Source organism: Nerophis lumbriciformis, linkage group LG21, assembly GCF_033978685.3.
Source record: "Nerophis lumbriciformis linkage group LG21, RoL_Nlum_v2.1, whole genome shotgun sequence".
Classification (NCBI taxonomy): Eukaryota; Metazoa; Chordata; class Actinopteri; order Syngnathiformes; family Syngnathidae; genus Nerophis; species Nerophis lumbriciformis.
In genome coordinates this window covers 5,182,829-5,327,007 of record NC_084568.2, presented here as the reverse complement: position 1 = coordinate 5,327,007, position 144,179 = coordinate 5,182,829, and the positions used below count along the sequence as shown (strand labels likewise).

Genomic DNA, 144,179 nt, shown 5'->3' with positions numbered 1-144,179 from the left:
AAACGGCAGATTTTACCAGTGGAATCATCCACATGCACAGATACTTCATAGTTAAGTCCCATTTCTCTCATGTAATGCTCCACCCCTAAAGAGCTGGCCACCAAAGCCTGATTAAACTCTGTAATGAGTTTGGCATTCTTCTTTTGGCATTGCTCTTTCAATTTCTTCCGCAGGCTGGTCAGTTGGTCTCCAGAATGCGTATTAAACTGGAATTTCATCCACTTCAAGAAAACATGTCTTTCTTCTTTGTCGCTTGTTGATAAGGTTGCAATAAAATCCTGCATTCCTTGGGACATTTTTTTCTTGTTTTGCAACTCCCAAATGTGATTTTTCTGTTCTCGTAGCTCAGCTTTTTGATGCTCAACCACATCACTGCCAAAATTACTGATTCTGCATTCCTCCTTCTCCAGTTCTGATAGTCTTTTCCAATGTTCCCCTTGCAGAGGAAGTTGTTGTCTTTTAAATTCTGGTATGGTTTGCAAACCGATACGCCTAATGATCTCCTCAGCTGTTTTTTTCTGGTCAACAGTTTTGTTTTCATCCACTGCCAGACCTAATTTACCTGCCGTTGTGTGCATATTTGCAATACTCGTGGTTTTTACATCACGAAGTGAGGTCTTGATGGTTTCACAAAGTCTCTTTGAAAACTCTGCTGTATTTACCCTGGGATTTTTTATTTTGACCCTGTTTTTTTCTATATCCAACTTTCGCATTATTTTTTGGACGGACGTCATATCCTTGTTATTAACAACAAAATGGAGTTTGGATTTTGCATCGTCAAGAGCATTCAGAATTGTATTCTCTTTTTCTTCAACAGTGTCTAAGAATACAAAGACTGCATTGGACACTTCACAAAGGAAGGTGAACTGCATAAGTGACTCACAAATCTCTCCTCGCAAATTAGCAAGTGCAATTGGCTCTCGAAATGTGTCCATATTTTCTTTTCCACAAGGAAGGAACCAGCAAACTTCCACCAAACCATTTGACAGTTTTCGAGTGAGTGTGCCCCCTTCCATGTCTCTGTGTATGAACATATTGTGATTCTGCTGGCCACGGCTAAGAACTTGATTTAAAAGCTGCGATTTGGATAGGCTGCAGTTTTTTAGCCTCACAAAAGAAAATAATGGAATTTTTGCCTGGACGATGTAGTCCTCAACAAATCCTTTGGATTCACACAAATCATGCGGACACCACTCTTTGACGATTTCTCTCAGAGCCCATGACATCAGGGTACACTGACTGTTGTTGGTGTGGGGCAACAACAGAGGGACAGAAAACTGGCATAATGACAACTTGAGGGCCATTTCCTGCTGCAAAAAGCTGTCGGCACAAAGAAATAGACACACTATCAGGTCAAGAGGATGAACTGTAGTTTCTGAGAAGCCATCTTCTGTGTAAAGGTCCAGTGAATCATCAGTTTCCTCATGACTGCTAAACAACTGTGTGTAGTTCCTGCAACCAGCATTGACTTTAAACAGTTTTCTGAGGTAATAAAATGGCACTTCATCTGCTGATATAACACTTTTTTCATTTATGCTGTTCTTGTTGACTTCCAGTAGAGACTGAAGTTTGAGTTTGTTCGGGTAATACTGCACGAGTCCAAGGTCGGAGAGGACATCCAACAGAACTGTCAAAGAGAAAGATTAGATTGTTTTAGTTTAAAAGGCTCATATCGTATATCGCTGTTAACTCTTCATGATTGCTCTGAGGTGTGTAAGAAGTATCCACGATGAAAATTCACATGAAAACATATTTTGGAAGCTCCTCAACATACAGGGTTTCCCCCAGATTGCCAATATTGTCACGGCGCATGCGCAATACTTCTGGCCATCTGCAGCAAGAGCCGCCGGCAGCTCCGCTAGGAGCGCGCCGGGACGCGGCCCGGCTCGTTCTTCCCGCATCGCGGCCACGCGCCTGCAGGCAATCATCAGCGCACATGGGTCTGATGAGGGCAGACAGCATAAAGACCAGCGGACCCGAAGATCCAGTGGCGGAACGTAGTTCACTCTGTGCAGTAAGCATCCCGTCTCTGGCTTCCCCCCTTGTACCTGCTCTCTGTGCTTTCCCTCTGCCCGTGTCTTATATGTCCCTTGTGTTCCCTGCAGTGTTCCCCCCAAATCCAGTGATTGAGCAGTGCGCCTTGACTTCCCTCCGGATTTTGGACCGCTTCCCTCGATCCTCGACCCCCGCTCGGACACGGACCTCGACACCTCTCTCCAGCCCCCGACCCTCTTAAATAGTTTCTACCTCAGTTGATATGGTTTGTTGAGTTAGCACAATATGTGGAAATGACCAATTAGGTAGTTAATACACAGAAGGGATTTATTTATGCTTTATTTTGTTTTTGTTCAATTCTAGATGGGTTGTGAGTAGGGATGTCCGATAATGGCTTTTTGCCGATATCCGATATTCCGATATTGTCCAACTCTTTAATTACCGATACCGATATCAACCGATATATACAGTCGTGGAATTAACACATTATTATGCTTAATTTGGACAACCAGGTATGGTGAAGATAAGGTACTTTTAAAAAAAAATAAAAAAATAAAATAAAATAAATAAATTAAAAACATTTTCTTGAATAAAAAAGAAAGTAAAACAATATAAAAACAGTTACATTGAAACTAGTAATTAATGAAAATTTGTAAAATTAACTGTTAAAGCAGGGGTCGGGAACCTTTTTGGCTGAGAGAGCCATGAAAGCCAAAGATTTTAAAACGTATTCCCGTGAGAGCCATATAATATTCTTTAACACCGAATACAACTAAATGCGTGTATTTTTAAGTAAGACCAACATTTTTAGAGTGTAATAAGTCTCTTATTCGTTTTAATAACATTGTTATTCTGAAGCTAATCAGTAATAAATAAAATACTTCTTACCAATAATGCGACTTCTTGAACAGGTGCGGTATAGAAAACGGATGGATGGATTAAAATGAATGAGAATGTTTTATATTTTGAACGTTATTTTTAACACTGTGATTACCAGCGGAATTATTCATTACTTATCGTGTTAAGCAGTGTCAGCTAAAATGTATCTGAGAGCCAGATGCAGTCATCAAAAGAGCCACATCTGGCTTTAGAGCCATAGGTTCCCTACCCCTGTGTTAAAGGTTAGTACTATTAGTGGACCAGCAGCGCGCACAATCATGTGTGCTTACGGACTGTATCCCTTGCAGACTGTATTGATATATATTGATAGGAAGCCTTTGGTGGCATTTCTTTCTGTAACCATAATCAATTATTACTATAATTAAATATAACTAGATACAAGACAGTAATCTAAGTCAAATGAGCTCGGAGTATGTGCTTTTACTGCCGTCGTGTGTCTAATTTTAAGTCTGTGTTGTATAAAAAGAGTAAAACATAAAGACAGTATTTGTTTTCAACCCTGCGCTTTTTGAGGTTAAGGTTAAAAGGAACACCTAAAACATTAAAAGCAATTCCTAAAATCATAAGTTGTTTCAATGTTATTGAAATGAAAAAGTTTCAAAACAGTGCAGCATTTTCTAAAAAAATCAATCCAGTGAAATCCTGGAGGTACCGATACTGCGTATAATTATCCAAACTGGAATTACTGGAGATGTTTTTTGAAGCAACACATTGTCAAAAACCCAGCTGTCTCATATTGCACTGCCACAATTTTGCGATTGCGCTTTCTTCAAAATGCTAAAATTACTAACACATTTTTGAGTCAATTGCCAAATGTCGTCTTCTCTCTTTGTAAAAGCAGAGTGGAGACAGACTACTTTGTACAATATCAATACAACTACCGGTAATTACTTTTCAAAACATCAGCATGGAAACATACAAGTATTTATTAAAAGTAGGACTGTACCTTTTTGGTCTGGTCCTTCAGTGCTCATTGTAGCCATGGTCTGATGGTCCTTCAGACCTCTCTTGTCCTTAAATACCTTAAGACCACAACGATAATTACATTAAATTAAACCACCTTTATAAACACAAAATGTTGGTGAAATTTTTTTTAAAAATCAGGTAAATTATCACCATTCCTTTAAATTTAATGTAAACATTTGTATTTCATTTACTATCATCGACACATCCATAAATATTCACCTACCTTCCATGTCAGCCAGAGGTACAGTATTCTCGGTCCAACTTCCTTCCGTCGTATTTAAAGGCAAGAAAATACAAAGAGAAAGCATTTGATCATCCTGACAAACAGGTTTGTTGTTGAAGTAAATTAAGTAACTCATTATGTTTTTCTTATGGTGAAGGTTTACAGTATATTCACCTTGGAGAATTAGAACCACCAAGTTTAAGTAAATAGTGGTATTTCAGTTTGAGCACATAAGACAAGGCCCCTTAGTTTGACATTCGCAGGTGGATTGGATCACTTCTCGTAGGAAAGAGGCCCTAAATGGGACTTCGAAATGCAAAAGTGATAGCCCTATCTTTGAGAAGGACTTAAAGTTAGTTTTATTTGCAGACGACACAACTGCTTTCTGTTCAGGAGAGAAAACACAGAAGATAATACAAATAATAACAGAAGAAATGAACAAATTAAAAAGATGGTTTGACAAAAACAGACTCTTTGAATCTCAGTAAAACTAAAATAGTAACAGTAGAAAAGAGCATCATACACGAATACGAACAGACAGAGTAGACATTGAAAGGGTAAAAGAAACCAGATTTTGGGGAGTATTAATAGATGATAAAATTAACTGAAAATCTCATATACAAGATATGCAACATAAGGTGGCAAAAAACATTTTAATAATGAATAAAGCAAAATACGTCCTGGGGAAAAAAATCACTTCTTATTCTCTACTGCAGTGGTTCTCAACCTTTTTTTCGGTGATGTACCCCCTGTGAACATTTTTTCCAATTCAAGTACCCCCTAATCAGAGCAAAGCATTTTTGGTTGAAAAAAAGAGATAAAGAAGTAAAATACAGCACTATGTCATCAGTTTCTGATTTATTAAATTGTATAACAGTGCAAAATATTGCTCATTTGTTGTGGTCTTTCTTGAACTATTTGGAAAAAAAGATATAAAAATAATTAAAAACTTGTTGAAATATAAACAAGTGATTCAATTATAAATAAAGATTTCTACACATAGAAGTAATCATCAACTTAAAGTGCCCTCTTTGGGGATTGTAATAGAGATCCATCTGGATTCATGAACTTAATTCCAAACGTTTATTCACAAAAAAATAAATCTTTAACATCAATATTTATGGAACATGTCCACAAAAATCTAGCTGTCAACACTGAATTTTTTTTTGAGACATTTAAAAAAAATCTCACGTACCCCTTGGCATACCTTCAAGTACCCCCAGGGGTACGCGTACCCCCATTTGAGAATCACTGCTCTAAGGTGCTCGCCTGTGCAATTGCGCACTGTTTAAGCGTCCTCTGCGCATAGCAAATCTATGCCACGCACAAAATCAAATAAAAAAATAAGCGCATAACAATTTTCGACACACGGACACGACAGAGAAAACAGTTTTCGTCATCATTGTTCAAATATTGTGACGTCTGTTGAGACGCTTATCTCCATTCGGTGCCACACGCCCACACCATCAAAATGCCGAGGCAAAAATTTCCACATCAACACCGTATGAAAAAATTAGTGATTTTTTTAGTTGTGATTTCCTTCTCTGCATGAAAGTTTAAAAGTAGCATATATTAATGCAGTATGAAGAAGAATGTTTTAATGTAGACATGCAAGCCTTGAAAGAAAATTTTGAAAATCAAGACTACATTTCCTGCAAATGGGTGCATTTCTACCCTATATTTTAACTTTAGATTTATTCTTATATCAAACTCTTTTGGCTGTCCTTTTGACACTTACATCCGGCGCCCCCCTCCACACCCTGGATTATAAATAATGTAAATAATTCAATGTGATTATCTTGTGTGATGACTGTATTATGATGATAGTATATATCCATATCATGAATCAATTTAAGTGGACCCCGACTTAAACAAGTTGAAAAACTTATTCGGGTGTTACCATTTAGTGGTCAATTGTACGGAATATGTACTTCACTGTGCAACCTACTAATAAAAGTCTCAATCAATCAATCAAAACACATAGAATCATCATACTGCTGTGATTATATGCATCAAGTGTTCATTCAAGGCTAAGGCAAAATATTGAGATATATATTGTGTATCGCAATATGGCCTTAAAATATCGCAATATTAAAAAAAGGCCATATCGCCCAGCCCTAGTTCAAAGATGCCATTTCTGTTTGTCATGTATAATTTTGTCTATTTTGTGTTTATCCTTGAATAAACAGGTCAGTTTCTTGTTACCAACCATTGTGTATTATTCAAACTCCCCTAATTCAGCTGGCTAGTTGTTATCAAGAGTACTAGAACCCTTTTCAACATGATTCTGACAACTAAGTAGGCTAAATAACTAAACTTTAATACATGCTCGGATAGGCCAGTATCGGTCAGTATCGGTATCGGTATCGGATCGGAAGTGCAAAAACAATATCGGGACATCCCTGGATCGGGACATCCCTACTCTCAACCTTATTGAAAATAAGATATTCTTCATCTCAGTATGTTAATAATGACTGACTTAAGTAAAGTTTTCTTTGTAAAATCTGGCATGTTTATATCTTTTATCTGTTATCTGTACTCATGTTTGAAGAGTAGCTGAAAAATAGCTTCCCTTACTTGAAAGACCAGCAGCTGCCACTAGTATACAGCCTGTTACACTGTTCAATAATAATTATAAAAATAAAGCAAAACAATATAACAAAAATGTTAATACTAATAACACAAGATTTATTTTTAAATGTATGTCAATTATTTGTAGCATTAAAATATACATGCATAGTCAACAATTATGCAAATGTGTTGATGACGTCACATTGACCACGCCCCATAACCACACTCCAACCGCCACATGTAGATTTCAAGCTGGGGGAAACCCTGTACTTACAGTACAAACACTTTGCAGGGCTAAACAAAAACCAAAAAAGACTGACACATTCAACTTAAAAGGGGCTGTTTGCAACATTTACAAAGATGCCTAGAAGGCGCTAACTTTTCAATGTATTTTAAGCGTTATATCCCGCCCTCTTCCGGCTTCTATGATGCTATGACGTAACTACGTACGTACGCAACACATGCACGAGCATTAGCTCTGGGTGTTAGCTAATAATAGCGATTTGGATAGTTGCATTAGCTATCATTGAATGTATATTCTATAGGGGTGTAACGGTACGTGTATTTGTATTGAACCGTTTCGGTACCTATTAGGGCTGGGCGATATGGCCTTTTTTTAATATCGCGATATTTTAAGGCCATATCGCGATACACGATATATATCTCGATATTTTGCTTTAGCCTTAAATGAATACTTGATGCATATAATCACAGCAGTATGATGATTCTATGTGTCTACATTAAAACATTCTTCTTCATACTGCATTAATATATGCTACTTTTAAACTTTCATGCAGAGAAGGAAATCACAACTAAAAAAATCATACGGTGTTGATCTGGAAATGTTTGCCTCGGCATTTTGATGGTGTGGACGTGTGGAACCAAACGGAGATATTGACATGCGGAGTAAGCTCTCTTCCTTGTCTAGCAGGTGACTTTTCAAATGATGCTACATATTAGCAGTGTAGCCGAGTGTCCTGGGTTCGCCTATACAGTGTACTTATCTAATAAAATAATAAACGGGAGACATTAGAGCAGGTTCGGTAGCCACCGCGTCTTTAATATCAACATCACACTCCTCCTTCCACAACCACACACACCCTACGTCACAGCCCTACGGCAACAACTCTGGAGTAGTAATGCTACTTTTTATAGCAACGCTTTTGCCCCATACTTGACAAATTACGGTTGTCTGTTCGACATATTCCCACTTGAAGCCAAACCACCGCCAGACGATGGACCCCCTGCTGTTTTTCTTGGGAATTAATTATTCCTCCATTTGTTACCAGATTCGCACCTTCTTTTGCTTCTATTAGCGTTCGCACCACTCCGCTAGCATCACAGCTAACGTTAGCCATGCTGCTACCTCTCTGCTGGGAGAGGGCGTATACGTATGTGACGTATGACGTGACAGTATGTGACGTGTGTAAGAAGGTGCGCTTGTCTGTCTGAGAGAAGGAAAGAGCGAGGAGAGCCTGTAGTGTAATGCCCGCAGCTAAAAGCAACTGCGTGAGAACGTATGCTCGATATCACGATATAGTCATTTTCTATATCGCACAAAGACAAACCCGCGGTATATCGCGTATATCGCCCAGCCATAGTACCTATCCAAGGTTCCGATTACTTCACATCAAATATTCCACTAAGAAAAATATTTTTGATCGAAGATTTTGCAAATTTGGTATATAAATAACCCAAAAATGTATATTTTGCTGTTTTCTTACTGTACCGAAAATGAACCAAACCGTGACCTCTAAATCGAGGTACGTACCGAACCGAAATTTTTGTGTACATTTACACCCCTAATATTCTATCATAAATGAGTAATCTAACTTAGTAATTGTGAAAAATATAAACAGTTTTAACACATATATGTTCTGTTTAACCACTAATGGTAACATAAGCTAACCAATGGTGTTGTTATGATTACTTTGAAAATTGTAACTGACAGCAAGTTGCAAACAGCCCCTTAAATGGCAAAGACTACTTCCTGGTAGTGGTCTATACACTACTGCCATCTAACGTCTTAAGGTCACAAATGCATGAAGTCTACTGTATAATAAAGTACTGTACAGTACTTGCAAATGAGACACAAAACTGTAGAAAAATAGGATAACTGGACAGCAAAGCTCAGTCTTAAATGATAAATGAATAAAAAAAAAATAAAAAATAAAATAAAAAAAAATAAAAATATATATATATATCCATCCATCCATCCATTTTCTACCGCTTATTCCCTTTGGGGTCGCGGGGGCGCTGGAGCCTATCTCAGCTACAATCGGGCGGAAGGCGGGGTACACCCTGGACAAATCGCCATCTCATCGCAGGGCCAACACAGATAGACAGACAACATTCACACTCACATCCACACACTAGGGCCAATTTAGTGTTGCCAATCAACTTATCCCCAGGTGCATGTCTTTGGAGGTGGGAGGAAGCCGGAGTACCCGGAGGGAACCCACGCAGTCACGGGGAGAACATGCAAACTCCACACAGAAAGATCCCGAGCCCGGGATTGAACCCAAGACTACTCAGGACCTTCGTATTGTGAGGCAGATGCACTAACCCCTCTGCCACCGTGAAGCCCTATATATATATATATATATATATATATATATATATATATATATATATATATATATATATATATATATATATATATATATATATATATATATATATATATATATATATATATATATATATATATACTTTTTTTTTTTTACAATTAGCATTCATCAACACATACTAAAAGTACCGAACATTAGAATCGATTTCCAGGTACAGCAACATTTGTACAGTATCAATAAAAATGTGAAATGTGCCCATCCCCAGTAATGACAGTTTATTTCAAATACAATTAGGTATATAATGTCTATATAACGTGTTTAATTTTTATGCAAATGTTATTGTTTAAAAACAGATCAATATGAGACCGTCGCCTGGCAAAATAAATGGTGTCAACTTTGCTCGGAGCCAAAACCAAAGATGTTTTTCTCTTGACATCACAGAGGACAAATACGCTCAAGTGAACAAATATGTTGGAAGAGTCAAGCTTCCACAGGAAACAAAGGTTGACATTTGCTTTGCAAACATTGCACGCTTTAACTGTTTGCTGCAACCGTTTTCCCTTAAAGACCTCCTGTCAATTTGTGAACAACACCACATGTGTGCATCTGTATATTCAAATATAAGGCAAAAATAGACATATCTATAAATAAGAAGCAACACTGATCCAAATTTTTGTTACGGGTAGCAAAATATGGTACACACTTAAAGTTTCCACGTGCAAATCATATTCAATTTATTTTCAATTGAATAGACAAATTTTAGCTCAGTTGGAATTTAATGCCTGCAACATGTTTCAAAAAAGTTGGCACAAGTGGCAAAAAAGACTGACAAAGTTGAGGAATGCTCATCAAACACTTATTTAGAACATCCCACAGGTGAACAGGCTAATTGGGAACAGGTGGGTGCCATGATTGGGTATAAAAGCAGCTTCCATGAAATGCTCAGTCATTCACAAACAAGGATGGGGCAAAGGTCACCACTTTGTCAACAAATGCCTGAGCAAATTGTTTAAGAACAACATTTGTCAACAAGGAATTGCAAGGAATTTGGGAATTTCACCATCTACGGTCCGTAATATCATCAAAAGGTTCAAAAGGAAATTTATGATTTTTTTGTAGTAGCAGGAAAAGTGTGGATGCATCATTTGTCAAAAGGAGTTGAGAGTTAAAGAACAAAATGGATTAAGTTTTGGGGTATTATGATTTGTAAAGAAAATTACATAAATGATAAAACACAAAGGTTAACATACCTAAAACAATTGCTATTTTACACAAAGTGAAGGAATTGCAACATCAAAAAGCATTCTATTGTATTTATTTATTATTTTATTCTTTATTCACTGATCGTTCAATAGCTCATATACTGTATTTAAGTGTGGGGTAGTGCCCGTAAAACATATTTTGTTGTGTTTTGGAACAGGTTTGACAATAAAATAAAACAATGTCAAACTCTATGTATTAAAAAATAAATAAATTCATGATGATGAAAATATATGACTGAGTAAAATTATGTCTTTATTTTTAGTTTATTTGTTGTGTCGCCTAGACTAGAGTACATTGAAAGACACTTGCTGTTCTTTTAAGATTAGGTGGAAAATGTATGTTTTTTTAACTTCTTTCCATTCATAATTAATGTTATGTTTTTTCTCTTTGATAGATTTTATTGAATAAACTAAAAATTTAAATTAATGAAATGAAATGAAAACAACAAACGCATAATCCATTTTAGAATATTATTTTGTACACATCTTTTACAAGGAAAAGTGGTCAAATGATGTACAGTACAGTATATATAATGTTTCATTTGAAATACAAGTACATTATTATTGATAGTATCATAACACAATCAGCCTTTTAAAATGTGGCAATAAATTACTTCTGTTGTCATGGTTTATTTGAATAGGACAACATTTCTTCTTCAATAAATGACAATCTCTGAAAAGGTACCATCTGTCGTAAATCACAACCATGTGTTATGAATATTACAACTATAAACAAATGTTACACCATGCACCAATGCAAAAGATTAACAAATGTTAAAAGTATCCTTCAAACCCTTCAGGGCTTGCTCCTTTGTGATTCTCTTCCAGGCTGCCGGAACCTGAGCTGGCTTGGCGCAATACTCTTTAGCAAAACGATCATTGTAACGTACCATTACGAACTTCCAGTAATCAGACGCTTCCATTGTGGGGTCTGGGGGAATGTACCAGTCGGAAAAGACTGTATTGTAGTCTCTGTATCGTACGACTTCCTCTGTAAGCATGAATGAATGAGTACTTTGAACATTGTTTGTACATAGAGATATACCCAATTTGTTAGTCAGCTGGTTTCTCCATCCTCCAAGCCCCTCTGGCCGATGGACAGATGCGTGATGTTTTCTGTGGTGTTTGCCGCCAGCCTCACAAGAGATGTTACAGAATGGACAGTGCTGGCCGCATCCGAGAATCCTCTTGAAGAGCTCATCCTGCGGTTTTACTGCAAGTTTATACAAGATTTCAGGTATGTCTTCAGTGTTGGAGAATTCCACATGCAGTGTTTCCTTTAACGACTTTAAGGATGCAATACATTTTTGTGTGAATGAATGCACCGGGCATTTGATCTGAAACAAAATGAGTTTTTCAGCCTCCTCGGATATCGTGATGTCCTTTCTCAGATATAGGCGCATTTCGTGGACGAGATTTGGAATACTCTCAGTGCCATCTGATTGCTTTTTTAAGGCACATTCAAATGCTCTTAATATTTTGTTAACGACTTCGAGGATCTGCAGCTTTAATTTGCACAAAGTATTGTCTTGCAAATTTTCTAAGATGTGCACAAATATCCACTCTTTGACGTACATTTCATACTGACATATGTACTTGTGAAAAGCTGTGAAGTCATCTTTCAGCAATAGCTCTTTCTGAATGCTGTACTGGAAATGGGAGCGTGACCTGAACCGTATCGATTCGCAGCTGATCAGAATGTTATCTACAATGTCGATTCCCAATGTTCGGTTCATGTAATCTTCAATGGCAGGCTTGATACAAAACTGGACAAAATTGTTGGCTTTGCGTTGGCAATGATCTGTCTGTTTGTACAAATCCATAAAATCCATCAAATATTCATTCTTGTGCTTTTCCAGCTGTGTTCGGGGGTCAATCTTCAACAAGAACCTTTGGTGCATTTTGAGGAATTCTCTTGCAGCAAATCCACAAATGTGAAGTTTGATGTCAATCTCAAATCTTGTGTTTGATCTGTGACGATTGTAACCTTTGTTAAGTGATTTGTCAATCCTTTGCAGCAGATCTCTTGAGAAAGAATCATTATAATCACCATTGGACTTGGTTTGATCAAAAACAAACTGTGTTTCTGTCTCAATGATATCATCTGTATACATTTGGAAATCTGTCCACATGTCCTCATCTGTTACATTATGAGGGTCAACATGGTCATGTCTTGTTTTAAATGAGTCAGTCCCAAAGCCTTGTAGGTCTTGAATATGCTGCAGTTCCTCATTTACATTTCGATTTAAAAATTTTTTCTTCAGCTGGGTGAGAATGGATGCAGGTATATCTTCATCTTTCAGTGCAGGTACATTGATAGTGGCAGAAGCCCACATTTTGTGAAACTCCTCTCGCAGTTGGTCATCAGACAGTGTGGTGTCTTTGCAGTCGCACAGAAGCTTCATGACTCTCTCTTCAATCCTGCCACGGTACTCTTGTTGTATGTCCAGTGCCTTTTTTTTAGCTATGTTGAGATCCAGGACTCTGTCCAATTTAGCATTCACTGAATGTCTAATCTCATTTGACACACCTTTGATACGATTGTAAAAGTCAGTTTTGTACTTCTCTATCAGCTTTACATTTCCGTCTCTCTTTCCGTAGTAATCACAGAGTTTCTCATTCATTTTGCTTTGTTGTGTTTCTATTTCTTGAGCTAGTTCAGTTTTTTTGGTGGTGATCAAGGAGTTCCATGTTTCCAGTCCAACTTCATTGTTGGTATTTACAATTTCCAACTCTGCTGCTGTCTGCTTGGAGAATATTTCTTTTTGCATCTCCCATTCCCACTGGAGGAACTCTTGGCACAGGTTGTCATAGGCGTGAGCCACAAGTGTGTTTCTGAAGCTAAAGATGAAGTCTTCATATTTCAGTGATTTCCACAGACATCTCATCCATTCGAGAAGCTCTGGGATTGTTGAGGCTTCAAATTGCTTATCTTTTCCCACCATCTCCAGAAGATTCTTCTTGAAGTCTGATACAGCTTCACTGTAACCAATGTTCACTGGTGCCATTGGAGGGGTTCCATGCCAAAGTCCTGGGATGTTCCAGTTGTTGTTTTGTATGTCATAGTCAAGCACATCTGTGAATGCGTGAATCCCAGGTTGTCTCTCCATTTCAGCTGCAATCTTTGTCATTTCATTGAGTTTGTCCAAGAGATGTTGTCTTTCTGTCAGGCTTTTGTTGTGAGCAGAGACTTCGGCGACATTTTGGTGCACAAAATGACAAATCGTCCTTTTCCCGATTTGTTTCATTCTCAGGAAGGCATGGACAGCAATTTGCAGGACATCTTTCATTTCATTTGCATTTTCCATCGCAATGTTTATGATTGCAACATCACTTAAGCCAATGACAAAGGTGGCTAGCTGGTTGTCATGCTCATAACTATCTTCTATTTGCGCAAGATCAGGGGATTTCAGACCCTCTGTATCAATGAGGAGAATGAAGTCACAACCCAACTCTTGTTGTGCATCGTCTCCAACTTTAAGAAATAGCATATAAGCCCCTCTTGTACATCTGCCACTGCTGACCGCTAACTGAACACCAAACATGGTGTTGAGAAGTGTTGATTTTCCAGTACTTTGAACACCTAACACGGCTAGTACCAACAACCTGCTTCTTCCCCCGACCTTCTTGTGAAGCTCCATCAATACAGCTGTCACCCACTTCTCTGGGATGTTCGAAGCATCTCCATCTAAAAGTTCTAATGGATAACCATCCAACAGCATTTCAGCAGTTATGGCAGGTAAATGGCAGATTTTACCAGTGGAATCATCCACATGCACAGATACTTCATAGTTAAGTCCCATTTCTCTCATGTAATGCTCCACCCCTAAAGAGCTGTCCACCAAAGCCTGATTAAACTCTGTAATGAGTTTGGCATTCTTCTTTTGGCATTGCTCTTTCAATTTCTTCCGCAGGCTGGTCAGTTGGTCTCGAGAATGCGTAATAAACTGGAATTTCATCCACTTCAAGAAAACATGTCTTTCTTCTTTGTCGCTTGTTGATAAGGTTGCAATAAAATCCTGCATTCCTTGGGACATTTTTTTCTTGTTTTGCAACTCCCAAATGTGCTTTTTCTGTTCTCGTAGCTCAGCTTTTTGATACTCAACCACATCACTGCCAAAATTACTGATTCTGCATTCCTCCTTCTCCAGTTCTGATAGTCTTTTCCAATGTTCCCCTTGCAGAGGAAGTTGTTGTCTTTTAAATTCTGGTATGGTTTGCAAAGCGATACGCCTAATGATCTCCTCAGCTGTTTTTTTCTGGTCAACAGTTTTGTTTTCATCCACTGCCAGACCTAATTTACCTGCCGTTGTGTGCATATTTGCAATACTCGTGGTTTTTACATCACGAAGTGAGGTCTTGATGGTTTCACAAAGTCTCTTTGAAAACTCTGCTGTATTTACCCTGTGATTTTTGATTTTGACCCTGTTTTTTTCTATATCCAACTTTCGCATTATTTTTTGGACGGACGTCATATCCTTGTTATTAACAACAAAATGGAGTTTGGATTTTGCATCGTCAAGAGCATTCAGAATTGTATTCTCTTTTTCTTCAACAGTGTCTAAGAATACAAAGACTGCATTGGACACTTCACAAAGGAAGGTGAACTGCATAAGTGACTCACAAATGTCTCCTCGCAAATTAGCAAGTGCAATTGGCTCTCGAAATGTGTCCATATTTTCTTTTCCACAAGGAAGGAACCAGCAAACTTCCACCAAACCATTTGACAGTTTTCGAGTGAGTGTGCCCCCTTCCATGTCTCTGTGTATGAACATATTGTGATTCTGCTGGCCACGGCTAAGAACTTGATTTAAAAGCTGCGATTTGGATAGGCTGCAGTTTTTTAGCCTCACAAAAGAAAATAATGGAATTTTTGCCTGGACGATGTAGTCCTCAACAAATCCTTTGGATTCACACAAATCATGCGGACACCACTCTTTGACGATTTCTCTCAGAGCCCATGACATCAGGGTACACTGACTGTTGTTGGTGTGGGGCAACAACAGAGGGACAGAAAACTGGCATAATGACAACTTGAGGGCCATTTCCTGCTGCAAAAAGCTGTCGGCACAAAGAAATAGACACACTATCAGGTCAAGAGGATGAACTGTAGTTTCTGAGAAGCCATCTTCTGTGTAAAGGTCCAGTGAGTCAAAGGCATCATCAGTTTCCTCATGACTGCTAAACAACTGTGTGTAGTTCCTGCAACCAGCATTGACTTTAAACAGTTTTCTGAGGTAATGAAATGGCACTTCATCTGCTAATATAACACTTTTTTCATTTATGCTGTTCTTGTTGACTTCCAGTAGAGACTGAAGTTTGAGTTTGTTCGGGTAATACTGCACGAGTCCAAGGTTGGAGAGGACATCCAACAGAACTGTCAAAGAGAAAGATTAGATTGTTTTAGTTTAAAAGGCTCATATCGTATATCGCTGTTAACTCTTCATGATTGCTCTGAGGTGTGTAAGAAGTATCCACGATGAAAATTCGCATGAAAACATATTTTGGAAGCTCCTCAACATACAGGGTTTCCCCCAGATTGCCAATATTGTCACGGCGCATGCGCAATACTTCTGGCCATCTGCAGCAAGAGCCGCCGGCAGCTCCGCTAGGAGCGCGCCGGGACGCGGCCCGGCTCGTTCTTCCCGCATCGCGGCCACGCGCCTGCAGGCAATCATCAGCGCACATGGGTCTGATGAGGGCAGACAGCATAAAGACCAGCGGACCCGAAGATCCAGTGCCGGAACGTAGTTCACTCTGTGCAGTAAGCATCCCGTCTCTGGCTTCCCCCCTTGTACTTGCTCTCTGTGCTTTCCCTCTGCCCGTGTCTTACATGTCCCTTGTGTTCCCCCCAAATCCAGTGATCGAGCTGTGCGCCTTGACTTCCCTCCGGATTTTGGACCGCTTCCCTCGATCCTCGACCCCCGCTCGGACACGGACCTCGACACCCCTCTCCAGCCCCCGACCCTCTTAAATAGTTTCTACCTCAGTTGATATGGTTTGTTGAGTTAGCACAATATGTGGAAATGACCAATTAGGTAGTTAATACACAGAAGGGATTTATTTATGCTTTATTTTGTTTTTGTTCAATTCTAGATGGGTTGTGAGTAGGGATGTCCGATAATGGCTTTTTGCCGATATCCGATATTCCGATATTGTCCAACTCTTTAATTACCGATACCGATATCAACCGATATATACAGTCGTGGAATTAACACATTATTATGCTTAATTTGGACAACCAGGTATGGTGAAGATAAGGTACTTTTAAAAAAAATTAATAAAATAAAATAAAATAAATAAATTAAAAACATTTTCTTGAATAAAAAAGAAAGTAAAACAATATAAAAACAGTTACATTGAAACTAGTAATTAATGAAAATTTGTAAAATTAACTGTTAAAGCAGGGGTCGGGAACCTTTTTGGCTGAGAGAGCCATGAAAGCCAAAGATTTTAAAACGTATTCCCGTGAGAGCCATATAATATTCTTTAACACCGAATACAACTAAATGCGTGTATTTTTAAGTAAGACCAACATTTTTAGAGTGTAATAAGTCTTTTATTCGTTTTGATAACATTGTTATTCTGAAGCTAATCAGCAATAAATAAAATACTTCTTACCAATAATGCGACTTCTTGAACAGGTGCGGTATAGAAAACGGATGGATGGATTAAAATGAATGAGAATGTTTTATATTTTGAACGTTATTTTTAACACTGTGATTACCAGCGGAATTATTCATTACTTATCGTGTTAAGCAGTGTCAGCTAAAATGTATCTGAGAGCCAGATGCAGTCATCAAAAGAGCCACATCTGGCTTTAGAGCCATAGGTTCCCTACCCCTGTGTTAAAGGTTAGTACTATTAGTGGACCAGCAGCGCGCACAATCATGTGTGCTTACGGACTGTATCCCTTGCAGACTGTATTGATGTATATTGATAGGAAGCCTTTGGTGGCATTTCTTTCTGTAACCATAATCAATTATTACTATAATTAAATATAACTAGATACAAGACAGTAATCTAAGTCAAATGAGCTCGGAATATGTGCTTTTACTGCCGTCGTGTGTCTAATTTTAAGTCTGTGTTGTATAAAAAGAGTAAAACATAAAGACAGTATTTGTTTTCAACCCTGCGCTTTTTGAGGTTAAGGTTAAAAGGAACACCTAAAACATTAAAACCAATTCCTAAAATCATAAGTTGTTTCAATGTTATTGAAATGAAAAAGTTTCAAAACAGTGCAGCATTTTCTAAAAAAATCAATCCAGTGAAATCCTGGAGGTACCGATACTGCGTATAATTATCCAAACTGGAATTACTGGAGATGTTTTTTGAAGCAACACATTGTCAAAAACCCAGCTGTCTCATATTGCACTGCCACAATTTTGCGATTGCGCTTTCTTCAAAATGCTAAAATTACTAACACATTTTTGAGTCAATTGCCAAATGTCGTCTTCTCTCTTTGTAAAAGCAGAGTGGAGACAGACTACTTTGTACAATATCAATACAACTACCGGTAATTACTTTTCAAAACATCAGCATGGAAACATACAAGTATTTATTAAAAGTAGGACTGTACCTTTTTGGTCTGGTCCTTCAGTGCTCATTGTAGCCATGGTCTGATGGTCCTTCAGACCTCTCTTGTCCTTAAATACCTTAAGATCACAACGATAATTAAGTTAGGTTTTTAACACTGATTTAAACCACCTTTATAAACACAAAATGTTGGTGAAAAAATAAAAAAAATCAGGTAAATTATCACCATTCCTTTAAATTTAATGTAAACATTTGTATTTCATTTACTATCATCGACACATCCATAAATATTCACCTACCTTCCATGTCAGCCAGAGGTACAGTATTCTCGGTCCAACTTCCTTCCGTGGTATTTAAAGGCAAGAAAATACAAAGACAAAGCATTTGATTATCCTGACAAACCGGTTTGTTGTTGAAGTAAATTATGTAACTCATTATGTTTTTCTTATGGTGAAGCTTTACAGTATATCCACCTTGGAGAATTAGAACCACCAAGTTTAAGTAAATAGTGGTATTTCAGTTTGAGCACATAAGATAAGGCCCCTTAGTTTGACATTCGCAGGTGGATTGGATCACTTCTCGTAGGAAAGAGGCCCTAAATGGGACTTCGAAATGCAAAAGTGATAGCCCTATCTTTGAGAAGGACTTAAAGTTAGTTTTATTTGCAGACGACACAACTGCTTTCTGTTCAGGAGAGAAAAGATAATACAAATAATAACAGAAGAAATGAACAAATTAAAAAGATGGTTTGACAAAAACAGACTATCTTTGAATATCAGTAAAACTAAAATAGTAACAGTAGAAAAGAGCATCATACACGAATACGAACAGACAGAGTAGACATTGAAAGGGTAAAAGAAACCAGATTTTGGGGAGTATTAATAGATGATAAAATTAACTGAAAATCTCATATACAAGATATGCAACATAAGGTGGCAAAAAACATTTTAATAATGAATAAAGCAAAATACGTCCTGGGGAAAAAAATCACTTCTTATTCTCTACTGCAGTGGTTCTCAACCTTTTTTCGGTGATGTACCCCCTGTGAACATTTTTTCCAATTCAAGTACCCCCTAATCAGAGCAAAGCATTTTTGGTTGAAAAAAAGAGATAAAGAAGTAAAATACAGCACTATGTCATCAGTTTCTGATTTATTAAATTGTATAACAGTGCAAAATATTGCTCATTTGTTGTGGTCTTTCTTGAACTATTTGGAAAAAAAGATATAAAAATAATTAAAAACTTGTTGAAATATAAACAAGTGATTCAATTATAAATAAAGATTTCTACACATAGAAGTAATCATCAACTTAAAGTGCCCCCTTTGGGGATTGTAATAAAGATCCATCTGGATTCATGAACTTAATTCCAAACGTTTATTCACAAAAAAATAAATCTTTAACATCAATATTTATGGAACATGTCCACAAAAATCTAGCTGTCAACACTGAATTTTTTTTTGAGACATTTAAAAAAAATCTCACGTACCCCTTGGCATACCTTCAAGTACCCCCAGGGGTACGCGTACCCCCATTTGAGAATCACTGCTCTAAGGTGCTCGCCTGTGCAATTGCGCACTGTTTAAGCGTCCTCTGCGCATAGCATATCTATGCCACGCACAAAATCAAATAAAAAAATAAGCGCATAACAATTTTCGACACACGGACACGACAGAGAAAACAGTTTTCGTCATCATTGTTCAAATATTGTGACGTCTGTCGAGACGCTTATCTCCATTCGGTGCCACACTCCCACACCATCAAAATGCCGAGGCAAAGATTTCCACATCAACACCGTATGAAAAAATTAGTGATTTTTTTAGTTGTGATTTCCTTCTCTGCATGAAAGTTTAAAAGTAGCATATATTAATGCAGTATGAAGAAGAATGTTTTAATGTAGACATGCAAGCCTTGAAAGAAAATTTTGAAAATCAAGACTACATTTCCTGCAAATGGGTGCATTTCTACCCTATATTTTAACTTTCGATTTATTCTTATATCAAACTCTTTTGGCTGTCCTTTTGACACTTACATCCGGCGCCCCCCTCCACACCCTGGATTATAAATAATGTAAATAATTCAATGTGATTATCTTGTGTGATGACTGTATTATGATGATAGTATATATCCATATCATGAATCAATTTAAGTGGACCCCGACTTAAACAAGTTGAAAAACTTATTCGGGTGTTACCATTTAGTGGTCAATTGTACGGAATATGTACTTCACTGTGCAACCTACTAATAAAAGTCTCAATCAATCAATCAAAACACATAGAATCATCATACTGCTGTGATTATATGCATCAAGTGTTCATTCAAGGCTAAGGCAAAATATTGAGATATATATTGTGTATCGCAATATGGCCTTAAAATATCGCAATATTAAAAAAAGGCCATATCGCCCAGCCCTAGTTCAATGATGCCATTTCTGTTTGTCATGTATAATTTTGTCTATTTTGTGTTTATCCTTGAATAAACAGGTCAGTTTCTTGTTACCAACCATTGTGTATTATTCAAACTCCCCTAATTCAGCTGGCTAGTTGTTATCAAGAGTACTAAAACCCTTTTCAACATGATTCTGACAACTAAGTAGGCTAAATAACTTTAAACTTTAATACATGCTCGGATAGGCCAGTATCGGTCAGTATCGGTATCGGATCGGAAATGCAAAAACAATATCGGTATCGGATCGGAAGTGCAAAAACCTGGATCGGGACATCCCTAATTGAAAGGGTAAAAGAAATCAGATTTTGGGGAGTATTAATAGATGATAAAATTAACTGGAAATCGCATATACAAGATATGCAACATAAGGTGGCAAAAAACATTTCAATAATGAATAAAGCAAAATACGTCCTGGGGCAAAAATCACTTATTCTCTACTGCTTACTAGTGTTACATATCTGAGTTTTTGCGCAGAAATATGGGGAAATAACTACAAATGTGTGCTACATTCGTTAACCGTGTTACAAAAAAGATTAATTAGACTGATACATAATGTTGGATATAGAGAACATACACTTTATTTATTGAGTCAAAAATATTAAAGTTCGATGATTTGGTAAAATTGCAAACAGCTAAAATGATGTACAAAGCAAACTATAAGCTGCTACCAAAGAATGTACAACAATTTTTCTCAACTAAAGAGGAGATATATAATCTTAGAGGAAAATCTCATTTAAAACATTTGTGTGCACGTACAACACTTAGAACCTTCAGCATATCAGTATGTGGAATTAAATGATGGAATGGATTAAGTAAAGAAGGTAAACATTGTACTGATATGATCCACTTTAAGAGGTTGTTCAAATGAATAGTGCTCACAAAGTACGAAGAAGAAGAATTATGAGAAACACTTTCAACCTTTTTGAAAATAAGATATTCTTCATCTCAGTATGTTAATAATGACTGACTTAAGTAAAGTTTTCTTTGTAAAATCTGGCATGTTTATATCTTTTATCTGTTATCTGTACTCATGTTTGAAGAGTAGCTGAAAAATAGCTTCCCTTACTTGAAAGACCAGCAGCTGCCACTAGTATACAGCCTGTTACACTGTTCAATAATAATTATAAAAATAAAGCAAAACAATATAACAAAAATGTTAATACTAATAACACAAGATTTATTTTTAAATGTATGTCAATTATTTGTAGCATTAAAATATACATGCATAGTCAACAATTATGCAAATGTGTTGATGACGTCACATTGACCACGCCCCATAACCACACTCCAACCGCCACATGTAGATTTCAAGCTGGGGGAAACCCTGTACTTACAGTACAAACACTTTGCAGGGCTAAACAAAAACCAAAAAAGACTGACACATTCAACTTAAAAGGGGCTGTTTGCAACATTTACAAAGATGCCTAGAAGGCGCTAACTTTTCAATGTATTTTAAGCGTTATATCCCGCCCTCTTCCGGCTTTTATGATGCTATGACGTAACTACGTACGTACGCAACACATGCACGAGCATTAGCTCTGGGTGTTAGCTAATAATAGCGATTTGGATAGTTGCATTAGCTATCATTGAATGTATATTCTATAGGGGTGTAACGGTACGTGTATTTGTATTGAACCGTTTCGGTACCTATTAGGGCTGGGCGATATGGCCTTTTTTTAATATCGCGATATTTTAAGGCCATATCGCGATACACGATATATATCTCGATATTTTGCTTTAGCCTTAAATGAATACTTGATGCATATAATCACAGCAGTATGATGATTCTATGTGTCTACATTAAAACATTCTTCTTCATACTGCATTAATATATGCTACTTTTAAACTTTCATGCAGAGAAGGAAATCACAACTAAAAAAATCATACGGTGTTGATCTGGAAATGTTTGCCTCGGCATTTTGATGGTGTGGACGTGTGGAACCAAACGGAGATATTGACATGCGGAGTAAGCTCTCTTCCTTGTCTAGCAGGTGACTTTTCAAATGATGCTACATATTAGCAGTGTAGCCGAGTGTCCTGGGTTCGCCTATACAGTGTACTTATCTAATAAAATAATAAACGGGAGACATTAGAGCAGGTTCGGTAGCCACCGCGTCTTTAATGTCAACATCACACTCCTCCTTCCACAACCACACACACCCTACGTCACAGCCCTACGGCAACAACTCTGGAGTAGTAATGCTACTTTTTATAGCAACGCTTTTGCCCCATACTTGACAAATTACGGTTGTCTGTTCGACATATTCCCACTTGAAGCCAAACCACCGCCAGACGATGGACCCCCTGCTGTTTTTCTTGGGAATTAATTATTCCTCCATTTGTTACCAGATTCGCACCTTCTTTTTCTTCTATTAGCGCTCGCACCACTCCGCTAGCATCACAGCTAACGTTAGCCATGCTGCTACCTCTCTGCTGGGAGAGGGCGTATACGTATGTGACGTATGACGTGACAGTATGTGACGTGTGTAAGAAGGTGCGCTTGTCTGTCTGAGAGAAGGAAAGAGCGAGGAGAGCCTGTAGTGTAATGCCCGCAGCTAAAAGCCACTGTGTGAGAACGTATGCTCGATATCACGATATAGTCATTTTCTATATCGCACAGAGACAAACCCGCGATATATCGCGGATATCGCCCAGCCATAGTACCTATCCAAGGTTCCGATTACTTCACATCAAATATTCCACTAAGAAAAATATTTTTGATCGAAGATTTTGCAAATTTGATATATAAATAACCCAAAAATGTATATTTTGTTGTTTTCTTACTGTACCGAAAATGAACCGAACCGTGACCTTTAAACCGAGGTAGTACCGAACCGAAATTTTTGTGTACCGTTACACCCCTAATATTCTATCATAAATGAGTAATCTAACTTAGTAATTGTGAAAAATATAAACAGTTTTAACACATATATGTTCTGTTTAACCACTATTGGTAACATAAGCTAGGCAATGGTGTTGTTATGATTACTTTGAAAAATGTAACTGACAGCAAGTTGCAAACAGCCCCTTAAATGGCAAAGACTACTTCCTGGTAGTGGTCTATACACTACTGCCATCTAACGTCTTAAGGTCACAAATGCATGAAGTCTACTGTATAATAAAGTACTGTACAGTACTTGCAAATGAGACACAAAACTGTAGAAAAATAGGATAACTGGACAGCAAAGCTCAGTCTTAAATGATAAAAAAAAAAAAAAATATATATATATATATATATATATATATATATATATACTTTTTTTTTTTAACAATTAGCATTCATCAACACATACTAAAAGTACCGAACATTAGAATCGATTTCCAGGTACAGCAACATTTGTACAGTATCAATAAAAATGTGAAATGTGCCCATCCCCAGTAATGACAGTTGATTTCAAATACAATTAGGTATATAATGTCTATATAACGTGTTTAATTTTTATGCAAATGTTATTGTTTAAAAACAGATCAATATGAGACCGTCGCCTGGCAAAATAAATGGTATCAACTTTGCTCGGAGCCAAAACCAAAGATGTTTTTCTCTTGACATCACAGAGGACAAATACGCTCAAGTGAACAAATATGTTGGAAGAGTCAAGCTTCCACAGGAAATAAAGGTTGACATTTGCTTTGCAAACATTGCACGCTTTAACTGTTTGCTGCAACCGTTTTCCCTTAAAGACCTCCTGTCAATTTGTGAACAACACCACATGTGTGCATCTGTATATTCAAATATAAGGCAAAAATAGACATATCTATAAATAAGAAGCAACACTGATCCAAATTTTTGTTACGGGTAGCAAAATATGGTACACACTTAAAGTTTCCACGTGCAAATCATATTCAATTTATTTTCAATTGAATAGACAAATTTTAGCTCATTTGGAATTTAATGCCTGCAACATGTTTCAAAAAAGTTGGCACAAGTGGCAGAAAAGACTGACAAAGTTGAGGAATGCTCATCAAACACTTATTTAGAACATCCCACAGGTGAACAGGCTAATTGGGAACAGGTGGGTGCCATTATTGGGTATAAAAGCAGCTTCCATGAAATGCTCAGTCATTCACAAACAAGGATGGGGCGAGTGTCACCACTTTGTCAACAAATGCCTGAGCAAATTGTTTAAGAACAACATTTATCAACCAGGAATTGCAAGGAATTTGGGAATTTCACCATCTACGGTCCGTAATATCGTCAAAAGGTTCAAAAGGAAATGTATGATTTTTTTGTAGTAGCAGGAAAAGTGTGGATGCATCATTTGTCAAAAGGAGTTGAGAGTTAAAGAACAAAATGGATTAAGTTTTGGGGTATTATGATTTGTAAAGAAAATTACATAAATGATAAAACACAAAGGTTAACATACCTAAAACAATTGCTATTTTACACAAAGTGAAGGAATTGCAACATCAAAAAGCATTCTATTGTATTTATTTATTATTTTATTCTTTATTCACTGATCGTTCAATAGCTCATATACTGTATTTAAGTGTGGGGTAGTGCCCGTAAAACATATTTAGTTGTGTTTTGGAACAGGTTTGACAATAAAATAAAACAATGTCAAACTCTATGTATTAAAAAATAAATAAATTCATGATGATGAAAATATATGACTGAGTAAAATTATGTCTTTATTTTTAGTTTATTTGTTGTGTCGCCTAGACTAGAGTACATTGAAAGACACTTGCTGTTCTTTTAAGATTAGGTGGAAAATGTATGTTTTTTTAACTTCTTTCCATTCATAATTAATGTTATGTTTTTTCTCTTTGATAGATTTTATTGAATGAACTAAAAATTTAAATTAATGAAATGAAATGAAAACAACAAACGCATAATCCATTTTAGAATATTATTTTGTACACATCTTTTACAAGGAAAAGTGGTCAAATGATGTACAGTACAGTATATATAATGTTTCATTTGAAATACAAGTACATTATTATTGATAGTATCATAACACAATCAGCTTTTTAAAATGTGGCAATAAATTACTTCTGTTGTCATGGTTTATTTGAATAGGACAACATTTCTTCTTCAATAAATGACAATCTCTGAAAAGGTACCATCTGTCGTAAATCACAACCATGTGTTATGAATATTACAACTATAAACAAATGTTACACCATGCACCAATGCAAAAGATTAAAAAATGTTAAAAGTATCCTTCAAACCCTTCAGGGCTTGCTCCTTTGTGATTCTCTTCCAGGCTTCCGGAACCTGAGCTGGCTTGGCGAAATACTCTTTAGCAAAACTATCATTGTAACGTACCATTACGAACTTCCAGTAATCAGACGCTTCCATTGTGGGGTCTGGGGGAATGTACCAGTCGGAAAAGACTGTATTGTAGTCTCTGTATCGTACGAATTTCTCTGGACGCATGAATGAACGAGTACTTTGAACATTGTTTGTACATAGAGATATACCCAATTTGTTAGTCAGCTGGTTTCTCCATTTTCCAAGCCCCTGTGGCCGATGGACAGATGCGTGATGTTTTCTGTGGTTTTTGCCGCCAGCCTCACAAGAGATTTTACAGAATGGACACTGCTGGCCGCATCCGAGAATCCTCTTGAAGAGCTCATCCTGCGGTTTTACTGCAAGTTTATTCAAGGTTTCAGGTATGTCTTCAGTGTTGGAGAATTCCACATGCAGTGTTTCCTTTAGCGACTTTAAGGATGCAATACATTTTTGTGTGAATGAATGCATCGTGCAATTGATCTGAAACAAAATGAGTTTTTCAGCCTCCTCGGATATCGTGATGTCCTTTCTCAGATATAGGCGCATTTCGTGGACGAGATTTGGAATACTCTCAGTGCCATCAGATTGCTTTTTTAAGGCACATTCAAATGCTCTTAATATTTTGTTAACAACGACTTCGAGGATCTGCAGCTTTAATTTGCACAAAGTATTGTCTTGCAAATTTTCTAAGATGTGCACAAATATCCACTCTTTGACGTACATTTCATACTGACATATGAACTTGAGAAAAGCTCTGAAGTCATCTTTCAGCAATAGCTCTTTCTGAATGCTGTACTGGAAACGAGAGCGTGAACTGAACTGTATCGATTCGCAGCTGATCAGAATGTTATCTACAATGTCGATTCCCAATGTTCGGTTCATGTAATCTTCAATGGCAGGCTTGATACAAAACTGGACAAAATTGTTGGCTTTGCGTTGGCAATGATCTTTCTGTTTGTACAAATCCATAAAATCCATCAAATATTCATTCTTGTGCTTTTCCAGCTGTGTTCGGGGGTCATTCTTCAACAAGAACCTTTGGTGCATTTTGAGGAATTCTCTTGCAGCAAATCCACAAATGTGAAGTTTGATGTCAATCTCAAATCTTGTGTTTGATCTGTGACGATTGTAACCTTTGTTAAGTGATTTGTCAATCCTTTGCAGCAGATCTCTTGAGAAAGAATCATTATAATCACCATTGGACTTGGTTTGATCAAAAACAAACTGTGTTTCTGTCTCAATGATGTCATTTGTATACATTTGGAAATCTGTCCACATGTCCTCATCTGTTACATTATGAGGGTCAACATGGTCATGTCTTGTTTTAAATGTGCCAGTCCCAAAGCCTTGTAGGTCTTGAATATGCTGCAGTTCCTCATTTACATTTCGATTTAAAAAATGTTTCTTCAGCTGGGTGAGAATGGATGCAGGTATATCTTCATCTTTCAGTGCAGGTATATTGATAGTGGCAGAAGCCCACATTTTGTGAAACTCCTCTCGCAGTTGGTCATCAGACAGTGTGGTGTCTTTGCAGTCGCACAGAAGCTTCATGACTCTCTCTTCAATCCTGCCACGGTACTCTTGTTGTATGTCCAGTGCCTTTTTTTTAGCTATGTTGAGATCCAGGACTCTGTCCAAGTTAGCATTCACTGAATGTCTAATCTCATTTGACACACCTTTGATACGATTGTAAAAGTCAGTTTTGTACTTCTCTATCAGCTTTACATTTCCGTCTCTCTTTCCGTAGTAATCAAAGAGTTTCTCATTCATTTTGCTTTGTTGTGTTTCTATTTCTTGAGCTAGTTCAGTTTTTTTGGTGGTGATCAAGGAGTTCCATGTTTCCAGTCCAACTTCATTGTTGGTATTTACAATTTCCAACTCTGCTGCTGTCTGCCTGGAGAATATTTCTTTTTGCATCTCCCATTCCCACTGGAGGAACTCTTTGCACAGGTTGTCATAGGCGTGAGCCACAAATGTGTTTCTGAAGCTAAAGATGAAGTCTTCATATTTCAGTGATTTCCACAGACATCTCATCCATTCGAGAAGCTCTGGGATTGTTGAGGCTTCAAATTGCTTATCTTTTCCCACCATCTCCAGAAGATTCTTCTTGAAGTCTGATACAGCTTCACTGTAACCAATGTTCACTGGTGCCATTGGAGGGGTTCCATGCCAAAGTCCTGGGATGTTCCAGTTGTTGTTTTGTATGTCATAGTCAAGCACATCTGTGAATGCGTGAATCCCAGGTTGTCTCTCCATTTCAGCTGCAATCTTTGTCATTTGATTGAGTTTGTCCAAGAGATGTTGTCTTTCTGTCAGGCTTTTGTTGTGAGCAGAGACTTCGGCGACATTTTGGTGCACAAAATGACAAATCGTCCTTTTCCCGATTTGTTTCATTCTCAGGAAGGCATGGACAGCAATTTGCAGGACATCTTTCATTTCATTTGCATTTTCCATCGCAATGTTTATGATTGCAACATCACTTAAGCCAATGACAAAGGTGGCTAGCTGGTTGTCATGCTCATAACTATCTTCTATTTGCGCAAGATCAGGGGATTTCAGACCCTCTGTATCAATGAGGAGAATGAAGTCACAACCCAACTCTTGTTGTGCATCGTCTCCAACTTTGAGAAATAGCATATAAGCCCCTCTTGTACATCTGCCACTGCTGACCGCTAACTGAACACCAAACATGGTGTTGAGAAGTGTTGATTTTCCAGTACTTTGAACACCTAACACGGCTAGTACCAACAACCTGCTCCTTCCCCCGACCTTCTTGTGAAGCTCCATCAATACAGCTGTCACCCACTTCTCTGGGATGTTCGAAGCATCTCCATCTAAAAGTTCTAATGGATAACCATCCAACAGCATTTCAGCAGTTATGGCAGGTAAACGGCAGATTTTACCAGTGGAATCATCCACATGCACAGATACTTCATAGTTAAGTCCCATTTCTCTCATGTAATGCTCCACCCCTAAAGAGCTGTCCACCAAAGCCTGATTAAACTCTGTAATGAGTTTGGCATTCTTCTTTTGGCATTGCTCTTTCAATTTCTTCCGCAGGCTGGTCAGTTGGTCTCCAGAATGCGTATTAAACTGGAATTTCATCCACTTCAAGAAAACATGTCTTTCTTCTTTGTCGCTTGTTGATAAGGTTGCAATAAAATCCTGCATTCCTTGGGACATTTTTTTCTTGTTTTGCAACTCCCAAATGTGATTTTTCTGTTCTCGTAGCTCAGCTTTTTGATGCTCAACCACATCACTGCCAAAATTACTGATTCTGCATTCCTCCTTCTCCAGTTCTGATAGTCTTTTCCAATGTTCCCCTTGCAGAGGAAGTTGTTGTCTTTTAAATTCTGGTATGGTTTGCAAACCGATACGCCTAATGATCTCCTCAGCTGTTTTTTTCTGGTCAACAGTTTTGTTTTCATCCACTGCCAGACCTAATTTACCTGCCGTTGTGTGCATATTTGCAATACTCGTGGTTTTTACATCACGAAGTGAGGTCTTGATGGTTTCACAAAGTCTCTTTGAAAACTCTGCTGTATTTACCCTGGGATTTTTTATTTTGACCCTGTTTTTTTCTATATCCAACTTTCGCATTATTTTTTGGACGGACGTCATATCCTTGTTATTAACAACAAAATGGAGTTTGGATTTTGCATCGTCAAGAGCATTCAGAATTGTATTCTCTTTTTCTTCAACAGTGTCTAAGAATACAAAGACTGCATTGGACACTTCACAAAGGAAGGTGAACTGCATAAGTGACTCACAAATCTCTCCTCGCAAATTAGCAAGTGCAATTGGCTCTCGAAATGTGTCCATATTTTCTTTTCCACAAGGAAGGAACCAGCAAACTTCCACCAAACCATTTGACAGTTTTCGAGTGAGTGTGCCCCCTTCCATGTCTCTGTGTATGAACATATTGTGATTCTGCTGGCCACGGCTAAGAACTTGATTTAAAAGCTGCGATTTGGATAGGCTGCAGTTTTTTAGCCTCACAAAAGAAAATAATGGAATTTTTGCCTGGACGATGTAGTCCTCAACAAATCCTTTGGATTCACACAAATCATGCGGACACCACTCTTTGACGATTTCTCTCAGAGCCCATGACATCAGGGTACACTGACTGTTGTTGGTGTGGGGCAACAACAGAGGGACAGAAAACTGGCATAATGACAACTTGAGGGCCATTTCCTGCTGCAAAAAGCTGTCGGCACAAAGAAATAGACACACTATCAGGTCAAGAGGATGAACTGTAGTTTCTGAGAAGCCATCTTCTGTGTAAAGGTCCAGTGAATCATCAGTTTCCTCATGACTGCTAAACAACTGTGTGTAGTTCCTGCAACCAGCATTGACTTTAAACAGTTTTCTGAGGTAATAAAATGGCACTTCATCTGCTGATATAACACTTTTTTCATTTATGCTGTTCTTGTTGACTTCCAGTAGAGACTGAAGTTTGAGTTTGTTCGGGTAATACTGCACGAGTCCAAGGTCGGAGAGGACATCCAACAGAACTGTCAAAGAGAAAGATTAGATTGTTTTAGTTTAAAAGGCTCATATCGTATATCGCTGTTAACTCTTCATGATTGCTCTGAGGTGTGTAAGAAGTATCCACGATGAAAATTCACATGAAAACATATTTTGGAAGCTCCTCAACATACAGGGTTTCCCCCAGATTGCCAATATTGTCACGGCGCATGCGCAATACTTCTGGCCATCTGCAGCAAGAGCCGCCGGCAGCTCCGCTAGGAGCGCGCCGGGACGCGGCCCGGCTCGTTCTTCCCGCATCGCGGCCACGCGCCTGCAGGCAATCATCAGCGCACATGGGTCTGATGAGGGCAGACAGCATAAAGACCAGCGGACCCGAAGATCCAGTGGCGGAACGTAGTTCACTCTGTGCAGTAAGCATCCCGTCTCTGGCTTCCCCCCTTGTACCTGCTCTCTGTGCTTTCCCTCTGCCCGTGTCTTATATGTCCCTTGTGTTCCCTGCAGTGTTCCCCCCAAATCCAGTGATTGAGCAGTGCGCCTTGACTTCCCTCCGGATTTTGGACCGCTTCCCTCGATCCTCGACCCCCGCTCGGACACGGACCTCGACACCTCTCTCCAGCCCCCGACCCTCTTAAATAGTTTCTACCTCAGTTGATATGGTTTGTTGAGTTAGCACAATATGTGGAAATGACCAATTAGGTAGTTAATACACAGAAGGGATTTATTTATGCTTTATTTTGTTTTTGTTCAATTCTAGATGGGTTGTGAGTAGGGATGTCCGATAATGGCTTTTTGCCGATATCCGATATTCCGATATTGTCCAACTCTTTAATTACCGATACCGATATCAACCGATATATACAGTCGTGGAATTAACACATTATTATGCTTAATTTGGACAACCAGGTATGGTGAAGATAAGGTACTTTTAAAAAAAAATAAAAAAATAAAATAAAATAAATAAATTAAAAACATTTTCTTGAATAAAAAAGAAAGTAAAACAATATAAAAACAGTTACATTGAAACTAGTAATTAATGAAAATTTGTAAAATTAACTGTTAAAGCAGGGGTCGGGAACCTTTTTGGCTGAGAGAGCCATGAAAGCCAAAGATTTTAAAACGTATTCCCGTGAGAGCCATATAATATTCTTTAACACCGAATACAACTAAATGCGTGTATTTTTAAGTAAGACCAACATTTTTAGAGTGTAATAAGTGTCTTATTCGTTTTAATAACATTGTTATTCTGAAGCTAATCAGTAATAAATAAAATACTTCTTACCAATAATGCGACTTCTTGAACAGGTGCGGTATAGAAAACGGATGGATGGATTAAAATGAATGAGAATGTTTTATATTTTGAACGTTATTTTTAACACTGTGATTACCAGCGGAATTATTCATTACTTATCGTGTTAAGCAGTGTCAGCTAAAATGTATCTGAGAGCCAGATGCAGTCATCAAAAGAGCCACATCTGGCTTTAGAGCCATAGGTTCCCTATTCCTGTGTTAAAGGTTAGTACTATTAGTGGACCAGCAGCGCGCACAATCATGTGTGCTTACGGACTGTATCCCTTGCAGACTGTATTGATATATATTGATAGGAAGCCTTTGGTGGCATTTCTTTCTGTAACCATAATCAATTATTACTATAATTAAATATAACTAGATACAAGACAGTAATCTAAGTCAAATGAGCTCGGAGTATGTGCTTTTACTGCCGTCGTGTGTCTAATTTTAAGTCTGTGTTGTATAAAAAGAGTAAAACATAAAGACAGTATTTGTTTTCAACCCTGCGCTTTTTGAGGTTAAGGTTAAAAGGAACACCTAAAACATTAAAACCAATTCCTAAAATCATAAGTTGTTTCAATGTTATTGAAATGAAAAAGTTTCAAAACAGTGCAGCATTTTCTAAAAAAATCAATCTAGTGAAATCCTGGAGGTACCGATACTGCGTATAATTATCCAAACTGGAATTACTGGAGATGTTTTTTGAAGCAACACATTGTCAAAAACCCAGCTGTCTCATATTGCACTGCCACAATTTTGCGATTGCGCTTTCTTCAAAATGCTAAAATTACTAACACATTTTTGAGTCAATTGCCAAATGTCGTCTTCTCTCTTTGTAAAAGCAGAGTGGAGACAGACTACTTTGTACAATATCAATACAACTACCGGTAATTACTTTTCAAAACATCAGCATGGAAACATACAAGTATTTATTAAAAGTAGGACTGTACCTTTTTGGTCTGGTCCTTCAGTGCTCATTGTAGCCATGGTCTGATGGTCCTTCAGACCTCTCTTGTCCTTAAATACCTTAAGACCACAACGATAATTACATTAAATTAAACCACCTTTATAAACACAAAATGTTGGTGAAAATTTTTTTAAAAATCAGGTAAATTATCAACATTCCTTTAAATTTAATGTAAACATTTGTATTTCATTTACTATCATCAACACATCCATAAATATTTACCTACCTTCCATGTCAGCCAGAGGTACAGTATTCTCGGTCCAACTTCCTTCCGTGGTATTTAAAGGCAAGAAAATACAAAGAGAAAGCATTTGATCATCCTGACAAACCGGTTTGTTGTTGAAGTAAATTATGTAACTCATTATGTTTTTCTTATGGTGAAGCTTTACAGTATATCCACCTTGGAGAATTAGAACCACCAAGTTTAAGTAAATAGTGGTATTTCAGTTTGAGCACATAAGACAAGGCCCCTTAGTTTGACATTCGCAGGTGGATTGGATCACTTCTCGTATGAAAGAGGCCCTGAATGGGACTTCGAAATGCAAAAGTGATAGCCCTATCTTTGAGAAGGACTTAAAGTTAGTTTTATTTGCAGACGACACAACTGCTTTCTGTTCAGGAGAGAAAACACAGAAGATAATACAAATAATAACAGAAGAAATGAACAAATTAAAAAGATGGTTTGACAAAAACAGACTCTTTGAATCTCAGTAAAACTAAAATAGTAACAGTAGAAAAGAGCATCATACACGAATACGAACAGACAGAGTAGACATTGAAAGGGTAAAATAAACCAGATTTTGGGGAGTATTAATAGATGATAAAATTAACTGAAAATCTCATATACAAGATATAAAACATAAGGTGGCAAAAAACATTTTAATAATGAATAAAGCAAAATACGTCCTGGGGCAAAAAACACTTCTTATTCTCTACTGCTTACTAGTGTTACATATCTGAGTTATTGCGCAGAAATATGGGGAAATAACTACAAATGTGCGCTACATTCGTTAACTATGTTACAAAAAAGATTAATTAGACTGATACATAATGTTGGATATAGAGAACATACACTTTATTTATTGAGTCAAAAATATTAAAGTTTGATGATTTGGTAAAATTGCAAACAGCTAAAATGATGTACAAAGCAAACTATAACCTGCTACCAAAGAATGTACAACAATTTTTCTCAACTAAAGAGGAGATATATAATCTTAAAGGAAGATCTCATTTAAAACATTTGTATGCACGTACAACACTTAGAACCTTCAGCATATCAGTATGTGGAATTAAATGATAGAATGGATTAAGTAAAGAATGTAAACATTGTACTGATATGATCCACTTTAAGAGGTTGTTCAAATGAATAGTGCTTACAAAGTACGAAGAAGAAGAATTATGAGAAACACTCAACTAGGGATGTCCCGATCCGATATTTGGATCGGATCGGCCGCCGATATTTGCCAAAAAATGCGTATCGGCAAGGCATGGGAAAATGCCGATCCAGATCCAGTTTTTAAAAAAACTCCGGTCCGTGTTTTCCAAAGCACCGATTTAAATAATACATTCCACTTTTCTGCTGCTCCCTAATTTCCGTTCCGCATTTTCCAGCACACCTTCAACACATCCACAGGTCTGTGGATTCTCACGCAGTTGCTTTTAGCTGCTGGCATTACACGACAGGCTCTTCTCACTCTTTCCTGTGTCCCCCTCTCACAGACAGCAAGCGCACCTTCTTACATATGTCACATACTGTCACGTCATACGTCACATACGTATACACCCTCTCCCAGCAGAGAGGTAGCAGCATGGCTAACGTTAGCTGTGATACTAGCGCAGCCGTGTGACCTACGTTCCCTCTAAGGTGCGCGCCTGTGCGCATAGCAATTATATGCCACGCACAAAATCAAATAAAAAAATAAGCGCATAACAATTTTCGACACACGGACACGACAGAGAAAACAGTTTTCATCATCATTGTTCAAATATTGTAACATCTGTCGAGACGCTTATCTCCATTCGGTGCCACACGTCCACACCATCAAAATGCCGAGGCAAAAATTTCCACATCAACACCGTATGAAAAAATTAGTGATTTTTTTTAGTTGTGATTTCCTTCTCTGCATGAAAGTTTAAAAGTAGCATATATTGTAGGAGCCATTTAAGGCATCCTTATTTTTGTGTTGGCATTACTTTCTTTTGTCACTAGGTGGCGGGCTTTTTGGTTGAGCAGTGCAGGGGGGGAAGGCATATGTAGGAGCAGAGGTGAGCCAAACGAGGAAGGACTCAGGTGTGGGAGCACAAACCGTTCTTACCAGCAGCAGACAACATCAGACAGCAGCAGACAACATCAGGCAACAGCAAATGCAACAGCAGACAGCAACAGGCAGGAGAACATATAACACAATATCACTGCAATAATCCCTGGTATGTTTCATTCACCCTGCAAGTTCATTAATAAATAGACATAAACTGGATTTCTGACTGGACCTCACTTCATATGCAATGTTTGCTACTGCGTAGGATCACTCCCTCAAACCTGTTGAGTAATGACAATAAATTGGAACATTTGAAGGTGAAGATTGCCATTACACTCAAGTAAGAACGGTGCTCTTCGAGTGAAAAAAACAACAAGAAGAACACCGAAGGACATCAAAAAGCCGCAAGAGGACGAACTGTGCCACGGCCACGCTGCTGCTCATCAGCCAGGGTGATTGGAAACACCTGCCAGCTCTATAGGGTGAGTTGTGTGGAGCTGAAAGCAGCACAAGGGAGAGACTTGGCCAATTATGTCTGGTGGCAAATATAATGTACAGCCACAAGGTGGCGAAAAGGTGGATCCTGAAAAGGAAAATGTACAATATTTTGAAAAGGAAAAAAGAGCCATAAAGTATACTGCCAAAGGCTTGGAAATTAAAGTTGACAATTATCATAAAGCAATAGGAGCATGTGTTAAAAAAGCTGCTAAAATAAGGGACACAATGAAACAACTCATGCATTCAAATGAAAATGATGAAAATGCAAATGCTGTAAGAGGTCACTTGGATGAATTGATTCATTTGTGTGGAGAGGCAAGGGGAAATCATTCCTCATTGATTGCCTTACCATTGCCTGAAGAGGAACTTGATAGAAAAAATGACTGGTTTCAAGAAAAGATTAAGATACTAGAAGGTTTTATAAAACTTGTGCATGAATGGTTATCAGAAGTGAAAAAGCTAACCACACATGACACTGCCCCTATGGGAGAGGAGTCACAATTGCATGTCTCTGAAACACATGGCTCAGTTGAAATGCAAGTCCAAGATGAAATGCATGTCCCACTTGCCCATGATGAACATTTATGTGTTACACTTTGATATTGGAGCCCAGGACAGTGCATCAAATGTCTCAATCCCACGCAGTTCCATAACATCAAGAACCTCTTCTACCTCATCTGCTCGCATTCGAGCCCAGGCCGAAAAGGCTGCTCTCATGGCAGAGGCTGCTGCATTGGAGAAAAAACATCAGATTGAATCACAACAAAGAATTCAACAGGAACAATTCGCAAAACAACAGGAACAATTCGCAAAACAGGAACAACTCAGAATGGAAAAGGAAAAGTTGGAAATGGAAACCAAGCTGGCAGCAGCAAATGCAAGGGAGCAAGTTTTTGCAACCATGGGATCTAGGGAAGGATCAAGAGTGTCAAGAATGAGCTCTGAATCACACAAAGGAGCTGCTGCTCCAAAGAAGACAATGCCCCTCTCTGACACACAGGTTGGGAAGCCAAAACAATTCATATATGAAAAGTATACCAAAGCTCATTACATGACTCCAAGACAGGCTGCTCTCTCTTTAATGCAAACGGACAATCTGTCAAAATCAACTATGCAAATGAAAAATGTGTCGAATACAACTGGGCAAACTGATCATACTTCTGTGAAAAAAGATGATGTTAAAGGTCATACAGTTCACACTACATCCCCTGTCATAAATGCCATCAAACAAGATCACATTCTTGATTTACTAAAAGGACAACATGATTTCAATGCCTTATTGGTTAAGCAGAATGTCCATTCCTCTTTACCATCAAGAGACGTACCTGTGTTTGATGGAGATCCGTTTCAGTATGAAACCTTTATAAGGGCATTTGAATATGGAGTGGAGAAAAAGTGTGACACCTATGACTGTTTGCATTATTTGGAACAATATACTAGAGGGCATCCAAAAGAGCTGGTTCAAAGTTGCCAACATTTGCCTCCGTCCCAGGGCTACCAGAGGGCAAGACAGCTACTCAAGGAACATTTTGGTAATGAATATCATATTGCAACAGCATATATGGAAAAGGCTTTTTCCTGGGGAACAATTAAATTGGAGGATGTAAAAGGATTGAGAGCATTCTCTCTATTCCTCAGAAGTTGTTCCAATGCAATGGAAAATCTGGCCTATATGGAAGAAATGAATGTTGTTTCTAATATGAGGACCATCATCCTAAAGCTCCCATACAAGCTCAGAGAGCAGTGGAGGAACAAGGCCTGTGACCTACAGGAGAAGCAAGGCCATCGTGCCATTTTCCCAGACCTTGTGAACTTTATTGAAAAACAAGTCAAAATACTCTCTGATCCACTGTTTGGTAACATTCAGGACACTAAGCAATCAACTGTCAAACCCTCATCCGTCCCTAAGCCAAGAGTAAAGTCAAGTCCAAGAAGCAGCTTTGCAACAACATTAGTACCCATAGAAACTGTGGAGTCAAATGAAGGAAAAAGGAATGTGATTGTCAAATCTCACAGTTGTCTGTTCTGTAAGAAGAGTGGTCACACACTGGAGTGCTGTCCACAATTCAAGAGGAAGAAGCACAAAGAAAAAATAGACTTCTTAAAAGAAAAAGGAGTCTGTTTTGGTTGTCTGAAAATAGGACATTTAAGTCGAGACTGCAGAAATCGTCTATTATGTGAAACCTGTAAACAACAACATCCACAAATACTCCACATTGAACAGACAGAACAAACACAAAGCAAATCAATTGGAACCAATACTGTTGTCCCACCTCCCAAGCATACTTGTGGTCATATTGGGGCCGGGGATGACCCCTCCATCTACTCCATTGTACCTGTACAAGTTAAAAGCAACAACGGAGATACAGTGTTACAAACATATGCATTTTTGGATCATGGAAGCACCTCCACATTCTGCACAGAAAAACTGATGCAAAGACTGAACATAACAGGACAAAGAACAACCATCCTTCTCAAAACCATGAATCAAGTGAAACCCGAAACCAGCTACCACATCACTGGACTGGAAATAGCCAGGATAAATACGAATGACTTTATTCAATTGCCTGATGTATTTACACACAAAATCATGCCCGTTTCACCACACAATATTCCAAAACAGCAGGATTTGAAACACTGGCCATATCTAAACCATATCACATTACCTGAAATTGACTCTGACATCGACCTCCTCATTGGCACGAATGTCTCTAAGGTACTGGAACCCTGGGAGGTGGTCAATAGCCAGGAGGACGGGCCATACGCAGTGAGGACCCTATTGGGATGGGTCATTTATGGTCCTTTAAAAGGAGATGACACCAGCAGGCATAATGGCTGCCCTGTTGCTGGTGTCAATAGAATATATATTCTAAACCTGGAGGAGTTATTAGTCAAACAGTACAACCAAGATTTCAGTGAAAGATCCAGTAAGGAAATAGAGGAAATGTCAAGAGAAGAGGAAAAGTTTCTTGATATTGTGAGCCACTCTGCAAAGATTAAAGATGAACATTACTGTTTAAACTTACCTTTTAAAGAAGAAGATCCCATCATGCCGAACAACCGTTGTATTGCAGAGCAACGCATCCAGAGCCTGAAACGCAAGTTCAACACAAATGAAAAGTTCCATAAAGAATATACATCTTTCCTAACAGATATGATTGACAGTGGCTATGCTGAATTGGTACCAGCAGACCAGCTGAATAGAAAAGATGGAAGACTCTGGTATATTCCACATCATGGTGTGCACCACTCAAAAAAAGGAACATTAAGAGTTGTTTTTGACTGTGGTGCAGTCTTTAAAGGAACATCACTGAACTGTGAACTACTTCAGGGTCCTGATCTTACCAACTCACTTATCGGAGTCCTCATCGATTCAGACAAGAACCGGTTGCCTTGATGGCAGACATTAAAGCCATGTTCCATCAGGTTAAGGTGTCTGATAAGCATGTCGACTACTTGAGATTCTTATGGTGGCCTGACGGTGATATGCAGCAAGATCTGACTGAATATAGGATGAAGGTACATCTATTTGGAGCTGTGTCATCACCAAGTTGTGCAAATTTTGCTTTGAGGAAAACTGCTGAAGACAACGAAGCTCATTTTCCACCTGAGGTGACAGACACAGTACGTCATAACTTTTATGTAGATGACTGTTTACGTTCGATTCCCACAGAACAAGAAGCAGTACAATTAGTAAAAGATCTGACTGCTCTTTGCCAAATGGGTGGGTTTACTCTGTCCAAATGGATCAGCAACAGTCGTGCTGTATTAATATCTATTCCACAAGAGCACAGGGCTAAAGAAATCAAGGAGTTGGATTTGGACAAGGACAATCTACCAATGGAAAGAGCCCTAGGACTACACTGGTGTGTGGAAACTGATGTGTTCAAGTTCACAGTTGTTGTACCAGAAAGACCACACACTAGACGTGGCATTTTGTCTGTGGTCAGCTCTGTATACGACCCTTTAGGACTTCTAGGACCATTTACTCTGCCAGCCAAAATGATTATGCAGGAGCTCTGCAAGGAAAAGCTTCAATGGGATGAAACCATACCACACGTTTTCTCTCAACAGTGGACAGGATGGCTAGCAGATCTCAGCAAAATGAAGGAGTTTAAAGTTGACCGGTGCATGCAGCCTACACACTTTGGTCAAATCACACACTCACAGCTGCATCACTTTTCGGATGCCAGTGAGAGTGGCTACGGAACCGTCTCATATCTAAGACTGGAAAACAAAAACAAAGAAGTGCATGTTGCATTCATCATAGGAAAATCAAGAGTGGCACCATTAAAACAAATGACAATTCCCAGAATGGAGCTGGCGGCAGCTGTCCTCGCTGTCAAAGTTGACACAATGCTGCGAAAGGATCTACAGTTAAAACTGGAGAAATCATTTTTCTGGACGGATAGCACAACCGTGCTTAAATACATAAGCAACGAAACCAAACGCTTTAAAACATTTGTAGCAAACAGAGTCTCTTTTGTAAGGGATGCTACCGACATATCACAATGGAGATACGTGAGCACAAAGGAAAACCCTGCAGATGCAGCATCAAGAGGGCTGACAGCAGATCGCTTCTTAGGCTACAAAAATTGGATAAGAGGACCAGATTTTCTCTGGAAAGCAAGCCAAGAATGGCCAATTTTGCAAGTTGAATCCAAAATCTCTGTTGATGATCCAGAGATCAAACCTGGCATCACAGTAAATGCCATTGTCAAAAGTCAGTTGAACCCAACTAACTATTTCATCCACTACTTCTCATCCTGGATGAGACTGAAGATTGCAATAGCCTGGCTTTTAAAAGTAAAGACCGCACTCCTGCAACTGACTAGGAAAAGAAAAGAAGTTCAAACTGCTGTGAGTAGTGTTGAAAATAATCCTTTCAAATTAAAGAAAAAGATTGAAGAGGAGATGCAAGTATTTAAAGCCACCCTTCATGGACAGTGTTTATCTCCCCAAGATCTAATCCAAGCAGAGAATGCAGTCATCTCATTCAGTCAAAGTGAAAGATTTCAAAAGGGAAATGTCTGTTCTAAAGACTGAGAAAAATGTCAAAAGAAACAGTCATTTGTACAAATTGGATCCAGTGCTGGAGGATGGACTTCTCAGAGTAGGTGGTCGCCTGAATAGGCTAGCAATGCCTGAAGAAATCAAACATCCGATTATTCTCTCTAAGGACCTCCACATATCCACACTACTATTATGCCACATACATAAGCAACTCGGGCATGCAGGAAGAAATTACATGCTGTCTTGTCTCCGCAAAAAATATTGGATCATCAAAGCCAATTCTGCTGCAAGAAAAGTCATAAATGACTGTATTGTGTGCAAACGACAGAGGAGTAAAGTCGGAGAGCAAAAAATGGCAGACTTACCTTTGGAAAGAATTGAACCAGACAAACCTCCATTCACGAATGTAGGAGTGGACTACTTTGGTCCTATAGAAATCAAAAGAGGACAAAGTCTTGTTAAAAGGTATGGTGTAATTTTCACCTGCATGGCAAGCAGGGCAGTACACCTGGAAGTTGCACATACACTTGACACAGACTCCTGTATCCATGCATTAAGGAGATTCATCTGTCGAAGAGGTCAAGTTTCATCTCTGAGATCGGACAATGGTACCAACTTTGTAGGAGCGGAAAAAGAATTAAAGAAAGCATTGAACAGCTTGAATCAGGATAAAATCCAGAACGCTATGCTACAGCAAGGTATAAAGTGGAACTTTAATCCCCCTGCAGCGTCCCATCACGGTGGTGTATGGGAACGACTAATCCGCATGATACGGAGTGTATTGCGCTCTGTTCTTCATCAACAAGTACTTGATGATGAAGGATTGCAAACTTTAATGTGTGAGGTTGAAGCAATCTTAAATGACCGACCCATAACCAAATCCTCTGATGACCCCATGGACCTGGAAGCGCTGACCCCAAACCATCTTCTTTTGCTAAAAACCAATCCAATATTGCCACCTGGACTCTTTGTAAAGGAGGATCTGTACATCAAACGTAGATGGAAACAAGTACAATACATGGCAGATCTCTTTTGGAAACGATGGACAAAAGAATACTTACCTTTAATCCAAGAACGTCAGCGATGGACCAGAGCCAAGAGAAGTTTTGCCCCTGGTGACATTGTGGTGGTGGTCGATTCCACTGCCCCACGAGGATCCTGGTTACTGGGGAGAATACTGGAAACTATTCCTGATGCAAAAGGTCTTGTACGCACAGTTCGACTAAAGACCAAAACCAACATACTGGAAAGACCAATAACCAAGATATGTCTCCTCCAAAAGACTGAAATTGAAGACTAATGAAGATTCAAGATTAATGAACTATAAATGCCAACATATTTTTATTTTGAAATTACGGGAAAAAAAAGAAAAAAAAAACTGGGAAAAAGAATCTTGTAAAAGTGAATTTGAATGGCTCCCTTTCAAGTAATTGTTACAGCGTAAACAATTAGGGGCCGGTGTGTAGGAGCCATTTAAGGCATCCTTATTTTTGTGTTGGCATTACTTTCTTTTGTCACTAGGTGGCGGGCTTTTTGGTTGAGCAGTGCAGGGGGGAAGGCATATGTAGGAGCAGAGGTGAGCCAAACGAGGAAGGACTCAGGTGTGGGAGCACAAACCGTTCTTACCAGCAGCAGACAACATCAGACAGCAGCAGACAACATCAGACAGCAGCAGACAACATCAGACAGCAGCAGACAACATCAGACAGCAGCAGACAACATCAGGCAACAGCAAATGCAACAGCAGACAGGGGGAATGCATATGTAGGAGCAGAGGTGAGCCAAACGAGGAAGGACTCAGGTGTGGGAGCACAAACCGTTCTTACCAGCAGCAGACAACATCAGACAGCAGCAGACAACATCAGACAGCAACAGACAACATCAGACAGCAGCAGACAACATCAGGCAACAGCAAATGCAACAGCAGACAGAGAAAACAGTTTTCATCATCATTGTTCAAATATTGTGACGTCTGTCGAGACGCTTATCTCCATTCGGTGCCACACGTCCACACCATCAAAATGCCGAGGCAAAAATTTCCACATCAACACCGTATGAAAAAATTAGTGATTTTTTTAGTTGTGATTTCCTTCTCTGCATGAAAGTTTAAAAGTAGCATATATTGTAGGAGCCATTTAAGGCATCCTTATTTTTGTGTTGGCATTACTTTCTTTTGTCACTAGGTGGCGGGCTTTTTGGTTGAGCAGTGCAGGGGGGGAAGGCATATGTAGGAGCAGAGGTGAGCCAAACGAGGAAGGACTCAGGTGTGGGAGCACAAACCGTTCTTACCAGCAGCAGACAACATCAGACAGCAACAGGCAGGAGAACATAACACAATATCACTGCAATAATCCCTGGTATGTTTCATTCACCCTGCAAGTTCATTAATAAATAGACATAAACTGGATTTCTGACTGGACCTCACTTCATATGCAATGTTTGCTACTGCGTAGGATCACTCCCTCAAACCTGTTGAGTAATGACAATAAATTGGAACATTTGAAGGTGAAGATTGCCATTACATATATTAAGAAGAATGTTTTAATGTAGACATGCAAGCCTTGAAAGAACATTTTGAAAATCAAGACTACATTTCCTGCAAATGGGTGCATTTCTACCCTATATTTTAACTTTAGATTTATTCTCATATCAAACTCTTTTGGCTGTCTTTTTGACACTTACATCCGGCGCCCCCCTCCACACCCTGGATTATAAATAATGTAAATAATTCAATGTGATTATCTTGTGTGATGACTGTATTATGATGATAGTATATATCTGATAGTATATATCTGTATCATGAATCAATTTAAGTGGACCCCGACTTAAACAAGTTGAAAAACTTATTGGGGTGTTACCATTTAGTGGTCAATTGTACGGAATATGTACTTCACTGTGCAACCTACTAATAAAAGTCTCAATCAATCAACCAAAACACATAGAATCATCATACTGCTGTGATTATATGCACCAAGTGTTCATTCAAGGCTAAGGCAAAATATCGAGATATATATCGTGTATCGCAATATGGCCTTAAAATATCGCAATATTTAAAAAAGGCCATATCGCCCAGCCCTAGTTCAATGATGCCATTTCTGTTTGTCATGTATAATTTTGTCTATTTTGTGTTTATCCTTCAATAAACAGGTCAGTTTCTTGTTACCAACCATTGTGTATTATTCAAACTCCCCTAATTCAGCTGGCTAGTTGTTATCAAGAGTACTAAAACCCTTTTCAACATGATTCTGACAACTAAGTAGGCTAAATAACTTTAAACTTTAATACATGCTCGAATAGGCCATTATCGGTCAGTATCGGTATTGGATCGGAAGTGCAAAAACAATATCGGTATCGGATCGGAAGTGCAAAAACCTGGATCGGGACATCCCTAACATCAAGCAAGAATGGGAAAGAATTTCACCTGAAAAGCTTCAAAAATGTGTCTCCTTAGTTCCCAAACGTTTACTGAGTGTTGTTAAAAGGAAAGGCCATGTAACACAGTGGTAAAAATGCCCCTGTGGCAACTTTTTTGCAATGTGTTGCTGCCATTAAATTTTAAGTTAATGATTTGCAAAAAAATAATAATATGTTTCTCAATTCGAACATTAGATATCTTGTCTTTGCAGTCTATTCAATTAAAAATATAGATTGAAAAGGATTTGCAAATCATATTATTCTGTTTTTATTTACGAATTACACAACGTGCCAACTTCACTGGTTTTGGGTTTTGTACTTCAGTGACAAAGTAGAGGTCTTCGTCCAGATTGCAGTCGTATTAAAATGCACATTTGCATAAAATTGTATTCTTCTGAGATTATTAGTTACACGTAAGTACATATAGCATTCACACATCCATAACATTTCCCCCAAATGCATGTCTGCTAGTATAAATACCACTTTTGGTGCATTATTTACTGCTTTACACTTGCAACCTCATCAACATCACACAAGTGCATTGACTCCAGTTATATACAGTATACTATAGCGCTGTACTTTAAAGAAGCAATTTACTCACAGAGGACATACATTTGAATATAAACCCCTATGGATAAAAGTAATATGTTTACTTTTCACATTGTAAACATGTCCCTAGATTCAATTATCTTCAATTAATTATTCATCGCATATACTACTTGGGGATGATGTTGTCTGTTAGCTCCAACCTGTGTAATAGTGTGTGTGTGTGTGTGTGTAGGACATTACATTAAGGCTGAAAGGACGCGTCGACGTAGTCGACGTCATCGGTTACGTAAATACGTCGACGCCGTTTTTGTGCGTCGGCGCGTCGTATATTTACGTCACACTACTGTCATGGCGGAGCGCAAAGCAGACGATGCGAGCGAGGGGAAAAAGCACGCCAAAAGTCGTCAAAAGTGTGGGAGTATTTCAATAAACGGCCTAATAATGTTGTATGCACACTGTGTCGAGCGGAAATGGCCTATCATAGCAGCACAACGGCTATGAAGGAACATTTGAAAAGAAAACCGACAGCGTTCTTGCCATCACCATCAACTAGTCAATCGTCCGCGTGCGTATACGTTGTCATCATTACACAAAAACATGAATGTGTCATTTGTATCTGCGTTGTAAATTCATAAACTAAAGCACCGTTTCGCTCTGAGAGGCGCGTTTGGCGTGCCTGTTCAGTGTTTACAAAGACGCGCTCCTCTTTAACGCTGTGGAGAGGCGGGGCCGGCGAGCGAGCGGCGAGGTGGGGCGCGCCGGGAGCGACGCCGCAATCGTGCCCAGGTGCGCGATCCGCGCACCTGGGCACGATCATCCAATCTCCTCTCGCTGAAGAAAAGGGGAGCAGCAGAGAGAGAGGGAAGAGAGACTGGAAGGAGCCAGAGTGAAGCTGACGTGGAGCGAGAGAGGAGGAGAGACAGAGACAGGGGACGACGAGCGAGCGAGGAAGAGGAGCCGAAAAGCGAGGAAAGAAAGAGAAAAGAGTTGGAAGAGAAAAGACTTTGTGTAAAATTAAAAGATTGTAAACCTGACAAAGCCGTCTGGCGTTCAGTCTGTCGGTCCTGAAAGAACCCCACGGCACAAAGACGTGTCACAAACGCTAACGTTAATTAGTTGTGCGAATACCTTTTACAACATTAACAGTTACATATACTATGTACAAACCAACAATTAACTTTCACTTTAATCATACTATCATTGTTGTGTTATTAAGCAAAATAAGCAATACTTTTACTTTTGTTGAAATGTTTACACTGTACACTTTTTTTGTATTGGATGTTTAGCTTTATTTTTGCACATTTTAGCAAATAAGCAATACTTTTACTTTTGTTGAAATGTTTACACTGTTACAGAATATTTCCGTTTTGTACTTTTTTGTATTGGATGTTTATCTTTATTTTTGCACATTTTAAAGCAAAATAAGCAATACTTTTAATTTTGAAATGCTTATACTATTGCAGAATATTAAGATTTGCACTGGATGTTTACTTTTATATTTGCACATTAAAAAGCAAATAAGCTACTTTAAATTTTGTTAAATGTTAAAAGTTTTAAATGTTTACATTGTTACAGAATATTTTGTCATGTTGTCAATGTTGACTGAGTGGCCATCCTTTTTTTTTTGTAAATAAAAGCCATGCCTTTTGAAAAAACTGGCCTACATTTATTTTTTCCTCTTCATTTTAAATAAAAAAAATAATCGGTAAAAGGAAAAATAATCTATAGATTAATCGAAAAAAAAAAAATCTATAGATTAACCGATTAATCGAAAAAATAATCTATAGATTAATCGATAGAAAAATAATCGTTAGCTGCAGCCCTACATTACATTCTAGATCACTTTAATATATGACACACTCAACTGCTTTGCCTACAAGACTAGGTTGAGGGCTAACAAAACCCGAAAAGGCCATGAAATGGCATGGCTGACTCAATTGGCGTGCCTTTAAGACAGAGTTGAGGGTTAACAAATCCCGAAAGGCCATGAAATGGCATGGCTGACTCAATTAACGTGCCTTTAAAACCGAGTTAAGGGCTAACAAAACCCAAAAAGGCCATGAAATTACATGGCTGACTATATCGGCGTGCCTTTATGACAGAGTTGAGGGATAAAGAAAAAAAACGCAATGAAATAGCATGGCTGACTCAATTGGCGTGCCTTGAAGACAGAGTTGAGGGCTAACAAATCCCGAAAAAGCCATGAAATGGCATGGCTGACTCAATTAGCGTGCCTTTAAAACAGAGTTAAGGGCTAACAAAACCCAAAAAGGCCATGAAATTACATGGCTGACTCAATTGGCGTGCCTTTATGACAGAGTTGAGGGATAAAGAAAAAAACCGCAATGAAATAGCATGGCTGACTCAATTGGCGTGCCTTGAAGACAGAGTTGAGGGCTAACGAAAGTTCAAAATGCCGCGAAACGGCAGCTTGAAACACTGTTCAAAGTTCTGTCAGTTTACGGAGCAAACGTACAACAGAATTACATTTTCCCCAACGTGTCTGTAAAGTATTAAATGGATTTAAGAGATGATTTTGGTAATTACTGACCTGTAGCTCCAGATAGGATGGCAGCGGCATGTCAATTCTTGTGATGGTCTGAAATGTGGGCGGAAGTTCCCCTTTAATTACAATCCTGGCACAACAACTCCTGTGAAAAAAGGTTCCCACCTCAATGCTCCTCAATCTATTTAACATAAGCGTTCTTTTTTGTCACAGTGTATCTGAATATTACATTGCAGTGACTCATATACAGCGTGGAAAATAAAACTTATATTAAATTCATTATTGCATGACATTGTGTTGCTGTTCTGAACGATGGTGTTTGTTCTGTATGTGAAGTTGTTGCAATAAAGTTTTGAAGAAAAAAAAAGCCTTTTGAAAAATGTATCTCCATTCAAAATAAATGAGAAAATCACATATAGACAAATAGTATACTGGTGAAACGCTTGACATATTTATTATATGATGATTGAAATGTATTATGTTTGCAGATGATACAAATGTATATTGTTCAGGAGAAGACTTGAAGGAAGTGTTGAGAATAATAGAGGTTGAGTTGATTCAGCTAAAAAAAAATGGTTTGATATTAATAAGTTATCATTAAATGATAAGAAAACTAAATGTATGGTGTTTAGTGGTGCAAGGACAAATTGTGAAGCAAAATTAAAATTAAATGTAGTGGAAATTGATAGAGTATATGAAACTAAATTCTTGGGAATAATAATTGATCATTAAATTATGTTGGAAACCGCATATTGAATATATAAAGGGAAAAATATCCAAATCCATTGCTATTCTTTATAAGGTAAGACACATGCTGGATAAGAAATGTCTGCATATGTTATATTATTATTTTATTTTTCCATATTTAACATATTGTGTTGAAGTTTGGGGAAATGTTTATAGAACAAACATAGACCCAATAATTAAACTTAAAAAAAAAAAGGGTCATTAGAATAATACACAAAGTGTGTTACTATGAACGTACCAATCCATTATTTATAAGTACTAATTTGTTAACATTTTCAGATATTGTGTTTTTAAAAACAATGGGAATTATGTTTCGAGTAAAGAACAACAGCCTTCCAGCTTGTATTCTTAAGTTATTTCAATTAAGAGGAGAAAACTATAATTTACGGGGATATTGATTTTTGAAATAGGTAAAGTAAGAAGGAATATAAAATACAAATGTATTTCAGTTTTAGGAGTTAAATGGTGGCACAAGCTCAGTGATGAGTTGAAGACATGTACTTTTTTGTTAAGGTTTAAGAAAACCTTGAAAGGTGAAATAATTGAAAATTATAAAATGTAGTAACAATTACTCCATCCCATTGATTTTTTTTTTAAACGTTGATGTTCCAGGCAATCTTATATTCAGTGGAGGTATAGGATAGGCAAATATAAGCTTTGGCTTCAGCCTATTCCTTTTTCGGTCATTCTTTTTATTTTATTTTATTTTTGTGTGTAAATGTGTATGATTGTTAAATATGTATAATCTGTACTGTTAAACTGGTCACACAAAACGGTTAATGGTTGATGGTTGATTATATGACCGAAATAAAATTATTTCATTCATTCATTCATTTTTATATATGTCTCATTTCTGAATTCTACGGCGCTAGCTCTCCTAATGTAGAATTAAGAAATGATACATATATATAAATCATCATATAATATTTCAAGCATTTCACCAGTATACCATTGGTCTATATGTTATTTTCTAATTATTATTTTTTTGAATGAAGATACATTTTCCAAAAAGCATATTTTTTTCTTCAAAATTGGTTGCTTTAAATGTTTGTCAACATTATTATGCTCCAGGCAAGCTTTTAACTACATAAATGTCGATTTATGAAAGTAAGGCCTGCATTTTCTAATTGGCTTAATGGTTTACAATCATCAATCACATCTTGGAGAATGAATAAGAGTACAAAAGCCCTTAAATTGTAGAGTATATGTAGAATACATTTATATTATTTATATATTATATGTTATATATATATATATATATATATATATATATATATATATATTATATATATTATACTATATTATTTATAATTATTATTGTCTATTGTGAGCGAACTGTGGTGCTGAATTTCCCCCAGGGATCAATAAAGTACTTTCTATTCTATTCTATTCTATTCTAAATTGATATCTTTGTTCAAAACATTTAAAGTGATTTCGGGAAATTGTTCTATGCAGTAGCTCAGTTACAAAGGATGGAAAGTGTAAGGATGGAAAGGATAATGCAGGTATAAAGTAGACTAAAATGTTCTGTAGTAGCAATATAAAATACAACATACTGTATATGTAATGAAATAGGCTCCAGCACCCACCGCGACCCCGTAAGGGACAAGCGGTAGAAAAAATGGATGGATGGATGCAACATTTACATATTATATATACAGTATATGATGTATACCGTATTTTCCGCACTATAAGGCGCACCTAAAAACCACAAATTTTCTCAAAAGCTGACAGTGCGCCTTATAACCCGGTGCGCTTTATATATGGATTAATATTAAGATTCATTTTCATAAAGTTTCGGTCTCGCAACTTCGGTAAACAGCCGCCATCTTTTTTCCCGGTAGAACAGGAAGCGCTTCTTCTTCTACGCAATCAACCGCCAAGGTAAGCACCCGCCCCCATAGAACAGGAAGCGCTTCTTCTTCTACTGTAAGCAACCACCCGCCCGCGTAGAAGAAGAAAAAGCGCGCGGATATTACCGTACGTTTCATTTCCTTTGTGTGTTTACATCTGTAAAGACCACAAAATGGCTCCTACTAAGCGACAGGGATCCGGTTCATGAAAAGACGCAATCTCTCCATCCGCACACGGATTACTATTTCACAGCAACTGATATTCCTGTGAACCGCACTGTGGATACAACGGGAGCACGTACGGTGAATATTCGCACCACAGGGAATGAGAAGTCATCCTTCACTGTGGTTCTAGCTTGCCATGCTAATGGCCAGAAACTTCCACCCATGGTGATATTCAAAAGGAAGACCTTGCCAAAAGAGACCTTTCCAGCCGGCGTCATCATAAAAGCTAACTCGAAGGGATGGATGGATGAAGAAAAGATGAGCGAGTGGTTAAGGTAAGTTTAAGTTTACGCGAAGAGGCCGGGTGGCTTTTTTCACGCTGCTCCGTCCATGTTGATATACGACTCCATGCGCGCCCACATCACGCTGGTTTTAATATATTATTAAAGTTTGACTGACCTATTTGACTGTTTTTTTGACATTCCTTTAGCGCAGTTAGATGCGGCTTACAACACGGGGCGGCTTATAGGTGGACAAAGTTTTGAAATATGCCGTTCATTGAAGGCGCGGCTTATAACCCAGGGCGCCTTATGGTGCGGAAAATACGGTACTGATATATTAATTATATTATATTTTTATATAATATATACAATATAGAACGATGACCATGTACAATATTACATATGGACAGCCATAAGTGTTTACATTTTGATTTATATTTATCATTTTACTTATTTTTTTGTCTGGTTTTGTATTTGTTTTGTATCATCCCGTGAGGTGTATATTACTTTTTTTTTGTTCGGTTTGTACTTCATGAAGTTTTGCACTTATGTGTGTTTTTTGTTTGTTTTCATTATATTTGGATGTATTTGTTGGTTTGTTTATGAAGTAAGACTACGTATTATGTTGAAGGAGGCAGAAAAATATAAGATTGTTCTTCATCCTTCTCAGGCATTGGTGTGTAAATGTGTAATTGTATAATTGAGGTATGATTGTCTATCGATCAAAGATGCACATCACTGAAGGATATAAATAAAAAATGAAATGAAATGAACATATTACAGCACATGTAACAGCTGCAGCATAAAATAGAGAGTAGATCCAGCAGAAAATATACATAACAAATTATTATTTATTAATATTTAATACTCTAAATGTATTTTCTTTAGTTTTCTTTCCTTGTTGTTGAAAGTGTCTTGACTGTTGAGGGAATTATAAATGTATGTTTGTGGTTAAAAAAAAAAAAAAAAAAAAAAGTACAAAAGCCCTTAAATTGATATCTTTGTTAAAAACATCTAAAATGATTTAGGTAGCCCTTTTTGTCTTAAAAAAAAAAAAAAAAAAAAATTCTATTAGACTTAGACTTAGACAAACTTCTATGATCCACACGGGAAATTGTTCCACGCAGTAGCTCAGTTACAAAGGATGGAAAGTGTATGCAGGTATAAAGTAGACTAAAAATGTATCGTAGTAGCAATATAAAATAAAATACTACACGGTCTAGCTCCAGCCTATCTTACCGATTGTATTGTACCATATGTCCCGGCAAGAAATCTGCGTTCAAAGAACTCCGGCTTATTAGTGATTCCCAGAGCCCAAAAAAAGTCTGCGGGCTATAGAGCGTTTTCTATTGGGGCTCCAGCACTATGGAATGCCCTCCCGGTAACAATTAGAGATGCTACCTCAGTAGAAACATTTAAGTCCCATCTCAAAACTCATTTGTATACTCTAGCCTTTGAATAGCCCCCCTTTTTTTAGACCAGTTGATCTGCCGCTTCTTTTCTTTTCTCCTCTGCTCCCCCCTATCCCTTGTGGAGGGGAAGACACACAGATCCGGTGGCCATGGATGGGGTGCTGGCTGTCCGGGGTCGGGACCCGGGGTGGACCGCTCGCCTGTATATTGGTTGGGAACATCTCTGCGCTGCTGACCCGTCTCCGCTCGGGATGGTTTCCTGCTGACCCCACTGTGGACTGGACTCTTACTGTTATGCTGGATCCACTATGGACTGGACTCTCACAATATTATGTTAGACCCACTCGACATCCATTGCATTCGGTCTCCCTAGAGGGGGGGGGGGGTTACCCACATATGCGGTCCTCTCCAAGGTTTCTCATAGTCATTCACATCGACGTCCCACTGGGGTGAGTTTTTCCTTGCCCTTATGTGGGCTATACCGAGGATGTCGTTGTGGCTTGTGCAGCCCTTTGAGACACTTGTGATTTAGGGCTATATAAATAAACATTGATTGATATATATAATGAGATCCCCGTAAGGGACAAACGATAGAAAAAAATGGATGGATGGATGCAATATTTACATATTATACATACTGTATATGATGTATACTGACAGGGGCGCCGAAAAGGGGGGGTAAAGGAGACGGATTCTAGGGGCCCATGATGGAGGGGGGGCCCAGAGAGGCCCCTAATGATGATGAAATTATAATACAGAAAAAATAATGACACTGTGTTGGGGGCCCTGTAAAGATTATTTTCATGGGGCCCAAAATCCCTAGCGGCGCCCCTGTATACTGATATATTAATTATATTATATTTTTATATAATATATACAATATAGAACAATGACCATGTACAATATTACAGTACATGTAACAGCTGCAGCATAAAATAGAGAGCAGAAAATATGCATAACAAATGATTATTTATTCATATTTAATACTCTAAATGTATTTTATTTTGTTTTCTTTCCTTGTTGTTGAAAGTGTCTTGACTGTTGAGGGAATTATAAATGTATGTTTGTGGTTAAATTTTTTTTTTTTTAAATAAAAAAAGACTACAAAAGCCCTTAAATTGATATCTTTGTTAAAAACATTTAAAGTGATTTAGGTGGCCCTTTTTGTCTTAAAAAAAAAAAAAAAAAAAAAAAAAAAAAAAAAAAAATACTACTAGACTTAGACTTAGTCAAACTTCAATGATCCACACAGGAAATTGTTCCACGCAGTGGCTCAGTTACAAAGGATGGAAAGTGTATGCAGGTATAAAGTAGACTAAAAATGTACCGTAGTAGCAATATAAAATATAACATATATGTAATGAGATCCCCGTAAGGGACAAGCGGTAGTAAAAATGGATGGATGGATGCAATATTTACATATTATACATACAGTATATGATGTATACTGACAGGGGCGCCGAAAAGGGGGGGTAAAGGAGACGGATTCTAGGGGCCCATGATGGAGGGGGGGCCCAGAGAGGCCCATAATGATGATGAAATTATAATACAGAAAAAATAATGACACTGTGTTGGGGGCCCTGTAAAGATTCTTTTCATGGGGCCCAAAATCCCTAGCGGCGCCCCTGTATACTGATATATTAATTATATTATATTTTTATATAATATATACAATATAGAACAATGACCATGTACAATATTACAGTACATGTAACAGCTGCAGCATAAAATAGAGAGCAGAAAATATGCATAACAAATGATTATTTATTAATATTTAATACTCTAAATGTATTTTATTTTGTTTTCTTTCCTTGTTGTTGAAAGTGTCTTGACTGTTGAGTGAATTATAAATGTATATTTGTTGTTAAAAAAAAAAAAATATATATATATATATATATACAGGTAAAAGCCAGTAAATTAGAATATTTTGAAAAACTTGATTTATTTCAGTAATTGCATTCAAAAGGTGTAACTTGTACATTATATTTATTCATTGCACACAGACTGATGCATTCAAATGTTTATTTCATTTAATTTTGATGATTTGAAGTGGCAACAAATGAAAATCCAAAATTCCGTGTGTCACAAAATTAGAATATTACTTAAGGCTAATACAAAAAAGGGATTTTTAGAAATGTTGGCCAACTGAAAAGTATGAAAATGAAAAATATGAGCATGTACAATACTCAATACTTGGTTGGAGCTCCTTTTGCCTCAATTACTGCGTTAATGCGGCGTGGCATGGAGTCGATGAGTTTCTGGCACTGCTCAGGTGTTATGAGAGCCCAGGTTGCTCTGATAGTGGCCTTCAACTCTTCTGCGTTTTTGTGTCTGGCATTCTGCATCTTCCTTTTCACAATACCCCACAGATTTTCTATGGGGCTAAGGTCAGGGGAGTTGGCGGGCCAATTTAGAACAGAAATACCATGGTCCGTAAACCAGGCACGGGTAGATTTTGCGCTGTGTGCAGGCGCCAAGTCCTGTTGGAACTTGAAATCTCCATCTCCATAGAGCAGGTCAGCAGCAGGAAGCAGGAAGTGCTCTAAAACTTGCTGGTAGACGGCTGCGTTGACCCTGGATCTCAGGAAACAGAGTGGACCGACACCAGCAGATGACATGGCACCCCAAACCATCACTGATGGTGGAAACTTTACACTAGACTTCAGGCAACGTGGATCCTGTGCCTCTCCTGTCTTCCTCCAGACTCTGGGACCTCGATTTCCAAAGGAAATGCAAAATTTGCTTTCGTCAGAAAACATGACTTTGGACCACTCAGCAGCAGTCCAGCTCTTTTTTTCCTTAGCCCAGGTGAGACGCTTTTCGCGCTGTTTCTTGGTCAACAGTGGCTTGACACGAGGTATGCGGCAGTTGAAACCCATGTCTTTCAAGCGTCTCTTGGTGGTGGATCTTGAAGCACTGACTCCAGCAGCTGTCCACTCCTTCTGAATCTCCCCCACATTTTTGAATGGGTTTTTTTTCACAATCTTGACCAGGGCGCGGTGATCCCTATCGCTTGTACACTTTTTCTGACCACAGTTTTTCCTTCCCTTTGCCTCTCCATTAATGTGTTTGGACACAGAGCTCTGAGAACAGCCAGCCTCTTCAGCAATAACCTTTTGTGTCTTTCCCTCCTTGTGCAATGTGTCGATGGTTGCCTTTTGGACAGCTGTCAAATCTGAAGTCTTCCCCATGTTTGTGTAGGCTTCAGAACTGGACTGAGAGACCATTTAAAGCCCTTTGCAGGTGTTTTGAGTTAATCAGCTGATTAGTTTGTGGCACCAGGTGTCTTCGAAATTTAACCCTTACACAATATTCTAATTTTGTGACACACGGAATTTTGGATTTTCTTTTGTTGCCACTTCAAATCATCAAAATTAAATGAAATAAACATTTGAATGCATCAGTCTGTGTGCAATGAATAGATATAATGTACAAGTTACACCTTTTGAATGCAATTACTGAAATAAATCAAGTTTTTCAAAATATTCTAATTTACTGGCTTTTACCTGTATATATACAGGTAAAAGCCAGTAAATTAGAATATTTTGAAAAACTTGATTTATTTCAGTAATTGCATTCAAAAGGTGTAACTTGTACATTATATTTAACAGAGTGGACCGACACCAGCAGATGACATGGCACCCCAAACCATCACTGATGGTGGAAACTTTACACTAGACTTCAGGCAACGTGGATCCTGTGCCTCTCCTGTCTTCCTCCATACTCTGGGACCTCGATTTCCAAAGGAAATGCAAAATTTGCATGGTTGGGTGATGGTTTGGGGTGCCATGTCATCTGCTGGTGTCGGTCCACTCTGTTTCCTGAGATCCAGGGTCAACGCAGCCGTCTACCAGCAAGTTTTAGAGCACTTCATGCTTCCTGCTGCTGACCTGCTCTATGGAGATGGAGATTTCAAGTTCCAACAGGACTTGGCGCCTGCACACAGCGCAAAATCTACCCGTGCCTGGTTTACGGACCATGGTATTTCTGTTCTAAATTGGCCCGCCAACTCCCCTGACCTTAGCCCCATAGAAAATCTGTGGGGTATTGTGAAAAGGAAGATGCAGAATGCCAGACCCAAAAACGCAGAAGAGTTGAAGGCCACTATCAGAGCAACCTGGGCTCTCATAACACCTGAGCAGTGCCAGAAACTCATCGACTCCATGCCACGCCGCATTAACGCAGTAATTGAGGCAAAAGGAGCTCCAACCAAGTATTGAGTATTGTACATGCTCATATCTTTCATTTTCATACTTTTCAGTTGGCCAACATTTCTAAAAATCCCTTTTTTGTATTAGCCTTAAGTAATATTCTAATTTTGTGACACACGGAATTTTGGATTTTCATTTGTTGCCACTTCAAATCATCAAAATTAAATGAAATAAACATTTGAATGCATCAGTCTGTGTGCAATGAATACATATAATGTACAAGTTACACCTTTTGAATGCAATTACTGAAATAAATCAAGTTTTTCCAAAATATTCTAATTTACTGGCTTTTACCTGTATATATAAAAAAAAAAGTTAGCGCGTTGCTTTTGAAGAATACCGAGCTGCGTTGACGGAGCCTCGGACAACACGCACTCTATCCGTAGACTGAGAGTATAACTCGTATAGTATAACTAGTGCTTGGTCGTAGTTATGAAAAAGCAACTTTACGGAGCCTATATTCGTTTGTCATCGAACATTTTTGTTTCCCATTTAAAAAAAAATCTGATTTAATATGGGATATGTCTTTATAATATTCACCCCTTTTAAAAACGGTGACTGTCTCTTTAAGAGTGACGTAGCGTGGCCAGTCAACGTAGGACGGTGTGTGACTTGTCTGTCCTCCGGCTGCCATCCCCATCATGGCCTCCACGCCGACACCACCACCGCCGAGGATGAAGCCACCAGCTAGCGGCGTGGAGACGGACACGAAGCCGAAGCCGAAGCCGAAGCAGAGGCACCGGTAGAGGCGAGCCGCGCCGGCGGAGAGCCGCCTCGCAGCCCACATGCCAGCCCCGTCTCCCCCATGCCTGCATTTCAAGCCAAGTCCGGCACTCAATAAACCGAGGGTGCGAACCCGGGCGGCGGCGCCAGAAACATGTCAACAAACCGAGATTATTCGGTCAATCTGTCGGTGCAGCAAGTGCTGAGCCTTTGGGTGCAAGGGACGGCGCTGCAGCATTTCACAGGTAAGTCACGTGTGCCCTTATTCGGCCGCTCGTAAGCTGGAGTGGCATTGATAGTGGAACACAGCACCATGCAGTACCTCCATAGGGAAATGAATGACTCAAGCCAGTCAGCGTGCTACATACAAATATCATTCCAAACGGCTCGTGTATTGTTCAGTGACGAGGGGGGCAACCTTTCGGGAAGTAAATAATTCCTACCCCCTCTCTCTTGCTCTTTATTCAGCCGATAATTAACAGGGAGGTGTAATGTAATGTAGCTAATGGCTGCCTTAAAATCAATACTTTTCCCAATGCAATTCTGAACGGCGAGTCTTGGGTATAGGCTAGATCAGTTTTTTTTCCAACCTTTTTTTTTTTTGAGCCGAGGTACATCTTTTTCATTGAAAATATCCGGAGGCACACCCGAGCAGAAAGCATTAAAAAAATGAAACTAAGTTGACAGTAAAAAGTCGTTGTCGCAATTGTTGGATATGACTTTAAACCAGGCCTGGGCAATTATTTTGACTTTAGAGAAAAACATGTGTCTGGGGGCCGGTATATCTATTTTTAGGAACACTAATACAAAACATCACAATAATGTCTGATTGAATGCTAAAAACGTTATGACAGACCGCCTTAAAAAACGTAATGGAATTTAAAAATTTTCTATGAACGATAAAACACTGAATATTGACAAAATATGAACTTAGTAACTTAGTAATTGTGAAAAATATAAACAGTTTTAACACATATATGTTCTGTTTAACCACTAATGCAGGCCCGGCCCTAACCAATCTGGCGCCCTAGGCAAGATTTTAGGTGGCGCCCCCCCCACATCGGCAGTGAAGTGTATATACTCACAAGAAACCGAATAGCTTTGTCTTTGACCTTTTTTTTTACTTAAAGAAAGCAAATTAACAATCAGAATAGTTAACAAGATAAAAAAAAATATGAATAAATAAATGAATGCAAAAAATAAAAAATGAATATATGAAATACAATATTTTTTACATACATATTGCTTAATTAACATTAATGATGTGCACTTTAGCAACTAGGCTTACAACTATACCTTATATATAAAGGGGTGGAAAAGTGACTATTACCTGCAGGGCAAACATTAGCTAACCAGAAGGCAATAACACCTGCTTAAAAGATCTAATACAAATGTCCCTGAGGAATGTAAGGTGGGAGTACTGTAATTACCTAACGTTACATTATTATTTTCCATAACAATTTAGCCCCCTCCACAATATTAACCCGACGTTAAAACAGAACTAGCTACTTATAGATTAGCAATTGCCGAATCATGTAACATTAGCTTAATGCTAAAAAGCCAGGTTACTATCACATTCTGTAACAGACAAATAATTTCATGTAGGCTAACGTTACCTACCTGCTACCTCTGTCTTTTTCTCGTTTCTCCTCCTCTTCTTTTCTCTTTTTTCTTCCCTGGGCACCTGACAGTTTTGGCCGTTTTGACATCTTGTGTTGATTTTTTGATGTGGTGACATCCAAAAAGAGTCATGATACGGGAAGGGAGGGGGCGCACCGTGCGGGGGGGCGTAATATTGTAACAAATAATATTTCTATTATATAGGCTTTACTTTGCATTTTAATTAACGTGGGATTATTTTTTGTATTTAGAAATAATAGTACCAACTTTTTTTTTTTTTCTCCAACATTTGTGGCACTGGCGTGGCGCCCCCTGATGGACGGCGCCCTTAGCATTTGCCTATACGGCCTATGCCACGGGCCGGCCCTGTCTGGGGCATACTTGCCAACCCTCCCGGATTTTCCGGGAGACTCCCGAAATTCAGCGCCTCTCCCGAAAACCTCCCGGGACAAATTTTCTCCCGAAAATCTCCCGAAATTCAGGCGGAGCTGGAAGCCACGCCCCCCTCCAGCTCCATGCGGACCTGAGTGACGTCAGGTGCGCAACACCACGTAAATCGTTGGCCAACCAAAAAGTAACCCCAGTACACTATAGCCAACATTCACCAGGAGATGGCAACAGACAAACATAGATAACTCTATTACATTATTCCCCTTTTAGAAATGTATAGAAGTTACTCAAAATAAATAAACAACCCAACCAAAAAATGCAGCAGCTCAATTAAAAAACTGTACTTAAGCCACATTCTTTTTTCTTTTTTTAGTACTGAACTCTTAACCCTCATTTGTAAAAAAAAATAACATGCTTATTATACAAACAGTATTTGTACACCTTTAACACAGATTTGTATACTGTCTTCAGAGATTCAGTTTTTTTGGTGGTACTCGAAACCTTTCTGGGTACCTGCGAAAGGGTGTTCAGCATGGTTAGAAAAATAGTTCAGCATGGTTAGAGAATAGAACAAGGATGGACAATTCAACCCTTAACTCAACAATGAGTAGATGAGTCTTATGTGTGTGTATATGTGTAAATAAATGAACACTGAAATTCAAATATTTCTTTTATTTATATATATATATATATATATATAATAAAATAAATATATATACAGCTAGAATTCACTGAAAGTCAAGTATTTCTTATATATATATATATATATATATGTATGAAATACTTGACTTGGTGAATTCTAGCTGTAAATATACTCCTCCCCTCTTAGCCCCACCCCCACCCCCCACACCCCACCTCCCGAAATCGGAGGTCTCAAGGTTGGCAAGTATGGTCTGGGGGCCGGTATATCTATTTTTAGGAACACTAATACAAAACCTCACAATAATGTCGGATTGAATGCTAAAAACGTTATGACAGACCGCCTTAAAAAACGTAATTGAATTTAAAATTTTTCTATGAACGATAAAACACTGAATATTGCCAAAATATGAACTTAGTAACTTAGTAATTGTGAAAAATATAAACAGTTTTAACACATATATGTTCTGTTTAACCACTAATGGTAACATAAGCTAGCCAATGGTGTTATAATTACTTTGAAAAATGTAACTGACAGCAAGTTGCAAACAGCCCCTTTAATGGCAAAGACTACTTCCTGGTAGTGGTCTATACACTACTGCCATCTAACGTTTTAAGGTCACAAATGCATGTAGTCTACTGTATAATATAGTACTGTACAGTACTTGCAAATGAGACACAAAACTGTAGAAAAATAAGATAACAACTGGACTCGGGGGCCACATTTAGAGAAAAAATGTGTCTGGGGGCCGGTATATCTATTTTTAGGAACACTAATACAAAACCTCACAATAATGTCGGATCGAATGCTAAAAACGTTATGACAGACCGCCTTAAAAAACGTAATGGAATTTTACATTTTTCTATGAACGATAAAACACTGAATATTGACAAAATATGAATGCCACACCCCCTTTTGATCTGCATATTTTACAATCAAGCAAAACGCAACAAAATGCAACAAGCAGTGAAATATGAACGCGAAGGGTACAAAATAGACCCACCTACAATCTGATATATCTGATATATCACTAAGCTTTAGAACTTTGTTGTGAAAATCTCCTTCCGCGTCTGTGGAAACGCTCCCCACCCACACTGCTTGGTGCCTCGTCTGAGCTGCTGTGACGTAGATTACCATAGTAACTAATTAGATGACCATAGTAACTAATTAGATTACCATAATAACTAATTAGATTGCCATAGTAACTAGTATATCATCCAAAAGTGCAGATTCCAACCATTGAAATACTTTGTATAGTTCAAGACCTACGGTCATTAGAAAATATCACTGCACATCATAATGGCAGCTACACTTTCCATCTTAAAGATCTAAAAAAAAAATATTTGGGAATGTCCGGCGGGCCAGATTGAAAAGCTTAACGGGCCGCATGTGGCCCCCGGGCCTTAATTTGCCCAGGTCTGCTTTAAACCATAACCAAGCATGCATCAATATAGCTCTTGTCTCAAAGTAGGTGTACTGTCACCACCTGTCACATCACACTGTGACTTATTTAGAGTTTTTTTTGCTGTTTTCCTGTGTGTAGTGTTTTAGTTCTTGTCTTGCGCTGTTATTTTGGGTGGCCCTTCCTGTTTTGTTGTTGTTTTCCTTGTAGCAGTTTCATGTCTTCCTTTGAGCGCTATTCCCCGCACCTGCTTTGTGTGAGCAAGCAAGACTATTTAAGTTGTTGCTATCCTTGTTTGTGTGGACATTGTTGATTGTCATGTCATGTACGGACGTACTTGGTGGACGCCGTAAGTTTTTGCTGTCGTCCAGCATTCTGTTTCTGTTTACTTTGTAGCCAGTTCAGTTTTACTTTCGTTTTGCATAGCCATTGCCTTTTCTTTTCCCTTTCCCTTTCCCTTTGGTTAATTTTTTGGTTTAAGCCTTACATAAGTTTTTACCTGCACACTGCCTCCCGCTGTGGTCTGCATATTGGGATCACAACGAACCATCTTTGTCACATTCCGACTTTTACAAAGCAATGAACTACCTGCTGCCACCTACTGATATGGAGTATTACGTGGTTACCCTGCCGAGTTCTACACAGCACAGACACTAAGCAACGGCACATTATTTGCAGATTATAATTATTGATTTGCAAAAAATATTTTTTGGACCAACGAGGTGAAGTTGCATAATTTCCCACGGCACACCAGACAATATCTCACGGCACGCTAGTGTGCCGCGGCACAGTTAGGAACATTTGGAAACTGTGGACCTTGTGTCCTCTGGACCAAAGATGAAAAGAACAATCCGGACTGTTATAGGCTCAAAGTTGAAAAGCCAACATCTGTGATGGTATGGGGGTGTATTAGTGCCCAAGACATGGGTAACTTACACATCTGTGAAGGCACCATTAAAGGGGAACATTATCACCAGACCTATGTAAGCGTCAATATATACCTTGATGTTGCAGAAAAAAGACCATATGTTTTTTTAACCGATTTCCGAACTCTAAATGGGTGAATTTTGGCGAATTAAATGCCTTTCTATTATTCGCTCTCGATGACGTCACAACGTGACGTCACATCGGGAAGCAATCCGCCATTTTCTCACTTTCGTCGGTGTGTTGTCGGAGGGTGTAACAACATGAACAGGGACGGATTCAAGTTGCACCAGTGGCCGAAATATGCGAAAGTGGCAAGAAATTGGACAAAATTTGTTCAAAATACGAGGGTGTGGGGAAAGCCGACGAAATGGTCAGTCGTTTGTTCCGCACACTTTACCAACGAAAGCTATGCTACAACAGAGATGGCAACCGTCCCTTATGCCACCGAAGATGATCAAGAGAAGAATATCGACCTTAGCTTCCCTGGCCTGCTGACATCAACTCCAAAACTGGACAGATCAGCTTTCAGGAAAAGAGAGCGGATGAGGGTATGTCTACAGAATATATTAATTGATGAAAACTTTATTCATTACTCGCGGTTTTACGTAAATTATTATACATAAACTGTGTTTACCAATAATTTAGCTTAAAAACTTTTTCTTTTTTTTAATCATTCGAGTACATTCGGGTAGTCTTGTGTAATGCAGTATTTTGTGTCTATTTAGGTATGGTTAACCTGAGTGCTAAAATCGTGGAAAAATATATGTTCTTAGCGCGCCTGAAATGGGCTGTCTGCACTCTCAAAGTGCATGTTGTTGCCAACTGTATTTCATATGCTGTAAACCTAGTTAAAGTTAAGTTAAAGTCCCAATGATTGTCACACACACACTAGGTGTGGTGAAATTTGTCCTCTGCATTTGACCCATCCCCTTGTTCACCCCCTGGGAGGTGAGGGGAGCAGTGGGCAGCAGTGGTGCTGCGCCCGGGAATCATTTTTGGTGATTTAACCCCCAATTCCAACCCTTGATGCTGAGTGCCAAGCAGGGAGGTAATGGGTCCCATTTTTATAGTCTTTGGTATGACTCGGCCGGGGTTTGAACTCACAACCTACCGATCTCAGGGCGGACACTCTAACCACTAGGCCACTGAGTAGGTGGCCTAGTGTATGTAACAAACACATACCAATCGTTGGTTAGAAGGCGATCGCCAAATTCGTCCTCGCTTTCTCCCGTGTCGCTGGCTGTCGTGTCGTTTTCATCTGTTTCGCTTGCATACGGTTCAAACCGATATGGCTCAATAGCTTCAGTTTCTTCTTCCATTTCGTTTTCGCTACCTGCCTCCACACTACAACCATCCGTTTCAATACATGCGTAATCTGTTGAATCGCTTAAGCCGCTGAAATCCGAGTCTGAATCCGAGCTAATGTCGCTATAGCTTGCTGTTGTACCCGCCATGTTTGTTTGTATTGGCATCACTGTGTGACGTCACAGGAAAATGGACGGGTGTATATAACGATGGTTAAAATCAGGCACTTTGAAGCTTTTTTTAGGGATATTGCGTGATGGGTAGAATTTTGAAAAAAACTTCGAAAAATAAAATAAGCCACTGGGAACTGATTTTTAATGGTTTTAACCCTTCTGAAATTGTGATAATGTTCCCCTTTAATGCTGGAAGGTACATGCAGGTTTTGGAGCAACATATGTTGCCATCCAAGCAACGTTATCTTGGACGCCCCTGCTTATTTCAGTAAGACAATGCCAAGCCACGTGTTACAACAGCGTGGCTTTGTAGTAAAATAGTGCGGGTACTAGACCGGCCTGCCTGTAGTCCAGACCTGTCTCCCATTAAAAAATGTGTGGCGCATTATGAAGCCTAAAATACCACAACTGTTGAACAACTTAAGCTGTACATCAAGCAAGAATGGGACAGAATTCCACCTGAAAAGCTTCAAAAATGTGTCTCCTCAGTTCCCAAACGTTTACGGAGTGTTGTTAAAAGGAAAGGCCACGTAACACATTGGTAAATTATACACCTCCCATTCTTGCTTGATGTACAGCTTAAGTTGTTCAACAGTTGTGGTATTTTAGGCTTCGTAATGCGCCACACATTTTCAATGGGAAACAGGTCTGGACTACAGGCAGGCCGGTCTAGTACCCGCACTTTTTTACTACAAAGCCACGCTGTTGTAACACATGCCTTGGCATTGTCTTGCTGAAATAAGCAGGGGCGTCCATGATAACGTTGAACAACTTAAGCTGTACATCAAGCAAGAATGGGAAAGAATTCCACCTGAAAAGCTTCAAAAATGTGTCTCCTCAGTTCCCAAACGTTTACGGAGTGTTGTTAAAAGGAAAGGCCACGTAACACATTGGTAAATTATACACCTCCCATTCTTGCTTGATGTACAGCTTAAGTTGTTCAACAGTTGTGGTATTTTAGGCTTCGTAATGCGCCACACATTTTCAATGGGAAACAGGTCTGGACTACAGGCAGGCCGGTCTAGTACCCGCACTATTTTACTACAAAGCCACGCTGTTGTAACACGTGGCTTGGCATTGTCTTGCTGAAATAAGCAGGGGCGTCCATGATAACGTTGAACAACTTAAGCTGTACATCAAGCAAGAATGGGAAAGAATTCCACCTGAAAAGCTTCAAAAATGTGTCTCCTCAGTTCCAAAACGTTTACGGAGTGTTGTTAAAAGGAAAGGCCACGTAACACATTGGTAAATTATACACCTCCCATTCTTGCTTGATGTACAGCTTAAGTTGTTCAACAGTTGTGGTATTTTAGGCTTCATAATGCGCCGCACATTTTCAAGGAGAAACAGGTCTGGACTACAGGCAGGCCGGTCTAGTACCCGCACTATTTTACTACAAAGCCACGCTGTTGTAACACGTGGCTTGGCATTGTCTTGCTGAAATAAGCAGGGGCGTCCATGATAACGTTGAACAACTTAAGCTGTACATCAAGCAAGAATGGGAAAGAATCCCACCTGAAAAGCTTCAAATATGTGTCTCCTCAGTTCCCAAACGTTTACGGAGTGTTGTTAAAAGGAAAGGCCATGTAACACAGTGGTAAATTATACACCTCAGCAGCTGCTCCCAAACAGTTGTCATTAAGTTTAAAACAATAACCATGCAAACATGCTTAGCAAGTATGCACAATTTCCATTTCAAAACAAGGAGTAGGCAGAAACATATTTTATCTGATTCTACGCTGCCTTTTTTTTTGTGTAATAAGGATTTCTGATGTGTTCTCTTCTTTTAAAACGTGTATGTAAATAGTGTGCGCCTCGCCACGCCATTGGAAAAGACAAAAAGGTGCACAGGGTTTGAACCTCATGCATTCAAATGTAGGTGTGAAATAGAATTTGGACGGTGAAAAAAAACAAAAAAACGCTTGAATGTGCAACGTTGCCTTCTTTGGAGAAGCTGCGTGCATCCTGTGTTGAGAAATGTGTGAGAAAAGAGGTAGCGGACGATGCTGAGTCAGCGGCATGTAAAGCAGCGAGGAACTGCAGGCAGAGGCGCGGCGGGAGAAGGGCGCAGGAAACGCTGCCACCTGATACCCCCTTTTGCGCCATACCGATCCAACGAGGTGAAAAATGACCTAGTGAGACGTGAAATGGGGTCACGGCGAGAAAGGACTGTGGCGATGCACGCACGCCGACAGGTCATTAGGTACACCTGCGCCCTGTCATGACTTCCAATAGCTGCTTTAAAAAGATCAGGCCCAGTTGGACTTATGGCTGTGGAACCACAGTACATCGACTGTTTGGGTCTGTTGCAGGGGTCGGCAACCTTTACCAGTCCATGAGCCATTTTGACCAGTTTCACAAATTTAAAGAAAACAATGGGAGCCGCAAAATGTTTTTGAAATTTTAAATGAAATAACACTGCATACGAAGTTTTATTTTTGCTTTGTGCTATGTAGAACCAGGGGTCTCAGACACGCTGCCCGCACCTTTATGTGGAATTTGAATACTGGTGCGGCACGCGAGTTTTAATTGAATGGCGATTGTCAGCGTCATGCGTGCCGTGATGGTACAGCATATAGCACCCACCAGTGTTGGGTTAGTTACTGAAAAGCAGTAACTAGTTACAGTTACTAGTTACTTCATTTCAAAAGTAACTCAGTTACTAACTCAGTTACTTACACCAAAAAGTAATGCGTTACTGTGAAAAGTAACTATTTAGTTACTTCTTTTTTCTTTTTTTTTTAAAGCTCCAATTAATGCCCTTTTAGCCTTTATTTCAGTACTGTTATTGCACTGGAGAATAATACAATCTGTTGATCAACTTGACATGCATTTGCATCACTCAACTCTGCTAAGCCATGTGGTCTACATACAACACACAAAGACAAAGATATGTTACAAAGGCCAATTTGTTTCTGGCCAGAACAAATTGACAAAACTATTTTAAATAGCTGCAACATAACATACATAAGTAACAAACAGCATAATAACAGCATAGATGTAAACCAAGAAAGGCACACACTACATACACAAAGCCTAACCAGGCGTTTTTTCCTCAAGAAATTCTGACACAAAATCATGTCTGAAACCCAGAACACTACACATTTCCCCAGTTTTAGTTTAGAGATAAGGAAAGATTGGCCTGGCCCACTAGCATCCCTCTTTATGTTTGTGAACTTTATAGTCTATACATTTAGAGTGATGTGATAATCAAACACTCTAGAAGTCTAGAATGAAAGAGTATATAAGAGAATTGACAGCAACGTTCCCTCTCAGGAGCGCGCATGTGCAATTGCGCACTGCTCAAGCGTCCTCTGCGCACGGCAAATCTATGCCACCCACAAAATCAAATAAAAAAATAAGCGCATAACAATTTTCGACACGACACGGACACGACAGAGAAAACCGTTTTCGTCATCATTGTTCAAATATTGTAACGTCTGTCGAGACGCTTTGAGGACATGAATTCCATCCATCACTTTACTGAGCAAAACTCTTTACTGTCGGCCATAAACACATCACCAAAACATGAGTAAAAAAAATGATATCTAGCAAAACTGGTGGTAGCAGGGGTGTATAATGTAGCCCGGAAGAGCCAGGGCTGCATGGGATTCTGGGTATTTGTTCTGTTGTGTTTATGTTGTGTTAAGGTGCAGATGTTCTCCCGAAATGTGTTTGCTAATTTTCTGTCTGATAAGATAATTATTCTCACTAAGCAGATTTTATGTTAGAGTGTTTTACTTGTTTTAAGGGTTTTGGTCCTAAATGATCTCAGTAAGATATTACAGCTTGTTGCTGAGATTTGATGAGCTATATTGAGTAAAACATGCTTGAAACTAGAATATCAAGTGTTGCAAAGCTGTGTCATCAACACTCACAAGTATAAAACTACTTTTTTAAAGTAATCATTTCTTATTTCAAGCATGAAAAAAAAAAAATCATGATTTTGACACAATTGTGTCCCATAATTAAAACAGATGACAGCCAAATGGACTTTGCTGTTTTATTTTCAATGAAACAATAGAAAATACGTACTCATATAGTAGTACAGTAAAATGACAGTTAATATTTAAACATTTAACATTTGACATTTCAAACAATTTTGAACAGAAATAGTTCATGCACTTTCAGATAAATACCTCAAAATTACAATTAAAAAATTTTTGGCCGGGGGCTGGGCTGTATATTTGCGCACTATTTGACTGAAAGAGCACGCACTTGGCGCGATGATGTCATGTTATCCATGGAAAAATGCATTTTTAGACCATATGATTTGCCTGAGCGGCTAGGAGACCCCGAGAGTAACAAGCGGTTGCATTGTTGCCTTTCCATTAAGAACAATAAATTAGTTTTTAGTTTAAGATTGCTGGTTTCAAGAAATGTAATGCCGAGCGCATATCATTATGTCAAGATAATGGCACTAGCATTTACTTCATTTAAGAATATTTTTCAACATATCGAGCAAAAAGGTCTCATATATTCTTTTTTCTATCAAGAAAAGTGCACTTGTTATTAGTGAGAATATACTTATTTTAAGCTATTTTTGGGTTCATTGAGGTTAGCTAATTAGGGACCGCAATGTCCCAAAGGGACATTGCGGTCCCTATTGTAATTGTAAGGTTTTATTATTATTATTCCGTTGCCTCTTTGAGCTGTAATTTGACCCCCTTAACATGCTTCAAAACTCACCATATTGACACACACATCAGGACTGGCAAAAATTGCCATTTAATAAAAAAAACCAAACCCCAAAACTCAAAATTGCGCTCTAGGGCCCCCTAGGGAAAAACACAGACAAAACGGCTTGTAACTTCCGGTAGGAATGTCGTAGAGAGATGAAACAAAAGATTTCATACAATGACATCTTTTAGCAAAAATCAACAGGAAGTTGGCAAGTGCCCCTTCAAAACAAAAATTTAGTAAAAACTGTCAGTTTTGCCTCTTTGAGCTGTAATTTGACCCCCTTAACATGCTTCAAAACTCACCAAACTGGACACACACATCAGGACTGTTAAAAATTGCGATCTAATAAAAAAAAAAAAACCCAACCCCAAAACTCAAAATTGCGCTCTAGCGCCCCCTAGGAAGAAAACACAGACACAACTGCTCCTAGGAAGAAAACCCAGACAAAACTGCCCGTAACTTCCAGTAGGAATGTCTTAGAGATATGAAACAAAAACCTATGTGTAGGTCTCACTTAGACCTACATATATTGACAACCCCCCAGCAAAAATCAACAGGAAGTTTGCAATTCCCCCTTCAAAACAAAAGTTTTGTAAAAACCGGTCACCTTTTTTCAAACATTATCTCCTCTGAGCACGTTTGTCGTGTCGGCTTCAAACTAGCACAGGAGAGAGATTGAACCCTTGTGATTAAAAGTTGACCAAAGAGTTTTAATTACTGCTACGGTTTTGATTTTATGTGCCGTCAAAGTCGGTCCCGTCCATCGCTGCTTGCAGCTTTAATTTGACTTGTTTTGGAAAGTCTTGACAAGCCAAATGTTCTTGTTCTATTGGCAGATAATTTTGCTTAGTTCAAATAAAATACCGCTAATTTTTGTAATTGTTTTCTTGTTTTTGAACACCGACTTTTTGCATTGTAGTGCAGTGTTTTTCAACTACTAGTGTACCGTGAGATATTGTCTTGTGTGCCGTGGGAGATGATGTAATTTCACCTAATTGGGGTAAAAGTATTGTTTGCAAACCGGTAATTATAATCCGCAAATGTGCCATTGTTGAGTGTCTGTGCTGTCAAGAGCTCGGCAGAGTAACCGTGTAATACTCTTCCTTATCAGTAGGTGGCAGCAGGTAGCTAATTGCTTTGTAGGTGTCGGGAACATGGCTTGTCGTGATCACAATATGCAGCTTGCAGGTAAAAATGTATCTAATGATTAAACCAAAAATAACCAAAAGGCGAGTGCCGCTAAGAAAAGGCATTGAGGCTTAGGGATGGCTATGCAAAACAAAGCTAAAACCGAACTGGCTGCAAAGTAAACAAAAACAGAATGCTGGACGACAGCAAAGACTTACAGCGTGTGGTGCAGCAGACACCGTCCATAAAGTACAGAAGTGTTTTCATTGCCATTGTTTTAGAACGGGTTCACAAATTAGGAATTTTACTTGGCGCAATCGTCCAACATACAGGTAAAAGCCAGTAAATTAGAATATTTTGAAAAACTTGATTTATTTCAGTAATTGCATTCAAAAGGTGTAACTTGTACATTATATTTATTCATTGCACACAGACTGATGCATTCAAATGTTTATTTCATTTAATTTTGATAATTTGAAGTGGCAACAAATGAAAATCCAAAATTCCGTGTGTCACAAAATTAGAATATTACTTAAGGCTAATACAAAAAAGGGATTTTTAGAAATGTTGGCCAACTGAAAAGTATGAAAATGAAAAATATGAGCATGTACAATACTCAATACTTGGTTGGAGCTCCTTTTGCCTCAATTACTGCGTTAATGCGGCGTGGCATGGAGTCGATGAGTTTCTGGCAGTGCTCAGGTGTTATGAGAGCCCAGGTTGCTCTGATAGTGGCCTTCAACTCTTCTGCGTTTTTGGGTCTGGCATTCTGCATCTTCCTTTTCACAATACCTCACAGATTTTCTATGGGGCTAAGGTCAGGGGAGTTGGCGGGCCAATTTAGAACAGAAATACCATGGTCCGTAAACCAGGCACGGGTAGATTTTGCGCTGTGTGCAGGCGCCAAGTCCTGCTGGTGTCGGTCCACTCTGTTTCCTGAGATCCAGGGTCAACGCAGCCGTCTACCAGCAAGTTTTAGAGCACTTCATGCTTCCTGCTGCTGACCTGCTCTATGGAGATGGAGATTTCAAGTTCCAACAGGACTTGGCGCCTGCACACAGCGCAAAATCTACCCGTGCCTGGTTTACGGACCATGGTATTTCTGTTCTAAATTGGCCCGCCAACTCCCCTGACCTTAGCCCCATAGAAAATCTGTGGGGTATTGTGAAAAGGAAGATGCAGAATGCCAGACCCAAAAACGCAGAAGAGTTGAAGGCCACTATCAGAGCAACCTGGGCTCTCATAACACCTGAGCAGTGCCAGAAACTCATCGACTCCATGCCACGCCGCATTAACGCAGTAATTGAGGCAAAAGGAGCTCCAACCAAGTATTGAGTATTGTACATGCTCATATTTTTCATTTTCATACTTTTCAGTTGGCCAACATTTCTAAAAATCCCTTTTTTGTATTAGCCTTAAGTAATATTCTAATTTTGTGACACACGGAATTTTGGATTTTCATTTGTTGCCACTTCAAATCATCAAAATTAAATGAAATAAACATTTGAATGCATCAGTCTGTGTGCAATGAATAAATATAATGTACAAGTTACACCTTTTGAATGCAATTACTGAAATTAATCAAGTTTTTCAAAATATTCTAATTTACTGGCTTTTACCTGTATACTATCATCATAATACAGTCATCACACAAGATAATCACATTGAATTATTTACATTATTTATAATCCAGGGTGTGGAGGGGGGCGCCGGATGTAAGTGTCAAAAAGACAGCCAAAAGAGTTTGATATGAGAATAAATCTAAAGTTAAAATATAGGGTAGAAATGCACCCATTTGCAGGAAATGTAGTCTTGATTTTCAAAATTTTCTTTCAAGGCTTGCATGTCTACATTAAAACATTCTTCTTCATACTGCATTAATATATGCTACTTTTAAACTTTCATGCAGAGAAGGAAATCACAACTAAATAGATCACTAATTTTTTCAGACGGTGTTGATGTGGAAATTTTTGCCTCGGCATTTTGATGGTGTGGACGTGTGGCACCGAATGGAGATAAGCGTCTCGACAGACGTTACAATATTTGAACAATGATGACGAAAACTGTTTTCTCTGTCGTGTCGGTGTGTCGAAAATTGTTATGCGCTTATTTTTTTATTTGATTTTGTGCGTGGCATAAATTTGCTATGCGCAGAGGACGTTTGAGCAGGCGCGCACCTTAGCGGCTGCGCTAGCATCACAGCTAACGTTAGCCATGCTGCTACCTCTCTGCTCGCGGAGGGCGTATACGTATGTGACGTATGACGTGACAGTATGTGACGTATGACGTGACAGTATGTGACGTATGATGTGACAGTATGTGACGTGTGTAAGAAGGTGCGCTCGCTGTCTGTGAGAGGGAGACACAGGAAAGAGTGAGACGAGTCTGTCGTGTAATGCCAGCAGCTAAAAGCAACTGCGTGAGAATCCACAGACCTGTGGATGTGTTGAAGGTGTGCTGGAAAATGCGTAACGGAAATTAGGGAGCAGCAGAAAAGTGGAATGTATTATTTAAATCGGTGCGTTGGAAAACACGGACCAGAGTTTTTTTTTAACTCAATCTGGATCGGCATTTTCCCATGCCTTGCCGATACGCATTTTTTGGCAAATATCGGCGGCCGATCCGATCCAAATATCGGATCGGGACATCCCTAGCTTCTTCCGACTCCTTTTCGGACGTGCTGTAATGAAACAACTGGAATTGCGTGATGCACTACACTGTATAAATAAACTGAAACTGAAACTGAAAACTCCAACAAAGCTGGTGGTGGTTATGATACTACTCACCTCCATATCGAGCTTGTGTAAATCAATTAGACAACAGATGTTCTAAATGTGCAACCGGATCTGGTTGGTCCACCGGAATAGAGAATGTCTTCCAGTAACTTCCTGCAACCATGTCCGATTCTTTTTTTTTTTTTTTTTTTTTTTTTTGTCTCAGACATTGCACTTCTCTGGCTTGAACAAGGCAGTGATCTGACAGCGCGCCTCGCTCGGTCGCTCACGCAGGACAAAGAGCTACTGTGCCGCGGTGCCGGCACATCTCTCCCTGCCTCGGCCCGACAGCTAATTGAAGGATCAATAAATAGATGTCGGCGCTCACGCCACTCGGAACAGTTGAAACGGTTGTGGTTGTACGGTATACCGGTTCTAGTATAGTATCGCAGTACTAATGAATCAAAAACGGTACTATACCCTGTTTGAAAAGTACCGGTTCACAATTTATTATTTTTATTTTTTTTAACAGGCATGACAGTGCACCGTCACGTCACGACATTGCTGGTTTTACGAGCAAAGGAGCATGTTCGGCAGCGCACAATCACTGAGTACTTAAAAGCAGACACAGTGTGTAGACAGAAAAGGGAGAATGGACGCATTTTGGCTTAAGACATGGCTAGCTAGCTAGCAGCTAACATCCATCCGCTAATCCTCGCTTCCATGGCGACAAATAAAGTGAGTTTCTTACAAGTATCATTATCACTGCAGGACGAGGAATAGCTAAACATGCTTCACTACACACCGTAGGAGGATACAATAGCTCACCGGCGTCACAATGTACACAAACGCCATGGGTGGATCTACACCTGACATTTACTGTAATGATACCAAGTACAGGAGCGTATCTAGTCGATACTGCTATGATCACATCGATATTTTTTATCGTCACAAAATCGTTTTTCTTTTTAATTTGTGGTATCATCCAAAACTAATGTAAAGTATCCAAACAACAGAAGAATAAGTGATTATTACATTTTAACAGAAGTGTAGATAGAACATGTTGAAACGGAAAATAAGCAGATATTAACAGTAAATGAACAAGTAGATTAATAATCATTTTTTACAGCTTGTCCTTAATAATGTTGACAAAATAATAGGTGTATAAATGACACAATATGTTACTGCATACGTCAGCAGACTAATTAGGAGCCTTTGTTTGTTTACTTACTACTAAAAGACAAGTTGTCTAGTATGTTCACTATTTTATTTAAGGACAAACTTGCAATAATAAACATATGTTTAATGTACCCTAAGATTTTTTAATTAAAAAAAGCCAATAATGCCATTTTTTGTGGTTTGTTTATTTAGAAAAATATCGAAAAGTATCGAAATACATTTTGGCACCGGTACCAAGATATTGTATTGTATCGGGACAACCCTAGTTAAATTGATATTTTTTATCGTCACAAAATCTTTTTTCTTTTAAATTCATATTATGTTTATAAACTCAGTAAATATGTCCCTGGACACATGAGAACTTAAATTATGACCAATGTATGATCCTGTAACTACTTCGATACCTAAATTTGTGGTATCATCCAAAACTAATGTAAAGTATCAAAGAAGAGAAGAATAAGTGATTATTACATTTTAACAGAAGTGTAGATAGAACATGTTGAAACGGAAAATAAGCAGATATTAACAGTAAATGAACAAGTAGATTAATAATCATTTTTTACAGCTTGTCCTTAATAATGTAGACAAAATAATAAGTAGATAAATGACACAATATGTTACTGCATACGTCAGCAGACTAATTAGGAGCCTTTGTTTGTTTACTTACTACTAAAAGACAAGTTGTCTAGTATATTTTATTTAAGGACAAAATTGCAATAATAAACATATGTTTAATGTACACTAAGATTTTTTGATTAAAAAAAGCCAATATTGCCATTTGTTGTGGTTCCCTTTATTTAGAAATGTGTTGAAATACATTTTGGTATGGAGTAGGGATGTCCCGATCCGATATTTGGATCGGATCGGCCGTCGATATTTGCCAAAAAATGCGTATCAGCAAGACATGGGAAAATGCCGATCCAGATCCAGTTTAAAAAAAACCTCCGGTCCGTGTTTTCCAACGCACCTATTTAAATAATACATTCCACTTTTCTGCTGCTCCCTAATTTCCGTTCCGCATTTTCCAGCACACCTTCAACCACATCCACAGGTCTGTGGATTCTCACGCAGTTGCTTTTAGCTGCTGGCATTACACGACAGGCTCTTCTCACTCTTTCCTGTGTCTCCCTCTCACAGACAGCAAGTGCACCTTCTTACACACGTCACATACTGTCACGTCATACGTCACATACTGTCACGTCATACGTCACATACTGTCACGTCATACGTCACATACTGTCACGACATACGTCACATACTGTCACGTCATACGTCACATACTGTCACGACATACGTCACATACTGTCACGTCATACGTCACATACTGTCACGTCACACGTCACATACTGTCACGTCACACGTCACATACTGTCACGACATACGTCACATACTGTCACGTCATACGTCACATACTGTTACGTCATACGTCACATACGTATACGCCCTCCCCGAGCAGAGAGGTAGCAGCATGGCTAACGTTAGCTGTGATGCTAGCGCAGCCGCTAAGGTGCGCGCCTGCTCAAACGTCCTCTGCGCACGGCAAATCTATGCCACGCACAAAATCAAATAAAAAAATAAGCGCATAACAATTTTCGACACACGGACACGACAGAGAAAACAGTTTTCGTCATCATTGTTCAAATATTGTGACGTCTGTCGAGACGCTTATCTCCATTCGGTGCCACACGCCCACACCATCAAAATGCCGAGGCAAAAATTTCCAGATCAACACCGTATGAAAAAATTAGTGATCTATTTAGTTGTGATTTCCTTCTCTGCATGAAAGTTTAAAAGTAGCATATATTAATGCAGTATGAAGAAGAATGTTTTAATGTAGACATGCAAGCCTTGAAAGAACATTTTGAAAATCAAGACTACATTTCCTGCAAATGGATGCATTTCTACCCTATATTTTAACTTTAGATTTATTCTCATATCAAACTCTTTTGGCTGTCTTTTTGACACTTACATCCGGCGCCCCCCTCCACACCCTGAATTATAAATAATGTAAATAATTCAATGTGATTATCTTGTGTGATGACTGTATTATGATGATAGTATATATCTGATAGTATATATCTGTATCATGAATCAATTTAAGTGGACCCCGACTTAAACAAGTTGAAAAACTTATTGGGGTGTTACCATTTAGTGGTCAATTGTACGGAATATGTACTTCACTGTGCAACCTACTAATAAAAGTCTCAATCAATCAATCAAAACACATAGAATCATCATACTGCTGTGATTATATGCATCAAGTGTTCATTCAAGGCTAAGGCAAAATATCGAGATATATATTGTGTATCGCAATATGGCCTTAAAATATCGCAATATTAAAAAAAGGCCATATCGCCCAGCCCTAGTTCAATGATGCCATTTCTGTTTGTCATGTATAATTGTGTCTATTTTGTGTTTATCCTTGAATAAACAGGTCAGTTTCTTGTTACCAACCATTGTATATTATTCAAACTCCCCTAATTCAGCTGGCTAGTTGTTATCAAGAGTACTAAAACCCTTTTCAACATGATTCTGACAACTAAGTAGGCTAAATAACTTTAAACTTTAATACATGCTCGGATAGGCCAGTATCGGTCAGTATCGGATCGGAAGTGCAAAAACCTGGATCGGGACATCCCTAGTATGGAGACAATCCTATTCTATGTGTCATGTTGTTGGTCTTCTCCGGAATGAGCTGACTGTGTTGTGTCTTCTCCCTTGTCAGAGATGTGGTACTGGGTGTTCCTCTGGTGCCTCTTCTCCTCGCTCTTCGTCCACGGGGCGGTGGGACTGCTCATGTTGGTCATGCTGCAGCGCCACAAGAGGGGCCGCCTCATCACCCTCGTGCTGGTCAGCGTGGGTTTCCTGGCCTCCCTTTCTGGAGGCGTCGTCACCAGTAAGTCATTTCACACTTTTTTTGTTTCTGTCTTTACCTCAGCAGGGTTCAGCATCTGTTCACCCTGAGGATCACCGCTAAGGGGATTTGCTGAATGTCAGTCACAGGTGCAGCTGACGGGCAGGGGATGACATTTAGGGCCTGATCTACTTCAGCTTTGCGTGTTTTAAGACTTTGGCAGCGCACACAATTATGCAGTGTATATAATTCAATACATGCACGTTTTATTATTGGCAGGGGCGCCGAAAAGGGTGGGTAAAGGAGACGGATTCTAGGGGCCCATGATGGAGGGGGGCCCAGAGAGGCCCCTAATGATGATGAAATTATAATACAGAAAAAATAATGACACTGTGTTGGGGGCCCTGTAAAGATTATTTTCATGGGGCCCAAAATCCCTAGCGGCGCCCCTGATTATTGGCATGCTCACAATACTGGGAGGAGAAGACACACATCTAAACATTTAGCACCTACAATTTTGATTTCCCAAGCCTGGAACTTTACTTTATTCAGCACGTTTGGAAGGTATGTGCAAACGTTACGCATAAATGCAAGGACAGACGGCAAAAAGAAAAGTATTTGGGTTACACAGTGCAGGCCAAAAGTTTGGACACACCTTCTCATTCAATCTTTATTTTCATGACTATTTACATTGTAGATTGTCACATCAAAACTATGAATGAACACATGTGGAGTTATGTACTTAACAAAAAAAATAACTGAAAACATGTTTTATATTCTAGTTTCTTCAAAATAGCCACCCTTTGCTCTGATCACTGCTTTGCACACTCTTGGCATTCTCTACATGAGCTTCAAGCACGCCTGTGAAGTGAAAACCATTTCAGGTGACTTCCTCTTGAAGCTCATTTGAGAGAATGCCGGTACCGGTACCAAAATGTATTTCGATACTTTAAAGGGGACCACAAAAAAATGGCATTATTGGCTTTATTTTAACAAAAAATCTAAGTGTACATTAAACATATGTTTATTATTGCAATTTTGTGCTTAAATAAAATAGTGAACATACTAGACAACTTGTCTTTTAGTACCGTATTTTCCGCACTATTAGCCGCACCTAAAAACCACAAATTTACTCAAAAGCTGACAGTGCGGCTTTTAACCCGGTGCGCTTTATATATGGATTAATATTACGATTCATTTTCATAAAGTTTCGATCTCGCAACTTCGGTAAACAGCCGCCATCTTTTTTCCCGGTAGAACAGGAAGCGCTTCTTCTTCTACGCAAGCAACCGCCAAGGTAAGCACCCGCCCCCATAGAACAGGAAGCGCTTCTTCTTCTACTGTAAGCAACCACCCGCCCGCGTAGAAGAAGAAAAAGCGCGCGGATATACCGTACGTTTCATTTCCTTTGTGTGTTTACATCTGTAAAGACCACAAAATGGCTCCTACTAAGCGTCAGGGATCCGGTTCATGAAAAGACGCAATCTCTCCATCCGCACACGGATTACTATTTCACAGCAACTGATATTCCTGTGAACCGCACTGTGGATACAACGGGAGCACGTACGGTGAATATTCGCACCACAGGGAATGAGAAGTCATCCTTCACTGTGGTTCTAGCTTGCCATGCTAACGGCCAGAAACTTCCACCCATGGTGATATTCAAAAGGAAGACCTTGCCAAAAGAGACCTTTCCAGCCGGCGTCATCATAAAAGCTAACTCGAAGGGATGGATGAAGAAAAGATGAGCGAGTGGTTAAGGTAAGTTTAAGTTTACGCGAAGAGGCCGGGTGGCTTTTTTCACGCAGCTCTGTCCATGTTGATATACGTATGTTTGTGATTGCACATTTGCGTACATTTTGGGAGTGAACAGAGTTGTTAGAACGCTGGTTTTTAATATATTATTAAAGTTTGACTGACCTATCTGACTGTTTTTTTGACATTCCTTTAGCGCAGTTAGATGCGGCTTACAACACGGGGCGGCTTATAGGTGGACAAAGTTTTGAAATATGCCGTTCATTGAAGGCGCGGCTTTTAACCCAGGGCGCCTTATGGTGCGGAAAATACGGTAGTAAATAAACAAACAAAGGCTTCTAATTAGTCTGCTGACGTATGCAGTAACATATTGTGTCATTTATACACCTATTATTTTGTCTACATTATAAGGGACAAGCTGTAAAAAATTGATTATTAATCTACTTGTTCATTTACTGTTAATATCTGCTTATTTTCTGTTTCAACATGTTCTATCTACACTTCTGTTAAAATGTAATAATCACTTATTCTTCTGTTGTTTGGATGCTTTACATTAGTTTTGGATGATATCACAAATTTAGGTATCAAAGTAGTTACAGGATCATACATTGGTCATAATTTAAGTCCTCATGTGTCCAGGGACATATTTACTGAGTTTATAAACATAATATGAGTTTTTTTTAATAAGGAAAAAAGATTTTGTGACGATAAAAAATATCGATTTAACTAGGGTTGTCCCGATACAATACAATATCTTGGTACCGGTGCCAAAATGTATTTCGATATTTTTCGATATTTTTCTAAATAAACAAACCACAAAAAATGGCATTATTGGCTTTTTTTAATACAAAATCTTAGGGTACATTAAACATATGTTTATTATTGCAATTTTGTCCTTAAATAAAATAGTGAACATACTAGACAAACTTGTCTTTTAGTAGTAAGTAAACAAACAAAGGCTCCTAATTAGTCTGCTGACTAAACATATTGTCATTTATCTACCTATTATTTTGTCTAAACTATTAAGGACAAGCTGTAAAAATGGATTATTAATCTACTTGTTCATTTACTGTTAATATCTGCTTACTTTCTCTTTTAACATGTTCTATCTACACTTCTGTTAAAATGTAATAATCACTTATTCTTCTCTTGTTTGGATGCTTTACATTAGTTTTGGATGATACCACACATTTAGGTATTGAAATAGTTACAGGATCATACATTGGTCATATTCAAAGTCCTCATGTGTCCAGGGACGTATTTCCTGAGTTTATAAACATAATATGAATTTTTTTTAATAAGGAAAAAAGATTTTGTGACGATAAAAAATATCGATTTAACTAGGGTTGTCCCGATACAATACAATATCTTGGTACCGGTGCCAAAATGTATTTCGATATTTTTCGATATTTTTCTAAATAAACAAACCACAAAAAATGGCATTATTGGCTTTATTTTAACAAAAAATCTTAGTGTACATTAAACATATGTTTATTATTGCAATTTTGTGCTTAAATAAAATAGTGAACATACTAGACAACTTGTCTTTTAGTAGTAAGTAAACAAACAAAGGCTTCTAATTAGTCTGCTGACGTATGCAGTAACATATTGTGTCATTTATACACCTATTATTTTGTCTACATTATAAGGGACAAGCTGTAAAAAATGATTATTAATCTACTTGTTCATTTACTGTTAATATCTGCTTATTTTCTGTTTCAACATGTTCTATCTACACTTCTGTTAAAATGTAATAATCACTTATTCTTCTGTTCTTTGGATGCTTTACATTAGTTTTGGATGATACCACACATTTAGGTATCGATCCGATACCAAGTAGTTACAGGATCATACATTGGTCATATGGGACGTATTTCCTGAGTTTATAAACATAATATACATTTTAAAAAAAGGTAAAAAGATTTTGTGATATATCGATGTAATCATAGTAGTATCGACTAGATACGCTCTTGTACTTGGTATCATTACAGTGAATGTCAGGTGTAGATCCACCCATGGCGTTTGTTTACATTGTGACGCCGGTGAGCAATTGTATCCTCCTACGGTGTGTAGTGAAGCATGTTTAGCTATTCCTCGTCCTGCAGTGATAATGATACTTGTAAGAAACTCACTTTATTTGTCGCCGTGGAGACGAGGATTAGTGATTTACAAGTAGCTAAAACACTGCAGACTGCGGATGGATGTTTACCTGCTAGCTAGCTAGCCATGTCTTAAAGCACCTCTTCCTGAGGGCGTTTCAGTGTTATAACTTCACCTTTATCGTCAGTTTTAAGCCAAAATGCGTCCATTCTCTCTTTTCTGTCTACACACTGTGTTTGCTTGTAAGTACTCTGTGTGTGTGCGCGCTGCCGAACATGCTCCTCTGCTCGTAAAACCAGCAATGTCACGTAGGGATGTCCCGATCCAATATTTGCCAAAAATTGCGTATCGGCAAGGCATGGGAAAATGCCGATCCAGATCCAATTTAAAAAAACAAAACAAAAAAAAACAAAAAACAACAACAAAAAAACAAAAACAAAAAAACTCCGGTCCGTGTTTTCCAACGCACCGATTTAAATAATACATTCCACTTTTCTGCTGCTGCCTAATTTCCGTTCCACATTTTCCAGCACACCTTCAACACATCCACGATTCTCACGCAGTTGCTTTTAGCTGCTGGCATTACACGACAGGCTCTTCTCACTCTTTCCTGTGTCTCCCTCTCACAGACAGCAAGCGCACCTTCTTACACACGTCACATACTGTCACGTCATACGTCACATACGTATACGTCCTCCCCGAGCAGAGAGGTAGCAGCATGGCTAACGTTAGCTGTGATGCTAGCGCAGCCGTGCAAGCAACGCTCACTCTCAGGTGCTCGCCTGTGCAATTGCGCACTGTTTAAGCGTCCTCTGCGCATAGCAAATCTATGCCACGCACAAAATCAAATAAAAAAAATAAGCGCATAACAATTTTCGACACACGGACACGACAGAGAAAACAGTTTTCGTCATCATTGTTCAAATATTGTGACATCTGTCGAGACGCGTATCTCCATTCGGTGCCACACGCCCACACCATCAAAATGCCGAGGCAAAAATTTCCACATCAACACCGTATGAAAAAATTAGTGATTTTTTTTTAGTTGTGATTTCCTTCTCTGCATGAAAGTTTAAAAGTAGCATATATTAATGCAGTATGAAGAAGAATGTTTTAATGTAGACATGCAAGCCTTGAAAGAAAATGTTGAAAATCAAGACTACATTTCCTGCAAATGGGTGCATTTCTACCCTATATTTTAACTTTAGATTTATTCTCATATCAAACTCTTTTGGCTGTCTTTTTGACACTTACATCCGGCGCCCCCCTCCACACCCTGGATTATAAATAATGTAAATAATTCAATGTGATTATCTTGTGTGATGACTGTATTATGATGATAGTATATATCTGATAGTATATATCTGTATCATGAATCAATTTAAGTGGACCCCGACTTAAACAAGTTGAAAAACTTATTGGGGTGTTACCATTTAGTGGTCAATTGTACGGAATATGTACTTCACTGTGCAACCTACTAATAAAAGTCTCAATCAATCAATCAAAACACATAGAATCATCATACTGCTGTGATTATATGCATCAAGTGTTCATTCAAGGCTAAGGCAAAATATCCAGATATATATCGTGTATCGCAATATGGCCTTAAAATATCGCAATATTAAAAAAAGGCCATATCGCCCAGCCCTAGTTCAATGATGCCATTTCTGTTTGTCATGTATAATTTTGTCTATTTTGTGTTTATCCTTGAATAAACAGGTCAGTTTCTTGTTACCAACCATTGTGTATTATTCACACTCCCCTAATTCAGCTGGCTAGTTGTTATCAAGAGTACTAAAACCCTTTTCAACATGATTCTGACAACTAAGTAGGCTAAATAACTTTCAACTTTAATACATGCTCGGATAGGCCAGTATCGGTATCGGTCAGTATCGGTATCAGAAATGCAAAAACAATATCGGTATCGGATCGGAAGTGCAAAAACCTGGATCGGGACATCCCTAATGTCACGACCTGACGACGCACCGTCATGCCCGGGAAGCGGTACTTTTCAAACAGAGTATAGTACCGTTTTTGATTCATTAGTACCGCGATACTATACTAGTACCGGTATACCGTACAACCCTAGTCCGCATAATTAAAGTTCTGAGCACTCCATGTGGTTCAGCTTTGATCCATTTTTGTTACCGTATTTTCCGCACCATAAGCCGCCCTGGGTTATAAGCCGCGCCTTCAATGAACGGCATATTTCAAAACTTTGTCCACCTATAAGCCGCCCCGTGTTATAAGCCGCATCTAACTGCGCTAAAGGAATGTCAAAAAAACAGTCAGATAGGTCAGTCAAACTTTAATAATATATTAAAAACCAGCGTGATGTGGGCGCGCATGGAGTCGTATATCAACATGGACGGAGCTGCGTGAAAAAAGCCACCCGGCCTCTTCGCGTAAACTTACCTTAACCACTCGCTCATCTTTTCTTCATCCATCCATCCCTTCGAGTTAGCTTTTATGATGACGCCGGCTGGAAAGGTCTCTTTTGGCAAGGTCTTCCTTTTGAATATCACCATGGGTGGAAGTTTCTGGCCATTAGCATGGCAAGCTAGAACCACAGTGAAGGATGACTTCTCATTCCCTGTGGTGCGAATATTCACCGTACGTGCTCCCGTTGTATCCACAGTGCGGTTCACAGGAATATCAAAAGTCAGTGGAACCTCGTCCATGTTGATAATGTTCTCTGGCCGGATCTTTTTTTCAGCTATCTTGTTTTTACAATATGCACGGAAAGTAGCCAGCTTTTCTTGAAAGTCTTTAGGCAGTTGCTGTGAAATAGTAGTCCGTGTGCGGATGGAGAGATTGCGTCTTTTCATGAACCGGAAACCTGTCGCTTAGTAGGAGCCATTTTGTGGTCTTTACAGATGTAAACACACAAAGGAAATGAAACGTAATATCCGCGCGCTTCCTGTTCTATGGGGGCGGGTGCTTACCTTGGCGGTTGCTTGCGTAGAAGAAGAAGCACTTCCTCTTCTACCGGGAAAAAAGATGGCGGCTGTTTACCGTAGTTGCGAGACCGAAACTTTATGAAAATGAATCTTAATATTAATCCATATATAAAGCGCACCGGGTTATAAGCCGCACTGTCAGCTTTTGAGTAAATTTGTGGTTTTTAGGTGCGGCTAATAGTGCGGAAAATACGGTAGTTACACTCAATGACAATAAAACAAAGCCTTTTTTCTGATTGACTAATCATCCCTCGTCTGGATGGACTGTTGCCTGGTCGTAATCTGGTCCTGTGTGTGAATGTGTGTGTCTAATTAGGCGCAGCAGTGGCAGGCGTGTACCGCGTGGCAGGGAAGGGCATGGCACCGCTGGAGGCTCTCATTCTAGGCGTGGGCCAGACCTGCCTCTCCGTCGTCATATCCTTCTCCCGCATCCTGGCCACGCTATGAAGCCACCGACCATCGGCGGACGCAAACCCGACCAACAGAGCCTAGTCGGACTCGTACGGAGTTGTCTCTTGGACCCTCATGCTGCCTAGCTGGTCTCTACTGCTGCCCCGGATACCGGAGCCACTTCCTCGCCATTCAAGAGGGAACTGGATCCGGCGCAAGCAGCGCCATCCTCAGCTTCTGGACTGAAAGCCATGTTGAGGGTGTTTTTTCCCTCCAGAGGCAACTTGATGCCAACGGTCTTCTCTGGGATGTCCTACAGGTCTTTGTGGACACTGACTTTTCAAGGTTTTTGCTTCCCCACTTACAGGAATGATCAATTAGAAGTTTAGTGTTTTTCTACAAGCAGCAATTGGGATGGATTTTAAACTTGAGAGCAAATGACGTCTCAATGGTGTGAAGTCTGAGCAGGCTCTCGTCTCATGATAATTCCTTCTGCACAGCTGCGTTGTCCCAGTCCAGCAAGCAGGACCCAAGGTGGGTGAATCCTGCCAACTTGGGAGAGAAAACGAGTATCATTGCCATAACCGTTTTGGTTTCAGGGAGAAGAATGCCAGTTTTAGGAAAGTAGCTACAACTTGGTTCTATTTTTGTTTAGACTTAGACCAGGGGTCGGCAACCCGCGGCTCTTTGATCACTCTGATGCGGCTCAGCAGCTTACTTGCTGAACCCCCCCAATTTTCCCGTGAGACTTCCGGATTTCAGTGCCTCTCGCAGAAAAATATTCACCGATTTTCACCCTTAAAGCTATAATATGGGCGTGCCGTGTTGGTACAACATTTGGCGCCCTCTACAATCTGTATTAACAGCGTGTCAACCCAACACTTGTTATACAATATTCATCTTCTGCTTGTACACGTACGTGACAGCAAGGCGTACTTGGTCAACAGCCACACAGGTTACACTGACGGTGACCATATAAAACAACTTTAACACTCTTACTAATAATGCGCCACACTTTGAACCAAAACCAAACAAGAATGACAAACACATTTCGGGAGAACATCTGCACCTTAACACAACATAAACACAACAAGAACAAACACCCAGAATCCCATGCAGCCCTGATTTTTCCGGGCTACATTATACACCCCTGCTACCACCAAACCCCGCCCCCACCCCAAGCCTGCTCCCTCACACAACCCCCCCCCCACCCTTACACTACTTTATATTAGAAATGGCAACAGCGGAGGATGAATGTCACATAACAAGAAGATAGAGAAAAACAAGAAGCTTATCGACTATGGGGTTGTCAGACTACAATGGCGGACGAGCGCAAATTTTCAGGACTTATGCAGATCCCAAATACAGATCAGCAGGGACCAGAAGGTAAGAAAAGTTGCTTTTGCATATTATTGCGAAACAAAACGCCAGATAGTATGTCTTACCTTATACACACACCATAATAATACTCCTATGTTGAAGCACAGTACAATCCCATCAAGCGGTGCGGCTTCATAGCTTACCAAAGTCCTCCTTAAACATTTTGACAGATTATTTGAGCACCGTGCGTAATGTTCTATATTTTCAATGGAACATTTAAAGTTTTGGTGTTGTTTACTGGCCTCATCTTGCAGTCTACACGTATCTCTTATGTTTGACTGCCAGCTACTGGTCACACTTATTACACCATGTACAAAATAAAATAGCTTCAAGGTCGGTAAGCACAACCAGAAATATTCCGTACATTAGGCGCACTGGTTTATAAGGCGCACTGTTGATTTTAGAGAAAATGAAAGGATTTTAAGTGCGCCTTATAGTCCGAAAAATACGGTAATTTGAACAACTTCAACAAGTTGATGCATTTATTGTCATGATCTCACGTGACAGTTTTGACTTTGTTGTATATTCTCCTGCGTTTTGTATAATTTCCTATTTTGGTTATGCTTCCTTCGGGATGTTTTTTGTATTGCTGTGCCTTCACTTTCTTGCCATTAATTTAGAAAAAGTTAAAAAAATTAAAAAAAAATTTTTTTTTTAAGGTAAAACATGATTTTCAAGGTAAAAAATGATTTTCAAGGTAAAATTTTTTTTTTAATTAAAAAAAAAGTTTTTTTTTAATTTAATTTTTTTTTTTTTTTTTTTTTTTTTTTAAATTAATTAATTAAACAATTTAAAACAATTTTAAATTTTTTTTAAAATTTTTACATTTTTTAAACAATTTTAATAATTAACTTTTTTTTTTAGGGTCAACCCCCCCCCCTGTGCGTCGGTTGAGGTGGGCGGGGTTTGGTAGCGGGGGTGTATAATGTATCCCGGAAGAGTTAGGGCTGCATGGGATTCTGGGTATTTGTCCTGTTGTGTTACGGTGCAGATGTTCTCCCGAAATGTGTTTGTCATTCTTGTTTGGTGTGGGTTCACAGTGTGGCGCATACTTGCCAACCCTCCCGGATTTTCCGGGAGACTCCCGAAATTCAGCGCCTCTCCCGAAAACCTCCCCGGGACAAATTTTCTCCCGAAAATCTCCCGAAATTCAGGCGGCGCTGGAGGCCACGCCCCCTCTCCAGCTCCATGCGGACCTGAGTCCGCTTTCCCACAATATAAAGAACGTCTACAGTAAAGCACTTTGTCTGCCGTAAAACAGCAATGTTGTGACACTCTTAAACAGGACAATACTGCCATCTAGTGCATTTGATGAAAGCACTTTTGCGCGTGCCACACAGCAATGCATCATCAGAGTTCAACATGGGTTAGAAAGATTGTGACAGAGAATAGAACAAGGATGGACAATTCAACCCTTAACTCAACAATGAGTAGATGAGTGTTATGTGTGTGTATATGTGTAAATAAATGAACACTGAAATTCAAGTATTTCTTTTATTTATATATATATATATATATATATATATATATATATATATATATATATATATATATATATATGAAATACTTGACTTGGTGAATTCCAATTCCAATACCATCACGGCACGCATGACGCTGGCAAGCGCTATTCATTCAAAACCCGCGTGCCGCACCAGTTTTAAAAAATCCATATAAAGGTGTGGGCAGCGTGTCTGAGACCCCTGGTTTATACATAGCACAAAGCAAAAACATTTTTTTATATGCAATGTTATTTCATTTAAAATTTCCAAAATTTCGCGGCTCCCATTGTTTTCTATAATTTGTGAAACTTGTCAAAATGGCTCTTTGACTGGTAAAGGTTGCCGACCCCTGACTTAGACAAACTTCAATGCTCCACAAGGGAAATTGCTCAGTTACAAAGGATGGAACGGATACAAGTACAAAACTGTACTTTGGGTTCAAAGTTCTTTTTACATTGGAAGGCTTGACTAAGCGCTCAGTCATGCTAAGTTTGTAGACTTGATTCTCATGCGACAGATCTTAAGACCTTTCAGTTTTGGTTGATTTTTTGGCGGCACCATTGGACCAAAGCGGTAAGATCTCATTTCCCGTGAGGAATTGCGCATATAGCGTCAAACGGACATGATCCGCTGTACTATAGGCACAAAAATTACGTCTCTGATGGCTATGCGGATGTTAAATAGCGGACACTATCAAGAAATGATCTTGGATTGTGCTACAAACATGAGGCTACTACCTAGAATGCATCGGGGCGGATGCAGGTTCGAAGCAAAGAACGTTTTTTTCGAAGGAAGTAGTGTGCAACTATCAATTTGGTGGCTATTCATTGCTACCACGTAAATTTCCGATAGCTAGCATTAGCATTAGCATTTTGATTTGAGCATCGAAAATCACTTGCTAGTTTAGAAGAAACTCTTCTCATCTTTGAGCTCAGGCCAGCGAGTGAAAGCCAGGGCAATGTTGATCCTTGACTGCCCCTATTTCTTTTTTTGTTTCCTCAAACAAAACTTTTCGTTTCTTTGGTTGTTTTGGACCTTCAGTCATGCTAGGATTAATTGCACATAGGCGTTCTTCTTCTTTTAGTTTTCTGGCGGCACACAGGCGTTTGCATCGACTTCCGTCTTTTTAACGAATGGGGAAAGGAGGGAGTGGCGTATGCCGTAAAGCAAGTCTGCAGGGTTCCTGCCACCCTCCTCAAAGTTGCTTAGTGCCAGTGAAAGCGATACAGACACCCTCAGGCCATGACAGAGGTGTCATTCAACCAGTTGGAAGTCCGTGTATCGTCCCAAAAGTTATGAAAATATTTTATGAAGGTTGAAAAGTTACTAAGTGCTACTTTAAGAATCATTTTAACAATACAGGAGGTCCTCAGTTTCCGTTCGTACGACGCGGCGTTAAGTCAAATTTTTGTGAGTTTCATCGTCAAATCGGATCTGTTAGATTTCTCTCATCGTCGATGATCAGTGGAACCTATGGTGTTGTTTTTAAGACAAAAAAACCCTCTGGTGACATGTAGTAGTGTGTACTCGCATAGATGTGCACTGCGTAGCATCCATATGTGAATCTGACAAAGTTGAACAAAACAAAGATCTGTAGAATGAAATTACTGCCAAAGCTCCACAAACATACAAAAATGTGTTTATTAATGCCCAGCAAGTACAAAAAACTATTTTTTTTCAATGAAAAAAAAAGACATTCGCAAGTATAAAAACTATTTACTCAGAGGAAAAAAAGCTATTCGCAAATTTAAAAACTGTTTTGTGCTGTCAAAAAAACGATTCGCAAGTATAAAAACTATTTTCTGCAAGTAAAACAATTATTCACAAGTATTGAAACAATTTTCTGCCGGTAAAAAAACGATTAGAAAGTATAAAAACAATTATCTGAAAGTAAAATAAAGTATTGCCAAGTTTAAACAAAAAACTTGTTTTTAAAAAAAAAAAAAACATTTTTTCAAATAAAAAAAAAAACATTTTTTCAAATTAAAAAAAAAACATTTTTTCAAATAAAAAAAAAAACAATTGGCAAGTATAAAAAACAATTTCTTCAATTAAAAATACAACTTGTGAGCCTAAAAACAATTTTCTGTGAGTGTAAAAACAATTTTCTGAAAGTAAAATAAAGTATTGGCAAGTTTAAACAATATTTTCTGCAATGAAAAAAAATATTTTCTTCAACTAAAAAAACGATTCGCAAACAAAAAACGGTTTTCTTCAATTAAAAAAACTTGTAAGCATAAAAACTATTTTCTGCGAGTATAAAAACAAGTTTCTACAAGTAAAAAAATGTACTAAGAAAAACAATGTTCTTCAAATATTAAAAGAGATTGGCAAGTATAAAAACAATTTTCTTCAATTAAAGAAATAATTTGCTAGTATAAAATCTATTTTCTGCCAGTATAAAAGCATGTTCTTCAATCAAAAACATGATTTGCAAGTATAAAAACAATATTCTGAAAGTAAAAAAAAAGTGTTGGCAAGTTTAAACAATATTTTCTGCAAGTAAACAGTATTGAAACAATTTTCTGCCGGTAAAAAAACCGATTAGAAAGTATAAAAACAATTATCTGAAAGTAAAATAAAGTATTGCCAAGTTTAAACAAAAACCTTTTTTTCAAATAAAAAAAACAAACAATTGGCAAGTATAAAAAACAATTTCTTCAATTAAAAATACAACTTGTAAGCCTAAAAACAATTTTCTGTGAGTGTAAAAACAATTTTCTGACAGTAAAATAAAGTATTGGCAAGTTTAAACAATATTTTCTGCAATGAAAAAAAATATTTTCTTCAACTAAAAAAAACGATTCGCAAACAAAAAACTATTTTCTTCAATTAAAAAAAACAATTTGTAAGCATAAAAACTATTTTCTGCAAGTATAAAAACAAGTTTCTACAAGTAAAAAAATGTACTAAGAAAAACAATTTTCTTCAAATATTAAAAGAGATTGGCAAGTATAAAAACAATTTTCTTCAATTAAAGAAATAATTTGCTACTATAAAATCTATTTTCTGCCAGTATAAAAGCATGTTCTTCAATCAAAAACATGATTTGCAAGTATAAAAACAATATTCTGAAAGTTAGAAAAAGTGTTGGCAAGTTTAAACAATATTTTCTGCAAGTAAACAGTATTGAAACAATTTTCTGCCGGTAAAAAAACGATTAGAAAGTATAAAAACAATTATCTGAAAGTAAAATAAAGTATTGCCAAGTTTAAACAAAAACCTTTTTTTCAAATAAAAAAAACAAACAATTGGCAAGTACAAAAAACAATTTCTTCAATTAAAAATACAACTTGTGAGCCTAAAAACAATTTTCTGTGGGTGTAAAAACAATTTTCTGAAAGTAAAATAAAGTATTGGCAAGTTTAAACAATATTTTCTGCAATGAAAAAAAATATTTTCTTCAACTAAAAAAACGATTCGCAAACAAAAAACGGTTTTCTTCAATTAAAAAAACTTGTAAGCATAAAAACTATTTTCTGCGAGTATAAAAACAAGTTTCTACAAGTAAAAAAATGTACTAAGAAAAACAATTTTCTTCAAATATTAAAAGAGATTGGCAAGTATAAAAACAATTTTCTTCAATTAAAGAAATAATTTGCTAGTATAAAATCTATTTTCTGCAAGTATAAAAGCATGTTCTTCAATCAAAAAAACGATTCGCAAGTATAAAAACTATTTTCTGCAAGTAAAACAATTATTCACAAGTATTGAAACAATTTTCTGCCGGTAAAAAAACGATTAGAAAGTATAAAAACAATTATCTGAAAGTAAGATAAAGTATTGCCAAGTTTAAACAAAAAACTTGTTTTAAAAAAAAAAAAAAAACATTTTTTCAAATTTAAAAAAACATTTTTTCAAATAAAATAAAAACAATTGGCAAGTATAAAAAACAATTTCTTCAATTAAAAATACAACTTGTGAGCCTAAAAACAATTTTCTGTGAGTGTAAAAACTGTTTTCTGAAAGTAAAATAAAGTATTGGCAAGTTTAAACAATATTTTCTGCAATGAAAAAAAATATTTTCTTCAACTAAAAAAACGATTCGCAAACAAAAAAACGGTTTTCTTCAATTAAAAAAACTTGTAAGCATAAAAACTTAGTTTCTACAAGTAAAAAAATGTACTAAGAAAACCAATTTTCTTCAAATATTAAAAGAGATTGGCAAGTATAAAAACAATTTTCTTCAATTAAAGAAATAATTTGCTAGTATAAAATCTATTTTCTGCAAGTATAAAAGCATGTTCTTCAATCAAAAACATGATTTGCAAGTATAAAAACAATATTCTGAAAGTAAAAAAAAAGTGTTGGCAAGTTTAAACAATATTTTCTGCAAGTAAACAGTATTGAAACAATTTTCTGCCGGTAAAAAAACCGATTAGAAAGTATAAAAACAATTATCTGAAAGTAAAATAAAGTATTGCCAAGTTTAAACAAAAACCTTTTTTTCAAATAAAAAAAACAAACAATTGGCAAGTATAAAAAACAATTTCTTCAATTAAAAATACAACTTGTAAGCCTAAAAACAATTTTCTGTGAGTGTAAAAACAATTTTCTGACAGTAAAATAAAGTATTGGCAAGTTTAAACAATATTTTCTGCAATGAAAAAAAATATTTTCTTCAACTAAAAAGATTCGCAAACAAAAAAACGGTTTTCTTCAATTAAAAAAACAACTTGTAAGCATAAAAACTATTTTCTGCGAGTATAAAAACAAGTTTCTACAAGTAAAAAAATGTACTAAGAAAAACAATTTTCTTCAAATATTAAAAGAGATTGGCAAGTATAAAAACAATTTTCTTCAATTAAAGAAATAATTTGCTACTATAAAATCTATTTTCTGCAAGTATAAAAGCATGTTCTTCAATCAAAAACATGATTTGCAAGTATAAAAACAATATTCTGAAAGTAAAAAAAAAGTGTTGGCAAGTTTAAACAATATTTTCTGCAAGTAAACAGTATTGAAACAATTTTCTGCCGGTAAAAAAACCGATTAGAAAGTATAAAAACAATTATCTGAAAGTAAAATAAAGTATTGCCAAGTTTAAACAAAAACCTTTTTTTCAAATAAAAAAAACAAACAATTGGCAAGTATAAAAAACAATTTCTTCAATTAAAAATACAACTTGTAAGCCTAAAAACAATTTTCTGTGAGTGTAAAAACAATTTTCTGACAGTAAAATAAAGTATTGGCAAGTTTAAACAATATTTTCTGCAATGAAAAAAAATATTTTCTTCAACTAAAAAAAACGATTCGCAAACAAAAAACTATTTTCTTCAATTAAAAAAAACAATTTGTAAGCATAAAAACTATTTTCTGCGAGTATAAAAACAAGTTTCTACAAGTAAAAAAATGTACTAAGAAAAACAATTTTTTTCAAATATTAAAAGAGATTGGCAAGTATAAAAACAATTTTCTTCAATTAAAGAAATAATTTACTAGTATAAAATCTATTTTCTGCAAGTATAAAAGCATGTTCTTCAATCAAAAACATGATTTGCAAGTATAAAAACAATATTCTGAAAGTAAAAAAAAGTGTTGGCAAGTTTAAACAATATTTTCTGCAAGTAAACAGTATTGAAACAATTTTCTGCCGGTAAAAAAAACGATTAGAAAGTATAAAAACAATTATCTGAAAGTAAAATAAAGTATTGCCAAGTTTAAACAAAAACCTTTTTTTCAAATAAAAAAAACAAACAATTGGCAAGTATAAAAAACAATTTCTTCAATTAAAAATACAACTTGTGAGCCTAAAAACAATTTTCTGTGAGTGTAAAAACTGTTTTCTGAAAGTAAAATAAAGTATTGGCAAGTTTAAACAATATTTTCTGCAATGAAAAAAAATATTTTCTTCAACTAAAAAAAAAACGATTCGCAAACAAAAAACTATTTTCTTCAATTAAAAAAAACAATTTGTAAGCATAAAAACTATTTTCTGCGAGTATAAAAACAAGTTTCTACAAGTAAAAAAATGTACTAAGAAAAACAATTTTCTTCAAATATTAAAAGAGATTGGCAAGTATAAAAACAATTTTCTTCAATTAAAGAAATAATTTGCTAGTATAAAATCTATTTTCTGCAAGTATAAAAGCATGTTCTTCAATCAAAAACATGATTTGCAAGTATAAAAACAATATTCTGAAAGTAAAAAAAAGTGTTGGCAAGTTTAAACAATATTTTCTGCAAGTAAACAGTATTGAAACAATTTTCTGCCGGTAAAAAAACGATTAGAAAGTATAAAAACAATTATCTGAAAGTAAAATAAAGTATTGCCAAGTTTAAACAAAAACCTTTTTTTCAAATAAAAAAAAAAAACAATTGGCAAGTATAAAAAACAATTTCTTCAATTAAAAATACAACTTGTGAGCCTAAAAACAATTTTCTGTGAGTGTAAAAACAATTTTCTGAAAGTAAAATAAAGTATTGGCAAGTTTAAACAATATTTTCTGCAATGAAAAAAAATATTTTCTTCAACTAAAAAGATTCGCAAACAAAAAAACGGTTTTCTTCAATTAAAAAAACAACTTGTAAGCATAAAAACTATTTTCTGCGAGTATAAAAACAAGTTTCTACAAGTAAAAAAATGTACTAAGAAAAACAATTTTCTTCAAATATTAAAAGAGATTGGCAAGTATAAAAACAATTTTCTTCAATTAAAGAAATAATTTGCTAGTATAAAATCTATTTTCTGCAAGTATAAAAGCATGTTCTTCAATCAAAAACATGATTTGCGAGTATAAAAACAATATTCTGAAAGTTAAAAAAAGTGTTGGCAAGTTTAAACAATATTTTCTGCAAGTAAACAGTATTGAAACAATTTTCTGCCGGTAAAAAAAACGATTAGAAAGTATAAAAACAATTATCTGAAAGTAAAATAAAGTATTGCCAAGTTTAAACAAAAACCTTTTTTTCAAATAAAAAAAACAAACAATTGGCAAGTATAAAAAACAATTTCTTCAATTAAAAATACAACTTGTGAGCCTAAAAACAATTTTCTGTGAGTGTAAAAACAATTTTCTGAAAGTAAAATAAAGTATTGGCAAGTTTAAACAATATTTTCTGCAATGAAAAAAAATATTTTCTTCAACTAAAAAAACGATTCGCAAACAAAAAACGGTTTTCTTCAATTAAAAAAACTTGTAAGCATAAAAACTATTTTCTGCGAGTATAAAAACAAGTTTCTACAAGTAAAAAAATGTACTAAGAAAAACAATTTTCTTCAAATATTAAGAGATTGGCAAGTATAAAAACAATTTTCTTCAATTAAAGAAATAATTTCCTAGTATAAAATCTATTTTCTGCAAGTATAAAAGCATGTTCTTCAATCAAAAACACGATTTGCAAATATAAAAACAATATTCTGAAAGTAAAAAAAAGTGTTGGCAAGTTTAAACAATATTTTCTGCAAGTAAACAAACATAGTTTCTTCAACTAAAAAATCGATTCACAAACAAAACAAAAAAAATTGGCACGTATAAAAACAATTTTCTTCAATTAAAAAAAACCAACTTGCTCAATATGTTGAAAAATATTCTTAAATGAACCTCTAAAGGCTTAGTGGCCACATGCGTGGACAGCACCTTTTTATCTCTTATTTCCAAAATTGTGTACACTACTGAATTGGGGTCTTATGGCCACTTATGTGGACACTTATACTGCCAGAAGAGTATAACATACAATGGAATTTGGAAAAAAAAAGTGTGAAAATTAAAATTAGCATGTCACTAAACATGAAGTACACGTTTGTGTACGTATGGTCTAAGTACATCATATAAAAAGATGATTTTTAGTTTTTATTCTAATTAGGGTCCAATAAGCCCAAATAGCAAAGAGAAAAAAAAAGAAAAAGAAGCATGTAAACAAACAGTTTGGGCCTTAAGAGGTTAAGTAAATGCTAGTGCCATTATCTTGACATAATGATATGCGCTCGGCATCGTGATTTTTTTTTTTTCATGCTTGAAGTAAGAAATTATTACTTTAAAAAAAGTAGTTTTATACTTGTGAGTGTTGATGACACAGCTTTGCAACACTTGATATTCTAGTTTCAAGCATGTTTTACTCAATATAGGTCATCACATCTCAGCAACAAGCTGTAATATCTTACTGAGATCATTTAGGACCCTTAAAACAAGTAAAACACTCTAACATCAAATCTGCTTAGTGAGAAGAATTAACTTATCAGACAGAAAATAAGCAAATATCACCCTTTTTTGAGATATTTAATCTTACTTAGATTTCACTTGTTGCTAATTTCCTTAGCATTAGCGTCCTTAGCCGTGTTACAATTTGCTGCTGCTCCTCGAACGAACTAAGTAGTGTTTTCAAGGTGAGATAAATCAACAAAGTCTTGTTCAGACGCTCACAAATCGACCTTTTAACTTTGCATTTTGCTCTTCCGGTAAATTAAATCTGCCTTGTTTTAGTTTTAGTGTGATGATGCTAACCTAGCATGCTAACTTAGCAAACCTTTCCCCCCCACCATGACACAAAAGTGACTTTTTGCTTGAAAGGACGCTGCTAAACTGGGCTGAAATATGTGCTTATTTTGACTCGAGTCCCTCAAAAACGGGAACATTATATTTAAATTGTATTTAAATGCTCTGATAAGTAGGAAAAGGTGACACCAAAGTACCACTCATATATACAGTCGTGGTCAAAAGTGTACGTACGCTTGTAAAGAACATCATGTCATGGCTGTATTGAGTTTCCAATCATTTCTACAACTCTTATTTTTTTGTGATAGAGTGATTGGAGCACATACTTGTTGGTCACAAAAAACATTCATGAAGTTTGGTTCTTTTATGAATTTATTATGGGTCTACTGAAAATGTGAGCAAATCAAAAGTATACATACAGCAATGTTAATATTTGCTTACATGTCCCTTGGCAAGTTTCACTGCAATAAGGCGCTTTTGGTAGCCATCCACAAGCTTTTAGTTGAATTTTTGACCACTCCTCTCGACAAAATTGGTGCAGTTCAGCTAAATGTGTTGGTTTTCTGACATAGACTTGTTTCTTCAGCATTGTGCACACGTTTAAGTCGGGACTTTGGGAAGGCCATTCTAAAAACCTTCATTCTAGCCTGATTTAGCCATTCCTTTACCACTTTTGACGTGTGTTTGGGGTCATTGTCCTGTTGGAACACCCAACTGCGCCCAAGACCCAACCTCCGGGCTGATGATTTTAGCTTGTCCTGAATTTTTGTTTCATCTGACCACAGAACTTTCCTCCAGAAGGTCTTATCTTTGTCCATGTAATGTCAGATTGAGCTGTTTGGCCACAATACCCAGCAATATGTTTGGAGGAGAAAAGGTGAGGCCTTTAATATCAGGAACACCATACCTACGGTCAGGCCCGGCCCTAACCAATCTGGCGCCCTAGGCAAGATTTTAGGTGGCGCCCCCCCACATCGGTAGTGAAGTGTATATACTCACAAGAAACCGAATAGCTTTGTCTTTGACCTTTTTTTTTTTACTTAAAGAAAGCAAATTAACAATCAGAATAGTTAACAAGATTAAAAAAAATATGAATAAATAAATGAATACAAAAAATAAAAAATGAATATATGAAATACAATATTTTTTACATACATAAACACAAAATAAAACGTGTCAACAAGTTGCATAAAATAAATTAAAAATACGATATAAATAAGGCACTGCACAAAACAAGATATCAAACCAGTATGACTTTAACAACTATATTACAAAAAAAGGGGATCCTACAGAGTTCTCTATTTGTGCTTTTTAATAGAGATTTTCAGAGCAACCCACATGTTGGGGTACATTTCTGCCAGCTTCTTCTCATGCAGGAAGGTCAAGAGTTCCATGTTTGTCATGTTCTTTGATGGCAATGGTGGGAAATTCTGCATTTCCATTGCAAGTTCTGTGCCATTAATGTCCAGCTGGCTGTCATGGGTCAGAGTAGTACTCAGGGCTGTAGCAGCTCTTCTTTTTGTAAGTTGTGGAAATTGAGGAGTACTCCAAACTTGTCATTCACCTCTCCAAGGCTCTGAAACCTCTCATCGAGTGAAGAGATGGCTGTATGTTTTGCTGCTGCAAAACTGGTGGGTTGTGCTGCTGAAGTGGAGGCAGCAGCGGTAGATGTGGTAGATGGCCCAGGGGTGGGATTTAGAAACTTCAACAGTGCATCTGAAGAGAGGAGTATGTGACACCATTGAGTATTACAGTTTAATAATAAAAACATATGATTCCAGGAATAAAATGAAATTATATAATATAGATGAAAAACCAAAGAGATATATGTATGATGTTAACTGATATGCAAATTAGATTAGATTCAATTTATTGTCATCATTACAGTGAAATGCTGAATAGCAGAATGCAAAGTAACAGTATCATATATTATATGAGAATGTTATGTTATGATTATCTTTAACCGAATCACAGCAGTGCTTAAATTAAAAAACAGCATTCCCTCTCATGTTATATTGCTTAATTAACATTATTGATGTGCACTTTAAAAACTAGGCTTACAACTATACCTAATATATAAAGGGGTGGAAAAGTGACTATTACCTGCAGGGCAAACATTAGCTAACCAGAAGGCAATAACAATGTAAACAAAAAACACCTGCTTAAAAGATCTAATACAAGTCCCTGAGGAATGTAAGGTGGGAGTACTGTAATTACCTAACGTTACATTATTATTTTCCATAACAATTTAGCCCCCTCCACAATATTAACCCGACGTTAAAACAGAACTAGCTATTTATTGATTAACAATTGCCGAATCATGTAATATTAGCTTAATGCTAAAAAGCCAGGTTACTATCACATTCTGTAAGAGACAAATAATTTCATGTAGGCTAACGTTACCTACCTGCTACCTCTGTCTTTTCTCGTTTCTCCTCCTCTTCTTTTCTCTTTTTTCTTCCCTGGGCACCTGACAGTTTTGGCCGTTTTGACATCTTGTGTTGATTTTTTGATGTGGTGACGTCCAAAAAGAGTCATGATACGGGAAGGGAGGGGGCGTAATGTTGTAACAAATAATATTTCTATTAAATAGGCTTTACTTTACATTTTAATTAGCGTGGGATTATTTTTTGTATTTAGAAATAATAGTACCAACTTTTTTTTTCTCTCCAACATTTGTGGCACTGGCGTGGCGCCCCCTGATGGACGGCGCCCTTAGCATTTGCCTATACGGCCTATGCCACGGGCCGGCCCTGCCTACGGTCAAGCATGGTGGTGGTAGTATTATGCTCTGGGCCTGTTTTGCTGCCAATGGAACTGGTGCTTTACAGAGAGTAAATGGGACAATGAAAAAGGAGGATTACCTCCAAATTCTTCAGGACAACCTAAAACATACTTGCCAACCTTGAGACCTCCGATTTCGGGAGGTGGGGGGTGGGGGCGTAGTTGGGGGTGTGGTTAAGAGAGGAGGAGTATATTGACAGCTAGAATTCACCAAGTCAAGTATTTCATATATATATATATATATATATATATATATCCTAAAAATATGCAAACAAAACTGTGTTTGGATAATTGATACTTCAAACTTGCATAAATAAATATTAAGGAATATAACATAACTTGGCTTCTGAGAGCTTCAAAATGTAATGAATAAAATGCTAAAGTTGTTGATAAACAAGCAATTATTTTAATAATTAAATATGGTCATTTTAAATGAATTATTATGATAATTTAAAATTAATTATTTCAAATGTGTTTATTTTAATGTATAATTCTATGGCTGGATGTAATAAGGAGTCAGAAAAAATACAAATAAAAATACAATAAATGATGTTTTTAGCAAAATATAGTAAAAATTTATTTAGTTTTTTTTTTTTTTTTTTTAATTAATAAATATATTTATTTTTAGGTAAAATAAACATAATAATACAATTTATCTCTAGTCTGGATGATTTAGTTCTTGTCACCCTGTTGTCCTCCCGTCGTGAAAAAAGGCTGTCCTCACTCAGGTCCGCATGGAGCTGGAGGGGGCGTGGCCTCCAGCTCCGGCTGAAAATCGGGAGATTTTCGGGAGAATATTTGTCCCGGGAGGTTTTCGGGAGAGGCGCTGAATTTCGGGAGTCTCCCGGAAAATTCGGGAGGGTTGGCAAGTATGACCTAAAATCATCAGCCCGGAGGTTGGGTCTTGGGCACAGTTGGGTGTTCCAACGGGACAATGACCCCAAACACACGTCAAAAGTGGTAAAGGAATGGCTAAATCAGGCTAGAATGAAGCTTTTTAGAATGGCCTTCCCAAAGTCCTGACTTAAACATGTGGACAATGCTGAAGAAACAAGTCCATGTCAGAAAACCAACACATTTAGCTGAACTGCACCAATTTTGTCAAGAGGAGTGGTCAAAAACTGGAGGGTGGAGTGCCATCTCTGGGTTGCCCCAAGTGGAGTAGTTCATGTACCTCAGAGTATTGTTCGCGAGTGAGGGAAGAGTGGATGGTGAGATCGACAGGCGGATCGGTGCGGCGTCTTCAGTAACGCGGACGCTGTATCGATCCGTTGTGGTGAAGAAGGAGCTGAGCCGGAAGGCAAAGCTCTCAATTTACCGGTCGATCTACGTTCCCATCCTCACCTATGGTCATGAGCTTTGGGTTATGACCGAAAGGACAAGATCACGGGTACAAGCAGCCGAAATGAGTTTCCTCCGCCGGGTGGCGGGGCTCTCCCTTAGAGATAGGGTGAGAAGCTCTGCCATCCGGGGGGAGCTCAAAGTAAAGCCGCTGCTCCTCCACATGGAGAGGAGCCAGGTGAGGTGGTTCGGGCATCTGGTCAGGATGCCACCCGAACGCCTCCATAGGGAGGTGTTTAGGGCACGTCCAACCGGTAGGAGGCCACGTCGAAGACCCAGGACACGTTGGGAAGATCAGCTGAACTGCACCAATTTTGTCAAGAGGAGTGGTCAAAAAGTGAAGGGTGGAGTGCCATCTCTGGGTTGCGAAGGAGACCCTGCCCCAAGTGGAGGAGTTCAAGTACCTCGGAGTCTTGTTCGCGAGTGAGGGAAGAGTGGATGGTGAGATCGACAGGCGGATCGGTGCGGCGTCTTCAGTAATGCGGACGCTCTATCGATCCGTTGTGGTGAAGAAGGAGCTGAGCCGGAAGGCAAAGCTCTAAATTTACCGATCGATCTACGTTCCCATCCTCACCTATGGTCATGAGCTTTGGGTTATGACCGAAAGGACAAGATCACGGGTACAAGCGGCCGAAATGAGTTTCCTCCGCCCTTAGAGATAGGGTGAGAAGCTCTGCCATCCGGGGGGAGCTCAAAGTAAAGCCGCTGCTCCTCCACATGGAGAGGACCCAGGTGAGGTGGTTCGGGCATCTGGTCAGGATGCCACCCGAGCACCTCCCTAGGGAGGTGTTTCGGGCACGTCCGACCGGTAGGAGGCCACGTCGAAGACCCAGGACACGTTGGGAAGATCAGCTGAACTGCACCAATTTTGTCAAGAGGAGTGGTCAAAAAGTGGAGGGTGGAGTGCCATCTCTGGGTTGCGGAGGAGACCCTGTCCCAAGTGGAGGAGTTCAAGTACCTCGGAGTATTGTTCGCGAGTGAGGGAAGAGTGGATGGTGAGATCGACAGGCGGATCGGTGCGGCGTCTTCAGTAATGCGGACGCTGTATCGATCCGTTGTGGTGAAGAAGGAGCTGAGCCGGAAGGCAAAGCTCTCGATTTACCGGTCGATCTACGTTCCCATCCTCACCTATGGTCATGAGCTTTGGGTTATGACCGAAAGGACAAGATCACGGATGCAAGCGGCCGAAATGAGTTTCCTCCGCCGGGTGGCGGGTCTCTCCCTTAGAGATAGGGTGAGAAGCTCTGCTATCCGGGGGGAGCTCAAAGTAAAGCCGCTGCTCCTCCACATCGAGAGGAGCCAGATGAGGTGGTTCGGGCATCTGGTCAGGATGCCACCCGAACGCCTCCATAGGGAGGTGTTTAGGGCACGTCCAACCGGTAGGAGGCCACGTCGAAGACCCAGGACACGTTGGGAAGATCAGCTGAACTGCACCAATTTTGTCAAGAGGAGTGGTCAAAAAGTGGAGGGTGGAGTGCCATCTCTGGGTTGCCCCAAGTGGAGGAGTTCAAGTACCTTGGAGTCTTGTTCGCGAGTGAGGGAAGAGTGGATGGTGAGATCGACAGGCGGATCGGTGCGGCGTCTTCAGTAATGCGGACGCTGTATCGATCCGTTGTGGTGAAGAAGGAGCTGAGCCGGAAGGCAAAGCTCTCAATTTACCGGTCGATCTACGTTCCCATCCTCACCTATGATCATGAGCTTTGGGTTATGACTGAAAGGACAAGATCACGGGTACAAGCGGCCGAAATGAGTTTCCTCCGCCGGGTGGCGGGTCTCTCCCTTAGAGATAGGGTGAGAAGCTCTGTCATCCGGGGGGAGCTCAAAGTAAAGCCGCTGCTCCTCCACTCAGTGGCCTAGTGGTTAGAGTGTCCGCCCTGAGATCGGTAGGTTGTGAGTTCAAACCCCGGCCGAGTCATACCAAAGACTATAAAAATGGGACCCATTACCTCTCTGCTTGGCACTCAGCATCAAGGGTTGGAATTGGGGGTTAAATCACCAAAAATGATTCCCGGGCGCGGCACTGCTGCTGCCCACTGCTCCCCTCACCTCCCAGGGGGTGAACAAGGGGATGGGTCAAATGCAGAGGACAAATTTCACCATACCTAGTGTGTGTGTGACAATCATTGGTACTTTAACTTTAACTTTAACATCGAGAGGAGCCAGATGAGGTGGTTCAGGCATCTGGTCAGGATGCCACCTGGACGCCTCCCTAGGGAGGTGTTTCAGGCACGTCCGACCGGTTAGGAGGCCACGTCGAAGACCCAGGACACGTTGGGAAGACTATGTCTCCCAGCTGGCCTGGGAACGCCTCGGGATCCCCCGGAAAGAGCTGGACGAAGTGGCTGGGGAGAGGCAAGTCTGGGCTTCCTTGCTTAGGCTGCTGCCCCCGCGACCCGACCTCGAATAAGCGGAAGAAGATGGATGGTGGTCAAAAATCCAAGCAGAGGCTTGTGGATGGCTACCAAAAGCGCCTTATTGGAGTGAAACTTGCCAAGGGACATGTAAGCGAATATTAACATTGCTGTATGTATACTTTTGACCCAGCACATTTGCTCACATTTTCAGTAAATCCATAAAAGAAGCAAACTTCATGAATGTTTTTTGTGACCAACAAGTATGTGCTCCAATCACTCTATCACAAAAAAAATGGTAGAGTTGTAGAAATGATTGGAAACTCAAGACAGCCATGACATTATGTTCTTTACAAGTGTATGTACGCTTTTGGACCAGGACTGTACAACTAGCTTTATTTGTGTTGTCTGCTTTTATGATGATCTCATTTCCGAATGAGTCGCTGCTCTTAGTCGGAGTGTAAATGTAATGAATGTGTCTCGGAGAATCAGTGTTTATGCCTTGGAACGTGGAGAAAAGTAATATAATATTGTTTTTTGGACCAGTTATGTAAGACGTTGCTCCTCTTCACTACCAGTTTACGCCGCTAGATGGAGACATTGCATATGAGTTTTCTTGTTAAATAATAATAGACAAGTTCAACTTAACCCCTCCTTTCCTTCTATTTTGAATGTTTTTTTTGCTCTTTTTCAGGGATCAAAACGTGAGTTTCTGGCACTGAAATCTCTTTTAATGTGATCGCTACCTATAGCAGTGTTATTTTTTTATTATTTTTAACTGTGCCCTGGCTTGACCTTATTATTAGTCTGACACTGGGTTAGGTCATAGAGAAGTGTGTGTCACAATGCCACCAGATAGTGGTGTGATTACACACACACACACACACACACACACACACACACACACACACACACACACACACACACACACACACACACACCCACACTGTGCCATGAGCAGCTGTGAGTTGTTCATGTTCTGCTCCACCTTCTGCATACTTGACTCAGCAAACTATGAATCCCTAGATGCCCGCTCAGATCCAGCATTCAAAGCCTTGCTCTTGCCGCATTATCCCCCCCCCCCCTTCCCATGTTTGCATGTGCGTGAAACTCAAAACGTGTGTGAATGGACAAACTTAACAAGAGGGACAACACACCAAGTGGCACTTGTATATAATGTATGATATATTCATTTTTTAATATTTCTTTTTTGTACCAGCCAAACTGCTGATATTTATAACAATGGCCTATTTATGTAAACAAAAAAAATGGTTCCTCCTGTAAATAATCAACTGTGAGTTGAAATAAAGATCTTTTAGTATGAACACTGTGGGGTGTTGCCTTATGTCACAGGGGGGGGTGTATATTGTAGCGTCCCGGAAGAGTTAGTGCTGCGAGGGATTCTGGGTATTTGTTCTGTTGTGTTACGGTGCGGATGTTCTCCCGAAATGTGTTAGTCATTCTTGTTTGGTGTGGGTTCACAGTGTGGCGCATATTTGTAACAGTGTTAAAGTTGTTTATACGGCCACTCTCAGTGTGACCTGTATGGCTGTTGACCAAGTATGCCTTGCATTCACTTATGTGTGTGTTAAAGCCGCATATATTATGTGACGCTGTTTGTATGGAGGAAAAGCGGACGTACAGACAGGTTGTAGAGGGCGCTAAAGGCAGTGCCTTTAAGGCACGCCCCCAATATTGTTCTCCGGGTGGAAATAGGGAGAATGGTTGCCCCGGGAGATTTTCGGGAGGGGCACTGAAATTCGGGAATCTCCCGAGAAAATCGGAAGGGTTGGCAAGTATGGTCACAGGTGTCCCGACTAGACCTCGATCTACAGTACAGGCCAAAAGTGTGTGAATGGACAAACTTAAAACAGGAGGGACAACACATGCTAATGCGCACTCATCTGCGCGCGCCATTGCAATCAATCTGCAATCTGCACACCTGTCGCCGATGAGCTCCCTGGGCTTCTTAAGCCAGTGCAGACCTGCGTTCCCGGGCCGGAACGTAGTCATCTGTTCCTGTACCGTAAGCGATCATTGAGCTCAATGCACTCTTGCTCTCTCTGTGTTTGATTGGTCTCGTGTCTTCCTTGTCGTCCTTCCCGCAGCCCGCCTTCGCTCCGCGTTACGAGCTGTGTGTCTGGTCTTCCCCCGCGTTCCTTCCGCTTCCCTGACTGCCTCTTGGATCTCGACCCCCCGCCTGGACACGGACCTTCCACGCCCCGCTATAGCCCCCGACTTCCTGCCTGTGTCACGGATCTATGAGCCCGCCCTAGCCCCCTTTTGGACTTGCCTCTCGCTCAACATTCACGGTAACACTCAACGGTTGATTCCAACACATAGTCACACACCGTACACTTTTGGATTTAGTCACACTCCATTTTCTAGTTTATTAATATTATTGTTTGTTATTATATGTATATATATATATAGTATATATATATATAATAAAACATAGTGCTCTACTCCCCCTGTACAAGCCAGAAGTTTGGACACACCTTCTCATTCAATGTGTTTTCTTTATTTTCATGACTATTTACATTCTAGATTGTCACTGAAGGCATCAAAACTATGAATGAACACATGTGGAGTTATGTACTTAACAAAAAAAAAGGTGAAATAACTGAAAATAATGTTTTATACTCTAGTTTCTTCAAAATAGCCACCCTTTTGCTCTGATTACTGCTTTGCACACTCTTGGCATTCTCTCCATGAGCTTCAAAAGGTAGTCACCTGAAATGGTTTTCACTTCACAGGCGTGCTTGATATTGTGGTTAGTAAAACATCTAACATGCTAACGTAAGCATACTAACAGCATGTGTCAAGTACCAACCCTACACTATATTGCCAAAAGTATTTACTTTACTCACATATGAACTTGAAGTGCCATCCCATGGAATTGTCCAAAATGTTTTGGTATCCTGGAGCATTCAAAGTTCCTTTCACTGGAACTAAGGGGCCAAGCCCAACTCCTGGAAAAAAAAAACCCTACACCATAATTCCTCCTCCACCAAATTTCACACTCGGCACAATGCAGTCGGAAATGGAGCGTTCTCTCAACCTCCAAACCCAGACAGGTCCGTCAGATTGCCAGATGGAAAAGCGTGACTCATCAGTCCAGAGAAGGTGTCTCCACTGCTCTAGAGCAGGCCCGGCCCTAACCAATCTGGCGCCCTAGGCAAGATTTTAAGTGGCGCGCCCCCCACATCGGCAGTGAAGTGTATATACTCACAAGAACCCGAATAGCTTTGTCTTTGACCTTTTTTTTTTACTTACAACTATACCTAATATATAAAGGGGTGGAAAAGTGACTATTACCTGCAGGGAAAACATTAGCTAACCAGAAGGCAATAATGTAAACAAAAAACACCTGCTTAAAAGATCTAATACAAATGTCCCTGAGGAATGTAAGGTGGGAGTACTGTAATTACCTAACGTTACATTATTATTTTCCATAACAATTTAGCCCCCTCCACAATATTAACCCGACGTTAAAACAGAACTAGCTATTTATTGATTTGCAATTGCCGAATCATGTAACATTAGCTTAATGCTAAAAAGCCAGGTTACTATCACATTCTGTAACAGACAAATAATTTCATGTAGGCTAACGTTACCTACCTGCTACCTCTGTCTTTTTCTCGTTTCTCCTCCTCTTCTTTTCTCTTTTTTCTTCCCTGGGCACCTGACAGTTTTGGCCGTTTTGACATCTTGTGTTGATTTTTTGATGTGGTGACGTCCAAAAAGAGTCATGATACGGGAAGGGAGGGGGCGCACCGTGCGGGGGGGGGGCATAATGTTGTAACAAATAATATTTCTATTAAATAGGCTTTACTTTGCATTTTAATTAACGTGAGATTATTTTTTTGTATTTAGAAATAATAGTAACAACTTTTTTTTTTTTTTTTTTTTCCTCCAACATTTGTGGCACTGGCATGGCGCCCCCTGATGGACGGCGCCCTTAGCATTTGCCTATACGGCCTATGCCACGGGCCGGCCCTGCTCTAGAGTCCAGTGGTGACGTGCTTTACACCACTGCATCCCACGCTTTGCATTGGACTTGGCGATGCATGGCTTAGATGCAGCCGCTCGGCCATGGAAACCCATTCCATGAAGCTCTCTGCGCACTGTGCGTGGGCTAGTTGGAAGTTTGGAGCTCTGTAGCAACTGACTGTGCAGAAAGTCTTTGTTGATGTTTACGTTTACGTGGGCCAACCACTTCGTGGCTGAGTTGCTGTTGTTCCCCAACTCTTCCGTTTTCTTATAACTTCAGCATCCACTGACCCCCGTAAACCAGGGGTGGGCAATTCATTTTTACCGGGGGCCGCATGAGCAACCCGAGCACTGCTGGAGGGCCACACCGACAATATTTCAATTAAATTTTGCTCAAATTATTTTTTATATACCGTAAGATAAATAATAATAATAATAATTTCATTTAATCTAACTGTCACGTTCAAACACTGAGGACATCTATTAAACAAGACAAAAGGCAAGGAATCAAACAGAGACAGAATTCAATTTGGACTCAATATTGAGGAGAGACATGGCCACTGCACTCTCTGTACAGTCCTGCACCACGCTCTGACGAAGAAGGTTTTCGTCTCCTCCTTTATTCAGATGTTCAATGTTCACGCACCAACACATGTCACAGCAGCAATGGGAAGTACCGTATTTTCCGCACTATAAGGCGCACCTAAAAACCACACATTTTCTCAAAAGCTGACAGTGCGCCTTATAACCCGGTGCGCTTTATATATGGATTAATATTCAGATTCATTTTCATAAAGTTTCGGTCTCGTAACTACGGTAAACAGCCGCCATCTTTTTTCCCCGTAGAAGAGGAAGTGCTTCTTCTTCTACGCAAGCAACCGCCAAGGTAAGCACCCGCCCCCATAGAACAGGAAGCGCTTCTTCTTCTACTGTAAGCAACCACCCGCCCGCGTAGAAGAAGAAGAAGCGCGCGCGGATATTACCGTACGTTTCATTTCCTTTGTGTGTTTACATCTGTAAAGACCACAAAATGGCTCCTACTAAGCGACAGGGATCCGGTTCATGAAAAGACGCAATCTCTCCATCCGCACACGGATTACTATTTCACAGCAACTGCCTAAAGACTTTCAAGAGAAGCTGGCTACTTTCCGTGCATATTGTAAAAACAAGATAGCTGAAAAAAAGATCCGGCCAGAGAACATTATCAACATGGACGAGGTTCCACTGACTTTTGATATTCCTGTGAACCGCACTGTGGATACAACGGGAGCACGTACGGTGAATATTCGCACCACAGGGAATGAGAAGTCATCCTTCACTGTGGTTCTAGCTTGCCATGCTAATGGCCAGAAACTTCCACCCATGGTGATATTCAAAAGGAAGACCTTGCCAAAAGAGACCTTTCCAGCCGGCGTCATCATAAAAGCTAACTCGAAGGGATGGATGAAGAAAAGATGAGCGAGTGGTTAAGGTAAGTTTAAGTTTACGTGAAGAGGCCGGGTGGCTTTTTTCACGCAGCTTCGTCCATGTTGATATACGACTCCATGCGCGCCCACATCACGCTGGTTTTAATATATTATTAAAGTTTGACTGACCTATCTGACTGTTTTTTTGACATTCCTTTAGCGCAGTTAGATGCGGCTTACAACACGGGGCGGCTTATAGGTGGACAACGTTTTGAAATATGCCGTTCATTGAAGGCGCGGCTTATAACCCAGGGCGGCTTATGGTGCGGAAAATACGGTATATGAAATACTCGACTTGGTAAATTCTAGCTGTCAATATACTCCTCCCCTCTTAACCACGCCCTTAACCACGCCCTGCTCCACCCCTGACCACGCCCCCACCCCCCACCTCCCGAAATCGGAGGTCTCAAGGTTGGCAAGTATGATTAACTATGAAGGATAAAACACTGAATATTGACAACATATGAACGTCACACTCCCTCTCCATCCACATATTTTACCATCCATCTATCCATTTTTCTACCGCTTGTCCCATTCGGAGTTGCAGGGGTGCTGGAGCCTATCTCAGCTGCATTCGGGCGGAAGGCGGTGTACACCCTGGACAAGTCGCCACCTCATCACAGGGCCAGGAATAGGTTTGAAAATGAAAAATATCAAAAAGCTCTCAGTTTGCACACTTCTGATCGAACTGAATTCCAAAATGTGCTAAAAAAAAAAAAAAAAAATCAAGAAGCCCTGCCCCCTTTGGTGCCGTTCCCTCACTTTTTTAGTAGTCCGTGGTACATCGCGCCCTTCAAGACGTACTATTTTTAGACCAAGTGAAAAGTTGGGCTTTGTCTTCACGTGGCTAAAGGAAGTGGACTGTTTCCATTTGGTGGCACGACACCCCAAAAAAAAAAAAAAGCCTTTGGTGTCCGTGATCCCGCCTTCAACATGTTGATTACACCCCCAGACTCCAAGACTGACCAGGACACAATCCCGAACCAGACTCCATTGTTCTCGCCTGGCATTTAGTTTGACATTTTGTTTGACGAGGGTTATTCATACCCCTTTTTAGCAACGTGATGATTTTGTTATTATAACTCTTATTTATCATTAATCATCACGGCCGAGGGTTTTATTGAACCTTTTTTTTTGTGTTATTTTGGTCTTCAATGATGTGCGATGGCAGTTTGAGGGCAGGCTGAACACAAGCGATAAGAAGTCAGAGACTGCGAGGAAGTGTTTCATAAGAGGCTACGGAATGCAGCTCAGGTATTTATTAGTGTTTGGGAACCTGCACCATCCTCACACACCTCACTAAATGACATGAATTGTAATCATCAAGCAATCATGAACTACTATATACAAACCCCGTTTCCATATGAGTTGGGAAATTGTGTTAGATGCAAATATAAATGGAATACAATGATTTGCAAATCCTTTTCAACCCATATTCAGTTGAATATGCTACAAAGACAACATATTTGATGTTCAAACTCATGAACTTTATTTTTTTTTTTGCAAATAATCATTAACTTTAGAATTTGATGCCTGCAACATGTTTCAAAAAAGCTGGCACAAGTGGCAAAAAAGACTGATAAAGTTGAGGAATGCTCATCAAACACTTATTTGGAGCATCCCACAGGTGAACAGGCTGATTGGGAACAGGTGGGGTGCCATGATTGGGTATAAAATGCGCATTTCCATGAAATGCTCAGTCATTCACAAACAAGGATGGGGGCGAGGGTCACCACTTTTGTCAACAAATGCGTGAGAAAATAGTTTAAGAACAACATTTCTCAACCAGCTATTGCAAGGAATTTAGGGATTTCACCATCTACGGTCGGTAATATCATCAAAATGTTCAGCGAATCTGGAGAAATCACCGCATGTAAGCGACGACGTTACGAACCTTCGATCCCTCGGGTGGTACTGCATCAAAAACCGACATCAGTGTGTGAAGGATATCACCACATGGGCTCAGGAACACTTCAGAAACCCACTGTCAGTAACTACAGTTGGTCGCTACATCTGTAAGTTCAAGTTAAAACTCTACTATGCAAAGCCAAAGCCATTTATCAACAACACCCGGAAACGCCGCCGCCGTAATATCATCAAAAGGTTCAGAGAATCTGGAGAAATCACTGCACGTGAGCGATAATATTGCGGACTTTCAATCCCTCAGGCGGTACTGCATCAAAAACCGACATCGGTGTGTGAAGGATATCACCACATGGGCTCAGGAACACTTCAGAAAACCACTGTCAGTAACTACAGTTGGTCGCTACATCTGTATGTTCAAGTTAAAACTCTACAATGCAAAGCCAAAGCCATTTATCAACAACACCCGGAAAACGCCGCCGCCGTAATATCATCAAAAGGTTCAGAGAATCTGGAGAAATCACTGCACGTAAAGGATAATATTACGGACCTTCAATCCCTCAGGCGGTACTGCATCAAAAACCGACATCGGTGTGTGAAGGATATCACCACATGGGCTCAGGAACACTTCAGAAAACCACTGTCAGTAACTACAGTTGGTCGCTGCATCTGTAAGTTCAAGTTAAAACTCTACAATGCAAAGCCAAAGCCATTTATCAACAACACCCGGAAACGCCGCCGCCGTAATATCATCAAAAGGTTCAGAGAATCTGGAGAAATCACCGCACGTAAAAAAAAAAGTTAAAAAAAAAAGTAAACAAGTACCGTTATGTCAAACCGTGAAAATGTGGGGATCTACTGAATAAACACTCAACAAAAATATAAACACAACACTTTTGGTTTTGCGCCCCTTTTTTCGGGAGCTGAACTCCAAAATATCCCAATCAATCAATCAATCAATCAATCAAAGTTTATTTATACAGCCCTAAATCACAAGTGTCTCAAATGGGTGCACATATCAAACTTTTTCTATTCCATTTCTATCAAATATCGTCGACTATGCTAAAAAAAAAAAAATTAGCATGCTAACTTAATCATGCTAACAGTTAGCATGCAACGTTGACAATAATGTTCTCTTTTGCCGAGATAACCACAGGTGTGGCATGTCGAGATGTAACGAGAATACGCCATTTTGGGAGAGAAATCGCGTGCGGTCGCCGAAAAGACCGAGAGCCGAACGGAAACGCTAACTTTATACGTGCGACTCCAAAACGTGCTTAAAAAGCTAACAGTTAGCATTTTTCAGGTACTACATTTTACGAGACGGAGGTGTACACCAAATTATACGACTTAGAGGTTTTTACCTGCAAAGTTAGCTAAAATCTAAAAAAAGCTAACATGCTAACATAAGCATGTTAAAAGCATGTATCAAGTTATATTATTATTACATGCTAACATCAGCATGCTTACTATTTTTAAAATGAGCAAAAAATAAATAAAAGAGCTAACATGCTAACACTTAGCATTTTTCAAGTACTACATTGTACGACACGGAGGTGTACACCAAATTATATGACTCAGAGGTTTTTACCTGCAAAGTTAGCTAAAATCTAAAAAAAAGCTAACATGCTAACACAAGCATGTTAAAAGCATGTATCAAGTTATATTATTATTACATGCTAACATCAGCATGCTTAGTATTTTTAAAATTAGCAAAAAAACTAAAAGAGCTAACATGCTAACACTTAGCATTTTTCAAGTACTACATTTTACGACACGGAGGTGTACACCAAATCTAAAAAAGCTAACATGCTAACACAAGCATGTTAAAAGCATGTGTCAAGTAGCAAACTTTATGACTAAAAGGTTTAGACCTGCACAGTTAGCAAAAAAGCATGAAATATTAGCATGTTAAAATGCCAACTGTTAGCATTTTAACAGTTATCACGTTATTATTATTACATGCTAACATCAGCATGCTTAGTATTTTTAAAATTAGCAAAAAAAAACTAAAAGAGCTAACATGCTAACAGTTAGCATTTTTCAAGCACTACATTCTACGACACGGAGGTGTACACCAAATTATATGACTTAGAGGGTTTTACCTGCAAAGTTAGCTAAAATCTAAAAAAAGCTAACATGCTAACACAAGCATGTTAAAAGCATGTGTCAAGTACCAAACTATATGACTAAAAGGTTTAGACCTGCACAGTTAGCAAAAAAGCTTGAAATATTAGCATGTTAAAATGCCAACTGTTAGCATTTTAACAGTTATCACGTTATATTATTATTACATGCTAACATCAGCATGCTTAGTATTTTTTTAAATTAGCAAAAAAACTAAAAGAGCTAACATGCTAACAGTTAGCATTTTTCAAGCACTACATTCTACGACACGGAGGTGTACACCAAATTATACGACTTAGAGGTTTATACCTGCAAAGTTAGCTAAAATCTAAAAAAAGCTAACATGCTAACACAAGCATGTTAAAAGCATGTGTCAAGTAGCAAACTATATGACTAAAAAGTTTAGACCTGCACAGTTAGCAAAAAAGCTTGAAATGTTTGCATGTTAAAATGCCAACTGTTAGCATTTTAACAGTTATCACGTTCTATTATTATTACATGCTAACATCAGCATGCTTAGTATTTTTAAAATTAGCAAAAAAACTAAAAGAGCTAATATGCTAACAGTTAGCATTTTTCAAGCACTACATTTTACGACACGGAGGTGTACACCAAATTATACGACTTAGAGGTTTTTACCTGCAAAGTTAGCTAAAATCTAAAAAAGCTAACATGCTAACACAAACATGTTAAAAGCATGTGTCAAGTACCAAACTATATGACTAAAAAGTTTAGACCTGCACAGTTAGCAAAAAAGCATGAAATATTAGCATGTTAAAATGCCAACTGTTAGCATTTTAACAGTTATCACGTTATATTATTATTACATGCTAACATCAGCATGCTTAGTATTTTTAAAATTAGCAAAAAAAAACTAAAAGAGCTAACATGCTAACAGTTAGCATTTTTCAAGCACTACATTTTACGACACGGAGGTGTACACCAAATTATATGACTTACAGGTTTTTACCTGCAAAGTTAGCTAAAATCTAAAAAAGCTAACATGCTAACACAAGCATGTTAAAAGCATGTGTCAAGTACCAAACTATATGACTAAAAAGTTTAGACCTGCACAGTTAGCAAAAAAGCTGTAAATATTAGCATGTTAAAATGCCAACTGCTAGCATTTTAACAGTTACCATGTGTCAAGTATCAAGTTGTATTATTATTACATGCTAACATCAGCATGCTTAGTATTTTTTTAAATTAGCAAAAAAAACAACTAAAAGAGCTAACATGCAGTTAGCATTTTTCAAGTACTACATTTTACGACACAAAGGTGTACACCAAATTATATGACTTGGAGATTTATACCTGCAAAGTTAGCTCAAATCTAACATGCTAACTTAAGCATGTTAAAAGCATGTATCAAAATTAGACATGCACAGCTAGCAAAAAAGCTTGAAATATTAGCATGTTAAAATGCTAACTGTTAGCATTTGAACAGTTAGCATGTGTCAAGTATCAAGTTATATTATTATTACATGCTAACAGCAGCATGCTTACTATTTTTAAAATTAACAAAAAAAACTAAAAGAGCTAGCATGCTAACACTTAGCATTTTTCAAGTACTACATTTTACGACACGGAGGTGTACACCAAATTATACGACTCGGAGGTTTACACCTGCAAAGTTTGCCAAAAAAAAAAAAAAAAAAAAGCTAGAAATATTAGCATGCTAACTTAATCATGCTAACAGTTAGCATGCAACGTTGACACCAAATTTTATGACTTGGAGATGTATACCTGCAAAGTTAACTCAAATCTAACATGCTAACTTAAGCATGTTAAAAGCATGTATCAAGTTTAGACATGCACAGTTCGCAAAAAAGCTTGAAATATTAGCATGTTAAAATGCTAACTGTTAGCATTTTAACAGTTAGCATGTGTCAAGTATCAAATTATATTATTATTACATGCTAACATCAGCATGCTTACTATTTTTAAAATTAGCAAAAAAAACTAAAAGAGCTAACATGCTAACAGTTAGCATTTTTCAAATACTACATTTTACGACACGGAGGTGTACACCAAATTATACGACTCGGAGGTTCACACCTGCAAAGTTTGCCAAAAAAAAAAAAAAAAAAAAGCTAGAAATATTAGCATGCTAACTTAATCATGCTAACAGTTAGCATGCAACGTTGACACCAAATTATATAACTTGGAGATTTATACCTGCAAAGTTAGCTCAAATCTAACATGCTAACTTAAGCATGTTAAAAGCATGTATCAAAATTAGACATGCACAGCTAGCAAAAAAGCTTGAAATATTAGCATGTTAAAATGCTACCTGTTAGCATTTTAACAGTTAGCATGTGTCAAGTATCAAGTTATTATTACATACTAACATCAGCATGCTTACTATTTTTAAAATTAGCAAAAAAAACTAAAAGAGCTAGCATGCTAACACTTAGCATTTTTCAAGTACTGCATTTTACGACACGGAGGTGTACACCAAATCATACGACTCGGAGGTTTACACCTGCAAAGTTTGCCAAAAAAAGAAAAAGAAAAAAAAGCTAGAAATATTAGCATGCTAACTTAATCATGCTAACAGTTAGCATGCAACATTGACACCAAATTATATGACTTGGAGATGTATACCTGCAAAGTTAACTCAAATCTAACATGCTAACATAAGCATGTTAAAAGCATGTATCAAGTTTAGACCTGCACAGTTAGCAAAAAAACTTGAAATATTAGCATGTTAAAATGCTAACTGTTAGCATTTTAACAGTTAGCATGTGTCAAGTATCAAGTTATATTATTATTACATGCTAACAGCAGCATGCATACTATTTTTAAAATGAGCAAAAAAACTAAAAGAGCTAACATGCTAACATTTAGCATTTTTCAAGTACTACATTTTACGACACGGAGGTGTACGCCAAATTATACGACTCGGAGATTTATACCTGCAAAGTTAGCTCAAATCTAACATGCTAACTTAAGCATGTTAAAAGCATGTATCAAAATTAGACATGCACAGCTAGCAAAAAAGCTTGAAATATTAGCATGTTAAAATGCTAACTGTTAGCATTTTAACAGTTAGCATGTGTCAAGTATCAAGTTATTATTACATACTAACATCAGCATGCTTACTATTTTTAAAATTAGCAAAAAAAACTAAAACAGCTAGCATGCTAACACTTAGCATTTTTCAAGTACTGCATTTTACGACACGGAGGTGTACACCAAATTATACGACTCGGAGGTTTACACCTGCAAAGTTTGCCAAAAAAAAAAAAAAAAAAAAAAAAGCTAGAAATATTAGCATGCTAACTTAATCATGCTACGTTGACACTAATGTTAGCATGCTAGCATAGTAACGTTAGCTTTCAGCATTCACACAATAATAAATAAAGCTACGAACAATGGGAGACCGGGCTTTCTGCTCCGCCGCTCCCAGTCCGTGGAGCGCTCTCCCTGACCACCTGAGGGCACCACAGACTGTGGATGCTTTTAAAAAAGGCTTAAAAACCCTTCTTTTTGGAAAGGCCTTTTTTCTTTTAGATATATGCATACTGGTTTTAGCTATTTGGCTATTCTGGTTTTTATTTTTATTTATTTTTTATTATCTTTTTATTTTGGTACGCTGCAGCACTTTGAGGTTGTTTGCTCAATGTAAAGTGCTTTTTACAAATAAAATCCATTATTATTATTATTGTTAAATAGATCACTATATGCATTGGCACAATGATTGCACGGGTGCATGTAAGGTAGGCCCCAATAAAAGACCACACCAAAACGGCCCTCCCACAATAAAACTGAGTGGCGTCCAAATGAACACCCGGTGGCCCTTGAGCTGACCGCGGGGGCCACTCGCTGCTATTGTCTTATTGTTTCCGCCACAGGAAATACTCAAGAGTTTAGCGTGAGTGCAGACAAGGGGACTGCATGCCTGCTTTGTTCAAAAACAACAATGACTGGACTTGGGCCAAGTCTTTAGAGCCGGCGGATCACTTTACATTATTGACCTCGTCTTTGTGCTCCGTGCACACCGAGTATATAAAGAGCAGACAACATGATAAACAAGACCCGACTCCGGAGCAGGCTCGGCCCGCTGTCAGAGCAGCGCCGGCTGTCTGGACCTTGTACTCTGATCTCTCAGTCTGGGTTTACTTTAGGAGAAAGTCTCCATCCCGACCTCCTGGGCTGGAATATCCTACACTTTTTTTTTCCAGCAGTGACAACAACACAATGAAATCTGAGTAAAACCTGAGAGTGGGGATCAAATGCATGAGAGTGGGGATCAAATGCATGACCTTGTTGTCCGTGCTCTAAATTTAGACAGATTTTGGTCTAATGAATGTCCAGGGTGAGTGGAGTGTGTGGATGTTGGAACGGTTCAAATCGGATGGGAAATGTGGAATATGCAGTCGATTGTAGAATGCCTAGTCATTGTCAATGGGGAGAAAATTACCAGGAAAACCGGGAGTTTTTGGAAAGGTTTGCTTTCGATATATGGGAAGAGTACTGTGGGTGGACGGTTTAAAGGTCAGATTCGGGTTTACAAATAGTGCAACATTTTGAGAATTTAGGGAATTGTAGTACTATGAATGAGTCCATTCATTTAAATGGGAATTTCCTGGAAATTTGTGAATTTCCGCAAAACCAGGAATTTTAGAAAAAAATGATACTACCACAATTGTCTTCAATGATATTAATTGTTGGATTTTTGGAATCGGTTGAAAAATGTTGACGTAGAACAGTTCAAATTGAGAATGGGCGTTTCGTAATTTCGGGAAAACCGGGAATTTGTACGAAAAAAAAATTAGAAGCATTTGTCGTCCCAACTAGGAGGAATGTTTGAAGGTGGAATAGTCAAAAAGGGTTGGAAAAACGTGGACTGTTACAACTTTCTCGGATGAAGTGAAAATAGGGCTTTGGAAAACCGGGAATTTTGGAATTTTTTGGGGAAATGGTAGCTGGATTGACCCAGGTTAACGGAGTGTGTGGATGTTGGAACGGTTCAAATCGGATGGGAAATGTGGAATATGCAGTCGATTGTAGAATGCCTAGTCATTGTCAATGGGGAGAAAATTACCAGGAAAACCGGGAGTTTTTGGAAAGGTTTGCTTTCGATATATGGGAAGAGTACTGTGGGTGGACGGTTTACAGGTCAGATTCGGGTTTACAAATAGCGCAACATTTTGAGAATTTAGGGCATTGTAGTACTATGAATGAGTCCATTCATTTGAATGGGAATTTCCTGGAAATTTGTGAATTTCCGCAAAACCAGGAATTTTAGAAAAAAATGATACTAGCACATGTCTTCGATGATATTAATTGTTGGATTTTTGGAATTGGTTGAAAAATGTTGACGTAGAACAGTTCAAATTGAGAATGGGTGTTTCGGAATTTCGGGAAAACCGGGAATTTGTACGAAAAAAAAATTAGAAGCATTTGTCGTCCCAACGAGGAGGAATGTTTGAAGGTGGAATAGTCAAAAAGGGTTGAAAAACGTGGACTGTTACAACTTTCTCGGATGAAGTGAAAATAGGGCTATGGAAAACCGGGAATTTTGGAATTTTTGGGGGAAATGGTAGCTGGATTGACACAGGTTAACGGAGTGTGTGGATGTTGGAACGGTTCAAATCGGATGGGAAATGTGGAATATGCAGTCGATTGTAGAATGCCTAGTCATTGTCAATGGGGAGAAAATTACCAGGAAAACCGGGAGTTTTTGGAAAGGTTTGCTTTCGATATATGGGAAGAGTACTGTGGGTGGACGGTTTACAGGTCAGATTCGGGTTTACAAATAGCGCAACATTTTGAGAATTTAGGGCATTGTAGTACTATGAATGAGTCCATTCATTTGAATGGAAATTTCCTGGAAATTTGTGAATTTCCGCAAAACCAGGAATTTTAGAAAAAAATGATGCTAGCACAATTGTCTTCGATGATATTAATTGTTGGATTTTTGGAATTGGTTGAAAAATGTTGACGTAGAACAGTTCAAATTGAGAATGGGTGTTTCGGAATTTCGGGAAAACCGTGAATTTGTACAAAAAAAAAATTAGAAGCATTTGTCGTCCCAACGAGGAGGAATGTTTGAAGGTGGAATAGTCAAAAAGGGTTGAAAAACGTGGACTGTTACAACTTTCTCGGATGAAGTGAAAATAGGGCTATGGAAAACCGGGAATTCTGGGAATTTTGGAATTTTTTTGGGAAATGGTAGCTGGATTGACACAGGTTAACGGAGTGTGTGGATGTTGGAACGGTTCAGATCAGATGGGAAATGTGGAATATGCAGTCGATTGTAGAATGCCTATTCATTGTCAATGGGGAGAAAATTACCGGGAAAACTGGGAATTTTTGGAAAGGGAAAACATGTTTTGCTTTCGATATATGGGAAGAGTAGTGTGGGTGGATGGTTTAAAGGTCGGATTCAGGTTTAAAAATGGTGCAACATTTTGAGAATTGATGGCATTGTAGAACTATGATTAAGTTCATTCATTTGAATGGGAATTTCCTGGAAATTTGGGAATTTCAGGAAAACCGGGAATTTTAGAAAATAATGATACTGGCACAATTGTCCTCGATGATATGAATGGGTTGGTGTTGGAAAGTAGGCCATTGGAAAACCGGGAATTCTGGGAATTTCTGGAATTTTTGGGAAATGGTAGTTGGAACGGTTCAAATCGGATGGGAAATGTGGAATATGCAGTCGATTGTAGAGTCATTGTCAATGGAGTAATTGACAATTTTCTCCCCTTTTTTGTTTTCTAAACTGTAATTTTATTTGTCTTTTTTTGTAAATTTGAATTTGTTTGCCTTTTTTAAATTTTATTTTGTTTTGTCATTTTTTATTTTGTTTTATTAATTTAAATTTGTTCACATTTATCATTTTGTTATTTGAAATGTAAAATATTTCATCTCTTTTAAAATTATTTTATTCAATTATATGAAATGGTAATTTGTTTGGCCTTTTATGTGTTTATTGTAATGTACATTTGTTTCGCCTTTTTTTCTTCTTCTATATATATATATATATAGTTTTTTTTTTCGTTTTGTTTTTTTAGGATATCCATCCATCCATTTTCTACCGCTTATTCCCTTCGGGGTCGCGGGGGGCGCTGGAGCCTATCTCAGTTACAATCAGGCGGAAGGCGGGGTACACCCTGGACAAGTCGCCACCTCATCACAGGGCCAACACAGATAGACAGACAACATTCACACACTAGGGACCATTTAGTGTTGACAATCAACTTATCCCCAGGTGCATGTCTTTGGAGGTGGGAGGAAGCCGGAGTACCCGGAGGGAACCCACGCAGTCCCGGGGAGAACATGCAAACTCCACACAGAAAGATCCCGAGCCTGGGATTGAACTCAGGACTACTCAGGACCTTCGTATTTTTATTTATTTATTTATTTATTTATTTTTTAGGATATAATTGTGTTTATTGTATTTGTTTATTTATCTATTTTAATGTAATTTTGTTTTGTCTTTTTTATTCAATTATTTAAAATGGTAATTTGCTTTGCTATTTTGTATGTTGTTTTGTTTTTTTGCCTTTATTTAGATCTTTGAAATGTAAAATTTTTGGACTTGTTTATTGTTTTCTGAAATGTACATTTGTTTCGCCTTTTAATTTTTTCTGAAAAAAAAAAAAAAAAAAAAAAAAAAAAATATATATATATATATATATATATATATATATATAATTACATTCTAGAAAACAAAATTAAAAAGGCACTATATATATATATATATATATATATAGTGCCTTTTTAATTTTGTTTTCTAGAATGTAATTTTGTTTTGTCATTTTTATTTTGTTTTATTAATTTAAATGTTTTCACCTTTTTCATTTTGTTCTTTGAAATGTAAAATGTTTCATCTCTTTTTACATTTTTTATAATTGAGTTCTTTCCTTTTTTTTTTTATCAATTATTTGAAATGGTAATTTATTTAGCCTTTTCTTTTTTTTTATATGTACATTTGTTTCACCTTTAATTTTTTCTAATATATATATATATATATATATATATATATATATATTGTTTTTGTTCTTTTGCCTTTATTTAGTTTTTTGCAGTGTAACATTTTTTAGCTTGTTTATTGTTTTCTGACTGTCATTTGTTTCGAATTTTATTTTTTTCTGAAATATATATATATATATGTATATATAATGCCTTTTTATTTTGTTTTCTAGGCTATAATTGTGTTCATTGTATTTGTTTATCTATTTTATTGTAATTTTGTTTTGTCTTTTTTATTAAATTATTTGTAATGGTAATTATGTTGCTTCTTTTTATGTTGTTATTTTTATTTTATTTTTTTGCCTTTATTTAGTTTTTTGAAATGTAACATTTTTGGGATTGTTTATTATTTTCTGAAATGTACATTTGTTTCACCTTTTAATTTTTTTTTCTGAAAAAAAAAATATATAGCCCGTTTTATTTTGTTTTATAGAATATAATTTAGTTTTTGTTATTAATTATTTGAAGTGGCAATTTTTTTAAATGGGTTTTTCTGTACATTTGTTTCGCCACACACACACACACACACACACACACACACACACACACACACACACACACACACACACACACACACACACACACACACACACACACACACACACACACACACACTTATTTAGCATTTTTTATTTTGTTTTGTGAAATGTAAAGTAGTCCCATGCATTGTAAAAGTGTTTCAGTAACCAGAAGCGTGTGATGCCTGCAGTCCACTTTGATGCTCTGCTCTGTATTTAATACAAAAGGCATTTAGAAAGCAATAAAAATAGCGCCATCTGATGGCTCGCGTTCAAGGGGCAGTCATCACTGCTATTAACAGGTGTTATGTAAGGCAGGACTTATGAAACATGGCTCCCCCAAAGGGACCAACTTTTCTGGCAACCTGCAATGACTGCCGTGTTTGCAGCTGTGAACAATCCACCTATCCACTGCTCCATTAGGGCCAAAGTCCTGGGATTACCAGCACTGTTACCCTTCCCTGCATCCCACCTGGATCCCGTCTTGTAGTCTTCAGCTGTAAATGGCGTGCAAAGAAGGTGCTGCAGGAAGTTGTGCATGCACACCATCAACATTTGCCCCATTGGCAACAATCCAGACATGCTATTCTCTATTTCCTCCACCAGAGGGCATCCTAACATCTTTTTTCCCCACAGCCTCTGGACTTTTTGGTTGGAATGGGCCATGCTGCAAATGTTGGTATTGCTTGAGATAATGTAACTATAGCAACAAAAATACATATATTCCCTTTTGCTGTGTTTCTTTTGGCAAAATAAAGTTTAACGGTGCGAAATAACAAATGCACTAAACGGAAGAAGAATCTTGAAAAAAAACATAATGAAATATGAGATAACCCATACTTCAAATGTTCTTGTAATCAGACCATATTTTCGGTATATTAGATGGAATTTGTACCTGACATGTTTCCACTGTCATCTGCAGTCTTCTTCAGAAGGGTCACATGACCACTGTGACGTGTTGCCTATCAGCCGTGGCCAACCAGGCAGACCTTGATGGTTAATGGAGGAGGGAGTCCCAGGTATCAATCAATCAATCAATCAATCAATCAATCAATCAAAGTTTATTTATATAGCCCTTAATTACAAGTGTCTCAAAGGGCTGCAAAAGTCACATCGACATCCTCTGCTCAGATCCCACACAAGGTCAAGAAAAAACTCAACCCAATAGGATATATTAATTATTATTATTATTATTCACATGTGAATAATGCTGTACAATAGACTGTATTTATATTATTCACATGTGAATAAGGCTGTATAATAGACTGTATTTATATTATTCACGTGTGAATAATGCTGTATAATAGACTGTATTTATATTATTCACATGTGAATAATGCTGTATAATAGACTGCATTTATATTATTCACATGTGATTAATGCTGTATAATAGACTGTATTTATATTATTCACATGTGAATAATGCTGTATAATGGACAGTATTTATACTATTCACATGTGAATAATGCTGTATAATAGACAGTATTTATATTATTCACATGTGAATAATGCTGTATAATAGACTGTATTTATATTATTCACATGTGAATAATGCTGTATAATAGACTGTATTTATGTTATTCACGTGTGAATAATGCTGTATAATAGACTGTATTTATATTATTCACATGTGAATAATGCTGTATAATAGACAGTATTTATTTTATTCACATGTGAATAATGCTTTATAATAGACTGTATTTATATTATTCACATGTGAATAATGCTGTATAATAGACTGTATTTATTTTATTCACATGTGAATAATGCTGTATAATACACAGTAATTATTTTATTCACATGTTATAAATGCTGTATAATAGACTGTATTTATAATATTTACATGTGAATAATGCTGTATAATAGACTGTATTTATATTATTCACATGTGAATAATGCTGTATAATGGACAGTATTTGTATTATTCACATGTTATAAATGCTGTATATTAGACTGTATTTATATTATTCACATGTGAATAATGCTGTATAATAGACTGCATTTATATTATTCACATGTGAATAAGGCTGTATAATAGACTGTATTTATATTATTCACGTGTGAATAATGCTGTATAATAGACTGTATTTATTATTCACATGTGAATAATGCTGTATAATGGACAGTATTTATATTATTCACATGTGAATAATGCTGTATAATAGACTGTATTTATGTTATTCACATGTGAATAATGCTGTATAATAGACTGTATTTATATTATTCACGTGTGAATAATGCTGTATAATAGACTGTATTTATATTATTCACATGTGAATAATGCTGTATAATAGACTGTATTTATATTATTCACGTGTGAATAATGCTATATAATAGACTGCATTTATATTATTCACATGTGATTAATGCTGTATAATAGACTGTATTTATATTATTCACATGTGAATAATGCTGTATAATAGACTGTATTTATATTATTCACATGTGAATAATGCTGTATAAGAGACTGTATTTATATGTGGGAATACCCAAACCCGAGACGAGACGAGACATAACGAACGCATGAATTATGATCTCAGCGTCCCAGGTATGCGAGAGCATGAACGATTGATGGTGTCCTTGGGCCGCTACCTTTGTTCGATCGCCTCCTTAATCCATCGTTTGAATAAGTTACTTTCTGTGCCGATGATTTTGCCGTTGTCCCGGTCCATGCTGTGGTTATTTATTGTGCAATGATCTGATGTGGCTGATTTTAAGATTTCCTGTTCGGATTTTTGTTTTAGCCTTTTTTGAAACGTTTCTAGTTGCCTCTTTTTCACATTCTTATTAGCATGCTAACTTTTTTTTTAGCAAATGTTATAGCCGTATACTTCAAAGTCAAATTATGATTTTTATTCTACATTTAAAACACGTCCTTGTGGTCACATTACATCAACTATTCAAATAAAATAGCTTTGAGGTCGGTAAGCACAACCAAAATGAATAGGTACTGTACATTAGGCGCACTGTCGATTTTTGAGACGATGAAAGGATTTTAAGTGTCCGAAAAATACGGTAGTTTTGTTTCCATGGGTGGGATTAAAAAGCACAATAACGCGGCGATAAGAATCTTCAAATCTAAGAATTCACAGAATGTGGCGAAAAAGCGCCTACATTTTCGGGACTTATGCAGATCCCAAATACACATCCGCAGGTACCAACAGGTAAGAAAAGTTGATTTTGCATAATGTTGCAAAAAATTCCAGATAATGTCTCCTAATAAGTGCCATTTTGGGGTCCTTATACACACACCATAATAATACCCCTTTGTTGAAGCACAGTACGTCTGACTATGGTAGCCGTAATGCTCCGACAATCCATCAGGCAGTCTTACCAAAGTCATATTAAAACATTTTGACATTTTTTGGAGCGCCGTGTTTAATGTTCTATATTCTCAATGGAACATCAAAGTTTTGGTGTTGCTTGCTTACTATTACTTGCTAGCGTCATTTATCGAACAGGTGTCAACCTGCAGTCCACACGTATCTCATATGTGTGACTACCATTTACTGGTCACACTTATCATTACACCATGTACCAAATAAAAAAGCTTCAAGGTCGGTAAGCACAACCAAAATGAATACGTACTGTACATTAGGCGCACCCGGCTATAAGGCGCACTGTCGATTTTTGAGACGATGAAAGGATTTTTAGTGTCCGAAAAATACGGTAGTTTTGTTTCCGTGGGTGGGATTAAAAAGTACAATAACGTTAGGGACTTATGCAGATCCCAAATACAGATTAGGAGATACCAACAGGTAAGAAAAGTTGCTTTTGCATAATGTTGCAAAACTCAATTCCAGATAATGTCTCCTAATAAGTGCCATTTAGGGGTCCTTATACACACACATCATAATAATACCCCTTTGTTGAAGCACAGTACGTCTGACTATGGTAGCCGTAATGCTCCGACAATCCATCAGGCAGTCTTACCAAAGTCATATTAAAACATTTTTAAATTTTTTGGCGCGCCGTGTGTAATGTTCTAAATTCTCAATGTACCGTCAACGTTTTGGTGTTGCTTGCTTACCATTACTTGCTAGTGTCATTTTTTGAACAGGTGTCAACCTGCAGTCCACACGTATCTCATATGTGTGACTACCATCTACTGGTCACACTTATCATTACACCATGTACCAAATAAAAAAGCTTCAAGGTCGGTAAGCACAACCAAAATGAATAGGTAATGTATATTAGGCGCACCCGGCTATAAGGCGCACTGTCGATTTTTGAGACGATGAAAGGATTTTAAGTGTCCGAAAAATACGGTAGTTTTGTTTCCATGGGTGGGATTAAAAAGCACAATAACGCGGCGATAAGAATCTTAAAATCTAAAAATTCACAGAATGTGGCGAATAAGCACGTACATTTTCGGGACTTATGCAGATCCCAAATACACATCAGCAGGTACCAACAGGTAAGAAAAGTTGCTTTTGCATAATGTTGCAAAAAATTCCAGATAATGTCTCCTAATAAGTGCCATTTTGAAGTCCTTATACACACACCATAATAATACCCCTTTGTTGAAGCACAGTACGTCTGACTATGATAGCCGTAATGCTCCGACAATCCATCAGGCAGTCTTACCAAAGTCAAATTAAAACATTTTGACATATTTTGGAGCGCCGTGTTTAATGTTCTATATTCTCAATGGAACATCAAAGTTTTGGTGTTGCTTGCTTACCATTACTTGCTAGTGTCATTTTTTGAACAGGTGTCAACCTGGAGTCCACACGTATCTCATATGTGTGACTACCATCTACTGGTCACACTTATCATTACACCATGTACCAAATAAAAAAGCTTCAAGGTCGGTAAGCACAACCAAAATGAATAGGTACTGTACATCAGGCGCACCGGGTTATAAGGCGCACTGTCGATTTTTGAGACGATGAAAGGATTTTAAGTGTCTGAAAAATACGGTAGTTTTGTTTCCATGGGTGGGATTAAAAAGTACAATAACGCGGCGAAAAGAATCTAAGAATTCACAGACTGTGGCGAATAAGCGCGTACATTTTCGGGACTTATGCAGATCCCAAATACACATCAGCAAGTACCAACAGGTAAGAAAAGTTGCTTTTGCATAATGTTGCAAAACTCAATTCCAGATAATGTCTCCTAATAAGTGCCATTTTGGGGGTCCTTATACACACACCATAATAATACCCCTTTGTTGAAGCACAGTACGTCTGACTATGGTAGCCGTAATGCTCCGACAATCCATCAGGCAGTCTTACCAAAGTCATATTAAAACATTTTGACATATTTTGGAGCGCCGTGTTTAATGTTCTAAATTCTCAATGTACCGTCAACGTTTTGGTGTTGCTTTCTTACTATTACTTGCTAGCGTCATTTATTGAACAGGTGTTAACCTGCAGTCCACATGTATCTCATATGTGTGACTACCATCTACTGGTCACACTTATCATTACACCATATACCAAATAAAAAAGCTTCAAGGTCGGTAAGCACAACCAAAATGAATAGGTACTGTACATTAGGCGCACCGGGTTATAAGGCGCACTGTCGATTTTTGAGACGATGAAAGGATTTTAAGTGTCTGAAAAATACGGTAGTTTTGTTTCCATGGGTGGGATTAAAAAGCACAATAACGCGGCAATAAGAATCTTCAAATCTAAAAATTCACAGAATGTGGCGAATAAGCGCTTAAAAGTTAAGGACTTATGCAGATCCCAAATACAGATCAGTAGATACCAACAGGTAAGAAAAGTTGTTTTTGCATAATGTTGCAAAACTCAATTCTAGATAATGTCTCCTAATAAGTGCCATTTTGGGGTCCTTATACACACACATCATAATAATACCCCTTTGTTGAAGCACAGTACGTCTGACTATGATAGCCGTAATGCTCCGACAATCCATCAGGCAGTCTTACCAAAGTCATACTAAAACATTTTGACATTTTTTGGCGCGCCGTGTGTAATGTTCTAAATTCTCAATGTACCGTCAACCAGGGGCGTCACTAGCTTTTAAGGACAGGGGGGGCTTAGCCCCCAGGAGATGCACAGGATGCGAGCGAACCTAGGGCACGAGCACAAAACTTCACAAACGGCTAACAAAGACTTAGAAATGATTCATTGTTATTATTATTATTTCAGTCGGTTTATTTTCAATCTGTGTTCAGTACAACAACAAACATGGGTTTGCACAGTGACATTTTGTTTACAGCATCAACAAGAAACAATTACTTGCATGATGATTATTATTATTATCTACTGATGATAGTCATATGTGAATGAGCTCAGCTCCTGTTCTCCTCCATGTGTAAAGTGAGAAACACAGCTGATGCTCCAGAAGGAAGTAACCCCCAAAGATAGCAAATGGTAAAAAAAGAGTGCACATTTAACTTTATAAATAATCAGGACCTTAATGATGCATTTCAGGCTAACTAGCTAACTAAGTAGCAGCGTTGTTTTAGAGCGGGAATGTCAACTTTTTGTCAAACACAGACCTGGTGTAAAGTGGAGCTAATACATTTTACTACAAGCAGTGATGCATACTTACTTTCTTGAAAAAGTTTCTTATGTCCATTTTGCATCCGTTCACGTTCTTGTTCTGCAGTGCTGTGTGCTAATGTGCTTCGTACACCTGCAGGACCGCAAGCAAGGTCACGGGGAAAATGCGGACTGGGTTTTGAGTGATGTGGGCATTTTCTATATGAACAAGTCCCAAGGACCGCAAGCAAGGTCGCATAGAAAATGCGGACTGGGTTTTGAGTGATGTGGGCATTTTCTATATGAACAAGTCCAAGGACCGCAAGCAAGGTCGCATAGAAAATGCGGACTGGATTTTGAGTGATGTGGGCATTTTCTATATGAACAAGTGGAATGGATTGGATACCGACGCACTAAAGGGGCTCTCTACCTTACGCTATGAAGTGAGGGGAAACTGAGTGAATAATGACAGGTTATATTATTATTTATTCAAACTCATATTCGGGCCACTTTATAATGAATATGTCGGCATGTATTTGTAAAAAAAAATTAATATATAATATATATATAACACCAGATTATTTACGGGGATTATTTACCCAACCAGTCTACATGTGCTTTGTGGACTTGGAGAAGGCATTCGACCGTGTACCCCGGGAAGTCCTGTGGGGAGTGCTCAGAGAGTATGGGGTAACGGACTGTCTTATTGTGGCAGTTCGCTCCCTGTATGATCAGTGTCAGAGCTTGGTCCGCATTGCCGGCAGTAAGTCGGACACGTTTCCAGTGAGGGTTGGACTCCGCCAAGGCTGCCCTTTGTCACCGATTCTGTTCATAACCTTTATGGACAGAATTTCTAGGCGCAGTCAAGGCGTTGAGGGTATCTGGTTTGGTGGCTGCAGGATTAGGTCTCTGCTATTTGCAGATGATGTGGTCCTGATGGCTTCCTCCGGCCAAGATCTTCAGCTCTCACTGGATCGGTTCGCAGCCGAGTGTGAAGCGACTGGGATGGGAATCAGCACCTCCAAGTCCGAGTCCATGGTTCTCGCCCGGAAAAGGGTGGAGTGCCATCTCCGGGTTGGGGAGGAGATCTTGCCCCAAGTGGAGGAGTTCAAGTACCTCGGAGTCTTGTTCACGAGTGGGGGAAGAGTGGATCGTGAGATCGACAGGCGGATCGGTGCGACGTCTTCAGTAATGCGGACACTGTATCGATCCGTTGTGGTGAAGAAGGAGCTGAGCCGGAAGGCAAAGCTCTCGATTTACCGGTCGATCTACGTTCCCATCCTCACCTATGGTCATGAGCTTTGGGTCATGACCGAAAGGACAAGATCACGGGTACAAGCGGCCGAAATGAGTTTCCTCCGCCGAGTGGCGGGGCTCTCCCTTAGAGATAGGGTGAGAAGCTCTGTCATTCGGGGGGAGCTCAAAGTAAAGCCGCTGCTCCTCCACATCGAGAGGAGCCAGATGAGGTGGTTCGGGCATCTGGTCAGGATGCCACCCGAACGCCTCCCTAGGAAGGTGTTTCGGGCACGTCCGACCGGTAGGAGGCCACGGGGAAGACCCAGGACACGCTGGGAAGACTATCTCTCCCGGCTGGCCTGGGAACGCCTCGGGATCCCCCGGGAGGAGCTGGACGAAGTGGCTGGGGAGAGGGAAGTCTGGGCTTCCCTGCTTAAGCTGCTGCCCCCGCGACCCGACCTCGGATAAGCGGAAGAAGATGGATGGATGGATGGATATTTACGGGGGCTTAAGAATATTTTAGGGGGGCTTGAGCCAATGCCGTCAACGTTTTGGTGTTGCTTGCTTACCAGTACTTGCTAGCGTCATTTATTGGACAGGTTATAAAAAGCACAATAACGCGGCGATACGAATCTTCAAATCTAAGAAGTCACGGAATGTGGCGAATAAGTGTTTTTTACGCGGAGCGATAAGAGCGCCCTCGGGGTCGGAGCCCAGATAGCATCAGACGGCGAGCGTGTCGACTGCTTTCAAGTCCCAGGACCGAAGGATTTCCTCCCTGCTGCACTCTGCTGCGGCCTTATGTAACGTGTTTGTGTCAGTCGTAACTGTGCGGCGTCTGGGGGGGGGGGGGGGGGGTTCCTTGATGCAGATGAGTTGTGATGTGCAAAGAAAAAACTCCTTCATCAATAATGGATTGAGAGTGAAAACGTCACAGCGAGGCGGGACAGTTATGTAACAATGCTGCAGCAGACCACCTGGCGCCCCCCCCCCTCCCCGACTTCGGCCTTCCTGCCCTGCCCAGGCCGTGACATTTTGACGGAGCACATCGGGTCGGTGGCGGTAACAAGCCACCGCTGAGACGTCGCCGCTCATTTGCGCAGCGGCCGCCGTCCCGCCGCTTCCAGTGAAGCGGGTGATGGATACGGCCACTTTCATCTCCGCCATTACGCCCGGTCTGCCGGCCGCGGCGCTGACCTTTCCAACAAACGTTGCCTGGGAAGTAAAGAACGCTGAGCCAAGTTGGAATGTGACAGTGAAGGCCACCAGCCGTTAGCCGAGTCCACAGGTGGAGCATTATGTAATCAAAGACCATAGGGCTGTTTTTAGTGAGCTGACATTGCAGTGCAGTCATTGATTGTTAGTGTACTGGAGCTCCTTATATGAGGGCACGTTAGGGACATTATTTAGAATGACCTCTTATACACACTACTGAAACACTCCCACACACTACTGAAACACTCTCATACACACTACTGAAACACTCTTGTAGATACTACTGAAATGTTTTTCTCTCACACACACTACTGAAACACTCTCACGCACACTACTGAAACACTCTTATAAATACTACTGAAATGCTCTCACATAAACAACTGAAATGTTTTTCTCTCACACACACACTATTGAAACACTCTCTCACACACTACTGAAACACTTGTATATACTACTGAAATGCTCTCACATAAACAACTGAAATGTTTTTCTCTCACACACACTACTGAAACACTCTTATACACACTACTGAAACACTTGTATATACTACTGAAATGCGCTCACATAAACAACTGAAATGTTTTTCTCTCACAAACACTACTGAAACACTCTTATACACACTGCTGAAACACTCTTATAGATACTACTGAAATGCTCTCACATAAACAACTGAAATGTTTTTCTCTCAAACACAACTGAAACACTCTCACACACACTACTGAAACACTCTTATAGATACTACTGAAATGCTCTCACATAAACAACTGAAATGTTTTTCTCTTACACACACTACTGAAACACTCTCATACACACTAATGAAACACTCTCATACACACTACTGAAACACTCTCATATACACTACTGAAATGCTCTCACATAAACAACGGAAATGTTCTTCTCTCACATGTTATGATCCGCTGCCCGGATCATATTTTTGTTTTTGTTTTCAGTTCACTTGGGTTCTCAGCACCTGTTGAGTTTGTGTTTCTCAGTTGCCATGACGGCAGATTATCGTCACCTGCCTCTGGTTAGTGTTCCGGACGCGCACCTGTTGCCGGGGCACTAATCAGAGGGCTATTTAGTTTACGCACTGGCCTCACTCGGTCTGTTGGTTTTGTTTGCTCCTACGCAACAAGTTACGCTCTTGGTTTCTCTCATAGTCTACATTTTTGATATTAGCATCTTTTGGCTACCCTCTTGTTTTCAGTGCCGTGGTGCACCGCGCAGCATTTTGTTCTGCAATCAGAATAAATCATTTATTCTCACCTGCAAGCCGCTTCCTGACATCCCTCTGCATCTTGAAAAGACGACCTCCGGCATCACAATGCCACGCAAGCGTAACATCACACACACTACTGAAACACTCTCACACACACTACTGAAACACTCTTATGAATACTACTGAAATCCTCTCACATAAACAACTGAAATGTTTTTCTCTCAAACACTACAGAAACACTCTCAAACACACTACTGAAACACTCTTATAAATACGACTGAAATGCTCTCACATAAACAACTGAAATGTTTTTCTCTCAAACACTACTGAAACACTCTCATACACACTAATGAAACACTCTCATACACACTACTGAAACACTCTTATAGGTACTACTGAAATGCTCTCACATAAACAACTGAAATGTTTTTTCTCACACACACACTACTGAAACACTCTCATATACACTACTGAAATGCTCTCACATAAACAACGGAAATGTTCTTCTCTCACACACACTACTGAAACACTCTCACACACACTACTGAAACACTCTTATGAATACTACTGAAATCCTCTCACATAAACAACTGAAATGTTTTTCTCTCAAACACTACAGAAACACTCTCAAACACACTACTGAAACACTCTTGTAAATACGACTGAAATGCTCTCACATAAACAACTGAAATGTTTTTCTCTCAAACACTACTGAAACACTCTCATACACACTAATGAAACACTCTCATACACACTACTGAAACATTCTTATAGGTACTACTGAAATGCTCTCACATAAACAACTGAAATGTTTTTCTCTCACACACACTCCTGAAACACTCTCATATACACTACTGAAATGCTCTCACATAAATAACTGAAATGTTCTTCTCTCACACACACACTACTGAAACACTCTCATACACACTGCTGAAACACTCTTATAAATACTACTGAAATGCTCTCACATAAACAACTGAAATGTTTTTCTCTCAAACACAACTGAAACACTCTCACACACACTACTGAAACACTCTTATAAATACTACTGAAATGCTCTCACATAAACAACTGAAATGTTTTTCTCTCACACACACTACTGAAACACTCTCATACACACTACTAAAACACTCTTATAAATACTACTGAAATGCTCTCACATAAACAACTGAAATTTTTTTCTCTCATGCACACTACTGAAACACTCTTATACACACACGACTGAAACACTCTTATATATACTACTGAAATGCTCTCACATAAACAACTGAAATGTTTTTCTCTCACACGCACTGCTGAAACACTCTCATACACACTACTGAAACACTCTTATAAATACTACTGAAATGCTCTCACATAAACAACTGAAATGTTTTTCTCTCAAACACTACTGAAACACTCTCACTCACACTACTGAAACACTCTTATAAATACTACTGAAATGCTCTCACATAAACAACTGAAATGATTTTCTCTCACGCACACTACAGAAACACTCTTATACACACTACTGAAACACTCTTATGGATACTACTGAAATGCTCTCACATAAACAACTGAAATGTTTTTCTCTCACAAACACTACTGAAACACTCTTATACACACTGCTGAAACACTCTTATAGATACTACTGAAATGCTCTCACATAAACAACTGAAATGTTTTTCTCTCAAACACAACTGAAACACTCTCACACACTACTGAAACACTCTTATAGATACTACTGAAATGCTCTCACATAAACAACTGAAATGTTTTTCTCTTACACACACTACTGAAACACTCTCATACACACTAATGAAACACTCTCATACACACTACTGAAACATTCTTATAGGTACTACTGAAATGCTCTCACATAAACAACTGAAATGTTTTTTCTCTCACACACTACTGAAACACTCTCATTTACACTACTGAAATGCTCTCACATAAACAACGGAAATGTTCTTCTCTCACACACACTACTGAAACACTCTCACACACACTACTGAAACACTCTTATGAATACTACTGAAATCCTCTCACATAAACAACTGAAATGTTTTTCTCTCAAACACTACAGAAACACTCTCAAACACACTACTGAAACACTCTTATAAATACAACTGAAATGCTCTCACATAAACAACTGAAATGTTTTTCTCTCAAACACTACTGAAACACTCTCATACACACTAATGAAACACTCTCATACACACTACTGAAACACTCTTATAGGTACTACTGAAATGCTCTCACATAAACAACTGAAATGTTTTTCTCTCACCCACACTACTGAAACACTCTCATATACACTACTGAAATGCTCTCACATAAATAACTGAAATGTTCTTCTCTCACACACACACTACTGAAATACTCTCACACACACTACTGAAACACTCTTATAAATACTGCTGAAATCCTCTCACATAAACAACTGAAATGTTTTTCTCTCAAACACTACTGAAACACTCTCACAGACACTACTGAAACACTCTTATAAATACTACTGAATTGCTCTCACATAAACAACTGAAATGTTTTTCTCTTACACACACTACTGAAACACTCTCATACACACTACTGAAACACTCTTATAAATACTACTGAAATCCTCTCACATAAACAACTGAAATGTTTTTCTCTCAAACACTACAGAAATACTCTCAGCCACACTACTGAAACACTCTTATAAATACTACTGAAATGCTCTCACATAAACAACAGAAATGTTTTTCTCTTACACACACTACTGAAACACTCTCATACACACTAATGAAACACTCTCATACACTACTGAAACACTCTTATAGGTACTACTGAAATGCTCTCACATAAACAACTGAAATGTTTTTCTCTCACTCACACTACTGAAACACTCTCATATACACTACTGAAATGCTCTCACATAAACAACTGAAATGTTTTTCTCTCACACACACTACTGAAACACTCTTATACACTACTGAAACACTCTTATAGATACTACTGAAATGCTCTCACATAAACAACTGAAATGTTTTTCTTTCACGCACACTACTGAAACACTCTTATAAATACTACTGAAATGCTCTCACATAAACAACTGAAATGTTTTTCTCTCACACACACTATTGAAACACTCTCTCACACACTACTGAAACACTTGCATATACTACTGAAATGCTCTCACATAAACAACTGAAATGTTTTTCTCTCACACACACTACTGAAACACTCTCACACACACTACTGAAACACTCTTATGAATACTACTGAAATCCTCTCACATAAACAACTGAAATGTTTTTCTCTCAAACACTACAGAAACACTCTCAAACACACTACTGAAACACTCTTATAAATACGACTGAAATGCTCTCACATAAACAACTAAAATGTTTTTCTCTCAAACACTACTGAAACACTCTCATACACACTAATGAAACACTCTCATACACACTACTGAAACACTCTTATAAATACTGCTGAAATCCTCTCACATAAACAACTGAAATGTTTTTCTCTCAAACACTACTGAAACACTCTCACAGACACTACTGAAACACTCTTATAAATACTACTGAAATGCTCTCACATAAACAACTGAAATGTTTTTCTCTTACACACACTACTGAAACACTCTCATACACACTACTGAAACACTCTTATAAATACTACTGAAATCCTCTCACATAAACAACTGAAATGTTTTTCTCTCAAACACTACAGAAATACTCTCAGACACACTACTGAAACACTCTTATAAATACTACTGAAATGCTCTCACATAAACAACAGAAATGTTTTTCTCTTACACACACTACTGAAACACTCTCATACACACTAATGAAACACTCTCATACACTACTGAAACACTCTTATAGGTACTACTGAAATGCTCTCACATAAACAACTGAAATGTTTTTCTCTCACTCACACTACTGAAACACTCTCATATACACTACTGAAATGCTCTCACATAAACAACTGAAATGTTTTTCTCTCACACACACTACTGAAACACTCTTATACACTACTGAAACACTCTTATAGATACTACTGAAATGCTCTCACATAAACAACTGAAATGTTTTTCTTTCACGCACACTACTGAAACACTCTTATAAATACTACTGAAATGCTCTCACATAAACAACTGAAATGTTTTTCTCTCACACACACTATTGAAACACTCTTATACACTACTGAAACACTCTTATAGATACTACTGAAATGCTCTCACATAAACAACTGAAATGTTTTTCTTTCACGCACACTACTGAAACACTCTTATAAATACTACTGAAATGCTCTCACATAAACAACTGAAATGTTTTTCTCTCACACACACTATTGAAACACTCTCTCACACACTACTGAAACACTTGCATATACTACTGAAATGCTCTCACATAAACAACTGAAATGTTTTTCTCTCACACACACTACTGAAACACTCTCACACACACTACTGAAACACTCTTATGAATACTACTGAAATCCTCTCACATAAACAACTGAAATGTTTTTCTCTCAAACACTACAGAAACACTCTCAAACACACTACTGAAACACTCTTATAAATACGACTGAAATGCTCTCACATAAACAACTGAAATGTTTTTCTCTCAAACACTACTGAAACACTCTCATACACACTAATGAAACACTCTCATACACACTACTGAAACACTCTTATGAATACTGCTGAAATCCTCTCACATAAACAACTGAAATGTTTTTCTCTTACACACACTACTGAAACACTCTTATACACACTACTGAAACACTTGCATATACTACTGAAATGCTCTCACATAAACAACTGAAATGTTTTTCTCTCACAAACACTACTGAAACACTCTTATACACACTGCTGAAACACTCTTATAGATACTACTGAAATGCTCTCACATAAACAACTGAAATGTTTTTCTCTCAAACACAACTGAAACACTCTCACACACTACTGAAACACTCTTATAGATACTACTGAAATGCTCTCACATAAACAACTGAAATGTTTTTCTCTTACACACACTACTGAAACACTCTCATACACACTACTGAAACACTCTTATAGGTACTACTGAAATGCTCTCACATAAACAACTGAAATGTTTTTTCTCTCACACACACTACTGAAACACTCTCATATACACTACTGAAATGCTCTCGCATAAACAACTGAAATGTTTTTCTCTCACACACTACTGAAACACTCTTATACACACTACTGAAACACTTGTATATACTACTGAAATGCTCTCACATAAACAACTGAAATGTTTTTCTCTCACAAACACTACTGAAACACTCTTATTCACACTGCTGAAACACTCTTATAGATACTACTGAAATGCTCTCACATAAACAACTGAAATGTTTTTCTCTCAAACACAACTGAAACACTTTCACACACACTACTGAAACACTCTTATAGATACTACTGAAATGCTCTCACATAAACAACTGAAATGTTTTTCTCTCAAACACTACTGAAACACTCTCACACACACTACTGAAACACTCTTATAGATACTACTGAAATGCTCTCACATAAACAACTGAAATGTTTTTCTCTCACACACACTATTGAAACACTCTCACACACACTACTGAAACACTTGTAAATACTACTGAAATGCCCTCACATAAACAACTGAAATGTTTTTCTCTCACGCACACTACTGAAACACTCTCATACACACTACTGAAACACTCTTGTAAATACTACTGAAATGCTCTCACATAAACAACTGAAATGTTTTTCTCTCAAACACAACTGAAACACTCTCACACACACCACTGAAACACTCTCATATACACTACTGAAACACTCTTATAAATACTACTGAAATCCTCTCACATAAACAACTGAAATGTTTTTCTCTCAAACACTACAGAAACACTCTCAAACACACTACTGAAACTCTCTCATATACACTACTGAAATGCTCTTACATAAACAACTGAAATGTTTTTCTCTTACACACACTACTGAAACACTCTCACACACACTACTAAAACACTCTTATAAATACTACTGAAATCCTCTCACATAAACAACTGAAATGTTTTTCTCTCAAACACTACTGAAACACTCAACTGAAACATTCTTATAAATACTACTGAAATACTCTCACATAAACAACTGAAATGTTTTTCTCTTACACACACTACTGAAACACTCTCATACACACTACTGAAACATATATATGTATATATATTGAAAGCATACATATATATGTACATATGTATATATGTGTATATATATATATATACATATATATGTACACACATACATTATTTACATATATACACGTATTAATATCATATACATACATATACATATATTACATACATATATATATTATATATGTATATATATGTATATATATGTATATGATATATATGTGTATATAATGTATATGTGTATATATGTATGTATGTCTTTGTGTACATATATGTATATACACATATATATACACACACAAACATTATATATATATATATATATATATATATATATATACATATATATAGGGGCGGTATAGCTCGGTTGGTAGAGTGGCCGTGCCAGCAACTTGAGGGTTGCAGGTTCGATACCCGCTTACGCCATCCTAGTCACTGCCGTTGTGTCCTTGGGCAAGACACTTTACCCACCTGCTCCCAGTGCCACCCACACTGGTTTAAATGTAACTTAGATATTGGGTTTCACTATGTAAAGCGCTTCGAGTCACTAGAGAAAAAGCGCTATATAAATATAATTCACTTCACTTCACATATATATATCTTATACATACATAAATATATATACACATATATATAGATATATATATATATATCATATATATACATATATGATATACATATTTATTATATATATATGTATATGTGTGTGTGTGTGTATTTATATATGTGTATGTTTATATATATATGTGTGTGTGTATATATATATACATACAGTATATATAATTACTAAAAGTGGCATTATTGTATATTATTATTATTATATAATATAGTTTTTTCCTGAGTTTTATTTTAGCTGCACGTCGCCTGCCGTCTCTGCTTCGTAGGGTGACGCTACAATGACACTTTTTTTCATGATCCTCGTGTTTTTGGTGTTCAGAAGTCGTTCCAAATTGCTAAGAGAACAGCACGTTCTGCTAAGTGATAAAAAAAAAATTTTTATCGTGCAAATGGGCAAACAATTTCCTCGACGTGTCGTGCACGTCATCTGAAGTAACTTTGTGCACCGGGGAGGATGTCTTAGGTGTTTTCTTCTGCTCCTAGATAGGTTGGGTGTGTGGGCGGCGAGATAGTGGGGGTAAAAATAAAAGGCAAATAGAATGAGTCACCCCCCCCCCACCCCCCCTCCCTCAATCCCAGTCTGGATATAAATAAATCCACGCAGACACGCGTACATGCATACGCTGGCACACGCGTGGCTGCCATTACATAAGCCTGCGTGGGAGGTGTGATGCCAGGCATGTATAATTCATTGACGTGGGATTGTCGGTCTGGTACCCCGAACACATCGCTTTCATTTTCATCTCACTTGTGGAAAAGGCAGCGTTCAATCAGTACGGTGGACAAGTGGGAAGTGGCAGGTGGCTCAGGGGCTCGTTATGCACAGATGTCCTCATTTAAAGTATTAAATCAGTGGGTTTATGATCGAGAGGCGGCACTTTAATGAAAAATAATATTTATCTGTACATGTCAAGCTAGTTGTTCCAAAAAAAAGAGCTTATTTTACAAACCCCGTTTCCATATGAGTTGGGAAATTGTGTTAGAATACAATGATTTGCAAATCATTTTCAACCCATATTCAGCTACAAAGACAACATATTTCATGTTCAAACTGATAAACATTGTTTTGTTTTTTTGCAAATAATCATTAACTTTAGAATTTGATGCCAGCAACACGTGACAAAGAAGTTGGGAAAGGTGGCAAAAAAGACTGAGAAAGTTGAGGAATGCTCATCAAACACTTATTTGGAACATCCCACAGGTGAGCAGGCAAATTGGGAACAGGTGGGTGCCATGATTGGGGTATAAAAGTAGATTCCATGAAATGCTCAGTCATTCACAAACAAGGATGGGGCGAGGGTCACCAATTTGTCAACAAATGCGTGAGAAAATTGTTGAACAGTTTAAGAAAAACCTTTCTCAACCAGCTATTGCAAGGAATTTAGGGATTTCACCATCTTCGGTCCGTAATAACATCAAAGGGTTCAGAGAATCTGGAGAAATCCCTGCACGTAAGCAGCTGAGCCCGTGACCTTCGATCCCTCAGGCTGTACTGCATCAACAAGCGACATCAGTGTGTAAAGGATATCACCACATGGGCTCAGGAAGACTTCAGAAACCCACTGTCAGTAACTACAGTTGGTCGCTACATCTGTAAGTGCAAGTTAAAACTCCCCTATGCAAGGCGAAAACCGTTTATCAACAACACCCAGAAACGCAGTCGGCTTTGCTGGGCCTGAGCTCATCTAAGATGGACTGATGCAAAGTGGAAAAGTGTTCTGTGGTCTGACGAGTCCACATTTCAAGTTGTTTTTGGAAACTGTGGACGTTGTGTCCTCCGGACCAAAGAGGAAAAGAACAATCCGGATTGTTATAGAAGAAAAGCCAGCATCTGTGATGGTATGGGGGTGTATTAGTGCCCAAGACATGGGTAACCTACACACCTGTGAAGGCGCCATTAATGCTGAAAGGTACATACAGGTTTTGGAGCAACATATGTTGCCATCCAAGCAACGTTACCATGGACGCCCCTGCTTATTTCAGCAAGACAATGCCAGGCCACGTGTTACATCAACGTGGCTTCATTGTAAAAGAGTGCGGGTACTAGACTGGCCTGCCTGTAGTCCAGACCTATTTCCCTATGAAAATGCGTGGCGCATTATGAAGCCTAAAATAGCACAACGGAGACCCCCGGACTGTTGAACAACTTAAGCTGTACATCAAGCAAGAATGGGAAAGAATTCCACCTGAGAAGCTTAAAAAATGTGTCATCTCAGTTCCCAAACGTTTACTGAGTGTTGTTAAAAGGAAAGGCCATGTAACTGAATATGGGTTGAAAAGGATTTGCAAATCATTGTATTCCGTTTATATTTACATCTAACACAATTTCCCAACTCATATGTGTCATGTCTGTGTAATCATGTTTTGTTTTAAGTCATGTTTTGTTTAGTTATTGGACTTTTTAGTTTCTGTCTTTTCACTCCCTTGTCTTGTTTCCATGATTACCTCATTAGTTTCACCTGTTCCACGTTTGGACTCATTGTGCACTCTTGATTGTCACCACAGCAACCCATTAGTTTTCACCTGTCACGTCACGCACCTGTTTCACGTTTTGAGTCACGCACCTGTTTTCGTTAATCATGTCTGTAGTATTTTAAGTTCAGTGTTTTTCAGTTTGTCTTTCTGGTGACATCCTCACATTTATGCTCTGTCCATTCCCGACACTTCTTTCCATGTCCATCCTTCATGCTACTATTTTTGTCCAAGCCAAGTAAGTTTTTGTTCCATGTTTATAGTCTTTTTGGTTTCATAGTTTGTTCTCCGCCGTTGTGCGCGCCTTTTGTTTACTTCCTTTTTTTCGTAGTTATAGTCTTTAAATAAAAATGTACTTAAATTCCCGTCTCGCCCGAGCCAACTTTCCGTTGCCATCGAGAAAAACTAAACCCCAGGACCAAGTCATGACAATATGGAAACGGGGGTTTGTACTTCATGAAGGTGAAGTGAATATATACCGTATTTTCCGCACCATAAGGCGCCCTGGGTTATAAGCCGCGCCTTCAATGAACGGCATATTTCAAAACTTTGTCCACCTATAAGCCGCCCCGTGTTATAAGCCGCATCTAACTGCGCTAAAGGAATGTCAAAAAAACAGTCAGATAGGTCAGTCAAACTTTAATAATATATTAAAAACCAGCGTGATGTGGGCGCGCATGGAGTCGTATATCAACATGGACGGAGCTGCGTGAAAAAAGCCACCCGGCCTCTTCGCGTAAACTTACCTTAACCACTCGCTCATCTTTTCTTCATCCATCCCTTCGAGTTAGCTTTTATGATGACGCCGGCTGGAAAGGTCTCTTTTGGCAAGGTCTTCCTTTTGAATATCACCATGGGTGGAAGTTTCTGGCCATTAGCATGGCAAGCTAGAACCACAGTGAAGGATGACTTCTCATTCCCTGTGGTGCGAATATTCACCGTACGTGCTCCCGTTGTATCCACAGTGCGGTTCACAGGAATATCAAAAGTCAGTGGAACCTCGTCCATGTTGATAATGTTCTCTGGCCGGATCTTTTTTTCAGCTATCTTGTTTTTACAATATGCACGGAAAGTAGCCATCTTTTCTTGAAAGTCTTTAGGCAGTTGCTGTGAAATAGTAGTCCGTGTGCGGATGGAGAGATTGCGTCTTTTCATGAACCGGAAACCTGTCGCCATTTTGTGGTCTTTACAGATGTAAACACACAAAGGAAATGAAACGTAATATCCGCGCGCTTCTTCTTCTTCTACGCGGGCGGGTGGTTGCTTACAGTAGAAGAAGAAGCGCTTCCTGTTCTATGGGGGCGGGTGCTTACCTTGGCGGTTGCTTGCGTAGAAGAAGAAGCACTTCCTCTTCTACGGGGAAAAAAGATGGCGGCTGTTTACCGTAGTTGCGAGACCGAAACTTTATGAAAATGAATCTTAATATTAATCCATATATAAAGCGCACCGGGTTATAAGCCGCACTGTCAGCTTTTGAGTAAATTTGTGGTTTTTAGGTGCGGCTAATAGTGCGGAAAATACGGTAGCGCTTTTTCTCTAGTGACTCAAAGCGCTTTTACATAGTGAAACCCAATATCTGAGTTACATTTAAAGCAGTGTGGGTGGCACTGGGAGCAGGTGGGTAAAGTGTCTTGCCCGAGGACACAACAGCAGTGGCTAGGATGGCGGAAGCGGGGATCGAAGTTGCTGGCACGGCCGCTCTACCAACGGAGCTATACCGCCCCCAGTTAGGTGCATGGTCCTTTTTTGTCCACAGGGGGCACACTAGTAATTAGAACTAGAACTAGTGCTTTTAGTCTTTATTTTCTTTTTCTTTTAAATTGTAATTCTACTGCCTTTTTTTACATCATGGCCAGAGGACTACAGATGAAAACTAGCCTTCTGGCTAATTCTGGCTTTTTTTAAACTATGTGTAGTCATGTGTTTTAATGAAATTGCATTGTGCCCTTTGAAATAAACGAATGTAATCGAACCTGAATAGACTCACTCATTGGCAGTGTACCCTATGGTACTCGCTCTTAATAAAAAGCTTCTCCTGTTCGGTTAATTGAAGACTGAAATGGAGAGTCCAGATCCCCAAAAGTCAGCTGGGATAAGCTCCAGCTCCAAGTTAGCAGTGTTCAGAGACACGTAATGGTATGCATTGGATCCTCGGGGTGTTCTTCAGCGGGATGGTGTCAGGCCTTTTTTTTCCTCTCATCCTCAGGTTCTGCAGTGCGGTGATGTTCCCCAGGGGCCCAAGCACACGGGGACGAGAGAAGGTTATGAAGTGCTGCATGTAACTCGTAAATCAGCTGATGGATGAAGCACCAGGGAAGCTGCTTCCGACTCCTCTCCTCTCCTCCCTGACTAATACGGTATTTTTCCAACAAACCCAGTGATTTTTTTTATTTTTTTTTTGCACTCCCCTCCCCCTTTTTTCCAGTCTTAAAGTAGAACAATGCATCTGACGGGATTTTTCCTTCTGTTCCCCCCCCCTACCCCTTCTTCTCCCTGCAAATGTTCCCCAGGCATTTCATGTGTAAACAAATAGAAAGAGTGGGGACTTTGTGAGGATCTACTGGTCTGTGTTAAAACTCCTGGGACGATTTATTAAGTGCACCCCCTTAAATAAAAAATAAAAAATACAACATTGTGCATTTGGAGGAAAGCTAATTATATATTTTAGACGCGAGTATACACCACCGCAAACTACAATAATGACATCATCTTTGTATCAGCGTGTTGGGGGACCCTTTCACTTACCACCATCCTTAAATGATATTCACTATTATTGTAATTGTTCTATGGTATTGTGAATAAACTTGAACTAAAAAAAAAAAAAAAAAAAAAAAATGGAACCCCAGGATGCAGAGACAGTAGGTGAAGTGCAGGTAAAAAAAAATTGATGTGGAAAACACAGGCAGACAAAAACATATAACTGCAGCTGGGGAGTGCACAAGGAGCAAACAGGCGTAGGGATTTTGGGCCCCATGAAAATAATCTTTACAGGGCCCCCAACACAGTGTCATTATTTTTTCTGTATTATAATTTCATCATCATTAGGGGCCTCTCTGGGCCCCCCTCCATCATGGGCCGCTAGAATCCGTCTCCTCTACCCCCCCTTTTCGGCGCCCCTGGGCGTGGGACACAAAACGTAGATCAGACCTGGGCAAATCAAGACCCGTTAAGCTTTTCAATCTGGCCCGCCGGACATTCCCAAATAATTTTTTTTTAGATTTTTAAGATGGATTCGGTTCGTTCCCCCGGGATGCAAACGGACCACTCCGGACAAGACGTGCAGGTAGGAACATGATTTATATTTGAAAATCAAAGAAGTACCAAAAAACCGAAAACAAGCCGAAGCAACAACGTGCCGATCGCACTGGAAGCTAAGGCTACCACTTAGCATAGACTAGAAGACAAGGAATACTCACGTATTTTAAGATTTTAAGATACTAGTTACTATGGTAATCGAATTAGTTACTATGGAACAAATAAGGCAACGAGAGAAGTATCCGACACTTCTCTTTTGTAAAGTAAATCTGAACAGCAGATATGGGCATCTACATCAACAATATGATTTGCCTAAGAAGCTGGACAGGACAGGACAGGACAAAAAAAAAAAAAAAAAAAAAAAAAAAAAAAAGTGTGGCGAAGCCTTTTCAAAAAAAATTCTATTTTTTTAAATAGCTGCTCTTGGTGAACAGATTGTGCATACATTTAATTGGGTTGTTGGTGAGCAAAGTGTCGCATTGTAATATGTTGTATCAAAATGTTCTTATTGCATGTGTACTTTGACCTTGACAGTGTATGAAGGTAATCATCACTAATGGATTTGTACATTCTTCAAAAACACATCAAAAGCTTTGCCTGTCAGCCACGGTGAATATTTTCTTTCACTTTGCAAAAAAAAAACATGTGTAGCGAAGCCTTTTCAATTTTAATATGTTTTTTTTCAATTTTTTTAAATAGCTGCTCTCATTGAACAGATTGTGCATACATTTAATTGGGTTGTTGGTGAGCAAAGTGTTGTATTGTAATTAGGAATGTCCGATAATGGCTTTTTTGCCGATATCCGATATTCCAACTCTTACTTACCGATACCGATATCAACCGATACCAATATATACAGTCGTGGAATCAACACATTATTATGCCTAATTTGGACAACCAGGTATGGTGAAGATAAGGTCCTTTTTAAAAGAAATGAATAAAATAAAATAAGATAAATAAATTAAAAACATTTTCTTGAATAAAAAAGAAAGTAAAACAATATAAAAACAGTTACATAGAAACTAGTAATTAATGAAAATGAGTAAAATGAAGTGTTAAAGGTTAGTACTATTAGTGGAGCAGCAGCACGCACAATCATGTGTGCTTACGGACTGTATCCCTTGCAGACTGTATTGATATATATTGATATATAATGTAGGAACCACAATATTAATAACAGAAAGAAACAACCCTTTTGTGTGAATGAGTGTAAATGGGGGAGGGAGGTTTTTTGGGTTGGTGCACTAATTGTAAGTGTATCTTGTGTTTTTATGTTGATTTAATTAAAAAAAAACAAAAAAAACAAAAAACGATACCGATAATAAAAAACCCTGATACCGATCATTTCCGATATTACATTTTAAAGCATTTATTGGCCGATAATATCGGCCTGCCATCTCTAATTGTAATATGTTGTATCGAAATGTTCTTATTGCATGTGTACTTTGACCTTGACAGTGTGTGAAGGTAATCATCACTAATGGATTTGTACATTCTTCAAAAACACATCAAAAGCTTTGCCTGTCAGCCACGGTGAATATTTTCTTTCACTTTGCAAAAAAAAAAAAAAAAAAAAAAAAAAAAAAAAAAAAAAAAAGTGTAGCGAAGCCTTTTCAATTTATTTTTTTTTGCTTTTTTTCTATTGTTTTAAATAGCTGCTCTCGGTGAGCAGATCGTGCATATATTTAATTGGGTTGTTGGTGAGCAAAGTGTCGCATTGTAATATGTTGTATCGAAATGTTCTTATTGCATGTGTACTTTGACCTTGACAGTGTATGAAGGTAATCATCACTAATGGATTTGTACATTCTTCAAAAACACATCAAAAGCTTTGCCTGTCAGCCACGGTGAATATTTTCTTTCACTTTGCAAAAAAAAAAAAAAAAAAAAAAAAAAAAGTGTAGCGAAGCCTTTTCAATTTATTTTTTTTTGCTTTTTTTCTATTGTTTTAAATAGCTGCTCTCGGTGAGCAGATCGTGCATATATTTAATTGGGTTGTTGGTGAGCAAAGTGTCGCATTGTAATATGTTGTATCGAAATGTTCTTATTGCATGTGTACTTTGACCTTGACAGTGTATGAAGGTAATCATCACTAATGGATTTGTACATTCTTCAAAAACACATCAAAAGCTTTGCCTGTCAGCCACGGTGAATATTTTCTTTCACTTTGCAAAAAAAAAAAAAAAAAAAGATGTGTAGCGAAGCCTTTTCAAATTTTTTTGTTTTCTCTTTTTTTCTATTGTTTTAAATAGCTAGTCTCTGTGTGCAGATTGTGCATACATTTAATTGGGTTGTTGGTGAGCAAAGTGTCGTATTGTAATATGTTGTATCGAAATGTTCTTATTGCATGTGTACTTTGACCTTGACAGTGTATGAAGGTAATCATCACTAATGGATTTGTACATTCTTCAAAAACACATCAAAAGCTTTGCCTGTCAGCCACGGTGAATATTTTCTTTCACTTTGCAAAAAAAAAACCTGAAAAAAAAAAAAAAGAGGTGCCAACAGCTTCCTGTCATATAAGCATTTTCCCTTATTGGCACAAGCAGGCCTTCCCAACAGTAGGAATTTTCCTCCCTGTGGTAACGTCACTGGAAATGTTGACACTGCTCATTAAAAACAGCCTCCTGCTAGAATTCCAGCCTCCTCTCCCTCGTCCTCGCTCCACTCACGCCGGGGATGATGTTGACGATGAGACGCCATTAAGGCAGCGGCGTATCAAAAACAGCCTTTCAAATGGCGTCTATTTAGGTGTGGCCGGGGTCAGATGAGGACAGTTTCCAAAGATGCGCATTCAGACCACTGGGGTGAAAGGAGGTCACCTCGGCTCCACTTTTCCGAGAAGTGCCGCGTTTAAAAGCTGGCATCGGGCAGAATGATTTCCTCTGTTGGGCACAGAATTCTTCCACTTGGTGCAGGCCATGGAGTGTTTCCATGTCTGCTCCAATCATTGGAACACAAATAGCCCAGAAAGAACCGTGCATTGGCGCTAGAAAAGTGCAGAGAAGCTTCCAATGATCAACCACATTTTTACATTGTTTTTACCTTTTCCTTCAAAATGGATCTCAATCAGATTGGTTTTTTTTGTCAGGTTTTAGACAGAAGTTCTCCAAACTATCATAGTGCATACTGTATTTACTCTATGCACTATGGAACACAACAATAAAACACAATGGAACACAATGAACACAGCGAAACACACTAGTGGAACACAGTGGAGCACAATAACACAATGGAACGCAGTGAAACATAGTGGAACAAAATGAAACAGTGAACCACAACAATGCAACAAAGGAGTGGAACACAGTGGAACATAATGGAACACAATGGAACACAGTGAAACATAGTGAAACATAGTGAAACAGTGAACCACAACAATGCAACAAAGGAGCTGAACACAGTGAAACACAATGGAACACAATGGAACACAGTGAAACACAATGGAACACAATGGAACACAATGGAACACAATGGAACACAGTGAAACACAATGGAACACAATG

General features: G+C 38.4%; 4 protein-coding genes across 4 annotated transcripts in view; 1 reads left to right on the top strand and 3 right to left on the bottom strand.

The window, feature by feature from the left end:
- The window catches only part of LOC133621213 (up-regulator of cell proliferation-like), a 7,413-nt gene extending 3,287 nt beyond the window's left edge, over positions 1 to 4,126 (bottom strand). The window contains exons 1-3 of the mRNA XM_061983181.1: positions 4,085 to 4,126; positions 3,842 to 3,917; positions 1 to 1,627 (exon numbers count right to left, since the gene is read on the bottom strand). The exon at positions 1 to 1,627 is cut by the window's left edge and continues 3,287 nt beyond it. Coding sequence (XP_061839165.1) covers positions 1 to 1,627; positions 3,842 to 3,878 — 1,664 coding nt within the window. The 5' untranslated portion in view covers positions 3,879 to 3,917; positions 4,085 to 4,126. The remainder of the gene's footprint in view (positions 1,628 to 3,841; positions 3,918 to 4,084) is intronic.
- Positions 4,127 to 10,975: 6,849 nt separating this feature from the next.
- Positions 10,976 to 18,369, bottom strand: LOC133621411 (up-regulator of cell proliferation-like). The gene is made up of 3 exons (XM_061983466.1): positions 18,323 to 18,369; positions 18,067 to 18,142; positions 10,976 to 15,864 (listed from the first exon to the last, which is right to left on the bottom strand). Exons 2-3 carry the CDS (start codon positions 18,101 to 18,103, stop codon positions 11,252 to 11,254), a joined length of 4,650 nt encoding a protein of 1,549 aa, XP_061839450.1. The 5' UTR covers positions 18,104 to 18,142; positions 18,323 to 18,369; the 3' UTR covers positions 10,976 to 11,251.
- Positions 18,370 to 25,303: 6,934 nt separating this feature from the next.
- LOC133621214 (up-regulator of cell proliferation-like) lies at positions 25,304 to 45,241 on the bottom strand. The gene is made up of 4 exons (XM_061983182.2): positions 45,211 to 45,241; positions 32,675 to 32,716; positions 32,432 to 32,507; positions 25,304 to 30,217 (listed from the first exon to the last, which is right to left on the bottom strand). The coding sequence occupies exons 3-4, from the start codon at positions 32,466 to 32,468 to the stop codon at positions 25,611 to 25,613; spliced, it is 4,644 nt and encodes a 1,547-aa protein (XP_061839166.1). The 5' UTR covers positions 32,469 to 32,507; positions 32,675 to 32,716; positions 45,211 to 45,241; the 3' UTR covers positions 25,304 to 25,610.
- Positions 45,242 to 55,960: 10,719 nt separating this feature from the next.
- On the top strand, positions 55,961 to 101,784 carry tmem170b (transmembrane protein 170B). Its single transcript, XM_061983200.2, has 4 exons — positions 55,961 to 56,323; positions 74,965 to 75,135; positions 82,225 to 82,832; positions 100,783 to 101,784. The coding sequence occupies exons 1-3, from the start codon at positions 56,233 to 56,235 to the stop codon at positions 82,353 to 82,355; spliced, it is 393 nt and encodes a 130-aa protein (XP_061839184.1). The 5' UTR covers positions 55,961 to 56,232; the 3' UTR covers positions 82,356 to 82,832; positions 100,783 to 101,784.
- The last annotated feature ends 42,395 nt before the right edge of the window (positions 101,785 to 144,179 follow it).

Excerpts from the sequence above, each read along its gene's own strand:
- LOC133621411 (XM_061983466.1), bottom strand. The coding sequence starts at position 18,103 with ATGGCTACAATGAGCACTGAAGGACCAGACCAAAAAG. Across the intron at positions 15,865-18,066 it reads TGAAGGACCAGACCAAAAAG|TTCTGTTGGATGTCCTCTCC; the intron begins GTACAGTCCTAC and ends TCTCTTTGACAG.
- LOC133621214 (XM_061983182.2), bottom strand. The coding sequence starts at position 32,468 with ATGGCTACAATGAGCACTGAAGGACCAGACCAAAAAG. Across the intron at positions 30,218-32,431 it reads TGAAGGACCAGACCAAAAAG|TTCTGTTGGATGTCCTCTCC; the intron begins GTACAGTCCTAC and ends TCTCTTTGACAG.
- tmem170b (XM_061983200.2), top strand. The coding sequence starts at position 56,233 with ATGTCAACAAACCGAGATTATTCGGTCAATCTGTCGGTGCAGCAAGTG. Across the intron at positions 56,324-74,964 it reads GGCGCTGCAGCATTTCACAG|AGATGTGGTACTGGGTGTTC; the intron begins GTAAGTCACGTG and ends CTCCCTTGTCAG. Across the intron at positions 75,136-82,224 it reads TTCTGGAGGCGTCGTCACCA|GCGCAGCAGTGGCAGGCGTG; the intron begins GTAAGTCATTTC and ends GTGTCTAATTAG.